At 36.7% G+C, this 144,179-nt stretch overlaps 1 long non-coding RNA gene across 1 annotated transcript; it reads right to left on the bottom strand.

The window, feature by feature from the left end:
* Nucleotides 1–74,743: 74,743 nt before the first annotated feature.
* Nucleotides 74,744–137,386, bottom strand: LOC139077016 (uncharacterized). Its single transcript, XR_011529142.1, has 4 exons — nt 137,257–137,386; nt 102,530–102,657; nt 96,367–96,546; nt 74,744–75,055 (listed from the first exon to the last, which is right to left on the bottom strand). It is a non-coding gene; the product is annotated as an uncharacterized lncRNA (long non-coding RNA).
* Between the last annotated feature and the right edge of the window lie 6,793 nt (nt 137,387–144,179).

The raw sequence follows: 144,179 nt of genomic DNA, 5'->3' as shown, positions 1-144,179 counted from the left end.
CCTCTGTTTCTGCTAAGGAAGGTTTGGTGCTTATAAAGAGTTTATGAGTCTTTTGTCTGTCTGCTATTATATATTTAGAAGAGTCTGGCATGGTCTAAACAAAAGTGTTATGAAAAAATTCCTTATTTGTTAATGGGAGCTGATTCTGTAGGTATTTTTTTCTAGTTTAATGGTAAAAAGTTTTCTTCTCCCAGAGATCATTTCCTTCCCAACTCAATGGAGACTATGGAATCACATCTTTAATTCTCTTATCTCTTTAATGGCTTTATTTGAGATTCAGTTGTTTTTATCTTATAAGAAAATCATTTAAAAGAATCAAGAAAGTTTCAAAATAAATATCAGCAATGTAATAATAAAAGTATTATCATTATCATATCAATAACAACTCATTATTAGAGATTATAAAGCTCTCGTTGATCTGCCCTCTGCCTGACTTCCTATTCTTGTCTTCTCTACCATAGTTAATTTCTCTGGAAATCAGATGCTTAGATAAAATTAGGAGTATAAAATTTGGTTGGGAAGTAACACGTGTGGAAGCAAAAGGGAAGAAGTAGAACTGAGAGCAGTGCAGACCTGACGAAGTCTCTCCAGCCCAATGAGGGGAGGGCTGTATTTGGCAGAAATGACTAGCTCTTTATCCAACTGCTTCGATCATTCATTGGCCAGGGGTCATCTTCCAAAGAGCATGAATTCCACTCAAAAACTGAGGTGTATCCTGAGAGAACAAACGGCTGGTAGCTGTAAACTAACCAGACTCCTCGCATCTCAAAGGAGATCTGAGTGGCACATCCCCATGTCTGTTGCATGCTCTCACTCACTTTAACACTCTCCTCTCCCAAACACGGGCACACACACAGTCACCTCACTGACTATTTACATGTTTTCCTGCTTGAAAAGTCCTCTCTCCCATGTTCTTACATCATAGGTGAGTGATTCACCAGACTACCTGGGTTCAAGTCTCAGCAACTTCTTGGCTCTTTGAGTTTAGGCTGTCGGTGTCGCAATCCAATGTACACATCGGGATAGATGTGGAGAGGGCTGATGGCCACTCTGAGTTTATTATAACCAGCGTTTCAATATATACATAGCTTACATCTGTTAAACATACACAGGTGTTCTGGATGAAATAATTAGCAAATGCCAAGAATTCTTAGTGATTTCTCGAGGAGCCCCCCCTTGGCCTCTGTTGTGATATTATCATGTTATTGCTGTGCTCGTATATTTTTATATCGGAGCAGGCAAGGTTTCTTAGGCAACGGTCCCTCCTGCTCCCGATGTTGATATCGTTTCTCCATCTGAGCCCCCGGGCAGCCGCCCCCTGGCTTAGGTTGCCTCCCACCCCCGCCCCCCCGCCCGGAGGTCTTACCCATCATTGGCTAACCGGCCTTCTCACCTCCCGGTCACAGTTTGTTGGCAAGCCTTTTCCAGTGATTATTAACCCTTCCTGTGTCAGGGGCGGCTACATAGGCAAATTACTAAAACTCTGTATATTCACAGACAATTGGTTAAATTTTCCCAACTACAAAATGGGAAAAACAATAGGATCTAACTCAGGGAGCTGTTGTGTGGAAGGTTAAATTGTTAATACATTAAAAATGTTTTAAAAAGTGCATGCATATAATAGGCACTCAAAAATGTTATTAAATCTTATCACTTATTTAATGAAGTCTATAACTAGACTCCCTCTGCCTCAAGCTTCCCTTTACATATTCGGCAAATCAGTATTATAATCCTTAAAAGACTGTATTCTGATAATTGATTGTCATGCTAACGTTCCACAATGTGCTATAAACTGCTTAAGGGAATAAACTTTGTTCATATTTTTCATATCTTTAGTTCCTCCAACAATGCCTGAAACATAGGAAGAACAGGAAGAAAAGAGAGAGGAAGGAAAAAAGAGATGAAGAATGAAGGAATAAATAGAAAGAGGAAGGAAAGAAGGAAAGGTGGAAGGGAGGAAGAGATGAAGGATTAATTAGTTACTTATGGGTGTTGTATCAGTTAGCTATTGCTGCATAACAACACCACCCAAGGACTGAAGTGCTTAAAACAACAATGGCCACTCATTTTGCTGAAAAATCTGCAATTTGGGAAGATATCTTGGGGATATCTTGTCTCTGCTTTATGTGCCATCAACTGGGTTGGCTACTTTCAAAAAGGCTGACTCATATTTCTGGAAACTTGGTATTGACAGTCAGCTTGGAGCACATCCAAGATTGGGCTGGGAGCTTGGTTAAATTGCATGTAGATCTTTCTGTGGGCTGATTGGACTTTCTTGTGCATGAAGTCCAAAGAGAACCAGGCAGAAGCTGTACTGCCTCTATGACCTAGCCGTGGGAGTCATGTACTATTACTTCTGCTGTAGTTATAGACCAGTCCTACATCTCAAAGAAAGGAACTTCAAAGCATAGTGTAAGAAGACAGAGTTTGGAGATATCATTAAAGCCATTATTGGAAAATGCAATCTACCGTGGGTGTGGTGATGATGTTGGTAGTTTCTTGAACTTTATAAAATAATAGCAACAATAACAACAATAATGCAAGACAGTTGAGTACCATTGCAAGGAAGTAAATAACTGAGGAAATAATAATTAAAAGGAACAAAGTTCAATATAGGAAGAGACCTGAAATAAAATGCCTGGGGATGATGATGAGCTAGGAATAATCTCTTCTTCCTCTCCTTTGACCACATGAATTCTACCCATAGTTGTGAATAGTGTTCATACCAGGGGGCTAGAGTGAATTTTGTTGTATGACAGCAAATAAAAAGAAAATCAAATGATCATGATGATACTGATAATATCCACATTACTTTACAGATTGTTACGTCCATTCTGATACATTTATCTTACCTAAATCTCACCTGAAATAATGACCCAAGGAAACCAACCAAAAAAAGTAAATAAATGTGGGAGAAAGATTTTCACATATCCGTGTAAGTGATAAGGTAACTGAAAATCAGATTGCTAGTTGGTGAAAGAACTAGTTTTAGAAAAATATCTTTGATTTCCAATCTGTGCCCTCTCCATCTCACCATTCAAATGTTATGAACTTCTGTTTATGATTTTAAGCCCCCAAATCCTAGACTTTTAATTTAATAAGTATCTGAGATAAATCAAATGCCTCTGAACCTGTTGGTAATTGTTTCTAACACTGACCTCCCTCCCACATCACAAAATATTTCTCTTATGGCATTCTTTTCATCTGACTCCTGTTACCATGGTTATACACACCTGTTTCTTGTGCTTGACTGTACATTCTTTGGCACAGGGATGGTTCCTTATCCAACACTGGTGAGATTCTCACAGTGCTAAACACAGTGATTGGCACATACGTTTATTAAAGTGACTTGCTAGGAGCTCAAGTTAAAGAAACATTAACAATTAATTTAGTTCAGAAGCTTCAGAAGTATAATTCATTTTCTAAAACTTAAGTATCCATGATATTTATTTCCTTTATAGTATAGTGGTTAAGAGCACAGGCATAGGACCAAAATGCCTGGGTTTGTATCTAGCCTCCTCTGCTTACCGGCTGTGAGACCCTTGAACAAGGACTGCATTTTTTTACTTCAGTTTTATCGTTTGTAAGAGGGGGTGGTAATAATGGCATCTCATCATATGTCATGAGGAGTAAGTAACTTAACATTTGTAAAGCTATTAGAATATCATGTGGCACTTGGTTAAGCACTATGTATTGCCATTATAATTGTTGATTTCCCTTGGCATCTTTAGAGAAGTCTCAATGCTTCCTTTGCAGATTTTACTGATATTTTTTTCCAGGTGAGAAGGCTGGTTCTGTACCCGTAGTTAACTTTTTAAAATAAGCTAACTCCTGGGCCTCCTTTTTCTTGATAATTATCTACACTGTTGCTTGTTGCTTCATATTCTGAGGCCGGCAGATGCAAGCATATCTCAACAAAACGCTGTTAACTGTTGGGGAAGTATTTGCACTGACATGTTGGTTCTAAACTTAGAGGACATGCTGTTCTCTCCACAGTGGAGAATAGTAAGCTACACGGGACAAATAATTACCTACATTTTCCACCTTTTGCTGTTTTTGATTGCTTTCCCTTTTGCTTTTTTTGTAGGTAAAGTTTGCAAACTACTCTGGCAACGGTAAGGCTGTCTTTCCTTTGTTTAATGGAGTGTTAAACACACTTAGAGTTGGAGGCTTGGAAAAAGATAAATTCTCCATTTGAAATAAAAAATGGGAGGCTGGCTCACTTTTTGATGAGGGAAATGATTAATTCATTCATCCAGTCAGTCTTTTAACCAGCATGTTTGGAACATCTGCTCGGGACCTCCCTTGGGTCCAGGAGTTGAGGAGATGAATAAGAATTATGAAGGCCTATCTCCTGAAGTGTTTATTTTGGTGAAGGAAATTTTCTTTTTTTTCGCTTATGTATCCTAGCCAGAGGCACACCAATGCTTGACTTCTAGGGTAAGACAAAATGCTGGAGCATTTCAATGTGGTACAAAAACGGAATAGGAATTGTGATAGGGCAATTATGTGCTCAAGGGTCAATCACCCCGAATTTACATGAGGGTATTCACCTGTGACCAAATAAAAATTTATCAGAGTGTCTCAGGACTGAAAGCAAAGCTAAAGAGACTAATGAGTCCAACCTGAAGCATTTTACTTAAAAAAAAATCAGTCCCCTCTCCTGGGAATGGTAAGACCCTCCCCTTCATCTGACACCTCCCTCCTTATCTGCCCTCTCCCCATCCCTCTCACTCACAGCCACACACCACGGCGCCGGTGTTTGCCTAACACGTGGTGAGCAGGCCTGTCAGATTCTTACTAAGGCCCCAATCTACAAGGAGCTAGACATTAGCAATGAAACTGTAACATCACACAAAAATTTGAATTTACCAGAAAGAGTAATGTTTATAGTCTGAAGGAACACTGAACACTGGAGATAGGAGTGAGGGAGAGGCTCCCAAGAGACAAAGTCCCAAAGCAATAGAGTCCTAAACCACCTTCTAAGGAGGTGAGTCTGGGCAGATGTGAGGATTTTGATTTGTTGTGTGGCATATGGAAACTTGGGGACAGAGCTGGATTGTTCAGGACAACTGAGTAGTGGCTGAAGGCTTCGGTGAGTGTCCCACAGAGAGGGCTTAGCCAGCTTCTGAAAATAAGTGGTAATAGCCATGTAGCACTTACTATGTGACAGGAGCTCTTCGAACTTTTTATAATGCATTAACTTTTAATCCTCACAAAAATATCTATGAGGTAAAGGCTATTATTATAATCCCCATTTTGCAGATGAGGAAACTGAAGCCCGCGAAGTTTAAGTAACTTGTCTAAAGTTACACAGCTAATAAGAGCAGTCAGAATTTGAACCTGGGAAATCTAAGCCCAGCGTCTGGGCTCTCAACCACTTAGCAATTTGACTGCAAATATTGTCAAGTATTTAAAGAATATTAGCTTGAAGTGGCACACAACTTATTAGCCTTTTCTGAAGCCCATCTTGTATTTATGCTTCAAGTATGAACTGGTCTCCCCTTCTTCAAGAGTCCTTGGACCATTTCAGGCTATGTTGGGTGTCCTGCTTTCGTCCTGGACATGGATTCTGTGAAGTCAGAACTGAGACTTGCTTTTTGAATTTCAAGTGCTTGACGTAGCATTGGGAGCTAAAGAGAAGCTTGTAAAATGGCGTGTTGCAGTAGGCAGGATATTTAAATTTAAGGGATAAATTAGAGATCCAAAGAAAATTGAGTACAACCTTAGTAATTTACACTTTATGATCATTCAGAAAAGGGGTTTGGGCATGTACTAAACTTACATTTAACTTTATGATAATTTTAACTTATGATCATCTTCAAAGTCTTCTTTGGAATTTATAAATCAGACAAACAATAACTGCTACTTAATATTAATGCTGTTAACATTTCAGTATTAGATACTAAAATCACAAAAATATTGTCCCCGGAATAATAGAATCTGCCTTATTAGTTACATAAAACAAAACTTCTGCTTTCTTTTTGCAGAAAAGGAAATCTGTCTATGTAGCTATCTATTATTTGGCTCTTCTCTGTATCTAGTGATATAAATCTAAACGTTTCCTTTCTTCTCATCAAAATTAATCCTGAGTCCTCTTGTCTCACAGCTAGCTGTCACCTTCAGAAGAAATATGATAAACAATAAAATGGTGATCATTAATAATGTCTCAATGTGTTTCAATCCTGGGATCTCATGATCTTATGCATTTGAAAAGGGGATTTTTTTAAAACCTTCAGAATTATATCCAAGGTTATTAATCTTTAAAGCTCTAATCACCATTTAACATGGCAGTTTTGAGTACGTAGGCCCTGCCTGTGTCTTTCAGAGCACATAATGTGAAATAACTATGTATTCAATATTCTTCTATCGCAGTCAGGCCAAAGTGCAGGTTAAATGCCCACTTCCCACAGGAAGCTTTTCTAGATCCTCTTTAAATTCTTATAAAACTTTTTTTAAAAGAGTATAAATTATCACCCATTTTGCATTATAGCTAATCGTGAACGTAACTGTCTGCCTTTAATGGATAGGAAGAGTATTGAGAACCAGTTGAATTAAATTGGATTGAATTGGCTTCATGCCTACCTATGTGTACAACCAGCAAACGCCCACAAAGTACTTCCCAGTTTCTCTTTGCTTCACCTTTTTTCTATTATGATTCTTCAGCTCACACGGAATTGTGGGGGTGATGGTGATGTTACTTATTCTTATTTTCCATTGTTAGGGCTTTACTCAAGGGAGAGATTTACCTATTGAGTTGACCTATTCTCTTAAGTACTTCATTCCATGATGCTGACACTCCTTCTCCCTCTCTCTCATACATCCAAACACACATACACACACAAACACACACACATACACACATCTCAGTCTGTTTAACATAATGATCCTGGATTCATTTACTTTACTAGATAAATAGTCATTGTGAGAAGACCTATGTGAGAAGCACTACATTGGGCTCTAGAAATGGAAAACTGAGTAAAACAAGGTTACTTATCCTGTAGCTGAGAGCAGGAAATAGAATTAAAAGTTTTAAAGAAGATCAGCCTTGAATTTTAGAAAGACAACTCTCCTGGAGGTGTGCAGAAAGGGTTGGACCACATATGAAGAACGAGGGGCAGGACAGAGGGCAGTGACGTGATGTAGAAGATTACAGTAATAGACCAGGAGAGAAAACAGTGTGGCCCTGAGCTAAATGGCTTAGAAAATAAGAAGAGGGGTGACTGAAAGCTATTTCAGAGATGGATTTATATTCTTCATACTTTTCAAAATCTTTGTGTCTTTATATATACATTATGTTTCTTGTAAGTGTTACAGAATTACCTATTTTTAATATAAATTTAATGAAAGTACTGATATATTTGGACTTGAAGCTATTATCTTACTATTTGTTTTCTCTTTGTCCCACTGTTCTTCATTTTTTTCTCCTTCCTTTCCTTATTTTTGCTAACTCATTGTTGTTTGCCTTTTATCTCCATCACCAATAAGTGACTAGCACAAAGTAGCACTCAGATAGATATTTTAAAATATTTAAGCAAACTTTTCATTGAAACATAACGTATATACAGAAACATGAACAAGTGATAAAGGTACTACTTGAATTATCAGTGGTTTAACCCTCTCATTGTCTTCACTTTTTCTCTTCTTAGTTACAAACACTGTACTGAATCATGCTGATTTTCTCAAAATGTAAATCTATCACGCTTCTCCCTTTTTTTCTAACTCATTGTCTTTTCTTTTTTTTTTTTACGGCTTTATTGAGATATCATTGACATATAAAAATTGTATATATTTAGGATGTACAACTTGATTTTTTTTAACTTTATTTTTTAGAGTAGTTTTAGGTTCACAGCAAAATTGAGGGGAAGGGACAGAGATTTCCTGTATAACCCCTTCCCCCACACATGAGAAGCCTCCTCCATTATCAACATCTCCCACCAGAGTGGTAAATTTATTACAATTGATAAACCTACATTCACACATCATAATCACCCAAAGTCTATAGTTTACATTATGGTTCACTCTTGGTGTTGTACATTCTCTGGGTTTGGACAAATGGATAATGGCACATATCATCATTACGACATCATATAGAGGATTTTCACTGCCCTAAAAGCCCTCCATGCTCTGTCTATTCATCTCTTCCTCTCCCAACCCCATAGCAACCACTGATGTTTTTACTGTGTCCATAGATTTGCCTTTTCCAGAATGTCATATAGTTGGAATCATACAGTATGTAGCCTTCTCAGATTGGCTTCTTTCACTTATTGGCCCTGAATAACATTTCATCGTCTGGATGTACTACAGTTTATTTATCCATTCATCTGCTGAAGAACTTCTTGGTTGCTCCCAAATTTTGGCACTTATGAATAAAGCTTCTGTAAGCATCTGTGTGCAGGTTTTTGTGTGGACATAAGCTTCAACTCCTTTGAGTAAATACCAAGGAGTGTGATTGCTGGATCTCACGGTAGCGTGTGCTTAGTTTTGTAAGAAACTGTCTTTCAAAGTGGCTGTATAATTTTGCATTCCAACAGCAACGAATGACAGTTCCTGTTGCTCTGTGCTCTCAACAGCATTTAGTGTTGTCAGTGGTCCAGATTTTGGCCGTTCTAATAGGTATGTAGTATTATCTCGTTTCTTTCATTTGCACTTCCCTGATGACGTCTGCTGTGGAGCATCTTTTCATATGCTTGTTTTCCATCCGTATGTCTTCTTTGGTGAGGTGTCTATTAAAGTCTTCAGCCCATTAAAGTCAGGGACCTCACTGACTTTTGATCATTTCTGAGACAAAGTCAAATTTTTGTAATTTTTCTTTCAGGGCAATTCGAGATCTGCTGTGCCTCTGCAGTCTCAATTTTATCCACATTTTTCTGTTTTATACATATAATGAGATTTAAAAACATTTCTTCAGTCAACATTCTCCCAAATATGAATCCTGGTACCCACTGTTCTCTCATTGTGGACTGATCTATCTTTCACAATCCCCTCCGACAGATTTCAATCGGCTGACTCCTACTCAGATATCACAATAACTGCCACTTACTCGGAGAGGCTATTCTTAACCTCTCAGCTAAATTTGCTTCCTGCTGTAAAAGAGTTTTGTTCTATCCCTTTTGTAATACTCATTACGCATTATCAAAATTACTCATTTAGTTGACTTTCTGTCCTGTCAGACTAATCTACTTAAGGGCAGGAACCGCATCCATCTTGTTCATCATCACTCTGTCCTCAAATGCTAGCATAGCTCCTGGCACAGAGAAAGGGTGCAAAAAATATCTGTTCATAAAAGAATGAATGATTGTTGGAAGAATAAAAGCTTCCAGAGGTGGTATTTTCCAAAGTTAGGTAAACTCAAATATATCATTAGATGTTCAGTCTTTTTTTTTTTTTTAATAGTTTCAGGAAATTATTTTAATTACAATCTCTACTGTAGATTGAGAATAGAGAACTTTCATAGGAAAATAGGCCAAAATTACATCTTATAAAGTTAATGGCTCTACAAGGAGACTTAAAACTGTTAATTAGCAGTTGTTGATGACTGCATGGATTCGACTAGATAAAGTTGTCAGAATAAAGCATGCTATATTAGGAGCCAGCCCAGTGGTGCAGTGGTTGAGTTTGCATGTTCCACTTCGTTGGCCTGGGGTTTGCTGGTTAGGATCCTGGGTGCAGACCTATGTACCACTCGTCAAGCCATGCTGTGGCAGGCATTCCACATATAAAAAAGTAGAGGAAGATGGGCATGGATGTTAGCTCAGGGCCTGTCTTCCTCAAAAAAAAAGGAAAAAAGAAGCATGCTATGCTATATGTACCTTGAATGATTTGAATCCGGAGGGAATTGAAAGTCTGTGATTGTGAATGGACCTTCTCCTAAACTGAGTCATTTACAGTCCATTTAAATACGCGTTTAGATTCCTTTTATCTCTCTATATTAAGTTTTCATCCATAAAATTGCTTCTGGGTATTCAGAAGGTAATAAGCCAATTTTGTAAAATCTATTTAAAAGACTCTTTGACGTTTTCCAAATTTCAAATAGGATAAAACTGTTAAATTGGCATAAATTATCTTAAAACATATAGGAATTTTAGATACGAAAATGTTTTGTTTTCAATTAAAAAGTTGGATTCCCTTGAACTATATCAGTTCAAAGCCACTATTTTTTTTCTACTCCAAAAGCCATGTCACTATTTTCATAATCTTCCTATTTAATATTAATGACATATTTGGATAAATTTCAAAATATCTTACAAATCAATTTACTGCCTTTCTTTTCTTGTTAGCATTATTTTAGTATAAATACAATTTTAATTTAATATATTTTGAATGCCAGTTATGCTTATACTCCAAATCCGAAGCACAAAGATCAATAAGACATGATACCTGCCATCAAGAAAATCATAATCAAGTTTAAGAAAATGTAAACATTAAATAAAGGAGACAAAGTGACTGTGGATGAGAACAACCGGAGTGGCACTGATAGTGTCCTACTTCAAACTTCTGAAAATAACGATTAGGTCATGCACCTATACCAAACATTCATTTGTATTAGCAAGAGCATGAGAAAGAAGGTAATAGCACATTCAAAGAGTTAAACTGAAAAGAGTCTAATAAAGGGCACATTTATATTACAGAGGTGTGTGCCTGGATAAAGGAACCAATGAGGAATGGCAAAGTACTCAGATACCAGCAACAGCAGGAATATGTGAAGATCTCTTGGCCTGAAGGGGAAAAGGGAGGAAATGTTGCTGCCAGAGTCTGGAAAGATAGCAGTGGAAAAGAAACTCTGTGACAGGGGCTGGTAGAGAACTCTGACACTGCTAAACCATCACCTGGGGTGCAGAAGATGTGGAAAACACACAAAACTCTATATCCTCCTGCACTCTGCTCTCTTGTGAGTACTTCCCATTGGCGCAATTTAACCAGAAAACAGAGAGCAAGGGAGCCCAGGAGATACCGTCATAGATGTCAGCTTTCTAGGGTATATGGCAGGATAAGGAAGAATAGAGAACGGATATGGAAGAACACATCCTCTTAAGAAAATGAAATATATGGATATTACATTTTGCATAATAACATAGGCATAGGCCATTCCAGTTATGTAATCCTGAAAGCTTTCCCAGCCCTCCCCAGGTGCAACTCACTGTGGTCTCCTCGTGAAATTTGAATATGTCAAGGGTGGACCCAACTATTGGAACTTATGTGAGGACTTACTCAGTCAACGGAGGCTCCATGTCACTGCAGTCCTGTCCACTTATACTCCTTGCTTTCAAAAATTAAGCTATGAAAAACTCATTCAAATTTAAAAAATCATAGGAAATAGCAAAATCAAAGAGACAAAGATATCCATGATAAAAAAATATATAGTCATTTCTATTTTTAAGATTTCTCTTTAGTAAGTTGGGTATTCCTAGTTACTCTCCCATCAGAGATAGTGAGTGCAGATGGTGTTAGAGTAGAGATCTGAGACTAAAGCTTAGGCATCGTGCAAAAGACCCCACAGAGGGCGTCAGTTTTGAACTGAGGGCTGAAGGAAGTGTGGGACCTAGCCAAGCAAGGATTAAATTGGAATACTAAGCAGGAAACATTAATGAGTAATGGCAGAGAGATAGTATGAATTATGGTACAATGGGGAGCAATTATAGTATCCAGAACATAGGATTTGAGTTGGTAGAATTTTCATATGCCTTTTAGAATACCCTGACCACTACTGTAGTTTCTGGCATAACTGATTTTATTAGGCTGAGCCATTTACAATTGCTTCAGTTTGGCCATTGTGATCTACAACTACAGCAATTTCATATGGTTTAACTTAATAGATAAAGAGCATTCCATTACATCTGGGATGAGCCATTCAGACACAAAGCTTGAGCGGTGAAGTTCCACAAAACCCATTACTTATGTATTTCTCTTTTATTTGTCTCTCTCTGGAGAGTACTTTTTTAGATCTTTAAAATATTACTTTGTAAAGAGTCTACAGACAGTGTCATCTCATGTCAAGAATCCATAGGAAAAGAAGGTCATTGATGACATCTTTGAGAGCAAATGATTTTAAATTGGTGGAAAATGTTGCATGTGCAGGCTTATTTTTGCCATCTCTTTTGTTAAAACTGCTAAGTTTGTTATGTGAGCTGTTATGGTAATGGACATGAATGAACTGAATTGATCTTCAGTGTGAAAGAATATTTATTAATACTAACTTCATCAACGTGAACTTAATTAAAAAATAAAAGTTAACACTATAACTGAAAACATATTTTAATATATTGATTGGTAAAATTTTTAAAGTTTGACAGTATTCATTGATGAATTTGTTCTGGCCCCGCAATTCCACTTTCAGGAATTTATCACATAAATACACCTACAGACAGAGATATATGTATAGAAGTATTCATTGTAGCAATATTGTATTAGAAACAAACCTGGACACAACACAAATGTCTTTAGCAGAAAATTGATTAATTGAATTATGGCATTGACGATCCATCCATGCAATGTAATATGCAGCCTTAAACAAAGAGATCAATTTATATATGCTGACATGGAAAAACGTACAATACATATTTTAAATGAATAAAACAAGTTTTAAAATTGCATATTTTGATCCTCTTTTGTTTTTAGTTATATATTTTTCACAGGTATGAATAGACAGTTAAATAGAAACGGGGCAGGAGAGAACATCTCAGATAGAATGGTGACCCTGCAGAAGAGGGATAAGAGATCCAACTGGCCGTACTTTTACTTTTCACTTTATCACTTTATAAACTGTTGAAAAATGTACACTAAGTACATCTCTCTTAAAATTAGAATTAAATTGTCAAATTCCTGCTTCGATCTGTATACTGTATTATTAATTTCCTTCTTCTGTACGTTAACCTCAGCGCCAGGAAAAGGCAAGCTATTCAAATTGTTGAGCAGAAGTCCCGGTACTAATACTCTAGCAGCTGCAGCAGCAACCCCTGAAGACAAGGGTGGTTTAGGGCTAACTGCCTGGCCATTGGGATGTCTAGCCCTCTGAGTTACTTTTCTTAGTAGTATCTGATTTTAACTCTGCAATTATTCATGATACTTTACAGTTGTGCCAAAGATTAGCTTTTTTTTTTTTGGCATAGCTTCCTAATCTTCCATGCTTTAGAAAACTAGAGCAACCCTTTCCATATGTCACTAAGTCTCACCCCAATGTGAGGATATCGTTTTGGCAGATAACCTGATATGAACTTGCCTTATAAACTCATAAAAAATGCTGTAACCGTGACCGCCACAGTAAATGCTCAAAAAATATCATTATCGTACTTATTATCATTAGTATTATTATTATACAGATGGGAAAATTGAGCTTCTGAGAGTGAAAATCTCACTGTGAGTTAGTAACAGAGACAGTAAAATCACCATAGTAATTCTGAGTCCCTGTTTCCAGGATTTCAAGGTACGTACAGATTTGAAGGAGTCCCTGGAAAGTTGTGTCAATCAGTCATTAAGCATCTATTCTGTGTCACATGCTTTGGGCCTTAGGATATAGTAGCAAAGATGATTGCTATTTTTGGACAAAAATTCTAGATCCTAGTGATCACTTCTTAAATGGAATCACCTCAAGATGGAATGACTCAATGGGGCAATGTCTTCACATGTTTTGAGATCAGAGGAGATGTTCGTTAGTGAGTAAAGGTAACAAAATGGGATATAGAGATTCTGGGGAGGCAACATTGTGGTGTAAGACATAGTCAAGCAAAAGCTGCAAAATAGTGTTAACTGCTATTATAAAATGGCATTTGGCAATGATTCCAAACTTTTCCAGCAAGAGGCACCTTTTTAACTTCAGATATTTTTCAAATCCTCAAAGAAGCTATATTTTTAGGATCTATTATTTTGAAAAATATACAGTTAAACACTGATATGTACTCAGCTATGCTTTAAACAATTTGTATTTTATTAATTATAGTAGAATCCAAATACATTCGAAAAGTAAATGCACAAAAGCATGCAATGTATTGATATATATTTTTTGTTCACAGAAAATTCTTCCAAGCACTTTGAACTATTTGCACTGCTCAGTTTGAATCATTGGTACAGTAAAAACAATTCAGAAAAAAAAAAGCCTGAAAAAAACAAAAAAGAATTCAGGACTTGGAGTCAGAAAATTTGTGTGTATATCGGATCAACCAGTAAGTGCATTCCCTTAGTTGTGTGCTTGGGAAGTTGACTTGGTGTCAGAATTTTGCTTGATTACAAAGTGAGCACAGAGAACATGATATTAAAGAAGACTGTCAATAACACTGATACCTAATGGGGAAAGATTCGTCATGATTCTATTTCCTATGATTCTGATCCATTCTTGTTCTTTTTTTTTCTTTTTGAGGAAGATTAGCCCTGAGCTAACATCCACTGCCAATCCTCTTCTTTTTGCTGAGGATGATTGGCTCTGAGCTAACGTCCGTGCCCATCTTCCTCTACTTTATATGTGGGATGCCTGCCACAGCATGCCTTGATAAGTAGTGCATAGGTCCATACCCGGAATCTGAACCAGCGAACCCTGGGCTGCAGAAGCAGAGCATGCAAACTTAACTGCTATGCCACGGGGCCAGCCCCTCGTTCTTATTCTTGGCCTCCCTTTTTTCTAATTATTATGAAACAGAGACTTCTGCTATGATGGATGCCCCTTCCCATCAAGAATTTCAAGATAAGAAAAATCAAGTAGTTCTCTAGCTTAAACTATTTATTGGATGAGGGCAGAATGTCTCCTTGGCTTAATCAATATCATCAAAAACTCCAAATAATACACTAACTTAAGACCCAGGGGTAACACAACTAAGTAGTATTTAGAAAAACAAATTTTATGAGGCTGTGACAGCACCATCAAGCAAGAAAGAGAAAGAGCAAGAGGGCAAAAAGAGATTTAATCAAGTCTGGCCTGGTGTGTGTGTGAGTGTGTGAATGTGTGTGTGTCTGTGTGTGCTCATGCACACATCCACTGAGAAGAGGTGTAGAGTTTGGGCCCAGGTATTCATCCTTCTTTCTACAGAGAAAGCAGATTCCCTGAATATGTTAAAATTAATTCCGCATGATCTGTAAAGTAGTCTTGAGTCCAAATAGAAGCTAGCTACTTAAAGTGCTTTACCAGAAGCTATATAATTTAAATTATCCTATTGGGCAACCTTGTGAATTTACTTAATAAGAGTTTGTCACTGAGTTTGGTGATCTATTAACTATAAAGTCCAAAGTAATGAATAACGCATTTATCAGTCATCTCAGAGGATACTTTTCTTAAATATGTGGACTCAAATTCTTGGCCAATGTTTTGACTCTTTCAGCTTTCAAAAGACAAACTCTACGAGCAATATATTTTTTCAAAATTCAAAAATAGACATTACATAATTTTTCAGTGAGTTTGAAGACAATGTTTAAAATATTGTGTAGAATTTATGATTGTACAAATAAATGTGGGCTTAAAATCTCCCTGGATTCAGTTGTGGGGAGAAAGGACCAAATAATGTGATAAATCTTCACCATTTTTAATTTTAATTAATCTAGCATGTTTCTTTTTTTCCTTTAACAGGTGCTTTTTCTCCCCCTCTAGTACATGCCCATGGAAATTTATATAAAAAAGAATCATATTATAACTGAGAACAATTCTCAACTGCCCTAACTTTCTACTAAAGAGAAAAAAAAAATTGCTACTTTTGTTTTACAAAATAAGTTTATTCTGCAGACCTCTCTAAGTAGACTGAGTTCTCATTTAGTGGTTCTGACATAAATTTACTTTAATCAGACTGGAAATTTTCTGTATTTCTCTGTATAATATCTTTAGGTACTGATTACAACACACATTTGTATGGAAAATAAAATTGGACGGATTTCAGCCAAACCACTTACTTTGTAACACAGATACAAAGTTCTTTTGGTACTGGATGAAGTGTACTAAATGGGAAACATTACAGTGATTGCTAATCTATTTAATAGAGAAGTGAAGTTTCAGGCTCTTGAGAAAAAGACACCCCACATTTTTAAATGATAGGAACTAATGCTAGAAAGGCACTTAGCTCCAGTCTTTCTTTTTTTCTTTTTTTTTTAAGAAGATTAGCCCTGAGCTAACATTCACCACCAATCCTCTTTTTTTGAGGAAGATTGGCCCTGAGCTATCATCTGTGCCCATCTTCCTCTACTTTATATGTGGGACGCCTGCCACAGCGTGGCTTGACAGATGGCATGTAGGTCCATGCCCGGGATCCAAACCAGCAAACCCAGGGCCACCAATGCGGAGCACACAAACTTAACCACTGCTCCACTGGGCCAGCCCTGCTCCAGTCTTTCTTTTTGCCAAATAGAAGACTCCACTTTCCAGAAAGGCAATTGGAAGTTTAATATATCTAGATGTATTGTGGATAATAATCAAATATGATGCTCTAGACTACAAATCAGCAAGTGCATAGAGGATGGATACTGTGCTATTAAGTAGTCTGGAAACGCTGTCGTGTGAGAGATGAAAAAAGTGAGGAGGCCTCAAAGTAATTCTTGACGCTTGTCCTCTTTGTTTGACTCATTCTTAATATTTTAATTTAGACCTACCCCATATCTTATCTGACTTTTATAATATCCTAATTTGTCTTCCTATCTCCAATTTCAACATATCTCCAATCTATCAGCACTTTGCCATCAGCATCATCTTTCCAAATTAGAGATCTGTTAAAATTACTTCCCATGCTGTAAACCTGGAGTGGCAATCTATCGACTTGATGATACTTCCATCTTCTTTGCATGATCACACAAGACCTGTCAGAATTTGCTCCCTAACTATATTAATAGTATATTCTTTCTTCTTTACCCTATCCTACAATAATATTTAGTTACATGTCCTTTATCGAATGTTCTCAGCAAATGCATGTCTGTGGTGCATCTGTGAAAAAATTTAATTATATAAAGAAAAACCCCATTCTTCTTCCAGTTTCAATGCTATAGATTATATTTTATTCTTTCTTTCTTTTTTTCTTTCTTTCTCTCTCTCCTTCTTTCTCTCTTTTTATTTTTTGTTTACCTTTCACTTAAACACATGCACATTATTTTTTATATTAAAATCTAGAGTATCTATTTGCTCATTAAGAAAATATCAGTATCCTTAGAACTCTTTGTCTCTTTTTAAAAAATTATTTTCTATAGTTTTATTTATACACTTTAAATATAAAGTTATAGGTAATCTTATTATTCTTTAATCAAAGTTTTATTAATTTTAACCAACATGCACTATGATTATGATTATTTTGGTTCATTGTTGTTTTGTGGATTTTAAAACATCTTTCTCGGTTTGCTATTCTTTTTGCTGGAATACGTCTTTCAGCAATGACCTGGTAATGGTAATCACTCTTATTTTTTTGTATATGTAAAGATATCTATTTTGGGGCCTAATTATTGGCTAATTGTTTACCAGGGAAAAAAATTAAAGATTTGCAATAGTTTCCCCACAAGAAGTAAAAAAATCTTACCTCAATTGTTTTATGACATGAATAAATTATAAAGGCATATAATTCTAGATTTGCAATGATTTCCTTCAATGACATTGAGGCAAAATTTCTGGGATTAATCAAACTTTGCCATGATTTATTATCTCTTTTTTTTCATGCATTGCTGTATTCCGTTTTCCAAAATCATGGTTAGTAAGTTTACATGTACATTCATGAGCAGCAACAGGCTGTAATCACCCTTTGCTATAATCTTAGTCTGTTTGATCTGCTGTAACAAAACACCAGACTGGCTCATTGCAGTCTCATAAACAGCAGAGACTTATTTCTCTCAGTTCAGGAAAGTCCAAGAACAAGCTGTTGACAGTTTCCTTGTCTAGTGAGAGCCCACTTTCTTTCTTGTTTTGTTTAATTCTTTTGAGGAAGATTAGACCTGAGCTAACATCCGTGCCCATCTTCCTCTGTTTTATATGCAGGACTCCTGCCACAGCATGGCTTGATGAGGGGAGTGTAGGTCCACACCGAGAATCTGATACAGCGAACCCCGGGCCCCTGAAGTGGAGCACAGGAACTTAACCACTGTGCCACCTGGTTGGCCCCAAGAAAGCCCACTTTCTGGTTCATAGATGGTTGTTGTCTTGTTGTGTCCTCACATGGTGGAAGGATTGAGGGGGCTCTCTGGGGTCTTTTATAAGGACCCTAATCCCAGTCATGAGGGCTCTACGCCCATAACTTAATCACCACTCAAAGGCTCTATCTCCAAATATTATCACCTTGAGGATTAGGTTTCAACATATGAATTTTGAGGGGACACAAACGTTCAGTCTATAGCAACTGTATTGTCACTCGGGTTTTGTTCTCAAGTTTACAATGGTTATAAAGATTACGATACCTTTATGAAATAATTTAGGAGTTATTCTTTCTTTTCCAATGATCTATAAAAATTTGTGTAAATCACAGTTATCTATTTCTTAAGTGTTTGGCAGAACTTGCTTATAAAGCAAGTTGTCACTTATCGTTGTTGCCCTTTTTATTTATTTCCAATTTAATTGTATCGTGGTCACAGAATGTGGTCTGCATGATGTAGAACATCGACATTTGTGGAGACTAGTTATATGGCTTGAAACACGGCGTATTTTTGGAAGTGTTTCTTGTGTGCTTTAATAGATTCACGTTTTCTAATTATAAGATTTGGGATTCTAAATGCATTCATTAAAAGAAGTTTGTTAATTATGTTGTGCAAATTTTAAATATCCTTATTTATATTTTTCAGTTTGTTTCATGTAACCACTATTGAAGAATTGTGTTAAAATCTCTTACTAAAGTACTAAAAGCTATTACTAAATCTCGTACTGAAGGAAATGGTGTTATCTATCTCCCTTTGTTGATCTGTCAATTTTTCTTTTGTGTAATTTGAGACTTTGTTATTATGTGCATACAAGTTTAGAATTACTATGTCATTCTGCTCAGTTGAATCATTTATCTTTATCTCTAGTAATGCTTTTTACTCGAATGTGTATTTTGTCTGATTTTAGTATACTTATTGTGGTTCTGTTTTAAATTTTTGCTTAAAAATTTTTCTTTGTCTTGTTTTTTAGGTGTATTCCTTGTATATATCATGTAGCTAGATTTTATTCATTTTTGAGCTAGTCTGAAATGGTTTGTCTTTTTTCTTTTTTGTTGAGGAAAATGAGCCCTGAGCTAACATCTGCTGCCAATCCTCTTTTTGCTGAGGAAAATTGGCCCTGAGCTCACATCTGTGCCCATCTTCCTCTATTTTATGTGGGACGCCTGCCACAGCATGGTTTGATAATCAGTGCGTACGTCTGTGCCTGGGATTCAAACTGGTGAACCCCAGGCTGACGAAGTGGAACGAGTGAACTTAACTGCTGCACCACCAGGCTAGCCCCATGAAATGCTTTGTCTTTTGACTCAAAAATTTATCAGTTTATACTGGTCAATTTACATTAATTTTAGTGAATTTATGTTCTATTATTGTTCTGTGCTGTATTTCTGGCGTCTCTCTCCTCTTTACATATCATTATGGTTCTCGGTAGCCAATATTATGAGAATTCACCCACATCCACTCTGTTTCAGCTTACATCCCATATATTTCACCTTGCATCCAAAAATTTTGCTTCTACAAAAAAGTTACAGGAATAATATAATGACCTCTCATGGTCTCTTCAGTTCAATTACTATTAATGTCTTGTCACTTTTCTTTTTGGTGAGGAAGATCAGCCCTGAGCTTACATCTGTTGCCAATCTTCCTCTATTTTGTATGTGGGATGCCTCCACAGCATGGCTTGATGAGTGATGCATAGGTTTGCACCTGGGATCTGAACTGACGAACCCCACGCTGCCAAAGTGGAACGTGCAAACTTAATCACTACACCACCAGTCCAGCCCCTCTTGTCACATTTTCTTTCTCTCCATATACATATATTTTCTCCTCCTCCTCCTCCATATTATCACTGAAACATTTGAGAATAAGTTATAGATCTCGTCACCCTTTGTACCTAAATAATTCAGTGTGTATCATCACAGAAAAGGATATTTAATTTACATTACTAGAGTACAATTTCCAAAGTAAGAAAATTCACGATTCATACAATATTATTTACTATACAGTCTGTACTTAAATTTTGCCAATTTTTTTATGGCAATGTTTTTCTGATCCAGGATTCAATCCACAATTTCACATTGCATTTAGTGGCTATGTTTCTTTAGTCCTCTTTAATATGGAACATTTCTTTAGCTTATCCATTGTCATGTAACACATTACTTCCAAACTTAGTGGTTCAAAACAACATTACTTCACAGTTTCTGTGGGTCAGGAATCTAGACAAGACTTAGCTGGGTCCTCTGCTTCAGGGTCCCGCCTAATCAAGGTGTCAGCTGGGGCTTCACTCATCTCCAGGGTAATTTGGGAAGGAGCCACATCTCAAGTTCCCCCATGTGTTTGTTGGCAGGATTTATGGACCGTTAGGCTGACCTCTTGTTAAAGGAAGAATGGCAAAATACGAGCCTTCTTGTGGCTCAGACCCTCCTGCATTCTATCATGCCACCCATAGATTCATTCAGAGATGACAGTAACAGGTTTCAGAGTTTTACAGTTGATCCTGGCTGCTATAAATAAACTTTGTCCTCTTGGGGAGAATTTATTGTGAGAAACTCCCATGGGAAGTCATAGATAAGGCATTTCCAGTCTTTGAGCTCTTACTGCCTTGGATCTGGGTACAGTGTCGATGAAGGTGACTCGCTGGAGAATGAGAAACTTAGATACCAAAAAGTTTAGATACGCTCTTGTGGGCAGATCCCCCGCCCTGAAAAATCCTCTAGGCCGTATGTTTGAAACAGATGAAGAATTAAAAGCTGCAATCTAACAATGGGTCAGGAAATGCCTTATATTAACTTGGACTCTTTTTTGAAAAGCTGCCATCCTGTGATACAAGTCCAAGTAAAGGCAAAGGGCACAAATCCTATAGCCTCAGATGGAAGTATTATAGCTGTGACTGTTGAACAAAGAGGTCCCACAAAGCTGAAATAGATGGTATCAGTAATGATGACCTTGCCACTCAGTATATATAGGGTTTGGGGTGGACAAAAACATTGGAAATTCATTTGATCGGGTTGCAAGCAGTCCCCCACGTGGCACAAAATGAAAAGTGAACACACTTGCTTCCTGGCACATAGTAGCTCTCTCCTTACCCACCCCTTTCTCATGATTTCAGCCACTTTAAAAAAGAATGACATTTAGTGGTAGGAGCAAGTTCTCCCTCGCCCCAAAGTGGACTAAAGGTCGAATGCACAAATTTGAATATGCTGGGGAACATCAGGAAAAGGAGAAACTCAAAATGTTGTGGCTCTATTTAATATAGATACCACAAAGGAGCATCTTATCCAGTCCCATAGAGGAAGGCAGTGCCTAGATTCACCTCACAGGAGTTTGGGCAGGGTTAACAATGTGGAAGGGAAGCTAAAGTGACCTGTGGGTGCGTCTCTTTGGACCAACTCAGTGAATTTTTGTTTCTTTCACATCTGAATATATAACACGAATTGATGTTTGTATGCTCTTATTTCCCAATCCCATAACTACCAGAGTGGATTCTTTCCATTGGGAAGAGTCATATGTAAAGAAGTGCTGGTATCTTTGAGGACCACAACCCTAATAACTGCTTAGAGTTACAAGTCTCTGTGACTTACGCTTTTGCCAATTGGAGACTCTGGTAAATGAAGCAGCCTCCACTTGGAGCTAACAGAGAACCAAAATTGGATGTGGCTACTCCCCTTTGTGGGCAGAATTCAAGTCCAATCTCATAGTTCTGGCCATACCCCGCTGAAGGAACCTTGGTATATTTGGTTCTGTGGCCAATAGTTGGTTTGGTCTTCCACATGGACAACTACAGATTAAGAGATTTGAGATAGTCTTCTTTGGGGGCATGAACTGTGGAAACAAATTGCAGCTGCTGATTGAACTGTGTCACTCATATAGATGCTCATGGTGAGGGCCCACTTTTTAAGGGTGAGTGGATGGATCTGCAGAATGAGCTATCCTTGCCCAGACTGCTGCCTGGATCCATCATTATATTGAACTTGACAACACATTCACCATCATAAACTGAGCACGTGTTATAGGATTCAATATTTCTAATGTAGAGGTTATCGTTGCATGTCAGATACGTTAGTTCTGCTAAAAGTTGACCTGTTTGATCTGTGGAAAGAGACGCTACATTGCATGGGGAGGGGCCCATACCTACTACTGGAAGTTGGACTAGATAGTACTGTTGATACTCTCTCAGGGTATGGGTAGTGCCTCACTGCTGTTGACACATTTTCTGACTAGAGGGTTGCTGTTTTAGTTTGATCAGCTGATTCTAGCCATAACACTATGGCCCTTGAAACTTATCGTCACATTTTCAGATTTCTGGTCCTTTGGGAAGTCTGACCATGTGTGCCTTCTATTGCAAAAGCCACTCACAAATGGGCCTCTACTCAAGGGAACTGATGTATCTTCCATGCTCCCTGCCATCCATTCATAGGCACCTGGTATTGGAACAACTTCCTCAAACATGGACTTAACATTTCTGACCCTCTCTTCCTCAACTCCTCATGATCTGCACACTTAAATAAGGCAGTTTGGTCACTAAAAATGGCTGTTTCTCAGAAAGGGTTCATGTCTTGGTCACTTCCTATTTTGAAAATTCTGGATTGCACTCCCTCTTTTCTTGGGCATCATGCTCCTTTCTTTCCCCTAACACCAACCCAGGCTGGATTGATTCACCCTTCAAGTGGCCACTAGCCAAAAGGGGGCCTAAGGGATTCAAATTTAATCGTGTTTCAACCACCTGCATCCTTCTGTTGGTTTGACATGGGATTAAATCATAAGGATAATTACCACTTGGTTTCATATACTACTCACTGAATACCCCTAAGTATCATACAAAGGCCAAAGTGGGTGACATAATGCATCTCTGTAAGTTTTATGAAAATGCCTTTGTCCCTATTGCACTTGGCTTTTCTAGATAACAGATCTGGATGTGAGTAGGCAATTGCTAAAAATGTTATAGATACATCAATAGGATATACCAATTTTGTAGCAATGGAGGTAAAATAATAACCCAGGCACCTACCGAAGGAACAATGTAAACTCCCAGAGGTACAGCAGAAAGAGGTGTATTAGTGACCCTTTTTCTTTATGATCCACCACTGGAGTCTTCCTTATAAAGGAAAATGCCCTGATTTGGCTCATTCAAACTATTGCAAGAACCTTAAATTCAACTGGAAATGGTGGTAAGAAATTTGTCCTTGACTTTAGCTGAAATGATTGATGATACCTTTGGAGGTCCATTATTCTGCCTATCATAGTGAGTGAAGAAACAGACACAATACAGGACACACTGTATGATTTCATTTATATGAAGTTCAAGGACAAGTAAAACTAATCTATAATGCTAGAAGCCAGAATAATAGTTAGCCCAGAGATAGGGGCTACATTGACTAGGAAGGGGCATAAGGTTATTTTCTGGGGCAGTGGAAATGTTCTGTGTCCTCATCTCTGTTGTGGTTAAATGCAAAATTCAAATAGCTATATACTTTAGATTTGTGAACTTTAATATACGCAAGTATATTAAAATTATAATACTATTATAATAAATAGTAAGTTAAAAATATATAAAAAAAGATTTCTAGGAGATCACTTTTTTTCCTCCCCTTCTACCTAGTGCCAGAGGTAAGAAAGTCAGATTCTTATTCTTGTCTGTCATGTGTTTGTTTTTGATTCACCCTTACTCTCTGTAGAGCCTTTTGGGGTCGCATTTTTATCTGAGGGGTGTCAACTTGGGAGTTGCCCAAACTTCGTCTTCTGCCCGCATATCTGCCCTTCTCGTCCTCGAAGTGCTTTCTCCAAGGTTTCGCAGAAACCCTCCAAGTAAAGGCTGGCTGTGAAACCAACATTTCCCAGGGTTTCTGTTTTATTGTTTGTTTATTCTCATCATATCACTATTTTCATGTCACTTTAAAGTGAGTTTCAAAATACGTGTGTGCATGTGCATGTGTATAAGTGCCTGTACATTTCAGGCGTCTTTTATCCAGCATTATTACGGTTTTAGTCAAAAGCGTCACTCCGGCTGTCTCTCCACTCTACTGTAGGAAAGGAGGCACTCTCTCAGTTTTAATTTTCTTTCTGTGCTTTCAACCTTCTGTTTGCAGGCTCATTCTGAGTGGGAGGTTTTAGTTCGTGGCATGTTATTCTTCTCTTGATTTCTGTACTCGCTGGAGCCAGTGGAGCTATTTTCCAGATGCACTCCTGTATCCTCATCCCCTAGTCGAGAACCAGATCTAATATTTATGACTGGGTGCTACTCTCCTGTGACAAAACTATGGAAAGACTTACTCACTCACTGAAACCCTGGTGGCTGAGCCTAGGTCCTGTGTGTAAGGCTTTGTATTCTTTCTCTATCTCAGATATACAATTCTACTTAAAAAGTAACCACAACAAGGAATTGCAGCTTTCTAGATGTCTCTTGCAGTTTGAAGCAGCCCAACCCGGCTTCTGATTTAGTTTCATAAACATGGCTTGTATCACCTGACATACCCTGTAGTAGATGAAACTGATTGCCTCTATCTGTTGCTGGTACCAGCGTCTAGAAGACACTGGCTGAAGCCCGCAGTGGCCCCTGCAAAATTTTTGTTCTGGTCAAACACAAACATGTTCTGTCTTAAATTCTACTTTTAAAAGTATATTTTATCTGTCATTGCAATGTTTAGAGAGAAGGGAGAAACAAAAAGCATTATCTGACAGGCTGCCATCTGAATTACAATATCTGTTTCTGGATTTGTGAAACTATTGATCCCTTTGTAAGAAAGGCACTGTAAACCATCATTTAGTCTTCACCTCTCAGACTAATTGAAATCTGTTTTGTGAAGACTTTCTCCTCTCATTTTTCTATGAAGATTGAATAGATCTTTCCCTTGAGTCCTCATTGTGTTTGAAACCCGTCTCTTTCATAGCTTGCATCATACCGTGGCGCATTGTATTTATGCGTCTTTTGCCTATGAAATTCTGAGCTCTGTGAGACCAAGTATCACATCTTGTTCAAATGTGAATCATCAGTGCACAGCAACGTGCCTGCTAAATTCAGTGTTCAGTGAATTAGAGTTAATTAATTAAGCACCTCAATTTAATTTCCAAGACTTTATAATCTGACTCCACACAAGTTCCGCTGCTCTTTTTTCCTACTATTTTTTTTTTTTTTTTTTGAGGAAGATTAGCCCTGAGCTAACTGCTGCCAGTCCTCCTCTTTTTTGCTGAGGAAGGCTGCCCCTGAGCTAACATTGTGCCCGTCTTCCTCTACTTTATATGTGGGACACCTACCACAGCATGGCGTGCCAAGCAGTGCCATGTCCACACCTGGGATTCGAACCAGAGAACCCCCCGGGCCGCCGAGAAGCGGAATGTGCGAACTTAACCGCTGCGCTACATGGCCGGCTCCATTTTCCTACTATTTTTTAATAACCATCCACGGCACCAGCTAAGCTTACTGCCTCATGGGTCCCAATCTTGCTGTGACATCCTCATTCTCATCTCTGGGCTTTTCTCTTACTTTAGAATGTTGTCTCCCTGCTTTGAAAATTGGTGGCGTCTGTGTGGTATGTTTAGCAACTCCCTATTGACAGTATTTTTAAATCATGAAATGCAATGACCAATGTATATATTTTTAAAAGCCGTACAAATGAAAAGCCTCAGAGAAATTGCAGGAGAATCTAAGGGAAATGATTCAAACCTAGGTGACATTAAACACAAGTTCGAGTTTCATTCTGATTGCGTTGGTCTGCATTTCCCTGAGCTGTCTATCCACGCCAGCGTTTTACTGGGCAACAGAGAAATAGAATGTCTGATGTGCCTCGTGCTGTAGTTTGCTTTCCAGAGGTTAGAGGGCTAAGGAGCTGATTGGGCCTCGCTGTTGCAAAACCACACAAATATTATGCTGACGTTAGAGTCTACAATTTGACTAAAATGTGTATTTAAAAAACCATGTATATATTCCATCCAAACATGATATTAGAGCGAGTAGCAGCAGAGCAGCTTTTCATGTGCTTAAAGAGGAAACCATTGTAGTGTTTGGATTCATCTCACACAGTTTGCAATTCCCATTTTAAGGGATACAACCCAAAATGGAATTTTGAATGCTGAATTGCTTTTTGGCATGTATTTTTCTGAGTGACAGGCTTCAGATAAAGGACAAATGTTCTCCTTTTCCTTTAAATAGATCACATAAGAAATTTAAGGTGATCGGTCAAATTTATTTCCCTTATTAGTTTTAGCAGCCAAACGTAGGAAAACCACACAAGAAATGAAATAATTTCTTTTAATCTTGGTTAGTTAGACATGTCTAAAAATACGAGAAAATATATAAATTAGATGTTTGTTTAAATGCCCGTTAATTATAGATGCTTAAAATATACTTAATCATTGACTATTAACTAATCTGACCAAAAAAGTTTCTGTGGATGAGTATAGCATAGTAGTTTAAGCCAACAGATTTTGGAGTTTGCCTGCCTGGACTTAAAACCCAGCTTCAACACTTTGGGCCAAGTTACTCAAGTACCTTCTGCCTCCGATCCTTCTCGTGTAAAATCGATCTCTATCTCATAGTGTTTTTAAGTAAATATAGTATATAACATATAAACTAATTGTATTGTCATATACATATTCTCTAACAGTACTGTACATAAAAATACATATATGTATATATAGTGTCATTAGAAAATGAAATTAATTTATATAAATATATGCATATGAGTTTATATACATTTACACATACAAACATATACCTATGTATGTACGAGTTCATATATATACACATGTATATGTGTCTCTGTACGTGTATGTGTGAAGCGCTTTGGACAGTAAGTGCCTGACTCATGGTAAATAATATATCTGTTACCATTTATCATTATTAATTTTGCTGTTAGAAATGACTGTCTATGCTCTTAGCTAAGGTCACCATCTCCATTTGTACTTTAATTCACATCCACAGTAGTCTACCATGTTCATTTTGTCTTCTCTTTCCACATCATTATTTTCCCCCCTCTACTGGATTTTCCTGTCAATGTTCAAACTTTCTGAGATTTCTCCCATTGTAAGAAATTATTTCTTTACTCAAAGTGCCACAGCAATGGGGAAAAGGGTGTTTTGTTTTGTTTCTTTTCCCAATAAATGATGCTGAGCCAGTTGGATATCTATATAGAAGTAATTTTGACCTGTTCTTCATACTATAAACTTACCAATTCCAAATGGATTGTAGAAATAAATGTGAAAGATAAAACAATACATATTATAGAGGAAAACAGGAGAATATCTTCATTACTCTGGGATACATAAAGTTTTTTAAAATATAACACATTAAGACACTAACCATAAAAGGAAATGTTTGAAAAATTGGTCTTCATTAAAGTTTAGGACTTCTGTTCATGAAAAGACACTAATAGAAAAGGAAAGCCACACAGTTAGATAAGATATTTGTGACTCATTTAACAAACAAAGTTTATATTCAGAATATATGATGAACTACAATTCAGCAAGAAAAAGACAAGAGAACTCAATAAAAATACTGGGCAAGCACTTTTGAGAAGGATATCCAAACAGTCAATAAAGTACTCAACTTAAATAGTAATCAGATAAATGGAAATTAAAATCAAAACAAAATACTACCCCACAATGACCAAAATGGCTAAAAATAAAAAGATAGACAATGCCAACTATTGGCAAGGATGTGGAGCAACTGGAATTCTCATACACTACTAATGGGAGTAACTCTTTGGTAGTTACTGACTAAAGCTGGGCTTACACATGCCCTATGTCCAGGGATTCTAACATACTATCTGATTTACATATTTACCTTGTTAATGTCTGTTTCCTCCAACAGAAATGTGAAGACGGGCTTTTATCTAACATGTTTGCTGCTGAAAGCTCCGTGCCTAGAACATAGCCTGGACCATCATAAATGCTTAATAAATGATTTTTAATGCCATTAGTAACATTGTGTGGAGGTTTCTGAGTGGGAAGATTTTTATTTGGTACACATTGCCTTTCACTTTTATGATTTTTCTTTTGTGATTTATCAGGACAAAGAGGTTAGTCCTATCTAAACATATGATAAAATTATAGCAATATAAAATGAATTACTATAACAATCTACTATAATTCTGACTTAACATCAGTCTTTCAAAATAAAAATAATAAAACGTAGCATTTTTAATCTTTTAAGTATTTATAGTTAACTCTGGGTCATAATTTTATTTTTATGGCATCTCAGTGATGTGGACAGTGAAATTTATTTATTATCATTCAATCCACCAGTGACGTAGGTAACTCATTCTGGAGAAATTTAAAACTGAGTAGGTTAAACTTATTAATGGGATGTATTGGGTAGATTGAATGACTTAATTTTGTAGCCTCAGAGAGAAGATGCTAAAACCGTAGAAAGAGAGATTTATATCAGAAATTATAATGCTCTAGAGCAATTAGCCCTAAGATAGACTTTTATAATGGGTACGAAAAGCTTCCTAAGAGTTTTTAAGAAAACATGAGACAACAAATATTCGTAGAACAGCTGCAATCCAGATGGCCTAAAATTTAAGCTCCCCTCCCCCATTTGGGGTTAGAAAATATGAGTTTTGGAGTTTCTTTGGTGTAGAATTGCATAATTTTACATCTGGCAGAGCACACAGTCCTTTATACAGGTCGAATGATATATTTATCTAAACAATTTTCATGAATTAACACAAATAATAAATCCTTTTTCAGTTTTTGGAATTATCCAAATGCAAGTGTTCAGTATTAATTGTGAATTTAATTTTGACATATAATTGCATATATTTTAAGATGTAATACATTCAATAATTTGCTAGTCCTAATTTTAGTTAAATGTTTGCCAGCCTTGTGAAGTAGATGATAATTGGTAGACAAATATACTTCTTATTGAGATACATTATGAGGTTATTTATATCTCTCTCAGCCTGAACTTCCTGATCTAGATAATGTAGAAAATGGCAATAACTATATTATATGGTAGTTTGATGATTAAATAAGATCATATTTCTATAGCACTTGGTGCTAGGCCTGGTACATGGCAGCACACAGTAAATGTTAGTTATTATTATTGTTGCAAATATTCATAGTTGATATTTTAAATACTTCTCAGTGCCAGGGCAACACCTTACTGTGTATATAACTGGCCCTATTTTGCAAAGAACAATTCATAAAATCTGAAAAAAAAGAAATTAAAATGTCATAGTTCAATAGATTTTTACTGATTACCCTAAGCACACTGAGAATATAAGTAAAACAAAAAAAGTTTCCCCTCCCCCAGGGACCATTTTTGGTTCCGATATATAGAGATTTTAAGACATTTGCCTAAAAATTGTTGACAAGTTAACAGACTGACGTAACTAGAAATTGAATTGAAGCTACACAATAGAAAAATATTCATTTTCTAGGAGAATGGATAATATGATGTATTTTTAAGGTCAAATTTTGAAAGCAATAAAAATCTCAAGAACGCTATGGATATAAGCATAAACTTTAAAACTAGTTTTATACCTAACAAAGGTACCTATTTCTCTGGCAAAAATTGACCACATAAAATTTAATGAACAAAACAACCTAAGCATTACTGTATTATTTGTTTAATTTGCTCAGGCACTGCTTTTACATTTGCTACTGAATATTTAACTAGTTGACGTTAAGAACAAACAAGGATAATAGAGGCAAGTGAAAATTGCATTTGATTCTCTTGATTTAAAAGCAGAGTTCCCTTCACTCCTATTTTCATTAATTTGCATTACTTTAACTTGGAAAGAAGCTAGTCACAATGACTGAGTATCATCTGATCTGTAGCAGGCCCTCCATTTCCTGGGGGGAATAAGATATGGGCCTATCATAAATAAAACTGATGGACATAGTTGCAGTTTCTTAGCAATTAGTGGGGATGGGCACAGAGAGGGGAATTATTTGCGCAGAAATCAAATTTAGTTTTCAAACCTGTATTTATGATTTTGAGAAGAGCCAAGAACAGGAAAAAAATTTAAATAGTTATTAGGGGTTTTATGGAAACTGAATAAATGAATGGTTTCAATGGGAAGTCAAATATAAGTACAAAAAAAGATAACTTAGCACTGGCAGGAAACCTTCAGATCCTGAAATAATATATTTCAGAATGAAGACACTCATTCTTGAAAAACAATGACAAAGCCAATCAACAATGATTTTCCAAGAGACCGCTACAGAGTCTTAGGGCATTGCTTCTCTACTGGTTTTTTCTTTGTCTTTAGTTTGACTTTCAACTTTGTAAGAGGTATAGAAGAAATGCTGTTACTTTGTATAGACCTTTCCATGTTCTACATTTATTATTGAAATATGCTTTAAAAGCTCAAATATCCATGTAGTGCCTTCTCTGTAAATTATGTCCTAATAGTATAGAAAATTTTATTTTGATTTAAATAACAAATTATTTATTCAGTGTCTATGTAATAGTCACTATGTTAGGTGCTTTGAAAAAATAGAATAATTAGATACAGTCACTGCCCTGACAGAAACTTACAACCAAGGGGGAAGAAATAAATATAAAGATATATTACATATATGCGTATATATATCTGAATATATACACACATAAATACATGAATATATGCATGCTTAAGATAGAGAAGAAAGAAAAAAAAGAAAATAGTGAAATTGAAAAGAAAGTTATTAAGGAATAGAACTTTCAGCAGTATCTTCTAAAACATAGACAGAAACTGAAGGAAATAGAATTCTGGGGGATTTGGCCAACTCTGGGGATAAGAGATCTTATTACTAAGTTGGGGCAGTGAAAATTACGAGAGTGAGAAGAAGCTCAGTATTGGTGCAAAACTATTTGAAGAAAGCATGCGATTCATTAGGGAATGACAGAGGAAAAGAAACTTCTGGTAAACAGAGTAGCATGAGAAAAACATGATTTCCTTTAGGAAAATGAAGGCATATAAAAAACCTAGTACTTTACAATTTTTTGCATTTTAAAATCTTTAAAAAAGGTGAACAAACACTATTAGAAGAGTGAGGATTGAAGCTTTTAAAAAGTTGAATGTTTCAATAAATTCCTTTGATTTTTCTCAAAGTGATTCCTATTGACTGGAAGGAGGCTTTCCCCAGCATTTGCAGAGCCTGGGGCAAAGCACAAATGGAGGTCTACATACCCTATAGGGAAATGTCCTCCTACATTGACCTCGAAGGCCTGGTAGAAGCCTAGAATGATCTGACTGGAAAGGCGACAATGTATGAAGAGCTGACCCTGGCCCCTGAAAAGCAGACCACTCCCTTCTATCTTCACTCCTAATTCCGTTGGCCTGTACTGTGAGGGGCTGTGCACAAATGAGGATACCCTAGCCCATATATCCAAGCTCATTTTTTATATCTACAAAAAAGGCACACAGTGATGTGGGTGATCTTTGGGGGAAAGGACTTGGAGAGGAGGCCCAAGTGAGCTCAGGCAGTTTGGGCAAAGAATTCCAAGATCTTGAGTGCCCCCATCATGGTCGAGAAGTTGGGATGTGATTCTGGTTAGGCATGTCTCCCATGTCCCTCAGATTCCTGAGCCTGTGGGAGGGGCATGGCTGGAGGAGAGCTAGAGTGAAGACCTCTAGAGCAGTCGTACTCCACTGACACCATGAACTACTTGTTACTGGTCCATAACGAGATAAGGAGCTTCACCAGAATGTAAATAAACTATATCACTAAGCACACTACTTATTTTAGCTGACATTTTTCTTTTTTCCATAGGATGACTTACTGAAGAACCCATATTAGTGTACATTCTGATACAAACTCTTCATCTTGTCACAGATCTGCTCATGAAGTGGTACTGCTCTAAAGTATGAGGGTAAAACTTGGGCCAATCTTGACCAAGTCTGGAAGTTAGGGTTGCAAGAGACCAATAAGTTCATTTCTTGATACACAACATATTCCCAATAGATATTTCTAATATAGGGTTAAATATCTCCACTGTTCAAGACAGTCCTGTCAGAGGCAACGTCACTAGTGAGGTCATATTATATACTTACTAGTATCAGAATTAGTCCAATTGGATTTAAAGTATAAAACACAGATACTTTGGACACTATATAATTTTTTTTATTCTGTAAAGAAAGGTATGCTCTTCAACTGAGTCCTAACTTTGTATTCTGTTTTCTTCTAAGATTAGTGCTACTAGTCATAATTAAATACAATGACTATATGAAAAGGATTTTGATAATCTAATGTAAAACCATAGATATAAAAAAATTAATGAAAGTTTTCAACTCAGTCTAATTAACTTATAGCCAAATGACTAAAGTGAAGAATTATAAGAATACTATGGGGCTGGCACAGTGGTTAAGTGTGCACATTCTGCTTTGGTGGCCTGGGGTTTGCCGACCTGGATCCCCAGTGTGGATATGGCACCACTTGGCAAGCCATGCTGTGGTAGGCGTCCCACATATACAGTAGAGGAAGACGGGCATGGATGTTAGCTCAGGGCCAGTCTCCCTCAGCAAAAAGAGGAGGATTGGCAGCAGATGTTAGCTCAGGGCTAATCTTCCTCAAAAAAAAAAAAAAAAGAATACCATAGATACTACCTAAACTCTGTAAGTTTTTGTTTTAGTACCATAGAAAAGATCAGGTTGGAGTTATAGTAGATGGTCCAAGTTCTTCTACTTTAAAAAGATCAGAAATATTAACATTCAGGTTTATAGAGCTGATTGATTAGGAGTTATCTCCCAATAAATAAGGAATTTTTTCCTTAGGAATCACTCTAAGGGAAGACATTTAATATATTTGCCTCTTTGTTTCAACAAATATATCTACTGCACAGAAAGGCTGACTATCAAAGAAACTTTAACCTCAAAAATATTTCCTTCCCACAATTAATCAGCAATAAAAATTATTTAATCTTGGAAATTGCAAGGTAGTTCCTTTAGAAAATAGATTTAATGTATGCACATTTATTTTGCATGTTTTTTAGAACTCAGTGTTTTACAATAATAGAATACTGTTGAATTGTTAGATTTTATTGATTATTGTTTTAAAACAGAATTCTGTCAGCAGGATGACTGTAAGGAGACCATATCAGAAGAAGTAAATTGAGCTCAACAGCTGTAGGGTACAATTTCATTCTTATGTGGGCTCAAGTGTACAGATCCAGGAGAGAGCAATTGGAACCTCTTTAAATTCAATTTCTAGTTCCTGGCTCTAAAGCCCATTTGACTCCGGGGATGATCCAGATGTTCAGGTTCATTTTAGGTCAAGACTGAATGAAATCTAAGAACAGAGTTCAAGAATGCCCTAACTACAAGGGGTCATGAAGCCTGGCTTGTTGATCTTTTTTTTTTTAATAGATATGGAAACTGAGTTCTGGGGGGGATAGGTGAACTTTTCAAGACTCATAGAAAAATGAAATCATTATTTTCTTTCCTAAATCATCATGTATTCCCTATTACTACTGCCTCTAGAACTAATTTTTAAATTACCTTCCTTTAGCCACCCAAGCTTACTAAGAATAACTTGTGATTGAACAAGAAGTTCATTCTGTCTGGGATGGACCATCTAATCTTTGACACACAGCCACATCATTTCTTCATTCATTCAGCTGAACATATGCTGAGTAACTTCTATGTGTAAAGCATAGCCAGGCATGATGAATCAGAGAGAGATGATTAAAACATGTTCAGTACCCTTATTGTCATTGAAACTCACCTCTAGTAGGGGTGGTAAGAAATAGATACAAATATCCGATGTGATATGTATTCTAATACAAAAAACGATACACTCTTTGAACGATCAGTTTATAGGTAATTAGAGGAAATAAAGAGCTTTCCCCATGGGGTGGAGTGAAGATCAAAGCTTCAAAGACAAAATTGTGACTGGGGTTCAAAGGGTTTCCCTAGGAAGGAGTGGAAATGGCAATTTGCCAAAGAAAGCTGGCAGCTGAAGGATGGAGCAGAACTGAGTGTAGGATGCAGATACCAGAGTCCAGCTGAGAAGGAAAGTTGATGAAGAACCTAAAGAAGAGAAGGAAAAGGAAAGAAATCAGCTCACCACGTCTACAGCCCAGGAGTGTCAGAGCTGAAATAGTGCCCGAGTGAAAGAACTTCTTGGTCCAAACCATCTTTATTTGGGAATGACTGGCAGGCCCTATGCTCTATTCTGGGCACATATATTTGGAGTGGGGAGGCAGCATTCAGTGATTGTCATAAAGGTCTATACTTCTATTTTCCATTCTGACAAAGGTCACGCTGTACCATGTCTGTCAAATCCAACTAAAAATGTATATAGACAGGTCCCACTTGGGTCCTATTTTATTGAAGTTTTTCTTTAAACAAGATTCTCAAAGAATTTCATTGTGACATGATCTTGAAGAATGAACTCTAAGGACAGCAGTAATCTATTGTATGATTTTATATTTTCATCTTAATCATAGCGAATTTTTGAAAATATATAGAAAAGGATAAAAGTAGTAATCACCTATAATTCACCAACAGGACCCAAAGTAACTATTGCCAAAATTTGGGTTTTATTTGTGAACATGTATATATAAAGATATATATATGTAGTATAAATAAATATAGAAGGTGATTAATTGCTCCCTTTTAGAAAATATTTTATTGTTCCTCTTGGAAACTCAAGAAAATAAGCTTCATTAATAATCAAAGAAATACATTTAAAAAGAATAAGAAACTATTTTTCATTTTACAAATTAGAAGTAACTAATAATTAATGACAATATCCAGTGCTGGCAAAGGTTTAAGGATATGGGCAAACACTGGTAGAAGTGTAATTATTTTAACGTTTTATAGAGCCATCTGGCTATATATGTCAAAAGTTTTTGAGATAGTCTTTACTGTGACCTAGGAATGAATAGAAAGGAAGTAACATAAATATACACAAAATTTTATGAATAATCATGTTCACTAAAGTAGTATTTCAAATATTAAATTATTGTAAACAACATAATTTTCAATGCTAATTAAATAAATGATGTTATGGCTACAAGATGTAATAAGATATAGCTATGAAAGAGTATGATATAATTATGTGGTAAATGTTCATGAAACGTGTTGAATTTTAAAAGTTTTGAAAGTATGTTACATCAAATCTTTTAGGATATATGTATTATTTGGCTGTAAAACAATTTTGTTATAAAGATAGGAATTAAAGTTTTTTTGTTTGAAAATGTTTCACACTTTTTAAAGATGCTCCTAGGTCATAATATACTCTTACGTGCATGGTAAAGGTTCAAATAAACTCTTTTAATTAAATAAAATGAAAAACACTGATAGAGATCAAATTTCTAATCAAAAGGCCTTTAATACGGGTATCTCTTGGCTTTTTGTGGCAAATTGGTGACTAAATATCAGTGCTTTTATTTCTCTGAAATTAATATTTCTCAACTTTGATGACCTGATCTCTTATTGTAAGGTTGCCAGAATGCATACAATCCAAGAATTGTCACTACAGTGAATAATAAACAATATGATGGCATGTGTATATTCCACGGTTATAAATGTACCTAGATCCTATTGAAATTAATAAAGCACAAATTCATTTAAAAGAGTAATTGAATTCACAGTGGTAGTTTGTCATTGTACATTCTTTCCTCAGAGAGATAAAGTACAACTTTTAGTAATGTGGGTAAACTACAACTTGATGGGAAACTACTCCTTATGGATAAGAAAAGAGAACTGATGTATGCAACACTCTAGTCCTGCATCTCTGTCTACTATTTTGTTCTGTGTGGTGTGTGTGTATATTTATGTTAGTTCCTATATAGGTGGTTGAGTTTTTAAAAGATCCTTTTATTTTGGTGGCAGAATCAAAACTGAAATCAGCTCTCCTTTAGCCAACTACAACGTAAACAGCTGACAAAAAGATTTGCTCTATGGGGTTTCCGTCTCTGTTCAGATAAACTGCACCTTCCATTAAAAGGTAAATCCTATTTCTCCGGTCTTTGAATCTGGGTTCAATTTGCCACTTGTATTGACCAATAGAATATAATGGAATTGACCCTTTGGGACTTCTGAGCTCAGGCTTTAAGTTGGATCTTCTGCTTTTGCTCAGGGGGACACAGACACATCTTCTTTTGTATCCAGGTTACACATGTGACTTTAGAGAGAGGCCTCACGGAGAAGAACTGAGACCTCAGACATATATGGGAGCCCAGGTGACACCACAAGACGGGAGAGGCCCAGTTATCCCAGTCATTCATGTCATCCCAGCTGAGGAGTCAGCCACGTGAGGTGAGGCAATCTTGAACATTCTACCTGAGCTGAGGTCTGAGCTGATGCAACCAGAGAAGGAAGAGATACACTGTCTTCAGTGAGGATGCTCAAATTTCTGATCCACAAAGAAACAAATGGTTGTTACTTTAGGCCACTAAGCTTTGAGTTAAATGTGCAGCATAGTTAACTGAAACAGGAGTAGTTAGTATGCAGTAAGAAACATAAGTAGTACCTAGTAAACAGTTTTAAACTAGGTAACTAGCATTCAGAACATAATTCAGTACCTAGAAATCAGTCATCTAAGCACTCTTTCAAGGCAGATTCTTTCTTTTTTTTGATGAAGAAGATTGGTCCTGAGCTAACTTGTGTTGCCAATCTTCTTCCTTTTGCTTGAGGAATATTGTCACTGAGCTAACATCTGTGCGAATCTTCCTCTGCTTTGTATGTGGGGCACTGCCACAGCACAGCTTGATGAGTGGTATGTGGGTCCATGCTGGGATCTGAACCCTCGAACCCCAGGCTGCTGAAGCAGAGTGCATGAACTTAATTACTATTCCTCTGGGCCAGCCCCCAGATTCTCTTGACCTGGAAATGAATTGTCATTTTCTGTATGTGTTGTTTCTAAATATGCTATTTCTTATAATAGAATTTTGCCTATAAATTGTATTACATGTTATTTTTCATAATATTTTTCTTATATGGTATTGTCATCTTTATTAATAACAACATAACAAAAATATGTTTTATAGTTTTTTATGTTCTATTCTCTGCACTGGACAAAAGGTAAGCCAACTAACAAACGAAGGCAGCATGCAATTTATGACAGGCTGGACATGGGTTCATGAGAAAGAAGTTTGGATAGGAGGAAAAGATCTGGGTTTTCCCAATGATTTGAGGTTGTAGACAAGTGCTCATGCAAGCCACTTACTCGTCTGATTCTCTCATTCTTGATCTCTAAACAGACAGGGAGAGATCTGTTGATATCTGAGTTCCCATCTAATCAAACATTCTGAATCCGGACTTAGTTAAAGTACCAAGGCACACATTTTAGACTGAACATTTATTGTACTTGTGATTTATCTCTTAAACGTGTTCCATCACACAATGAAGGATTCTAATATAGTTTTTAGATTTCTAAAAGCTAATTTGTGTGATTACATTTGATAGCAACTGGAGAGAAGACTGAGGTTAGGTGATTAATATTAATTCTTTTAACTTAGAAATTAGTTTTAAAACCTAGAAATGAGCCAGAGTCACAAGAGTGAACCCACTTTATAGAACAGCCAGATTCTGCTTTATTTTATGAGTGTATGAATGCAGCCTAGACAAAATGTTTTTAAAAATTTTGGCAAGTACTTTGAAAACATCGAAATTAAGCTAAGCACATCAAGGAAAGAATGATCCGGATGATGAAGTACTTGAAACCATGATGTCAGGTGAAAGAAATGGAATATTTAGTCTGGAAAAGAGATTGGAAAGAGATTGTAACAAAGAGGATAGATTATTCTTTGTGGCTCTTAGGGAAAGAAGAAGAATGGATAGCTGGAATTAAAGAAAGGCAAATTTGGCTCTATTATCTAGAAGAACTTCTTAAGGATTTCCTCTTAGAGGAGTCAATCAAGCAGAGATTATATAACCACTTGAGAGGTATTCTTCCAAGCAAATTCAAGAACTAGTTTCATTTTCTGGTTATTTTATGACTGGGTGACCAGTTTATATGCATGAAGATACTTGTGATTTTAAAAATAAGTTTGAGTACAGATTGTTCCTCCTGGGCCTGGGGCAGTGGGAAGAGCAAAGGCTCAAGGCTCCACTTTGGGTATGGTTGATACTGCAAATCTCTTCAGGAACAGTAGAACCAACTCCCAGGCAAATAGTCCCATTACAGGTCTGAAGCGTTCCCAAGGTTAGTCAACCTACAAAGACAAACACACATTTCTCTAACTGCTCCTGCACCAAAATTACATCAATGTGTTCTTTAATTCTTGTATTTTAAAACCCATGATTTTCTTGTGGTGAGTGCCTCAGAGCCTTTGGAGACCTCGAGGATGAGGATTTGCCAAAAGCCAATTGTGGCCCAGGCACATGTGCCAGCTGGATGGTCATGCTTAGCTCTGGGTTTTTTATTTTCCTTCTTCTTGCAGCTTTGAGTAAAGGACCCTTTCTTGGCTTTCTTGGGTCACAGATACTGGACTCTGAACTGAAGTCATCTTTAGAACTAGGTTGTCATAGGGTACCCCTGAGGGAGAGTAAAATTTGTTTTCCTTTCTAAGGGATTTGACCAAAACCATTTTCCACCTTAGAGCCTCTGTTAAGGAATTCAGAACACCCTTTCTGACCCTGCAGAGTTTTGGAAAGGAATAAAAGCTTATCTTTGCATACTTCATAGCTTGAATGTATGTCCTTACTAATGCTATGGGCTCCTGCCATGTCATGTGCTTTCAGATTCCTGGATACACCGCTGAGGCACTAAAACACAAGCTACGGTTACAGATAAGAAATGACAAGTATCAGAGTTTTATTAACATTCTGGCCTTTCAGACTGGAATTTAGTCCTATTCAGTTTCCTATATTTTCTGTCAAACAATGGTGGAGACAAGCGTTGAAGGATTTAGCTCTGTAGAATTCTCCCCACTTAACCTAGAATCATACAGTCCAACACAGGAAGGACAAACCTTCGAAGTCATATAGTACAGATCCCCTAATTTATAATCAGGGAGATAGTTGCCCTAGAGTGTTGAATGACTGAGCATAGAGGGCAAGTATCCTTCTTTATTCCTTACCTACAGTTCAGCTCTTCCAACCACACCCTACTTATTTGTAAGACATGTTCTCAGCCTCCAGAGAGCTCTTGAGGCTGTGATTAAGTGTCTAGATACTATTGTAAGGAAGTTTCTTATAGCAGAAAGAGCCCAGAAATCAGTTATTTGGTTGAACTAGATGCCAAATATAGTATTACATATAAAATATTCAAATATAAACTTCTTTCTCCTAGAATCCCAAATGGGAAAAATATCAAGGAAATAAAATTGTGGTGTATCCAAAGTGAGTAAGACAGGAAGACTATTGTTTATAGCACCTTTCAATAAAAGAAAAACATCTTGTTTTATACACACACACACACACACACACACATATATATATATGTATGTATGTATGTATCTCATGAGTAAGGCTAGCATGATAACTATAAATATAAGACATGACATTCATCTTTATATGTGGATTTTAGAAATCAGTTTTGCATGCAAACATATTAACCATGATTATCAGTTTCTTTTGTTTTTTGTTTTCCGGATATTCTATATAGTATAAATTGCTTTCTAACATCCAAGTGTTTATTTAATAATGTTTGTGTTAGTTTTCTTTCAACTGATGGCGAGATAGATCATTGTTTTGATCCACTTTCATGGCAAAAGTTGAAGGGTTGATGGGGATTTTCAGCTGTTTACCTTAGGACACCCATATGTGAATGTAAGGAAATTTGTATTTCTTATCTTTGGAGGATCAATTCAATTCAACACATATTTGTCAAGTGCCACTTTACAATGTGCTGTCTATGTCTAGGAGTTATTTAAGTTTCTGAAGAAGAAAAATAATCTAGTTAGGTATATGCAGAACAACGTGATCATATGCACATAGACTGAAAAATGCAGGAGGAGATCAGAGCTTTGTGAGTAGTATCCTGTGCCTGAAATCTATAGAGTGATGATGAGAGGAAATATGATAAAGATAAATCTGGAAAAGTGGGTGAAGGGCTTGGATTTTATTGTACCATATGAATCCTACTGCCCCTCTTCCGTCATTGTTTTTGAGATGACAAGTAATATTAATGCATTAAAGGAGTGTTAGGAAAGATAAGTCCTGGAGGTAGATAGCCTGGGGTCAAACAATGGCTCTTCTACTTCATATGTAACTTTAAACAAATCCTATATCTTTCCATCCTTCAGGTTGGATATTTGTGAAATGGTGATAATAATATTATATTCAGCTGTTACAGGGAATAAATGAATTAATGAGCATCAAGTATTCATATTGAGTAACTGCTCAATACATCCTGCCTATTATTATTAATATTACATCTATTAGTATTTGGCATTTTAAAAGCCCATAATTCATATTTTATTTCAGTGAATCTTTATTTCTGAAAATGCATTCCTTAACGTGCAATATTTGTTTGATTTCAATACTACCTCTTTTGAGGCTTAGTATTATTTTACATGAATTTGGAGTTGTAGATATTCTGAAAAAGAGGATAGGAACCAATTCACTTAGGTCAGAATCTTGGCTCTACAAAATACTAGGCATTTTACAATGAGAAAAAAATGTAAATTCTCAGAGAATCATTTCCTCAGCTGTAAAATGGGAATAATAATTCTTGTCCTGCCTCACTGTTATAGTTTCATAGAAGTCACTGTCATGGAATGAGACTGGAAAGGTAAGTAGGAAGCAGACCAGGCAAGCTTTTGCTGATGGTGTTAAGGATTTTTGTATTTGTCCTACAGACAATGGAAAGCTATATGAAGATTTTTCGGAGGAGAGAGAAATGATCAAATCTTAGTTTTTAAAAGATCATGCTTACAGCAATGTGGAGAATGTACTAGAGGAAAGTAAGAGGAGATAAAGGAAGGTATATAAGAGTCCATCACAAATAAAAATGAACAGTGGCCTTGTTTAAGGTGTAGACACTGGAAATTGAGAGATGAGTGTGGATTGAGATCTATCTTGGAGATAACATTAACTGATGAAGCTAGTTTGGGAGAAAAGGAAATGGGGGGAGTCAAAGATGACAAGCAGGTTTTGCCTTGAACAGCCAGGGAGAAGTTGGTGTCATTCATTGACCAGGCAGCACTGAGAAACACTGAAAGAGAGCAAATACCTACTAGAGCAGGAGGAAGATAATGAGTTAGTCTTGAGTATCTATTGTTCAAGGTGCTTGTGGAACATCTAAATATAGATGTGAAATAGACAATTGAATAATGGCCTGGATCTTAAAAGAGAGGTGGGGGTTAGTCATAAAGATCTGGTATCCATTAGAATCTATGTGGTCATTGAAGTCAAAGGAGTGGAACAGATTACATAGTCCCAGATGGAATGTGTAGAGTAGAGGACAGCAAGGCCTAGGACAGACCCCTGAGGAAATTCTTATAGTTCAATAAAGGAAGATGAGCCTTCAAGTAAGACTCAGATAAACAGCCAGAAAAAAGAAAATTAGAAGTTTGTAAGGTTTAGAAGTTTGTAAGGTTTAGAAGTTAAAGGAACAGAATGTTTTAAAGAAGAGAAAGTGATAGAACGTTTTGGAGATGACTGAGTGATCTAATAAGCTAAAGAATGAAAAATTCCTCTTGGATTTGGTGAAATAGAAGACCTTCATAATAAGGGTGAAAGCAGTGTTGGTGGAATGTAAGGGGAAAGTCATATTGCAGAGGGTAGAGTAATTTTCTTGAAGTGTTAAGATTAATGATTGTGCATTTATAAGGAAATCAATCAGTCTGACTGAATTTTGTTCCATTAGTGCTTAGTACCTTGGGTACAGGCACAGAAAACTCAAAAGTCACATTAATTCAGGGAATATGGTTTCTTGAAAGGTGAAATGAAAGGAGAAAGGGGACAGAGAATTTAGGGAAGAGAGTGGTTGCAATAATGATCATGGACTCTAACCTGGACAGGAGGAGAGTAAAGATGAGGGAAAGCAGAGGATTTAATGAATCAATGATTCCATCAAGGTTGAAGTTCAGCTGTACTGAGGGCAAATTATCCAATAAGCTGGAATTTACAGGAGACTGTGGTCAGAACCCGAGATCTCTTTATTGTTACTCCAAGAGTAGAATAGCTTAAGTGCTGACAAGAGAAGGTTTTCACTTTGGGAACTAACTGTTCATTTTCCTTGTTATCAACAGAGTGTCTGAGGCCTCTGTACTCATTTATGCTTTTAAAGGTAGGGTAGTTTTGTGATTGGTTGAGAGCTAACGTCCCAAAGGAGACTCTGTAACTGGAGAGCAGTGAGGTCCTAAACAACACATGGAAAGTTTGGATAAATGTGTATGAAGCTTAAAAGAGAAGTCTGAGTAAGCAGTACAGATTTGAGCTTCATCAGAATACAGGTGGTCAAAAGATCAAAAGAAATCAATGCAAGGAATCAAAACCTAATTTTCAGATTTTGGTATATTTTCCATTTTAGGACGTAGAATGTAGTATTTTTTTTCTACTACAAACAGAATACATATTCACTATGTTAGAAATCACTGATAAGCCAAAAGAAGAAAATGAAAATAACATATAATCCCACTATAGAAATAAATACTGTTATTATTTGATATATATCTCTTAGGTCTTTCTCCTACAGGTATATGCATAGCTATTTAATTTTTATAGAAAGAGGCTTGTATTGCACACATTGTTTTATAGTATTTTTTCATTAAGTATCATTAATATATTTTATGTTACTAAAATATATCTATCTACAACATAATTTTTAACTTTCCGCAAAGCAATATGTATCTGCCCAGCCCCAGATACAATAAAGCATTCAAGGGACATATTCTAGTCTATAATTCCAAGTCGAAGAAGAGAAGCTTTCAAAGCACTAAGAGGATGTGTGATTTGGGATATGTGTCTTCTCTTTAAGCCATAGTGTTGAAAGGATTGGATTAGTGGATCTGCAAAATCTCTTATAGCTCTATAATTTCTGTTCTCTTCTATTTTATTCTCTTCTATTTTAAAACACTAACTGGTAACATCCTAGTAAATTCAGAGTGTGGTATATGTATTCATCTGATTATACTTAGAAGAAAACTGGGACAGAACATTAAGTGGCTAACACTGATTTCGTGGGAAAGTGAGAGCCAGGGCTGGAAACAGAACCCCAAATGCCTCACTCCAGTATGTTGAGTTCTCCACTACTCAGCAGAACCATGCTGGTCACCCCACCCTGCCACTCTGAAATACTGACTTACCCAATTTGAACCTCTCAGGTTTTTGAGGTTTCAACATCACTAACCTTTATGGGCAAAAGCCTGCTTTCCAATCCCAGTGTGGTTTCCTTCTGGACATCCCCACTTTCCAGGCCAGGATTCCAGCTCAGCATTTGCAACAAAACTTCGCACTCTAGATCCAGGAGTCACATCTTGCTTTGTTGTCAGATCCCGTTTTAATCTTTAGTGACTATTCTGTTGGATCACTCCACCGAAGCTGATTCCAATATTATAGTCCTTTTGACTTTTGCCGGCAGTTTTTGTCACAGTGTAATTTGTTTGGGGGCAGATTGGAGTCAGTGATTATAGACTACCCTTACATTAGTCAGTGCAAACCTTGGCACTTGCAATTGTTTCTCTTTTGTGGTACATTTTTAAAGTTAAGTTTTATTAAATTTTCATGAATATACAATACTCATGTATGGTCAACAGTAAAGAAAAGGAAAATGCTATATGGAATTCATAGCAAAATACAAACTCAAATTAGGAAATCTAATGTTGATTTTCCTGATTAGCAATTTATACCAATATTAAGAATGAAAGGATATCAGGAGTCTACAATGAATGAATGTCATGGGGAAGCACTTTTTACACACAGGCTCCATTTGATGCTACACAGTCCTTATTCCATGAGGTACGTCAAGGCAGCTATTTCATAATCTCCCTAGGTTACGGAGAAAATATAAATACGTTTGAAAAAGTAGCATATCTTTAAGACATGTTCTCTTATTTGTATAAAGGTAATATATGCTCATAAATAAGCTGTTTTGTACAGAGTTTTGCACAGAGTTGTCAACAAATTTTTAGTCTTGCTTAAAAGCTGGGTGATCAAACATGCTCTCAATAAGCAATTTCCCTTATAACATTTGATGACAGATTGTGAAGAAACATATTCCTTTTAGAAATAGGAAACATCGTCCTTTTACAAAATATGAAGACAGAAATGTAATAAAGTGATATTTATTTTTCTGGGGAAATTTTTTATTGGAAATTTTCCTTAAATAATAAAAAAATTCTTTAAATGTTAACCTCTAAGCTGACCCCCTAAGCTGATGTTTAAACCTAAGCTTTCTGGGCATCTTTATTTGGAGTCCTCTAGTCAATTCACACTATGTGTATCTGAACCAAAATTTGATTTTCTCCCCTCAAAAATCTGTTCCTTCTCAGTTTCCAATCATGGTCAATGACATCTCCCTTAGTTTATATAAGTGTAAAATTTCATACTACTTTGACTTCTTTTTTCTAACAATCACATCCAAGAAAAATCTGGAGATGCCCTTGCCCACCCCACCCCACAGTTTTGCGTAGGTCAATAATACACACTTAAGACTCTTAAGCTATCTGACATACCGTAACTTTAAATGAGTTATAGAGTCACACAAATTTCTTCTTAGAGAGGGAGACACACACACACAGAAACAGAGAATGAGGTGGTTTCCTCAAATTTTATACCATATACTTAAAAATGGGATATTCCTAGGCCAGCATCTGGCAATTTTCAAATATTGGTGCTTTTTATAACATAATGAGGTGTTTTGCTCATTATTCATCTTTTCAGGATTTTTGGCTTAGTTATTACATTGAAAGATTCATGTCATACTTTTTTTGCACTATAAAAGCCCTTTTGTAAAACTCTTTTAAAGCTAATACTCTATTAAAAAGGATTTGAGAAGTTTAACCTAGTTAATTACAGCCAAATAATTTTTAAAAGAAAGAATATTATGCTCAACTATAAAGTGAACTTTTCATATAGTGTGTATGTGTGTTTGTGTTTTAATATACAGTACAAGGAACGTGCAAAATACTCAGAAATAGTACTTCAATAGAAGCCAACCAGGACTGATTAAACAGATAGATATTATTTTGAGAAGAGTTAAAAATGATGCTATAGATGGATATTTAAGGACGTGGAAAAATGTTCATGATATAAAATTTAATATGTACAAAACAAACCTGTTTTAATTAAAATAAAATAAATATGTATGTGCCTCTAGATCTGAGAGATGTATGTCAAACAGCTTTACTAGCAAGGAAGCTAAAATTTTGATCTCTATCAGTTTGTGTCTATGCTCTTATGTAATGTCAATTTCAAGTAAAGTTCTTGACTGATTTTGGTACCAGAGTGATGCTGGCTTATAAAAAGAGATGGGGAATGCACTCTATTTCTGTATTTTCTAAAAGAGTTCATATATTCTTAGAATTTTTTTTCAATTATTTTATTGAGGTCATAATGGTTTATAACATTGTGTAATTTCAGATGTACAATATTACTTATCAGTTTCTGTGTAGACTGCATCTTGCTTAACACCAATAGTCTAATTTTTATCCATCACCATATATATGCCCCTTTACCCCTTTCTACCTCCCACCCACCCCCTTCCCCTCTGATAACCACTAATCTGTTCTTTTTATGCATGTGTTTGTTTATCTTCCGCATACGAGTGAAATCATACAGTATTTGTTTCTCTGTCTGGCTTATTTGGCTTACCATGATACTCAAGATTCATCCAGGTTGTTGCAAATGGGACAATTTCGTATTTTTTTATGGCTTAGTAGTATTCCATCGTATATGTAAACCACATCTTCTTTAGCCATTTGTCAGTTTGGGCATTTGGGTTGCTTCCATGTCTTGGCTGTTGTTAATAATGCTGCAACGAATGTAGGGGTGCATAAATCTCTTTGTAGTGTTGATTTCAAGTTCTTTGGATAAACACCCAGTAGTGAGATAGCTGGATCATATGGTATTTCTATTTTTAATTTTTTTTTTTAAAGATTGGCATGTGAGCTAGCAACTGTTGCCAATCTTTTTTTTCTCTTCTCCCCAGAGTCCCCCAGTACATAGTTGTATATTCTAGTTGCGAGTGCCTCTGGTTATGCTATGTGGGACGCCCCTCAGCATGGCCCAACGAGCGGTGCCACGTCTGCGCCCAGGATCGGAACTGGCGAAACCCCAGGCCCACGAAGCAGAGCACAGGAATGTAACCACTTGGTCATGGGGCCAGCCCCTATGTTTAATTTTTTGAGAAATCTTAATACTGTTTTCCATAGTGGCTGCAGCAGTTTGCATTCCCACCAGCATTGTATGAGGGTTCCCTTTTCTCTACACCCTCTCGAACATTTGTTATTTTTTGTCTCATTAATTATAGCCTTTCTGTCCAGCATGAAGTGATATCTCATTGTAGTTTTGATTTGCACTTTCCTAATAATTAGTGATGTTGAACATATTTTCATGTGCCTGTTGGCCAGCCGTATATCTTCTTCAGAAAAATGTCTGTTCAGATCCTCTGCCCATTTTTTGATCAGGTTGTTTATTTTTTGTTGTTGAGTTGTATGAGGTCTTTATGTATTTTGGAAATTAACTCCTTGTTGGATATATGATTTGCAAATACTTTCTCCCAATTGGTGGATTGTCTTTTAGTTTTGTTCATGGTTTCCTTTGCCTTGCAGAAGGAAATTTCTTTCTTTTCTTTTTTTTTTTTTTTTTGTTTCCCTTGCCTAAGTAGAATGGTGTTCAAAACGATGCTGCTAAGACTGATGTCAAAGAGAGTACTGCCTATAATTTCTTCTAGGATTTTTATGGTCAGGTCTTACCATCCAAGTCTTTAATCCATTTTGAGTTAATTTTTGTGTATGGTATAAGATAATGGTTTGCTTTCATTTTTTTGCATGTGGCTGTCCTGTTTTCCCAACACCATTTATTGAAGAGACATTCCTTTCTCCATTGTGTGTTCTTGGCTCCATTATCAAAGATTAGCTGTCCATAGATATGTGGTTTTATTTCTGGGCTTTCAATTCTGTTCCATTGATCTGTGTCTTTTTTTGTGCCAGTACCATCTGTTTTGACTACTGTAGCTTTGTAGTGTATTTTGAAGTCAGGGATTGTGATGCCTCCAGCTTTGTTCTTTTTTCTCAAAATTGCTTGAGCTACTTGGGGTCTTTTGTTGTTCCATATAAATTTTAGGATTCTTTGTTCTATTTCCATGAAGAATGTCATTGGGATTCTGATTGAGATTGCATTGAATCTTTAGATTGCTTTGTGTAGTATGGACATTTTAACTATGTTTCATCTTCCAAACCATGAGCATGGTATATCTGTCCATTTCTTTATGTCTTCTTCTATTTCTTTCAATAAAGTCTTATAGTTTTCACTGTATAGTTCTCTCACCTCCTTGGTTAAATTTATCCCTAGATATTTTATTCTTTTTGTTGTGATTGTTTATGGGATTGTATTCTTGAGTTATCTTTCTGCTAGTTTGTTATTAGTGTATAGAAATACAACTGATTTTTGGTTATTCACTTTGTACCCTGTCAGTTTGCTGTAGTTGTTGATTATTTCTAATAGTTTTCTGGTGGATTCTTTAAGGTTTTCTATATATAGGATCATGTCTTCCTCAAACAGCAAGAGTTTCCCTTCTTCCTTTCCAATTTGGATACCTTTTATTTCTTTTTTTTTTGCCTAATTGCTCTGGACAAAACCTCCAGTCCTATGTTGAATAGGAGTGGCGAGAGGGGGCACACTTGTCTTGTTCCTTTTCTTAAAGGGATGGCTTTCAGTTTTCCACCATTATGTATGATGCTGGCTGTTTGTTTGTCATATATGGCCTTTTTCATGTTGAGGTACTTTCCTTCTATACCCATTTTATTGAGAGTTTTTATCATAAATAGATGTTGGATTTTCTCAAATGCTTTCTCTACATCTATTGAGATGATCATTTGATTTTTATTCCTCATTTTGTTAATGTGGATTGATTTGCAAATGTTGAACCATCCCTGCATTCCTGTTATAAATCCCATTTGACATGGTGTATGATCCTTTTAATGTACTGCTGTATTTGGTTTGCCAATATTTTGTTGAGGATTTTTGCATCTATGTTCATCAGGAATATTGGCCTGTAATTTTCCTTCTTTGTGTTGTCCTCGTCTGGCTTTGGGATCAGGGAGATGTTGGCCTCATAGAATGAGTTAGGAAGCATTCCGTCTTCTTCAATTTTTTGGAATAGTTTGAGAAGGATAGGTATTAAATCTTGTTTGAATGTTTGGTAGAATTCCCCAGAGAAGTCATTTTGTCCTGGACTTGTCTTCTTTTGGGGGGAAGTTTTTCATTACTATTTCAATCTCTTTATTTGCGACTGGGCTATTTAGATTCTCTATTTTTTTCTTAATTCAGTTTTGGGAGGTTGAATGAGTCTAAGAATTTATTCTTTTCTTCTAGATTGTCCAATTTGTTGGCATGTAGTTTTTCTTAGTATTTCTCATACTCCTTTGTATTCCTGTGGTATGCATTTTAATTTCTCCTCTTTCATTTCTAATTTTATTTGAGCCTTCTCTCTTTTTTCTTAATGAGTCTGGCTAAGGGTTTGTCAATTTTGTTGATCTTCTCAAAGTACCAACTTATAGTTTCATTGATCCTTTCTACTCTTTTTTTGGTGTCTATTTCATTTATTTCTGCTCTAATTTTTATTATTTTCCCTCTGCTGACTTTGGGCTTGGTTTGTTCTTCTTTTTCAGTTCTGTTAGGTGTAATTTAAGATTACTTATCTGAGAATAATCCTTGTAGCCTCCTCCAGCATCAAAGTTCCTAGCACAGCAATCAGAATTCTCATTTGAATAAAAGTTTGGTAATTTTGTGTTTATCAAGAGGAATGAAATCTAAAGCGACTATGAAAGTATAGTTTGCATGTTCTAATTCAACAAACATTTAGTGATCACCAATATACGTGAATTATCAAATCAGTGGGGGTGGGTGGGTAATAGGTTAGACAATTTTTATGCCCAATTTTATAAATTCTCACCACCTTTGGGCTCTGGCTATCACTGTGACAACCAGCTGTATGCAGATATAGCTCAACAGTTGCTCATTTCAGCAGTACCATAGTCTCTTGCTATTTGCTCTAGAGCTTCTCTTATGTCTCAATACAGGATGCTGTGTGAGATGACACAGCCTTTCAGGATTAACTAGAAAGATAACATCCTGCTTGACTTTGGGGGACAGGAGTCAGGGGATAAAAAAATCCCTCTCTTAGGCTGACAGTTCTGAGACATAGTTCTCATGTTCTTCAGAAACTTTGCAGGGGAATTTAGTTCTAGTTGTCCACAGCAGAACCAACTCATTATGCACCTTTGAATTAGTCTTCCTTTCTTTCCTATTTCACTCTTGCAACTCTACTACTGCTGTTCCCTGAGTACATGTAAGACTTTGTCTCAAGCTCTGCTTGTTGGGAGAACCAAAGCTAAACATTATTCCAGGATGTGTAAAGTACCCTTCCTAACACGGGGAACTCATGTGCTACATATATTTCTAGTTTAGCACAGGACAAGAAATATTGTTAGAATTATATCATGCAAAATGATTTTTTGCAAAATAATCACTGGTTGTGTCACAAAACTTGTGCTCAAAGCAAGTAAGTGGCAGAGTTGGAATTCTAAGTCAGATTTGTTTACTTCATTTATTTCTCAATAAGACTAAGAGGGTATGCTCAAATAAAGCTATCAAGGGGGTTTAATAAGTGAGATGTTTACCAAGGTGCAGGAAGGGTTAAGTAAATCCAAAGAGGAACAGTAAACTTACCCTGGGCTAGGAACAGCAGAGAGCCACTGTCACTCTTGAACTGAAGGGTTGAGGGGAGGGAGAAATCAACAGAATCCGGGGGTTGTAGCTGTATGGAGAGGACTACATTTCAAGATCTATGGCTTTGAGGACAAGAAAACAGCCAAACCACTGCAATCTAGTAAGGAGGGATCTAAAGGAGTAAGTACCATACCGCCCACCCCACAATGAAGGGAGAAGTCCACTGGGCGAGTAAGTAAAAGTCTGTCCTGTCCATAATTCAGAGCTCCGCTAGGATAGGAGATTGTGGTCAAAATAGACTGGTTAGTGGGGAACAAATTCTGACAATGCTTGAATCACTGATCTGTGGTAGGGATGGGCTAGAAAGGACAGGGAAGCATTATGGAGGTCAGCAGCAGCTGGACAAAGTCAAAGAGGACTTTGCTTCCTTATCCTGGGTGACACTGATTAAACGGAAAAGAAAGTGGGACTAACAGACAAAGGAATAATTTAACAGAGATTAGAGTCTGGGGCCCCAAAGAACAGTGGACAAAACAGTTCCCCCAAGAGGTGAATCAAAGCCTAATTGATTCTAAGAACGCAAAGTTCTCCCTCCTCCAAGGTGGGGGTAGGAGGATACTGTTTATGTTAAGACTGTGCAGGAGGATTTCTGAATTAATATAGAATAAGGATTGTTGTGTGCCTCATAGTCTTCCCCTTTCTGAATGAGAGCTGGTGCAGTGGTTATTCTGTCCTTGCTATAACACTGTGCAATGTGTATGGAGGGGAAAAGATAACTAGTTTTATTACTTAGTAGGTTGCTGGAACAGGAGCCCTGTTTGGATCTGAAAAAGAGTACAGCAAATCACTTGAAGATCTTGGATTTGGGGCAGTATACAGTGACAGGATACATCCTTGGGATGTTTCTCATGGGGATGTCAGCATGGTGAGAAAGAGAAAATGGATACTTGGTGACTAAGTATAGACTCTGGTATGACTGACCCAATGCTAACAAATATCCCTGTCCTTTTTTTGCTTAGTCTGCAGCTAGACATTTCCCAACCCTACTGCAGAGAGTTGTAGCCAAACAATAGGTCTCATCAGTGAATGTGAATGGATGTGATGATTGTCATCCCTGGAGAGTTAAAAGAGTTTTTCCCAGCATGGTCTGCTTTCTTTTGCCTAAAGCTAGAAACAAAGATCCTGTGGAAGACTCTACTCTACCTTCTATTTAATCACAGGAATTTGAGTCTGAAAGTCAGTTTGTAGAATGTAAGTTAATTGGCTATAAAATGAGGAAGAAGTATGCTCTATTTTCTGAATTTACCGATCGAGATTTTTTGTTGCTGTTGGCATTGTGGCAGTCAGCCATATATGATTAATTTAAAGAGAAAAGTATGCAATTTAATGTTACATAAAATAATAAAACACACAAGTTAGAGGAAAATAATAAAATAGAAAACAAACAACTTACAGAAATTGGAAGATGCTTCTTTGAAATAAAAAAAGTAAAATGAGAAGTTATGACAAGATGAAAAATTCACTAAAAATAATAGCAGAAATGAAAGGAATATAGCTCCAGATTAAACAGAGGTTAAATATTAAGAGAATTGGATGAACAACTGTATGGCCTATTTTGAAATTTTAAACAAAATGAACAATTTCCTAGAGAAATATAACTTATAGAAACTGAGTCAAAAAGAAAAAAATTGGACATATTAACAATTGAATAAACACACATGCACATAAGCACATACTCTCTCTCACACAGTCCAGCTATTTTGAGGGTTGAAATATGCCAAAGACTCAAGGAACAGAATTACAAACTTTTCAGAGAATGAAATATGAGAGAGAGTTCCACATCTTCATGTGACTAATATAACTTTAACATCCAAACAAGATTGGATAGAATGAGAAAGGAAAAATAAGGTAATCTCATTTATAAACATATTTTTTAAAAAAGAGCAAAATATATAGAACAATATGTTTAAAAATACATTATGGAAAATTTGTGTTTATCTAGTAATGTACAATGGATTCAATTTGGAAAAAAATTCATTATAAAAAATATTAAAGGAGAAAAACCATGTAATCATCTCAGTATATTTACAAAGTTTTGTTAAAACCTAATATACATTATGGATGCAAACTCATGGTATATTAGGAACAACCTTAGCCTGAAAACAAGAAACTACAAAATACTTTCTGTAAATGTCTAAGACATAGTCTCCTCAAAATTAGGAGTAAGACAAGGATGCATGCTATAACACTTCTATTCAATATCGTAGTGGAGCAGCAAAGACAAGAAGAAAGGAATAAAGATAAATACAGATTACACAATATTTTTTACATGGAAATCCCATGAAAAAACTGCATGTAAATTGTCCAAATAATTAATAGAGTGCAGCAAGGCAGTTGGATATACAATAAAAATTCTGCTCCTGGAAATGTTCCCCAAAGAAATTCTCTGAAGAATACAAGGGTATAATATTAGGGAGTTATGAAGCAGTAATTGTGTTGGGTGATAGGGTACTGGAAACAACATGAGTTATTCATCCTTGAGAGTGGATAGATAATAATGTAATGGAAGAACACGTGGAGTACTAAGAAGCAATTGAAAGCAATGCACATATATAATACAGCAAAATTTGTGGACTGCAACTAATGCTGTGCTTAAAGAGAAATATATAATCTTTAAACACTTATATTAACAATGAATAAAAATTAAAATCAACGCTGTAAGCTTTTATCTGTAGAAGCTAGAAATCCAAATATAAGTAAGAGAAAGAAAATAATAAAGAGTGGAAATCGGTGAAACACAAAATATACTAACAAAAAAGAAAATTAACAAAATCACATTAATTACTTGAAAAGATCAACAATTTGGACGAAACTGTACCTATATAGATTAAAACAAAAGAGAAAAACACACAGACTACCAATATTAGAAATGAAGGAGGGAATATCACTACTTATCCTACAAACAATAAAATATAATAAGGCAATATTATAGGATAACTCTATACCAACAAATTTGACAATTTAGATGTCTTTCAAATTTCTTGAAAGATACAAACTGTCAAAACAGACTCATAGAGAAATAGAAAATCTTGGCAATCATACATCTATTAAGCAATGTGAATTCATTACTACAAACCTATCCACCATCAAATCTCTAGGTGCAGATAGCTTCACTGACAAATTCTATTGAATACTTAGGAAAGAGCTAATACCACTATTTTACAAACGTTTTCAGAAAGATAAGGGAAATATTTTTCAACTTATTTTTGAAGCCAGAATAACCCTGAAACTGAAACAAGCACATTAAAAGAGAGGCTAATTGTAGACTTATATCATTCATAAGCATAGACCCAAATTCCTTAAAAAATGGTAGTAGATAGAAACAGCAAGGTATCAAAAGATCATTAATAATGATAGATTGAGGTACATCCCAAGAATGCTGGTTGGTTTAACATGTGAAAATCCATTGATATACTTTTACTCATTAACAGAATAAAGGCTAAAAAATCATATGATTGTTTAAATAAATGAAGAGACATCAAAATTTGATACCAATTCAAGATAACTCAACAAACAACAAATAGAAGGGAACTTTTTCAACCCAATAAAAGACATCTATGAAAAATATACAACTAAGTTCTTAATTAATGGTGAAAGAGCATTTTCCTCAAAGATTGGGAACAATGTAATGCTTGCTCTTTCCACTTCTATTCAACATTTTAATGGAAGTTTTCATCAAAGCAATAGTAAAAGTCAAAGATTGAAACGAAATTCATAGACAGGATGATTGTTTCTGTAGAATATCCTAATAAATCTATAAAGAACTAGTAGAAAATGTGTTGATTGAAATCAGCAATATTGCTTTTCAGAATGCTTCTATGGGTTCGTTGTTAGAAAGCCACAGAAGTTAGAGGGATGGAAGTGTTCTATATCTTGGCAGGTGTGTGAGTTACTTAGGTGTATGCATTTTTCAGAACGCATTGAACTCTATACTTAAATCAATATATTTATTATAGACAAAAAAAAATAGTAATTTTACAATGGAGAAACCTGGCAGACACTACCTGAGCCAAGTGATCAAAGTTAACATCACCAGTAATAAGATATGTTGACATGATGCACTGACAATGACATAACATTTCTTGTGTGTATAATTTTTAAAAATGCATAACCTCAATCTAGTAAAGAGAAAACGTCAGATAAACCTAAATTGAGAACCATTCTGCAAAATAACTGAGTAGCATTCATCAAAAATGCCAGTGTTGTAAAAGGCAAGGAAAAAGAGAGGAAGCAAGGAATCGCTACAGATTGGAGAATAAGGAGATGCAATAACGAAGTGAAATAAGAGATTCTAAATTGGATCCTAGAAAAGAAAAAGGACATTAGGGCAGGAACTTGGTTAAACTTGAAAAAGATCTGTAGTTTAGTTAATAGCATCATAACAATGTTAATTTTCTGGTTTTGATCATTGTGCTATGCTTATTGAAGATGTTATGATAGGAGGTTGATTGAAACATATTCATGAACTCTATACTATTATTGCAACTCTTCTGCAAGTCTAAAATTATTTCAAAACAAAAAATTTTTAAAAATCAGTATATATTAAAAAACTATTACAATTCAGGTTGTGTGGAAAGAATATAAGTACACCTGTGGGAAAGAATGTAAACCATAGCCAAGAATGATGCAGAAATTGATATACAAAAACAGTATTTTTTAAGATCAGTAGGGAAAGGATGGACAACTCAATAAATCATTCTTGGTGCATTAATTGTTAGTGCAAGAAAAATAATTTGATTTCTATTTCCTCAAGAACAAAATTCAATTCCAATTGGATTAAAAACCTAATGTGACAAGGAAAATTACACAATTATTAAAAAATATATATAATTCCTTTAAGATATAAAGACCCCCAAAATATAGGGAAAATAATTGATATATTAGAATATATGATAATTAATGTCTCCTGTATGAGAATATAACTCAATAAAAATAAAAGAAATGAAGCAGTGTAAGATAGTTGTAGCTCATTTAATTTACAAAGGATTAGAGCCCAGAATATGTCATTTTTTTTACAGATCAATAAGAAAAAGACAAACACCTTGATAGAAAAAATAAAGCAAATGGTAATTACAAACACTTCACGGAAAAAGGACTGGAATGGTCAACATATGTGATAAAAAAAGGCTCAACCTGACCAGGAATTAGATGCATTTTCACCCATAAGACTTGTAAAAAGTGACAATCTGGCAAGACCAAGTGTTGTTGAGGAAGTAGAATGGGGAAGACTCACATGGCATTTAGGTGTAACTTGATAAGGTCGTGTTAGAAAGAATTTAATAATGTGCATCAAATTGAATATGTTTATACTCTGTGATTTAGTGAATGCTCTCTAAAGAGAAACTGAAATATGTAATACAAGAACATGTATAAGAGTCCTAAAGAATTGAATATAATAGCCAAATTTTAGAATAAAAGCAAATGTATATCAAGAAGAGAAAGGATCAGTAAATTGAGGTATAGACATGTGAGATAACATACAGTCTGGGAAATAATGGATAAAACACCACATATCAAGGAGGGTGAATCTGAAAAACATAACACTGAGCAAAAAAAGCAAGGTAAGGAATAACACATGCAGTAAGATGCCATTTACATTTATTGTTAAGAATGTGCAAAATGTATTTAGTTTAAGGAAATTAAATAATCAAAAGGACATAAATTATAAACACCAATTCAGGTAGAAGTTTTCTCTGGAAGAAGGGAAAAAGGCAATTGGAATGAGGAGGGATACAGAGTAACGCTTTTTTCTCTAATTGGATGTTAAATATAATATGGATTATCTTCTTCTTTGTCCTTTTTTGAATGTTTGAATTATTTCAAATAAAATATTTTAACACTTTACAGTTAGCTTATCATGTGCCTGTGTATTAACCATGTCTTTTGTTTTCTGTGCTCTGATGCTTTGACACTGAGGGCCTTGCTGGCCCTGGAGGACTGGTCCTCCCAGGGTTAGGCAACTTCTAGAGACAGTAAACAATGCACCCATGTGCCTTTCAAATGCAAACCGATCAATCCAGAGCCCACCACCTCCCCCCAACTTCATTATGGAGTCTCACACTCCTGCCACTATTCACCTACCCTCACCATTCCAGGCTCAGGTACCAGACAACTAGGGACAGCCCTATACCCCACAGCCCAATGAAATTATTCAAATGAGTCAATCCTAAACATGTTTAACCTGTCTCTTCTGATCCTTCCCATGGAAACCACAATAAAGGCTCTTGTCCACAATTTCTTCTTCTCTCTCAGCCTGACCCTGGCGCTTCCTCCTGTGGCTCCTGTGGTATGTTACGCCCCTTCTCTTGGCATCTGTAGGTGTAACAAACTACCTTTTCAAAGGCAGTTGTCTCTGTTAGCCTTATCATATCCAAATAATAATAAAACCTATTAAAACAACATGATACTGCTATGAATACATGCATTCTCTAGCTTAATTCTCTCACGTCAATACTCTGAGGAAAGTAATGAAATCTTTTCCATATTTCATAGATCAAGAAATAGGAGCTCATGGAGATGAAGTAAATTTCCCAGAATCACCGAGCAGATAAGCAGCAGGAATCTAAGAACTAAACTCAGGACTATATAAAATTAAATTTCAGGGGTCCAGACTGGTAGCCTAGTGGTTAAGTTTGCTTGCTCTGCCTTGGTAGTCAGGGGTTCGCCAGTTCAGATCCTGGGCATCGACCTACACACAGCTCCTCAAGACATGGTGTGGTGGCATCCCACATACAAAACAGAGGAAGATTGGCACAGATGTCAGCTCAGGGCCAATCTTCCTCACAAAAAAAACTAATTAGTTAAATTTCATATTCATTATTTAGGAAATATGATTAGGACTTTTTCAATTAATATATCAATTGTATCAATGCTTTTTGGTTTGGGAGTTAAAGGACACAAAGCTCTCAGTGACACTTATGTAATGTCACCATAGTTTAAAAATATTCCTCCAGAATTTTGCCATTTCCACTGTTTTTATGCTTAGCTCCTGGAATCACTTGCTTCTCCTTCTCATCTGTATCCTGTGAAGAGTGTTTTCATGTAAAGTTGGGACAGGAAGCAGGGAGGGTCTCAGTTTCTGTTACTCTTCATAATCCCTGTGAGTCAGTTCTTTATTTTTAAAATTTGGTTAGTATGCATGTCTTAGAATGCACATGCACATTTAAATTAATTTCCCAGATCTGTAGTCTCCTAGCTGAGAACCCAAGAAAGGGATTATGTGCAGTCATTTAATCCATATCTTGATGTCACTAGTTGGAACGATTTAGAGTATTTGTGGCCAAAAATCAGAGGGCTGTGTGAGTAAAAATTCTGTTGTGTAGGCTATTCTGACTGAAGTCACTGCGCAATCAATCATAGCATCACAGAGGGACAACCAGGCATTATATATCTCCAAATATGATGCAACATAAAATAAATGGCACCTATTAGGAAATATTCTCTCAAAACAAACATACAGAACACTTAACCCCAAATTTTACCAGATCTTTAGGGCCAATTATTAGCATATTAAAAATACCAGGGATAGGGAAACAAATTAACCACCATAACAAAAGAAACAGCAAATTTAGAATGTAGGAAATATTAAAGGACAACTGATCTGGTGTCTTTAACAGATCAGCAAAATGGAACAAATAAGTAACAGGGAAGGACAATAGTTTTAGATGCAACATCTAAACATCTAAACAACATAACCAACTGGAAAGTGTGGACCTTACTTGGATCCCACTTAAAAAACCCATTGTAAAAATATATATTTTGGGCTGGCCTGGTGGCTCAGTGGTTAAGTGGGCACGTTCCACTTCTCTGCAGCCCAGGATTTGCTGGTTTGGATCCCAGGTGCAGACGTGGCACCGCTTGGCAAAAGCCATGCTGTGGTAGGCGTCCCACATATAAAGTAGAGGAAGATGGGCATGGATGTTAGCTCAGGGCCAATCTCCCTCAGCAAAAAGAGGAGGATTGGCAGTAGTTAGTTCAGGGCTAAGCTTCCTCAAAAAAAAAAAAAACCCCAAAATATATATATTTTGAGACAATTGGGGAAATTTAAATATAAACTGATTATTTAGGAAAATATACAGCTTACTTTTTAGAGAGATATATATATACTGATGCATACAGAGATGAAATAAGATAAAGTCTGGATTTTGCTTTAAAATAACTAAGACGAAAAAGAAAAAGATAGTATAGATGAAGCAAACGTGGTAAAGACTTAAAGAATTACAACATGTAATAGCATAAAGTCCCAAATAGGCTTTTAAGGTTTCCTTTACAAAGATTAGGATGGAGGGAGATTTTATCCAGGATTCAGCTGATCAATTAGATCCACTTGCTTTGCCCCAATGTGAAGGGAGAGTATAGTTTTAAAATTCTGTCCATTTTAAAGTTTTGTTAGCTTTAGAAAATCTGTTGTATAATTCCTGAGGTTAGATTTTCTATCCTAGTTGAAAAAATGTGAACTTTGGAGAGAGAAATAATAATCTGATCGATTCCATACATTTTTGTTTTTATAAACACTGTTTAGCTTTGACAGGTCCTGGGAGCATGTAACAGATAGTGTCCCTATAGCATAATAGTATAATTTTATAATGTATGCCAATAAAATGGCATTCAAATATTAGTGGAATTAATAATTGGTGTGAAAGATTGAACAAAAATGAAGTAGTGCTTGCTACCTTAAACGATTTCCTTTTTCAGAGCATATCTCCAACTTTAGGAAATATTAAATCTCTAAATTCTTTCCTATGTTTTATATTCTAGGATTCTTTAATTCCTAAGAGTATTTAAGAATCCTAAGAGGATTTCTGAAGGTTTTCACAAACCAATGGATAATACTTTTTGGAGAATGTGGTGGGCAATTGTACCAGGAGACGCACAGAAAATAATCCTCAGATCTGGCCCTTCGGCATTTGTATCTAAGAACATTAAAAACCTATTGTCCTAACCCCATTTTGGAGATCAAGCAATGAGTTTAAGGAATAAGCCTCAGGCCACATGAACAGTTAATTGGTGGAATTTAAGTGTTCTGTTTAGCACAGTTCTCTTGAAAGTAAGAGCTACATGAGATGTGGACATATGTAACTGGCAAAGCAATGAAATGTAATAGAAAAAGTCCTTCTAGGAAGAAAGAGTATCTTGAAAAAAAAAAGATGGGTAGATTATTTACATGTTCTTGGAAGAATAATTCTACTTACCTACCAGGTTCATACAGGGAAGCAAGAAACAATAATTTAGAAAAATATGGCATAGCCATATAGGGCAGATCTTAAATTTCTTCTTAACAAACATGTGTAATCCCCAATATAGAAATATATTGAACTCCCTGGAAAGGAAATGGAGGTGGTGCTTGTAGGAATATGCAATCAAAATTGGACTTGATAACTTCATGCAACAAAGAAGGAGAAGTTGAAATGACTCTAAGATTTTGAGGCAATGACAACAGCAACAAAAATCACAGTTGTTCCTACATTTAAGAAAGAATAGCTTTCCTCTATTTACTAGTATTATTGTGCTAAATCACCTCTCCCTTTAACATGTAAATATTGATGACATTTTTTACTTTTCTTGGCACTAAATTGTGAAGTTCTGAAAAGAAGTTTATTTCTTCAAAGGGCTTCAAAAATTGATTTTCACCACCATGGAAGTTTAGCTTGCAGTCTGCAACTATCCAGGACACTCAAAATTCTCTCTGCTGTGGTAGGTTGCACCTGATTACTCTAGAAAATTCATTAGTTCATTTGTTCATTCACGCATGCATTCATTCATTCAATCGAATACAGACATAGTTAGTTGTTAGATATATGGAAGTTACACAAATTTCAGTGTACTGGTATAACCTCTCCTGAGTTATGTAAGCTTCAGGTAATAAGGGTGCTCATGATCTGTCCCCGTTTCAGTCCTCCTGGGAAATAAAGCATGAGCTATAAGCATAATAGGACTTGTTTGTTTTGTTTTTTTGCTGTCTGGCGTCCCTCTTCTTTTCTGAGAACAGCAGTCTGGTTTTGCCTTGGTGAAAGAACTATTTCTTCATGGAGTGGAATCTGGGGAGAAAATCAGTCAAAGAGCCCCATTACAACCCAGTCGGGATGTAAGCATACGACCTAGGTGAGGCTCAACACTTTCTCTGGAATTTGGCTCTTGAGCAGAGAGCTCAAGAGTCTGACACGTTTGGGATTGAATTATTGGGCTGCGTTCTCTACAAAAATTGTCCATCAGTTTCTACTACCTAGACCACTGGAACTTCCCCGGTTTTGTGCTTTTGAGGCTAACTCTTGTTTCCCTCTAGTTCCTCTGTATATAAATTCCCCTTCTGCTTCAGATGACCAGGGTCAGTTTCTACATTACAATAAAAAAAAGTTTAATAAATACAATGTGAGGGTTACTTTTCCACCAAATTACATTAATAGCAATTTAATTTATATTGAGAAATGTAATTTAATAAATGTCATGCTTTTAAAATTGCCCATTCCATCAACAAGTAATTTCTTTGGTTGTCTTTCTCTTCTTCAACCACAGAACTTAAATTTCAAAATATTTTCCTCTTTCCAAGAGTCTCATTTGTGCGTATTTCCTCCAGTCTTTCATCAACCCATCCAAACTGCTATTTTATATTGGAGGTGCTCAGTTTTATGCTCGATTCCCAGGATTGCTCTGAAATCTACCAGATGAGAGTCATCTAGGGAAAAGGTAAGAGAAAAAAATGCAGTTCATGTTTTCTTGCTGCCTTATTTCTGGGGTTTTTTTGGTCAGAATTTTTCCAAATAATTTTTGAAAGAATATGTGAAAATCCTAGAATATCATCTATCTTGATCTGGGTGCAGATATCAGAGAGGGTAATTTCATTTCTTCCAATATGACAAAAACAACACTAAAAGTGACGTCTATTTCTATCTTTCATCCAGTACACGTCCTTAATGAAACTATTTAAAATCTGTGAGGTTCATTTTCTTCATCTATTAACTGGGCTAATAATGGCTTAATTCCATTTAAGGAATAAATGACACTTTATGTATGTATATGGGCACCAGTCTAAACAGATTAGAGTCCAAACCACAGTAGGCACAGTCTTCCAATGCACAGTACATAGTCTGCTAATGGTAGAAGTGATGACGTTGTCAGTGTGACAAAAGGTAATGAAGTCAAGGATAGGCAAGCAGACTTTTCCTTTGAGAATCAAGCATAAGAGTAGGATGGTTTTGGTACTAAAAATCAGAGAGCTTTGCTGGACACTCTCTTCCTCCAAGAATGGAAACAAAAGAATTTTTAGGAGTTTGAGTGACAGAAATGCAATTTGTTAAATGAAGGTAGCATCAATATAATGAACTGGAAAAGAGAAAAAAAGTGGAAAGGAGAGAGACAATGGCGCCCGGCAAGGAAACTAGGATGATGAATTTATTTTACAAAATTCTCTAGGTGGGCCAGGAATTCCACATTCAATACATCTCTAAACTTTATTCTCTCTCCCTACACGAGCAAACTTGGACAAGGAATGAAAAGAAGAAAACTAAAATAACTCAGAAATCTGGGAAACTCTTAATATGAGTTTTCCATTACAGATTTCCTGAAATTTCACCTGCTTGTCAACATGGACTTTAATGCCTTTTTACAAAAGGAAAGACCAGAGACTAAGCTCATTTACAATGTATTCTGGCTTTTCCATTGACTATTGAGAACTATCACTAAAGAAAACAAACTTGACATTCAATGAAGGCCATGATTGTTCTTCAGTATGGGCTTCATGAGACATGATCTCAGCTAACGTAACCTCTTCCTTCCGAACCTTCTTTCCAATGGAAAAGGCAGTTAGCTTACACTGCAAACCTGAGTAATTTATTTGTTTAAAGACACCTGGAGCCTCAAGCATCATCCCTAAAGCTAAAGCGACTTGAAATGCCAAGCCAGAAGTTCTTTCCAATGAAAATATCATGAGAGTACAACACATTTGGGCTTAATAATTTGGAGAATTTTTGGCATGCATTTATATGAGTATTTGAATATTATTTGCTTAATCATCAAAATCTTTGTCAATGTCTGAGAAGTAACTGTAGGAGAGTACACACGAACAGCACTCATACATTTAGTAGCTGTATCATGTTAGGCAAGTGGTATAACCTCTAAAGTTAAATGACTCAGATTAATTCAACCACTCAGGTTGAATTATCTTTAAAATAAAGACAAATAATAATTTACATGGTTGAAATTTTAATGTAAGAGTACCAAACTAAATTCCTTCCATATCTATATGTTATATTAGATTTAGATACCACTATTCACTTAATTCAAAAGAGGAAACTAGAGAAGAGAAATACAAAAGTAAGTTGCCTGCATTAATAATATTATGGTATATAAATTGTTTGGGATAGGATCCGAATGTTATAATGTCAAAAAGCTAAAGATGTTGATTAGAAATTATTTTTCTCATTTTCTTTGTCTTTCTGAAAGGATTAATGAAAAGATGTTGATTAGAAATTATTTTGCCCACTCTCTTTGTCTTTTTGAGAGGATTAATGAAAAGATGTTGATTAGAAATTATTTTGCCCACTCTCTCTCTGTCTTTTTGAGAGGATTAATGAGAGTTGCTAACTTGCTCCAGGTCACATAGCTGATATCAGAGATTAGGGATTCAAACCTAGAACTCCCACTTCTGAATTAAGCTTTAAAATTTAAAATTGGTCTTTAATTCAATCAGTTAAGATGGGGTCTTCGATCTGTAGCATCTCGGCAGGTGTTTGTCCTCAGTTATTGACAGCACTGGGCCCGCTGCTTAAATATCACCCTTGGCTTCTCCTTGAAAATAATACTGCCTAAAGTTCATTTAGAAAGAGTTTTAAGTTCATAAATCACTTTTATCCTTCTTATATCAAATGCCCCTCACCATTGCACTGTGGGGAAGGAAAGGAAGATGTTATCACTCCAGTTTCACTAAGGTTAAATGATTTTCCCCATGTTGCAGAGAAACTAAGTTTCCTGCCTCTAATTCTACAGTTTTCCAACACCCCAGCCTGCCGCAGGGACGCCAAGATGGATGACCTGCTACCACCGACCTGATGCAGAGCCTATCTACCCCCACAAACTGGCAGGGATTACAGAAAAGTTGGCAGCCTGAAATATACAGTCCCTTCTCTAGAGAATAGAAACATAATTAGATAATAAATTACACACTCATTCAAAATCTCATTAAGGTGTTTTGAAATAATTTTATTATTTCCAAATAACGTCAGTTGCAGGGGCGGGGGAAGGAGAGAGATGATAAGAATAACAGAGTCTGGCTCTCGGGTTCTGAGTCAGGCAAATTCATCATGGAAGAATCAAATACATTACTTCTCCTTTGTGGGGCTCCTTATCCATCAAATGAAGCTAATCAAACTTGACTAATAACTTCATTTGCAAAGTGCATTGGTGAAGAATGGCAGACCTCAAAAAATAGAGAGAGGACAAAGGCATGCTCTTTATACCCGTTAAATAGGCTGCTTGACCATGTAAAGGTCATTCAAGTTAACTGTATGTCAGAACAACTCTAATTTTATTTTCCAGATGCGTTAAGATTCATGATAGGTTTTACTTTAGTTTTTAAAATACTAAAAGTATATTCCTAATAAATCAGCTAAAACTTAAAAATACATGTTGTCTTATAAAATGAATTTCATTTTTCTATTGATTTCTATTATTATTCCAGAAAGGCTGTGTCTGCATTTATTGTGGAACTAAAATTGTCAGGGGCTTCTCTCTCATGCATTTTAATCTTCTCAGCTCATTCCCTTATGAGTTATAGTTATCTCTATGCAAATATTAAAATATAGTGAAAAGATAATTTAGGTAAAGAAAAAGAATATAACTTTGCACATGATCTACCAGATCTCCCTGATTTTTAATGTGAGAGTTATTATGGATCACATTTTTCTAAAGCAGTGCCCTCCTAAATAATCTTTTGACGCTAGCTACAAGAAACACAACAAAGTAAATAGATTTCTTCAAAGATACCGTTTATTATGGATGTAAGAGATCTTGAGGTTAGGTTATTCTGCTTTTATGTCAATGTACTTTTGATTTTTATTCTATTAATTTGGAAATATCATGACATTAGAGTGGTTCAATAGATTCCTGACACTTCTTGGTGAGCATTTGACAAATTCTCATGAGATGGATAAATGAATAAATAAGTTAATGGATGAATAAAAGCCTCTCATTTTTTTTTTTTTTGTTAAAGAAAGAAGTAACTTCATACTCTGAGGAAAAAATTCGTACAATATTGTTTTGTGCGTTTCTTACTATTTTTGCTTTCCAAATAAGCAATACAAGTTACTTCATAGGTCCGGATGTCTAGATTTATTTCAGGGAATGGACTCTAAAAACACGTAAGTTTTTTTGTTTTCTCTCTCTCAAATTAATAAAACTTAAAATATACTCTTTAAAGTCAGAGACACTTTAGAAGTGTCAAAGAACATACAGAACAAAGGTCCAAAAGGCTGTAGAATTACATAGTTCATCTCTAGGATCCATGGCAACAGGGAAAAACATTGTTGAAAACAGTGCCACATTTAACAATCTGCTCAGATATGAATCAACCTGAGTTTTAAGATATGACCTTTTTAGAGAAGAACATAGTTTATTTCAACTTTCCCTTCATGCAGAGGCAGATCTCTGAAAGCAGGTGTTGCCCCTCAGCATTGTGTAATCCTTGAACTCCTTTCGACCCAGTGCAGGGGATACATTACACCACCAGTAAGTTCCAGTAACCTCACAGATCACATACTGAGGCCAGAGACTAAAACGAATTGCAGAACTGGGAGCAATGCAGCATCCTATGTTTGCTTCTAATGCTGAGAAAGTATGCACTTGTCAACAAATACTCTAAACACTTTGGCCTTTCTTGCGTCTGTGTAACGAGGCAACCATCCATTCTCTCAAGTCTTTGTGTTCTCTTTGCTAGAAGAAATTTTCCTGGCCAACCAAAGACCTAGGTTCAGGTCAAAGCCATGACTAAGTTGTGGGATCCTGGAAAAATTCTTTTTCAGTGTAGAGATAAACAGTCCTAAATTGTAAAACGTCAGGATCGGATTAGATCTTTCTTAGGTCTTAGATTCTGAGAGTTGAGGATTTATAAATTAAATATTTTGAAAATCTACTGAAAAGCACATGTAGAAGAACTATAGTTTAAAACAAAAAAAAATTTTTTCTGGGATCTCAAAGATCTTGGCCAATCTTAAAACTACTATAGAATCTATGTAATAAGATTTGACATTTGTCTTCCATGATTATTTCATGTGTATCCTCTTTCCCATTGGGGAGGTATTTTTACAAGGAGAGGTAGAATCTCATATTTTCAACAACTTTTCCAACAAAACTGAGTTTATGTACTCTTAGTCAGTCACAGTAGTTGGTAAACATTCCATTTTAAAGATCTTTTTATGTGGCAGGATTTTCTCAGAGTTCTCTAAAGGGCAGGATGACTTCTCCAGGCTAGAGATTTATTGAAGTACCCAAGGTCACCCATAGTTTGGGAACTGGAAGTTCTACACTAATATTCTCATATCTATGGCCAGACCTAAGCAGTTGGTAACAATACGTTGGGGTTCTGATCTTTCTTAGATAAAACTTGATAAAAAGCTTCTATCAGCTATTGTCCTTTTATTATATTATTTACTAGTAGTTAAATTTGCTTGCTAGCATTTTCAGAAACGGTTGTGCTACACTGTACAAATCCTTATCTTTAGAAAGGACATTTGTAGTGTGCCTAAAGCAGTACGTGTTTCTTCCTATTCCTCTTCTGAAAGTCATTATGTTGTTTGTGGGAGTTTTAGAAGTGATCATGTACTACATTTATTCAAGTAAGTATCCTTGGATATGTTGTTGTACTTTAGAAGAACTGAATTAAGGTCTACCAGCTATCCTCTGTAGCACATATTTAATTTTATTTATTGACATTAAAAAATAACTATAAACCACTCATTTTTTCAGTACAATGAATATTCCATGGCGTTTGCCCTTCAGAGGATCCCATAGTATATGGGAAATGAAGAAAAATTTTACAAGAGTTGAATAAACAGGATGTCGTGAAAATCCAAGGGAGAGATGGACATATTCCTTCTACCATTTATAAATCACTATAGTGTGCAATATTGTACAGGAAGAGGTCTTCTATATTATTTGTCGCATTTCATGTCTATAATAGTTTTAAAATTAGATGGTCCAAATCCGAATAGAGGGTTTATCATTTGAATGGCAAGGTCATATTTTGACCATTAACTTTTGTGACAGTCAGTAGTGTAAGAAAAGATAGAAATCATAGTTTAAACTTGGCCATACTAGCAAAGGGAAATGCCCAGTGCAGAGACAAGAGTCAACTAAGTGTCAGCAACCTTGGATTCTGCTCCACATCTGGCAATAAGTAAATCTTGGGCAAGTCATTCCTCAACTCCAGGAGGTCAGCAGCAGTTTATAATCTACAAATGAAGTCCTACTAAGATTACTTTAAGGATTATTAAGCTCTACATCTATGAAATATCTTATGTCATTATATTGATGTAAATATGCCCATGACCTAAATATAATTAATAATATATAAATGTAAACATTTATACTTATACACAATTAATAATGTTAATTAACATAATTAATATAATGTTTATTGCATATCAAGCAAATGCAACTCAACGTGCTTAGTATCATGAGTTTTAGACGGAGACAATATCTTTTACAATAACTTTTACAGCAGGTAAGAGAACTTCCTAAAAAGTTAAGCCATGCTAAGTATCATTATCCAATGTGAACTGGGGGTCATATGTTTCTGGCAAGACAAATTAGAAAGAACTTTGCCCTACACAAACCCATTTGCATCACCATCTGTTTGGAAGGAAATTATCCCCTGAGAAGAATAGGAGACTGAAATCTGACAGTCTGAACGCTCAGACTAAACCCACAGGCTGAACCCTCTCTGTGTTCCACCTACCACCATTGAGTTGCAAGGATATTCAAACGCGACTGATGTGCTAGTGCAGCCCTGAAGAAGTATAAATGCAAGGTGAAACAACAGAACAGGGAATTCTCCAAAGGACTAAGGGCATGGCTAGCCAGCACTAGGCAGAAAGATCAAGGAGTGTTGGTTTTGAGTTCAGGGAAGTGCTGATAGAGAAACAATTTCTATCCCAGACACACTTGTAGCATGTGCCTTTCCTGAGGAATAACAGCTGTGTGTGTAATTTGAAAGGCCTACGCCACTGAGAGTTGTAGCACATTAGTGCCCAAGCACTTGCCCGAGCTTTGGTGGAAGACATTCAGGCAGACAAAGTGGTAAACTGTTCTCCTCTTGTCACAAGAGTAACATTGGCTTCAGCAAACTGGTAAGTATTTGCGCCAAGAAAGCAAGTAGCAAAAGTCAGCATGAGGGGCACTGCATAACCAGAATTGCTGGAATCGTGTGTGGGTAATCCATCTGTGCTTGAGGCTTAGCTACTGAACTCATAGTCATTAGAGAGGGTGAGTTCCTAATTCACTGGCAGGTAGCACTAGCAGTGAGAGATGACCAAGACTGACATAAGCACCCTTGAGTTTCATGGAACATCTACCAAGGAGAGATCTCTGGAATACTGGATTTCCTGTAAGTCCGGCTTATGGAAGCTCAGAGTCATAGTAAAGTGGACATTAATATAAATGGGGCTGCATTAGTACTGGTAAAGCATGATTCATCCAGATTACATAGAGATCTTAAGAGTAAATGGGAAATGGCAAAGAAGTATTATTATATCTTGGACATCTAAAAAGACATTAGATGGAGTTGGCATTGGACGGAGGACCCAAAGGAAAGGTAGGAAATTGACAGTCAGAAATGAAGGAGACATATTTAGGTTGAAGGCTTAAATAAGCAAAGGCATGCAAGCAAAAAGCGGAAAGGACATTTCGCAATGTCTGGAAACGTTTTTGATTATCACAAATTGTGGGGTGGGGTAGGAGAGTGTGAGACTGGTATCTACTGAATAGAGGCCAGGCATGCTGCTAAACATCCTGCAATGCATAAGACAGCCCCCTACAACAAATAATTACCTGGCCCCAAATATCAGTAATGTTGAAGTTGGGAAATCTTGCTCTAATGCATTCCCTGCCATAGGTATAATGTAATATGCCAGTTCACCAGTGGGGGGCAGTTTTAACAATTGCACTGCTACTGTGTGCCAGGGCTCTCTGTGTACTACCTACTTCTAGTGATGGGGTCATCATTGCTAGCTGAAAGTGAGTTCTTGTCATCCCATACCATGTCTACTTTCTGTGATCATTTCTAATACCAACTGTTGTAGCTTGGGTTCCCTGGGAAGCAGACACTGATACAAATAAGTGTGTGGGAAGTTTATTAGGGAGAGTTCTTGGTATTAACTCCTGTTGAAGGGAAGGAAAGGAAGTAGGATTGGGCAGAGAGAGAAGCTGAACTTTGATAGTCTCAGAGGCTTTGGCCAAAATGTAGGAAGTCCTGAAACTGGGATGAAGGTTCAGAGTTGTGCTGAGATGGGGTGAGAGGAGTAGACCTTTATACTCCACGTCAACTAGTTCTTGAAAACACACTGCATGAGGAAGGGCTCATGATGTTGGGTGAGGTGACCCTCTTCAGCCTAGGCAACGTCTTTCAGGGGTTAACAGCGAAAGATTTTCTTTGGGCAGTATTTCCGGAAGTTGGAGGAGTAAGTTCAATTTTCTTGAAGGGAGATTTGGGCTGTGAATAACTGCATCTGCCACAGCCGTTGTCTTAGGTACGTCAGTAAATAGTGATATTATTTTCCCGTAAGCTTATTTGAAGACAATTTAAATGTATTAAAATTGCAACTCCTGGATGCTCTGACAACACACCATTGTCTGCTTTCCTCAGTCTTCTTTTTCCTTTCTTAAATGCAAATGTCATTCAATAGTTCCTGCATTCTATTTACTCTTCTCTCCCTTTCTCAGAGGAGAGAGAGACTTATCTGAAAATTCCAGCCATGTGCTGATCAATCTCAAATTTATATTCCCATCTTTAAATCCTCTCCTATATCTCCAACTGCGTTGAATATTTTGTACTGTGAGAGAAAGAAAAGAAAAAGCAGCCTCTGACATTCAGAAGCTGGCCTGGCACTCACAAGTAGCCATTATTTTCCTATTAAATGTAAACAATTTTGCAGAATACCAGACTCAGAGGAGGTTACACTGAGACCACGATAAAATGAGAAAAAGCCCGGTTTCTTCATAATTATGTGTAAGCACAAATGAAAATAAGGTCACTGTGCCCCCCCAAAAATGCCAGACTCCCTCTTTCTTGGCTTAAATGATTGACTGCTGCTTCTTTAGCAATTACACTTTTATCAACATTCTATAGTGATGATTTATTAAGATATACAATCATAGAATTGCCCTGCTTTCTAAAACCTCTACTTCTTCCAACCATCCTCCAAATTATCCTCCAAACCAAAGCCTAAATCCTATAATCTAAGATTCTTTCTCCATCCTCTTGAGACATGCCATGACTCCCCATGGTGTGTATTTGCCTTCATTACAGTAAGTAATAAAACCAACATGTTCAATACAAATATTTTCCTGGTGGTTTTGCTGAAGAGCATTGACAATGGATAGTTTGCTTGTACCCACTGATGCCAAAACCTAAACTAATGATATGAGCCCTTAAGAAGAGGGACTTTGGTATGACAGAAAGACCACTGAAATTAGATTCAGAAAATTTGGATTTACATCATTTGCCCAGTGTTTATTAAGTCAGATAATTTTGGCAAGTTATTAATTTTCTCTAATCATTAGTTTCTTAATCTGTTCAAAGGTGAGCTATTATATGGTGAATTAATAATGTGGCTAACCCATCATTTAACAAATATTTACTGAGTGTCTATTATATGCCAGATTTCGTGCTAAACTCTTGAGATAAAATGGAGGGAAAAACAGATATGCATCTGTCCTCACAAAGATTAAGATCTAATGAAGAAGACAGACATTTCTGAAACAATCACCAAAAATACATGCAAAATTGCAATATGGTAGGTGAAGGCAACACTAAAGAGGGATAAAGCATCTAAACTCAACCTGGTTGTAGAAGGTTTCCCTGAAAAACAATCTGAGCTGATATCCTATGGATAATTAGGAATTAACTGGTGAAATGAGGTAGTTGAGAAGACCACATTGCACAGAGGGAATAATATGTGCAAAGATGCTATGGTGAGAGGAATTTGAGAAAGAAAAAAATGCTCTTGTTACCAAAGTTGAGAGCAAGGCAGTGGGATCCAAGAGGATGTTTAAAGAGTAGGCAGGCAGAGGCTACGTAGACCATGTTAAAACTTTTGGTCTGTACCCTAGTAGCAAATTTCTAGAAATTTCTAGATATTTTGGGTACATAATAGGTATTCAATAAATAGTTATGCTATTCTTTCTTATGCCATCTATGTTTTCCAGTCCAATTTAATTAGTGATAGAACTCATTCTTCTGAACTTCTGGAATATATGCAGTAGAGTTGATAACTGAACAGTGAAGTCAATCTCTGAGAACACTACAAGACAATGTTTTCCATAAGTCTTTAGGAAAACCTCTGTCTTATAAGGGCGTCTTAGTGAAGCTCAGCCAGAAGACTCAGTAGCTGTTATATGCATATGTTCAAAAGGAACCATTTTCCTATCCATTCATGTTCATAAATTTAGAATAGTAAAATGGAATGTAACAAGTTTAGAGAATCTTTGGGTGATTTTCTCTCTGACCACCTTACTCTGAATTTGATAGTTGGTAAATTCAGCCTGAATACTCTCTGAACATGTTGAAAAAATTGAGCTTAGCATTCTACCACTGATTCTCTTTTGGAAAGAAACGCCTTGAAGTTAATGTGTAGTTCAGATGCTTCTCTATTCTAATAACTGAACAGGTATCTAACATGAAGTCTTGGAAATGTGTGCCACATAAAATGGCTGAAAAAATTTAACAATGGAAATAATAGCTAGAGAACTCTCCATACAGAGAAAAAAGGTGAGGCAGGAATTTCACTATATTCTTTTCCTACCATCTTGACTACTTTTCATCAGTTCACCTTTGACGTTTTCTGAGGGAATCATGTAATTCACATTGAACCTGCTGTTCCCTCCCATGCCTAATTCTGTCTGATACTGCAATGCGACATTTTTTTTCCAGAGCAGTGAAAATTAGTTAGATATTTCTCTCTTAACTTTCACAGCTTGTTTTCTCAGGATCCTAAATGTACTTTTCATGCAAGAGGAATTAAACTGTGTTAGAGTTGGCTGTTCTTACTATTTTGTTAAAAACAAAAGAACACTTGAACGTTCCGTGTCCTTCCAACTTTCCAGATGTTTGTCTACTGTTTTCCTGTCTCTCTTCTTTTAGGTTACTTCTTATGAACTCATCAAAATAGTAAACAGGAACTTACCAAAAATTATCTTCCTTATATACTTTAAGATGATCAACTAATATTTTTTGTTATTGTTTTTAACTTATTATGTGTCTTATTATGTGGTGAAGCTGGAACAATTTAGGTGGGTTAGTGATTCCTAAATCTTGCTGTATTAATCTCCAAAGTGACTTTTGGTCTGGAATGTTTTAAGCTCCCAAAGTGATTTTGATGCACAGAAAGTCATGGGAACCAACAGCCCAGAAGAGTTTTAGGCTCCTTTCCACTCTGAGATTTGATGATCCTAAACTCAGCCTATGGCAGGGTTCATTTTAAGAAGTAAAATTATTTTTCACTGTGATACACCAGTTTATGAGTTACCTTTCAATGAGGGCCTGCATAGTTTCCTGGGCATCACAATGTTTTGAAAAAATTACCGCAAAGTACTTAAGGTGTATAACTTTTAAAATACTACCTGGAAAACTGTTCTGAGTTTAATAGTCACTGTATCTTGTTAATGATAGGATGGCTCATTTTAGTGAATACTTTCAAGGTTCAAGTTCGTTGTATTCAAGGAGTTATAAGTTAGCGATGGAAATGGGAATAACCTAAAAGAAGCAAAAGTCAAAGTAATTTTCCCAATTTTGGGTAATTATTTTGTTTTTAAGAACACTCAGATATTCTAATCCAGCCACTGCAAATTAGCTTTGTCTGAATTTAATTTGTCTCCTTATAATGGTTATCTTATCTCTACTAAAACCCATGCAATTAGACATTCATAAAGGTTTTCACAGTGAAATTCCAGTTCTGTCTGGAAACCACACCTAATCTCCTCAGGGATGTGATTTCTCACTCAAAACATTGGCATGCCATAGTTCATGCTCTCTTTTGATACGCTTACCACACTACCTTGCTTTACTGGTGCTGGTGTGCATGTGCATGACTTGCCTTCCTTCTACAGTATCAGTTCTTTAAATGCTGAGATTATCCTTTTTTTTTTTTTTTTTTTGATCTCTGGGTTCAATTAAATTAAAGCAGGAGCCAGATTCTCATCCAAATATCTGAGTCTGTGAATAATTTCCTGTGAGGCTCTCAGAAATTCACTTAATACATCAGTCAAGGCTCATTTTTACAAGCAACAGAAATTAAATATGACTAATTTATGCTGAAAAAGGAAATGACTAAACGATATTTTATAGCTCCAGGAAGACTGGAGATCTAATGTGAGAGACTAAGAAGCCAAAACAAGCCTGAAATCTCGTCACAGAATGGTTCTTATGAATGTATGTGAGAGACCACCGATTTTAACATTAACACCATCAATACTGGACGCTGCATTTGCTGCCACCAGAACGCCTCCATTGCAAGAATGGAGTCCTTATCTTTTTTGTAGAATTGATTTCTGAGTCTAGGATTGGATCAATACACAAAGTCTTGTGCCCATACTTTAATCTCTTTAATAAGGGAGTGCAAGGAAATCAGTATATGAGGGTTTTTTTCTGGCTTCCACAGCAGGAGACGTTCTCTGCATTACAAGAGGGAAGATTCCCCAGACATAGGAAAGGAAATATGATTCTATGTAGCAAAAAATAATAATGAATGTCTACCTTAGACATTCTCTTTAATTGTCCAAATTCTACACACATCCTTTTTCTGAAACAATAAAAATACCCCATTCATCATAACGAATCTATGCCTTATGCAACAAACAATATACTTCTGCTCTATCATCTGAGTTCCGTTTTCAACTAGAATGCTTTTGGTTGCAAGTGACAAAGAACTCAACTCAATTGGTGCAAACCACAGGAATTCATAAACTTGTAGAACAATATCTGGAGAAAGAGCTGTTTTGTTCATTCAGTAACACAATGATGCCAGGTGGGGGTGGGGAAGAGGAAAGGGGAGGGAGAACAGGTTCATCTCCTTTATCTCATCATATCTTATTCTTGGGAGAAAATTAGTTTTCAGAACATTCCAACAGACTTTCTTGTACAAGTCATTGACCAGAATTATGTTTTCTGCATATGTCTAAATTAATCACTGGCAAAGGAAATGAGATTACAGCGATTGGTGTGGACCTACAGTCACCCCTTGAGGCAGCAGAAGGCTCATCTTTCCTGAGCATATTGCTATGTGATAAATGGAAAGTAATCAGAGTTCTAAAAAGTAGAATTGCTTCTTTATAGGCAGTTCTGCCACATTTGACATTTCATTTTTTAAAGTTTCTTAATTTATAAAAGAAAGAGAACTGGTTTAAATTATCTCTAAGTTTTCTTAAATGCTAATTTAAATAGGCTGATTTAAGAAAAATTCATGAATACTCTCTTTAAAGTTCATTAAAATCTCATGAGGGAGATAGATATATAATTCCATTTCAAGGCAGAATGAATTACATATTTTATAGAGACATAAGCTGTAATGGGATCATACCAAAGAGATATATCAATTGCTTATATGTGGTAATTACTCAATAAATACAGACCAAAAGTGAAAATTTATAGACAGAATCTATTTCAATGAAGAATATAGTATGAAAATCTAATAAGACACTAAAATTTACTGACTTGACTGGGATTAAATGGATATTTTTGTGCCTCCCATATTTTGAATTTATAGAATAACAGATGAGAAAAAGGATTTATTTATTTTGGCCACAATTATTTTCCTTAAAGTTTACATTCAGACACTCAAGAAAATCTAACCCATGTTGCAGTCTGTTTACCATAAATTTACTTTATGGGGGTATATCATATTTTGGACTTGAGTATCAAATGCTTCTGAGAGTTTGCTTTAATTTCTAAATGATAACTCCATTCCTAGGAAATTTGCAAAAGGCTTCAGAGTTTACAAACTGCTTTGCCATTCATTATCTCATCTACTCTTAAAAAACACATTGTAAGGTTGATAAGCTAACCTTCTTTTTCTTTTTAGTGAGGTCAAAAATAAAGCCTAAAGTCAAGTAACTGGAACTCAGAGAGTTCTGTGATTAGAAGTCGTACCCGGTGACTTCAAGTGCAGTGCACTTTGTGCCCCCTAAGTTGTATTTTTCCAAAAGAAAACTATATTCGATTCCAAAGGCTTTGATTTGATTATAAATTCAGAAACAGCTGCAGTTGGATGGGACTTTGTCTTTCCTAATACAGTGTCCAAAATATCAACTATCTATGTTTCACTTTAAAAATAAGGTAACCTAGTAGAATACTTTTCCTTAAAGGGAATGTTAAATCAGTTACAATCATGTCTAATAAAATAACCCCTGAAACTCACCAAGGCGATTGCTGAGTTGTTGCTGTAGGTATGAGGGAAGATATCTTGGACTGCTAGGTGAAAGAATGGGGTTTATGCCAGAGTCCTTCCACTGACCATGTGACCCTGAGGGAAGTCATTTTCTCTCCTAGTGTTAGACGAGGATGGTTGTAGTGTTAGACAAGGATTATTGCAGTGTTAGACAAGATTACCTTTAAGGTCCCTTCTAGCTCTCATAGCTATTTCCTTAGGTATAAATGGAATAAAAGGGATCAAAATTCATTGAATATTAAAACTAAAAGAGACCTTCAAGATAGTTTATTTCAATCATCTCTTTTACAGATAAAGACATCTTTTCCTGGTGAGGGGAAGTGACTGACCCGTGGTCACATATAAAATTAGCATGACATTCATCTCTTTCTAGTAGGTGCTGCCGGTTCTTCTCTCTAGACTAGGCACCAAAGACAGAAAACTTATCTAGGATAAGCAAAAGTTATTAGCCTAGTAGTAAGTGTTCATTACTAGGAATAGGGCCATGGGTTTGACTTCAAAGCAACTAACCAACTGTTTAGCCTTGACCACATCACTTGTTTGTCTTGATTTCAACTTCCTCATCTGTAAGAGAAGAGATTGGAATAGATGAGGTACACATATGGAAAGAATTTTTACGAGAAGTGCATTTATTTATTTATTTATTTATTTATTTATTAGAAGTATTTATTGAGTGCCCGATGTATGCCTGGATTATTCTTGGCTCTGGTCTAGGTACTGGGTTTCAGAAGCAAACAAAACATGCAAGTTCCCTGTCCTCAAGGAAGGTATAGTCTCCCCTGAAAGGAGGAGAATTCTTTTTTTAAAGGTAAATAAACAAATAGATAAATTCAGAGCTCTATGCTAGATATTATAAGGGACATCAAAATGCATAGGTCAAAGATCTGTGACCTCATAAATATTTAAAATGTACTGGAGAAGAGAAGCTCAAGCAGGTTCTGCATGGCTTTTGTAGAATACTGTATTGCAGGCACCTAGCATATGCCTGTAAATAGTAAGCACCAAATAAAAGATTAATAAAGGAATAAATGAGAGAGGTAAAAATATTTAAAATGCTTATGATCACAGTTGCTCTTTCTATTACTTCTGATTCCTTTTATAAAGAAGTAAGTTGTTGAATTTATGGTTTGAAAGCATTATTAAAACTTTAAAAAGGGTAGCTTAGTGCTTGGGAAGTCAAACTGGAGAAGTAGAAATAAAGGATAGTTTTTCATGTTCTTATTTTAGATCCATATCTATCTCTACATTTTATTCATCTCTTTCATCAGAAATATTGATGTTTTAGGAAAGGTTATTTGCTTTGAATTTGTTCCATGCCATTCTGTTTTGTCTTGGCAGAGAGGTGAGTGCTTTCTGATGATTAAAAATATTAACCCAAAGCAAGAATGAATCTTTCACTCACAGACCATGATACTAACACTTTAGAACATTTGTCATGCACATTTGCAAGGTAAAACATATTTTGTTTCCTTTGTGACAACTGCGACTGCTATAAATAGAAGAAACATCCTTCACTATGGGATTATAAATTTTTGTATAGTTGAAAACTTTAAAGTAGAGGAATTCAGAATATTAAAATGAAAAAAATGAGCACATAGCCATAATCATTCTTGTGCAAATTACAAATCACAAAAGCAAACATCAAATAGCTCATAAATAGGGGAAATCTCGAGATTTGCCATTGATATTTACTACTTAATTAACACTCTGAAGCATGTAAACTAAGTTATTGATGTGTGTGTGTTTATATATATATGTGTGTGTGTGTATTATATATATATTCCTAAAGTGCTACAGCTCTTGCATTTTTGTTAAGATGCAAATTTCCTTAAGCCATAAGTTTAAAGAAATCTAAGTTTTTTGTGATTAGAATTTCTCAAAACATACACTGTTGGCTCAAAATTTTAGGAGCTTCCCTGGGTGACATCTTAAACTGGACCCCCATACACAGAGGGCAAAGAGAGATGAAGAAAAAGGCAGACCACACCACATTGGTAGGTGGCAGGTCTAGTAAGCAAAGAAACTTACATATGAGGCTTGTCTTGGGTAGCTGCAAGATGAGGAGATCTCCCCACTCATCAGCTAGACTCTTAAAAGTTAATATGGAGGCCTTAACTGGGTTCAGCAATGTACACTGTCAGATTGTCTCAGCAGTACATTGCTCTCTCAAATCTGCATCCTTGAAAATGGCTCCCACTGTGGGAACAATGGGCAGAACATACATTCCAAGGACAGGGGTAGGGGTGAGGAGCCTTCCGTGGCCCAGGTCCAGCTCTTGGGTCAATCAGCAGTCATGTTCTCTAGATGACCTCCTCCAACACACACTTCAGGTCAAATGCAAGTAAAGCATTTCAAAGCATGTTATAACTGTGATTAAGTCTGTTTCCTTTCTAATAAGATATTATCATCCCCATTTTAAAGCATTTATTAAAATTAAGGGTACATAGAACTCTTGCCCCAAATCTCACAAGGTCATAACTAAATTACTTTTTTCATATTTTCAATTCAATTTAACTGTTACCCACAAGGCATTGTGGTATGCAATGTGGATGATACAGAAGTAATTTTCTGCCTTTCATGAGCTCACAGTATATAAGCTTTTGCCTACATCTTCGTTTCCTAAAGTTTGTCTCTTCTTTTTTCCTTTCACTAGTTAAATTCATTGAATATCTCCACCCTTCAACTGGCCAGAATAAGATCGTGCGTTACTCAGACCCAGGTTACCTAGAGCACAAAGGTCTCCAATCTTGGATTTTTTGTCCTACGTTGTGTTGTTCCATATTTATAGCAAAAAGACTCCCACAAAATAAAACAAAAAAGCCCTAAGATTTAATACAGAGAATGATAGCACACCCTTATAGAATTAAGAAAAAATTACACAGAATGTGAAGCAAGCTATGTGAATTAACACACTATATGGAAAAAAATCCATAAATAAAATAATATTAAAACTGCTTAGTATTTTTTAAAAGCTCATAAAGTAAACTTCCACTTGAGCTAAGAGGAAGTAACAGAGAGCAGATTTATCTTTATACTTAAACAACTTAACAGTTATACAAAATATATGAAGCAGTGCAGGATTGTGATTCCTGAGAAAAGGAAAACAAGATAAACCATACAATTTCACCAGCTTAACGTCTAGAGTACATGTCTCGGCTACACGTAGGAAAAAGAAACCAAATAGAACCTGAAGTTCCTGCTGAATTAAGGGCAGAATTTAGTCATCTGAATAGAGGTCAAAGTTCAGAAAAGCCAAAGTGGTTAGAGTTTGGGGACAGAGTACCAGAGAAGAGGGAACTACACAGATGGAAGGATCAGGAGATCTTCAGAGAGGTCCTCTTATGTCTTCAGCTGAGTATCATCTGTACGTGTGTAAGAGGACACAACCAGAGGCTAGGATAAAACCAACAGAAAGGGAAAGGCAGAACAATAACAAGATCCCATATGGGCTGGGAATATTTCATGCTCCCGTTAGCCCGACTGGAAAGATCTTACACAAGGAAATGAATAGCATCCTCAGAAGGTGTCACTTCAGTAATATGGCTAAATTACTATTAGATTAAAATCTTCTCTGGATCTTCCCTAAGAAAACTTAAAAGTAAGCATCAAAAGTTCCAATTTATTTCTAGTAACTTAGCTAAGCATCTGAAAAGTCCAACAGTATTTAAAGGAATACAGAAAATATCAAAAAACAACAATGTAAAATATACAATGTGAAACATTTAGTTGAAACTTATCTACCATGCAAAAAATAAGAAAATATTACAAAAAACATGATAAAACTGTCAATAAAAACAAATCCAGAAACAATAGGTTTAATGAAACTAACAAACAAGGATGTTAAGATAACTATTAGGAATATGCTCCAAATATTTAAGCAGGTAGAGGAACATAACCATAATTAGAAGAAAAAGGAAAGATAGGTTTAAAACACAAAAGTAAACTTCTAGAGAAGAAAAACTCTATCTGAAGTGAAAACTACATTAGATGGAATTAATACATTTATACTTATTAATTGCTGTTTCAGTATTTATTAAGTTTATACTTAATTACTATACTTTATGGAATAATATCACATGTTCTAATATGGCTAGTTGGAGACCCAGAAGGAAAAGAGTGGGAGGGAAAGAAAAAGTATTTGAGGAAATATTGACCAAAAATTTCTCAACTTTTATGAAAACTATAAACTCAGAGATCAAGATGCTCAATGAATCCCAATAGAATAAACACAAACTCATCCCAAGGCACATAATGATTTGGTGAAAACCAGTGATGCAAAGAAAATCTTAACTGCAGCCAGAGAAAAAAGGTGCATTACACACAAAGGAATAAAGATAAGAATGAAGACTTTCATAAGGACAGTGGAAGCTAGAAGATAATGTAGAGATTTCTTTAGAGCACTAAAAGAAAAACAAAAGAGCAAAATATTTTTCAAAACTGGCAGTGAAATAACTTTTTCAGACATATAAAAATGAGATAATTCATTGCCGTTATATCTGAAAAACAAAAAATGTTCAAAGAGGTCTTTTAGGTAGAAGTAAAATTACATCAGTTAGAAATTTAGATCTGAGCATGTACATGCACATGCGCATGCACACACACATACACACACACTGAAAGGCACCAGAAATGATAAATATGTAAGTAAATATAAAAGATATTTTATCCTCATTTATAATTTCTTCAAAACATAACCAATAAAAATAGTAACAAGCAATTGTGGAGATGATAACATGTATGGAAGTAAAATGTATAATAAGAGCATAAAGAATGAGGGGGAAATGGAGCATACTGATATAAAATGTTTATGTTATACAAGAAGGAGTAAAATATTATTGAATATAGACCATGATAAGATATAGATGCATATTTTAATTTATAGAGGAATTACTTAAAAATAAAATAAAGAGATATAGCTAATTCGCCTATTATGCGGATAAAGAGGAATCATAAAAAATACTCAATCCAAAAAAAAGGCAAGAGAAGAGGATAAAAATAAACAACAAAAGGGAAAAAAAGAAAACAAATGCAAAATTGTTGAGAAATAAATCAAAATCATAGTTGAAGTTTTCAAACTTTCTGTCACTAATTAACAGAACAAGAAAGCAGAAATCAGTAACGTTGTGGAAGTCTTAAACAACTTTACCAACTTGACCTAAATGCCCTTTGTAGATCACTCTATCCAAAATTAACAGAATATCAGAATTTTCATGTGCACATGGAATATTCACTAAATTAGACCTATTTGGGGCTATAAAATGTCTCAGTAAATTTAAAAGGGTTTAGGTTATACGAAATATGTTCTTTAACCCCAATGAAACTAAAGTAGAAATATATATCAGAAAGATATCTGGAATACCCCCAAATATTTGGAGATCAAACAATGCCTTTCTATATAATCCACAAAGAAAGATTTTAAGGAAGATAACAAGGCGTTAACAGAAAATATGCTACATTAAGTGAAAATGAAAACACAGCATATAACAATTTGTAGCATGAAAATAAAGCAGTAGGTAGAGGGAAATTTATAGCATTAAAATACTTATACCAGTAATTTTTAAAAGGTCAAAAATCAATGGCACAAGCTTCTAGATGCTTATCATAGGGTAATGGAAATGCATGTTTACACAAAGATTGCACTCAAATTCACATTGCAGCTTTATTATTCATAATAGTTCCAAACTGGAAACAATCCGTTTGTCTTATCAACTCACAAATGAATCAACGATTTACAACTAATGGAACACTACTCAGCAATAAATATAAATGGACTACTATACACGCAAAAAAGTGAATTTTAAAAGCATCGTGGTAAGTGAAAGAAGCCAAACACAAAATATTATGTACCATATGATTCTTCTTATATGAAATTCCAGAACACTCAAAACTATAGTGACCAAAAACAGGTCAGTGGTCGCCATAAACCAGATATGAGGGAAGGGTATTGGCTGAAAAAAGACTGCAAGGAACTTTTGGGGTGATAGAGTCTATGTGATGATTTTGGTGTTAGTTACATGACTATGAAAATTTATCAAAACTCATTGAATTGTACACTTAAAATTGGTGAACTTTATTTTAAGTAAATTATAACCCAATAAAGTTAATTGAAAATTATAAAAATCAACCCCAGAAAAAGAAGAAATCTTTGAATGTGTTTTAGATTCCTTCTAGGAGGCAAAAACAATTTAAATAAATATGCAAGAGAACCTCTTTAATAAAAGTCTTCTATAATTCTAAGTAGTGGAAAATATATTCATAGTGTTTATGTTTCAATATGAGTTCCCATTGGTGGCACTTCCGCTTCTAGAACAAAAGGAAAGTGTGTGACTTACTTTGCTCTAGGAGTTATGGCTGGAAAATCTGTATCATAGAGAGTATAGGTGGGGATGTCTTCTGCTGATATGTTTTATTTACTTTCATTATCTAAATATGCTACCCAATTTTATTAGCTTAATTGCTTTTCCTTAGAAGCATGTGTAATTTTCCTTTATGCATAATATACTGCACTATATATTGTACCCAAAGGATTTATTTAGTCTAAATTAAAATTGAAAATAAAGATGCACTTAAGGTACGAATCAGCGTTACTTATTAATACTTAGCTTCATTTAAATATCGTAAGAGTATTACGTAGATCTTAAATATAAAGGAGGAACATAAGGGGGAGTTACACAAGTTGGAAAAATCCTCCTGGAAGAGATGTCTGTGTTTCATTGTGGAAAGAGCATAGTCTTTGCAATTGGAATTTATAGTTTCCAGAGACCTGATGTCAAATTTTAGCTTCACTCCTTACTGTCAGAATGATCTTGAACAAATCAGTGAACATTGCCGAGCCTCAGTACCACCCATTTCACAGGTTATCGTGAAGATCAAATGAAATAATGTTTATGAATATACTTTGTATACTACAAGTTAATATACTGAACCTTAATAAATTGCCAATTTTTGAATTTTTATTTCTAATATAGTAATTTTACACAGTTCAACTCAATACTAGAATACTATTCTTTTTTATTATTAAAGCTGCTCCACCCAGCATAGGAAAAGGTAGAAAACAGATAGCAACAAACATTTTAGATCAAGGAAGTGGCATGGTTGAAGGCCCAAGAATGGGGGAGAGAAAATGTGGAGGTGTGATAAGGGAAAGTGAAATAAAAGGAGGCTGGAATGTACAGGACTCAGAGAGAAGGTTGGGGAGATGCAACTGGGAAAGACAGACACAGCGGTCTTGTTGAGAAAACCCTTAAACACCAGGCTGAATGGTTTTAGCCTAATTCAAAGGCAAAGGAATTTTTGAGGAGAGGTGTAACACGATGGAGGTTTGCATGAGAACATTCGCTCTGGCATTGCAGGAAGGAAAACAGAGAGAAGGGAGGATGGAAAACCACTTAGAAGGATGCGCTTTCGTCCAGCACAACATATGGGGGATTATCCCCAGATGTTTCACTAGACACCTGTAGATGTGCACAGAAGTCAGGGAACCCAAACACTTTAAAAAATCGGGAGAAAAGAAAAACCACACAATGAAACCCTGTCTTTATTTCTTTGTAGAAAGACCTGACCTCCATAGTTGAGAAGATTTGCACCCCACACCCTTCTGTCCCAGCTGCCCCGCCATATTGCAGCCCTATTTTGTCCTAAATAACAAAAGATATTTCACAGTACACTGCTTTCATGGGCAGTTTTGAAACCATTTGTCAACCAACTCCAGTTCTTTTGGTTGTCTCTTCTTAATGAGATTGTGAAGGACTTTATAACCTTTGAACATCAATTTATGGTCTTGTCATGAAACTGTGCCTTTGGGAAAAAAAGGATGCAGTTGTCCAATTGGACACACCACAAGAAGGGCAGAAAATTATCTAAAGAAATCACAAATTTAGAGCAATCAACTCAGCTTCACTGCCAAAATCTGAATACACCTGAATTTAGAATCTTTCCTTTTGAAGGCAGAATTTTTTTCTCAGCTATATCCATGTTCCTGCCCAGGAAACATGCACAAATCCCTCCATTAATATTTAATGTGAGCCCATCATGATCTGCCAAATATTTAGATGACATTGTCAAAAAGTATCTCTCTTGTATAGGCAATACATTTGAGATTACATTGTGGGACACATAGCGAAGAAAATAAAAATTCAATATTTTGCTTGAAATTGAAATTTTGTTTACAAAGAAACAGTTTGAGAGAGGGTTGAAAAGCAACTACATGCCCCAAGTCACATAATAAGTAAATTATAGAGCCAGAATTGGAAACCAAGTAGTCTTATTCCAGAGCCCACATGCTCAACAGCCATGGTGTTCTGTCCTACGCTGAGCACAGCTCTAACTTCTATCATAAGTTTTACCTCTCTGTGCATTGAATTATAGTTAACATGTCTCTAGGTTTCTCTTTCTAACATGTTGACAGATCATGTCTTGTAAATAGCTTCCTTAGAAAAGCACCTGACACTTAATGTGAGTTTAATAAATGATAGCTCACTTTAATATAATTACTAAACTAGAGAAGGAAAGACAAATTTCTGTCTGATATTATCTAGAAGAGCCTGAATAAAGACTTAAAATGTGAGAAGGATTTTGATAGGTAAGTTTAGGAGGAACAGAATAGAAGGGCGGAGGTTGGCCTTGCGAGAACTGTAGCTAAACTGAAGATGAGTGTTGGGAGGATGAACAGGGAGAAACAGTTTGAAATATATTGAAAGTCTGAATTAAACAGAACTTATGTGTTCTGTTTGCAATGGGAAATCAATTAATAGGCTTCTCAGGAAGGAAAAGAACAAAATACTTGCACTTTACAAAAATAGTTTTGGAAGCAGAGTGAAAGGCAAGTTGAAGAGAGGAAATGGTAGGAAAACCAGCAAAGAAATACAGCTAGTTAGTTATCCATGATAACTGATCAAGGACTAAGATTTATAGGGTGTTTACTGTGTGCCAATCACTATTCTGAGTTCATTTAATGCAACTACTAATTTAATTTTGCGATAAACTTATGAGGTGAGGTTTCCCCCTTCAGTCTCAAAAGTGTCCTGGTTTGGACAATACATTATGCTGTCACCTCACTCACGCAGCGCGTTGTCCTTGAGGGCAGGAGGCTGCAATAAGGTGGAACAGTGCTATAATGCAGCAAGTATAGAAGTTCAGTGGATGTCCTGGGAAGGCTTGGAAGACAGGAGCCTCGCACATAAATTCTAGCTCTACCCAAGGATTGGTTCTTTTATCAAGTATTCCTCATCATGAGAACCAAATATTGTTATAGCTAGAAGAAACACTAGACATCATCTAATCCAGTAGATCTTTACCTCATGTGTAGGTGGACCCGTAGAGACCACAGATAGGGTCCAGGGAGGCTATAAATGCCCCAGCCTTGTAGGCAAACTTTGGAATGTGTTAGTATAAACTCTTTTTTTTCCCCTGAGAAAAACATCCTTATCGTTTTATCGTATTATCAGACTTAGTAGCCTTATATTCGGGACAACCTAAAAAAACTGAGTCCCACAGAGAAAAAGTGAGCATTTTTACACAGCTAGTCATCTATGACAAAGCGAGAACTAAAATCTGTTTTGGATTCTTTTTCTTATACCAATAAAAACAATTGAAAAGATGTGCTTTCGTATTTATTTTAACGTTTGATACAGTTTGCTTAACCAAAGAAAAGGTGAACGGTGGATGTGAGATTTAAGGAGTCAGACGTTGTATTTGTTTTATTTACAGCGCCCCCAGTGCAAAGAACATAGCCACACACATAGTAGGCTCCCAGTAAATTTGTTGAGTTAATTAATGAATGACTGACTTTGATCTGATCCACGGTATTGTTGTAGTGTTGGATTTCTGCGAACAAAATGCGTATTTCAACCACATGGTGGAGCCATTTTACAGTTTATTTGAAAATGGACCTAAGGAGAAAACCAAATAACTCAACATATTATCTTTCCTTTAATAAAGCAATTTAAATCCAGAGTATAAAATAAGTTCTTTAGATAAGTTATCTGGCAAATCTACTTACTGTTACCATAAAAGGTAAAACGGCCATAGGACTTGAATTACTGATAGAGGATGGAAATATTGCAATGAACAGATTTTGCTTATACTGGTTTAGTGTCGATAATGTCTTAGTCCAAGTGACATTTACTTGGTAGCTAGTAGGCCCACATCACAGCGCTCTTTTGGTCACTAAACACCCTTGGGACTGACAAACGCATCCACAAAACAGCTAAGTCAAGACAGAGATCCCACCTGATGTCTAAAGATGATGATGTACGGACCACAAAGTTCTCAGAATGAGAAAGAGTATAAGAACTGGAACTTCTCCAAATTTCTACATTTTATCTCAGGTTAAGGTAAATCAAGGAACTGGGGATTAAGAAAGGAATAAAATAAAGTTTGCAAGTGAGATTGGGTGGTAGAGCTATAGAGAAGGACAGTTATGAAGTCTACTTGCACCAGATCTAAGGAGCAGGTGATCCTCATTTAGTTTAGTTTTCACATTTAATAATGAAGGGAGGGAATAGATGAGGGTTCCAGCATCCCTACTCAAGAGTTGACTTTCTGGTTTTCTTTCTAATGCTTCAAGTTCTCTATGTATGTTCACCCTACTTCCAATACACACATACCTTCTTTCCGACACACACACACACCACATGTTGCCTTCTCCAACTGTGGTCGCCAGCCTCATCCTCTGCATAGTGCCCCAGGTTTTGTTAACAAACCAAAGTGGGTTTACCTCCTGGCAAGTTAAAATCAGACTTTCTAGCAGAAGCGGTTGTCACACAAAGTAAAGTATATTTGCAGTAAATGGGAGACCACGTGGAATAATTTCCAAAGTCATGGGTCTCTTTATGAGTACGGAACAGCAGGGGCCTTTTATTTCAAATGGGGAATGAATATTCAAAAGTGACAAGGTGGGCATTTGCTTGCACAGGCTCAGTTGGAAAATGTGCTTTCACATACACTGCAGGTTATGGTAATAAGGCCTAAACTCCTCCCAAAAAGGGGATCTTAGCATTAAAAATGAGGCAAAGGTCATAGGCAGTGCTCTTGTGGTGAGGCTTGGTCTCTTCAGAGTGGTTGGTGATTGCATCTATTAACATAATAAAGGGAAAAAACAATTTGGAGAAACAGTTAAATGCTTCTGAAATCTCCCTTGAGTTCCTCAGGGCAATTAGTCCCTGACAGTTTCAGGTTGAAATGTGACCAACTATTAAAACACCACTTCTCACATACATCTCTATGTAAGTGACATTTATTCCCTTTTTTCTTCTCATTTAAGTGACCTGACAGAGAACCCATCATTCTGAATCTTCCCAAGACTAACACACCTTGAATTTCAAGCTACCTGGGATAGATATTGGGACTACTACATTCCTCCTATAAACTATCTGTGACAGGCTAGTGAAAAGAAACAGTCCTAGGACAGGGAGTAGAGTAAGGCTGGCATGGACTCCGTTTTGGAGATTTTCCTTAACTCCCTTCAACAGTCTATTCTAAGCCATCATACTTCCTTACCTTGTCTGTTTATTTTTAATTTCCCAAACTCTCAAGGTCTTAATGTCCCTCCTTATTATTCAAAGCTCTAAGATACACATGCCAAAATCTTGCTGCATCAATCTAGCAAATGAGACTTCAAACTTTAAAATCTTTCCTTTACCTAACCGTATAAAAATGACATTTTCCCAATGACTCAGAGTATTATGTTAGAACACCTATCCAATCTCTCTCTCAAAGTTTTCAGGAGTTTTCTAACTCAACACATTCCATTTAGAGGAGAATTGGAGAGTGATGAGAAAGTTGTGTGCGTGTGTTTGTGCAAGTTGACATTATTAAAATAAATTCACTTTCTTCTTTAAAAGTTTTACAAAAGGATAGGAGAAGGTCATCTGTAGCTGAGGCGTCACTTTTTCTTTTAATGGACAGCAGATGGGACCATACAGACAGAAGCAGTAGTTGAGAAACCTCCTGCCAAGAATGCTCACATTAAGAATTAACAGTGAAAGCAGGATCTGACATTCCCTGCAAAACTCCCAGGAAGTTCCAGGCTTAAAGTTAGAGGTATGGCTGGCAAAGGGAAAGGGAGAAGGGGGAAAAGAAAGAAGGAGAGAAATGGAGTTTTTGTTTGTTTCTTGCAGGAGAAGATTCTCTTTAAGCTCACATCTGTTTTCCATCTTCCTCTTTTTTTTTCCTTCCCCCCAAAGCCCCAGTACATAGTTGCACACAGTTGGAAGTTCTTTTGGTTCTTCTATGTGGGCCACCACCACAGCGTGGCTACTGTGGTATGGTTCCAAGCCCAGGAAATGACCCTGGGCTGCTGAAGTGGAGTGCACTGAACTTTAACCACTAGGCCATCAGGGCTGGCTCGGAACAGAGCTTTTGGTGCTAAGCAATTACGAGGAGGCTGGTAGCTTTCTGACAGATAAAAGGCTAAACTGTAGGGCAACTAGTTTACCAGAGAGAACCATGGAAAGAGACAGCTAAGAAAAGCCCTCCTGGGGTCAGAACAAACCTCAAAGACCAGACTCAAAAACTACCTCTGCTTGGATTTGTTTATATCAGACTGTAATCCCATTTATACCCCAGGGCATTATTGAAAACAATTGAGCAATCTGCCAGCAATTAGAGGAGCCTAAAAGCTGAGTGGGATATAAAAGTAATCAGACAATTTAACAGAGAGATCAGAGAAAGAGACAGCCAAAGAGAACCCTGCTAAAATCACTGTCCTGCCAAGGTGACCATGTGCATGCCCAGATGCACCCTTTTAGGAGCAACATCAGAGGGTTCATACTGATAGGGAAATAGACTTCATTAAAATCATCTAACCAATTCACCAAACAAATTAACAAGCAGACAACAACAAAACAAGCCTCAGAAAAGGGTAAGGAGAATCAGCATCTAGAATTGCTACATTACCTAAAATCTCAAACTTTCAGAAGAAAATTATGTCATGCAATAAAACAGGAAAGTGTGACCCATACGGACACAAAAAAAGTAGGCAACAGAAATTGCCTGTGAAAGAAACCAGATGTAGGATTTAATGGATAAACACTTCAGAGCAGGCATCGTAACTGGTTCCAGGTGCTTTTTCCACAAGCACATTTGCCATAGACGATTTTCCCACAGCAATTTGGCTGCAAAACTGATTGGCCACAAGCCAATCTTGTGTAAAAGATAAAATCAGGAAAAATAAAAGAGGACATTAATTCAAAAGAGGACATAATAAAACATGAAATAATGAACAATAAAATTAGAAAGACTTTATAGCAAGATACAAAATATTTGAATACATTTAAAATGTGTGTATGTACATTCATGGCCATACTGCACAAAGAACTGATTTTGTTTGATTTTTTGTGCATTGTACTTAACTAATTACTTGTCTTTGTGCAGGAAGTCTGTCAATGGAGAAAAGAAACAAAACTGACCAAAAAAAAGCCCAAACTGTCAACCAGTTATTTTCTTTTTTTTTTTTTAAAGATTTTATTTTTTCCTTTTTCTCCCCAAAGCCCCCCGGTACATAGTTGTGTATTCTTCGTTGTGGGTTCTTCCAGTTGTGGCATGTGGGATGCTGCCCCAGCGTGGTCCGATGAGCAGTGCCATGTCCGCGCCCAGGACTCGAACCAACGAAACACTGGGCCGCCTGCAGTGGAGCGCGCGAACCCAACCACTCGGCCACGGGGCCAGCCCCTCAACCAGTTATTTTTTATCGTTTATGGTGGTTGACTCATCAATGGAGAAATGAACCCCTCCCAAAAAATTAAATCATTAACTAGTTATTTTATTATTTTTCAAGGCAAAATTGCCTTACAGCCAATTACTTATGCGGTGAAAATGCTTGCAGCAAGCATATTTATGGTGAAAACGCCAGACATAGTCATAACTATATTCAAATAGAAGGAAGCCATGCTTAAAGAAGTAAAGAAATCTAAGATGATAATATCTCGTCAAATAGTGAATACCAAGAAAGAGATAGAAATTATAAAAAGAATCAAATGGAAATTACTGAAATTACCAATTTCATATATAGTTCAATATATTTCAATAACCAAAATGAAATATCCACCAAAGTAGTTTCGAGAAAAGTAGATTGGAACTAGGAGAAAAAAGAATCAATGTACTTAACAGTAGAACAAGAGAGATTATGTAATCTGAAAAATAGAAAGATTAAAGAATGAAGAAAAATGAATAGAGCTAAAAAATACTACAAGAAATATTGGCTAAAAATTCCCAAATTTGATGAAAAACATTAATCTATACATTCAAGGAGATCCATGAACTCAAAGTAGGATACATACAAAGAGATCCACATACAGACATAGCATAGTAAAAAATTGCTAAGAAAATTTTGAAAACAGCAGGAGAAATATGCCTCATCAAGTACAAGGAACCCCAATAAAAGAATTAGCTGACTTCTCACTAGAAACATTGGAGACCAGAAAGCAACAGGGTAACACAAAGTTAACACAAAGGTAACACAAAGTACTGAAAGAAAAAGACTGTCAACCAAGAATGTTATATCTAAGAAAACTCTGTGTCAAAAATAAAGATGAAAGAAAGAGATTCTCAGATAATTGAACACGGAGAGAATCCTGTTCTAAAGAGTCACCTAATGTTAATTCAAATCTACATGAAAAAACAAAAAGCAGTGTTAAATGTTATCATATATTTGGAAAAGACAGTATAAATGCATGTTTCTTCTCCTTTCTTAACTGATTTTAAAAGTATAAAATAATGTGTTTATAACACAATGTTGAGCCTATAACATACAATAACATCACAAAGGAGGTAGGTATTTGGGAGAAAAAGCAGTATGGGAGAAAAAGCAGTATTGGTATTGAAATAAGAATAGACATATAGTTCAATGGAATAGAATTGAGAATCCAGAAACAAACCCTCACATTTATGGTCAACTGACTTTTGACAAGGGTGTTAATACAATAGGGAAAGAATAGTCTGTTTAACAAATGGCGCTGGGATAACCGGATAGCCACATTCAAAAGAATTAATTTAGATTCCTGCCTCATACCATATTAAAAATAATTAACTCAAAATGGACCAAAGACCTAAATATAAGTACTAACACTATAAAATCCTTAGAAGAAAACATAGGCATGTTTTAAGAAGAAATTGTCTTCAAAGGAAACCATCAAGAAAGTGAAAAGACAACACAACAAATGGGAGAAAACATTTTCAGATCACATATTTACAAAGGACTTTGATCTAGAATATGTAAAAGAAAACTTTTACAATTCACTAATAAAAAGACAACCCAATTAAAATCGGGCAAAGGATTTGAACAGACATTTCTCCACAGGGCATATATAAGAAGTTAATAAGCAAATTAAAAGATGTTCAACATTATTAGCTATCAGGAAAATGCAAATTAAAAACACAATGAGAAACCACTCTCTAACAAGTAAGATGACTATTATCAGTAAGACAGATAAGAATTAGTGTTGGTGAGGATGTGGAGAAGTCAGAACCATCATGTACTGCTGGTGGAAATGAAAAATGGTACAACGATTTTAGAAAGCAGTCTTTCAGTTCCTCAAAAGATTAAACATAGATTTACCGTATGCCCCAGTAATTTCACCCCTACCTACGTAACTAAGGCAATTGAAAATATATGTCCACACAAAAACTTGTACACAAATGTTCATAGCTGCATTATTCGTAACAGCCAAAATGGAGAAACAACTCAAATGTCCAACAACTGATGAATGGATAAATAAGATGTGATATATCCATACAATAGAATATTATTTAGCAGTAAAAATAAATGAAGTACATATACATGGTGCAACATGGATGAACCTTAAAAATACGATGCAAAGTGAATCCAGTCATGGAAGACCACATAGTGTATGATCCCATTTACATGAAGTGTCCAGAATAGGCAAATCTATAAGACATGGAGTAAAATAGTGGTTGACTAGAGCTGGAGGGATTGCGGGAACATAGGGAGGACTGCTAGCGGGATGGGGTTCTTTTTGAGGTGATGAAATGTTCTAAAATGTACCGAGGTTATGGTTGCAAAATTCTGTGAATACACTAAAAACCATTACATTGTACACTTTAAATCTGAATTGTATGGTATGTGATTAATATCTCAATAAAGCTATTATTTTTTAAAAATGACATTTTCATGAAATTTCAGAAAAACAATAAAAAATTCTACAAACTTTCAGAGAGGCAAAAGAGGTTACCTATAAAGACTAAGAATCAGCATGGTATTTAAAAAACTCAGTCACACAGGAAGGGGCCAAGATTTCAAAATCCTGGAGAAATATTTAATTTTCAAATTGATTTCCATACCTAGAATGTTCTCATTCAAGTGTAAGCAGTGTATTGTGTTTTAGTGCTGCATAATAAATTAGTGTAAATTTAGCAGCTTAAAACAATCTGCATTGATCATTTTCCATGTGTCAGGAGCCCAGGCATGGCTTACCTGGGTTGTCTACTCAGGGTCTCATATAGCTGCAATCCAGGTGTCAGCTGGGTTATATTCCTTTCTGAAGCTTCAGGTCCTCTCCAAACTGACATGTTGTTGGAAATATTCAGTTCCTCATGGTTATGGAACTGATGTGCCCTCTTTCTTTCTGTTGTCAGCTAGGAAGCTAATTTCAGCTCTTACAGGCCCCTCATTCCTTGCTTCACAACATGGCAGCTTAATTCTTCAAAGTCAGCAAGATAATCTCTCTTTGCAGTCTTCTAAGCATCTTTTAGTCATGGGAGTGACTATTCCATCATCTTTGGTAGCAGAAAGTCACAGTTTCCCATCCACACAAAAGGGAGGGGACTATATAAGAATTTGACTCATTTGAGGGTCATCATAGAATTTTCTCTACCATATAGGGCATAAGTCTCAGAAAGTTAATTCCTCTTATGCCTTTTCAGAGCAAGTTACCTCAGATACGTTCTTACAAAACTTGGCAAAAAGCAGGGAAAGAGGGAGTCACTATATAAAAGAGAAGGCATATACCATGAGGGCCATTTTGATAGGGTTGCAGTCAGTGATCTCTGGTGTCAGCTTATATAAGCTCACGAGACCTGATTGTTAACTTAAGAATTTTGCAAATTTATGTAAATTTACAATTAAATAAATGACTAAAAAAAGAGATAATGCTCAAAATTTATCACTTCCTAATTATTTTACTACATTTTATTACTATCTATGCTCTCCAGATTATTTATATATATTGTTTCTTTATGGTAGAAATACCAGATAACAGTGAACTATTGCACATCCCTTTCCAACTCTGCATTCAGTGACTTCATGTCGGCACTTTGAAATGAGCCACATAGGGAGTATTTACACTATGGAAATTGGCAAGTATTACAAATAGGAGCACAATCCATTATCACAGAGCTAGTTATTAAATCTTTAGCACATCACTAGTTGCAGGAAGAAATTTTAGATTTCAAGACACTATGTCCTACAGCAAAGGAGAAAGAATTGGCTCTGTATCCTATGAACTTTGAATGATAACATGAAAGGAAAAGGCCTTGAGAATTTATGAATGGGGAAAAAATATTCAGTGGGTAGGACAAAAAATTCAGACATGGGTATGGTGTAGGACTCCAACTCTTTCCGCTAACACAGACCTTGCATTCCAACTTCTTTTGGAATGAGAACTTCTCATTACCTTTGGTAAACACTACCCTTCACTACAATTCCCAGCTCTGAAGGATATTAGTCCCTAGATGGGTCATACAGTACAGTCTTTACTCTTGCTGACCCTGTGGAGTAACACAGAGAGTAAAGACAGCTGGCCCAGATGGAAAGCAATTTTATGAGATCATTAGTCCAGAGAATATCATAGTCCTTTAAGCTTCACCTTTACTGAAGTGTAAGATTATTATGGGCAGAGGATGAACCCTGCCTGAAAATTTCTTTAGGTTAACCACACGTCTTGCACAGAGTAGATGCTCCCTAAATATTGTATGTAGGTATCATATTAAATTGAATTGAGCTGAGCTACCCGACATAGAATTAAAGCCTATGTCCAGTACTTTACACTAAAAATGATTTAAGGACCATAGAGATAATGTACTTTGAATAAATGCTTATGAAAAAATGTAATTTGATGGTCTCTAATGTATTTATGAGCATATTATCTAGAAATTTTATGTATGAAGTGAGTCCCAGAGGCATATATCTATCTATACCTAAAATATGATTTTATTAATTAATTTTCTGGAAAACAATTAAATGAGAAAGTTCCAACTAAAAATTAAGAACACAGATCTTCCCAAATGTGAAGAATACAATTCTTCCCAAATCCTTTCTCTTCTTATGTGCATTTTGAGTATTTTTATCTTTTTTTTTTTTTAAAGATTTTATTTTTTCCTTTTTCTCCCCAAAGCCCCCCGTACATAGTTGTGTATTCTTCGTTGTGGGTTCTTCTAGTTGTGGCATGTGGGACGCTGCCTCAGCGTGGTCTGATGAGCAGTGCCATGTCCGCGCCCAGGATTCGAACCAACGAAACACTGGGCCGCCTGCAGCGGAGCGCGCGAACTTAACCACTCGGCCACGGGGCCAGCCCCGAGTATTTTTATCTTTTGACCCCAAATGCTAGGGAAGTGCCCAGTTAACGCTGTTTGACTTCTGCTTTTGAGGACACCTTTTATTGTTTTTTTGACTCAAGGGAATATTAAAATTTGAAGTGCTTTCCTCATTCAGAGGGAGTATGGAGGGAACCAAAATATTTGTTGAAGTGTTTCACTTTTTCTGCTAATTTCTCAATGAGTACTTGAATCCAGTATCTTGTAAGTATATATGCTTATAATTCTAATATTTCAATTTTCTTTGTACAGGGTGAAGTTTCTGATATAGTCCTGGGAAATGGCTTCCATGGTCAAGACTCCAATATGCAATTCCGTCAATTTTGCAATCTCTACTGATTATAATTCAGTGCTAAGTTTTGAGCTTGGCAATTCACAAGAACCCTGAACTTGGCATTTGATTTAATTTAATTCAACATTTAATGATTGTTAAACGCGTCCTGCACACTTACAATGGTTCTTTAACCAAGTCATGACCTCTAATCTTTCATGTCTTCATATTTTCATTATCTATCATTCCCATTTTATCTTCATTTTCCCTCATGACCAGCTTAGAATCCATGTTGCAATCTATTGTACTATTACAATCATTACAATTAACTATTACAATCATTACTTTGAAAACATCCAGGATTCTGTTCCCCTTTCTGCTTCCATCATCCTTGCAAAAACAACTCGACCATCCACCATTTCTATGATTACATCAGAGCAGCTGGAGAGAGTCATGCAACTGGGTAGAAAAGCATATTAGTTTTCTAAGACTACTGTAACAAATCACCACAAATTTGTTGGCTTAAAACAACAGAAAATTATTCCCTCCCAGTTTCAGAGGCCAGAAGTCTGAATCATTTTCACTGGACTGAAATTAAGGTAGTGTTAGGGCCATTCTTCCAGAGGCTGTTGTGGATATAGTGTGACTCTTCCAGCTTCTGGTGACTACTGGCATTACTTAATGTGCATCCACATCACTTCAATTTCTGCCTCCGTGGTCACATCATTTCCTCCTCTTCTGTGTGTATAATATTCCTCTGCTTCACTCTTATGCCATCATAAAGACACGTGGGATGGCATTTAGAGTCTACCTGAATGGCCTAGGATTATTTCCTCATATCAAGATCCTTAATTTAATCACATTCTGTAAAAACTTTACCATGTAAATTAACATTCACAGGTCAGAATTTAGGATCTGATAACTTTTGGCGACCATTTACCAACCTACCACAAATAGTTTCATTTTAAATTCATGATCTCAAAATTCAGTTAGGTTCTCAACACTGCCTAGCAATTTTACTGTATCTACTGACTCTCTAAGATGACTGTATATCTGTTCTCTCTCAAATCTTTCATATTATCCCTTCCAAACTTCTCTGTCAGCTAAAGACTATGAGCCCACAGATGTTTTCATTTCCTATCTCTTCAACCTCATTCCATGCCAATTGTTCCATTGTTCATTATGCCCCATTATGCCCCACTATGCCCCAGCCACACTTCTTTCAACACGTATAGCTCTTTCTTAATTCAGACCATTTTATACATACCATTTCCTCTCTCATATGCTGCCTTCTACTGCTATTCCTCCTTCACACCAAAACCAAGACTCTCCTTGCTTAACCGTCTGGTACAACAAAATATCACGTTACATTGTTCTTTCCAGAAACACTATCTTGTTTCCTGTTTCTCTATCTATCTTCACACTTCTCCCACTATCTACACACTTTGTCTATCTAATGTAACTGAAGATCGTGATTTTTTATTCACTATTATACATCTAGTATTTAGTCCAATATCTGGAACTTAAAAGGCATTCAGTTATTTCCTAAATGAACTAATTGCTGCAACACAGATGATAAAACTTCACAATTTTATGTTAGAATAGCTTCATAGCTGGGAGTGTGAACTTGGGTGTCAGAGATTCTTGTATTTGAATCCTAGCTTCCTCATGCTTTAACTGGAAAACTTGGGCAAATTAAATAATATCCTGACATTCTGCCTATCATTAATTAAAACACTGAGAGTGTTGGGCCTGGCCCAGTGGCATGGTGGTCAAGTTCACGTGCTCTGCTTTGGCGGCCTGGAGTTTGCCAGTTCAGATCCCAGATGCAGACCTACATAGTGCTCATCAAGCCTTGCTGTCGCGGCATCCCACATACAAAAAATAGAGGAGGATTGGCACAGACGTTAGCTCAGCGACAATCTTCCTCAGGCAAAAAGAGGAGGATTGTCAATAGATGTTAGCTCAGAGCCAATCTTCCTCATCAAAAACAAAAAAGAAAAACAAAACAACCTGAGAGTGTCATGTCATGACCATCTCTCTCCAACTCTGTGCCTATAGACCATATTAGACTTCAGTTTCTTCAATTTTAAAATGGTCGGTTTGGATTCAGTGATCTCTAACACTCAAATCATATCTAACATTCTACAATTCTCTTTTTGTGTGAGATTCTAAATGGGAAAAATCAATAGGACAGACAGAAGAAAATTTCTTAAAATTTCTGAGAAAATAACATAACTATGCTGAATATTTATGACTTTAAACTTTTCAATATTTGTTTATAAGTGAAATACAGTACATGAAAATGTTGGTCATCACAACATCTATCTTTCCAGATTTTACTCTGCTTGATTGAGGAGTTGACAAGCCGCATTATTTGCCAATCATTTTTCATCCTCAATATGTGACAGATTTGAAAGCTCTGACAAAGAACTAATTTCAGTTCAGCTTGGGTTATTCTTTGCAACTTTCATAGAACTAGATGGATGTGCCCTATGTGAAACAGATGATGGTTTTGGACAACCCATCTGTGAGATGGATAGCTAAGAAACAGTACGAGTTCACTCAGGGAATTTTTATTTTATATAATGTTGGGATACGGAGAAAAAGAATTAACCTCTTTGGTACAATAAGACAACATCATTTCTAGAAGCCACTAGTTACTAGTCAGGAAAATATTTAAAAAAATAATTTCAAGTCATCTTTTAGGTAAGAATTGAAGGCAAGCACATATGGATAATAGACCTTGATATCAGAACAATAAGGGATATTTTGGATATTCATGCATTGAGTAATGCCGAGGAAAGAATGAACTTGGAATCAGGATTATCTGGATTCTAGTTCTGGCACTGCCACAAGCTTGCTTCATAACAATATATCATACGAAAGTATATGATGCCAGAGGATTTTCTCATGCACTAAGACGTATTGACTCAAACATTTCCTGTCAAATCCTGACAATATTTGTATCAGTTAAAATAGTCTAATACAAGTAACAGAAGTCTCAAATCAAACTCGCTTAAACAGTAAGAATACTTGTAATTTTATACAATACCAAGTGTAGGGATTGGGCATTTGATGGGTGGTTGATTCAATGAATCAACTGTGTCATCAAGGATCCAGGTTCTTTCCACCCGTGAAGTCTCACTCCCTCTTAGTTACGTGATGGCTGCAGCAGTTTCAAAAATAACGTCTTCACACAATGCTCAAGGACCAAAAGAGACTTTGTTATGTCCTTAAAAAATAAAAGAATTGAAAACATTTCTTTTTATTGAAGTTTCATAGGTATATATAACAGAAAGAGAGGGGAGGTGTGTATGTGTGTACACAGAAATGTTGGAATATGGTGTATTTGATGCCTTAGAACAGTTTTTTGGTCAGACTAATGAGTATAATGAGATTGGTTGGTTACTCCTGATTGTGCTGGACAAAGTAGGGAAAGCAAAGAAAAAGCTTGGGATTCAAATACTCAGCTCAAGCACCTCTTAAATGACCTGAAAGTTTTTATGGCTGCCCTGAAAGATACCCTTATCTCCTATAGCTGCAGAGCTGAGATTATTGAAAATCAAACCCAGAGCTTCATCCTAAGAGTGGTTAAAGTATAATTCAAATTGTATTCCCAAACTTACAGAATTCTGCTGCTAAATTAAGGGCATTGATTGAGATAGAAGGGAATTCTCAAAATGGGAATGGGGACATATGGTAAGTTTCTGATGAAATCAGAAACATTAAACCCCTAAATTCTGATGAGTCATCTTTTCCAGTAGAAGCTGTCATTGCATCCCTGTCTAAGAAGATTAACTCTGCTTTACCTGAGAAAACTATAATGGCCTCCCCTGAAATAATTGCCTTGCAAGACACTGCTGATTCTCTTCAAGATCCCACCCCCTGACTACCATCCCTCTTTGCTTTTAGAACTGTAACTAGACTCAAGTCCCAGCAGGCCCTGAATGATGAGGTGCATCGTGTAACCCATGAAGTGTGATACACTCCAGAAGAACTACATGCTTTTTCCAATTTATACAGACAAAAATCCAGGGAATATGTGTGGAAATGGATGATAAGGATGTGGGATAATGGTAGAAGGAATATAAAGTTGGATCAGGCTGAATTTATTGATATGGGCTTACTAAGCAGAGATTACGAATTTAACGTAGCAGCCTAAAAGGTTAGAAAGGGCTCTAACAGTTTGGTTTCTTAAAACACGGACCAAAAGGTGGCCTATGATAAATTAAGTTGAAATGCCAGAACTGCCTTGGTATATGGTAAAAGGATCCAAAGGCTTAGGGAAATTGAAATGTTAGAGTGTATTTGTCATGTAGGACCTGCTCACTTACCCCTGGAAGATCCAGTGTTTACACCTTACAACATGACGATGAGAAATAAATTTGTGAGGGGATCCCCAGCATCCTTGAAGAGCTTTGTGATCAATGTTTTGTACAGGTCAGAAATTATAGTGGGAACTGCTGCCACTGAATTGGGATACCTAAATGCAATGGGGATAATTGACTCTCAGGGTGGCAGGGGCCAAGTGTGGGCACTTAATCACCAAAGGCAAGGTGGTTTTGGTTATCATAAGGACAGCAGAGCCAAAGCAGCAATTGGGACAGTCTTATAGGCAGAGACCTATAGTACTGGCTGGCTGATCATAGTGTTCCTAGAAGTGAAAGAGATGGACAGTCTACTGAATTTTCACTTGGTCTATATAAGTGGAAGACTTCTAGGTCAAGTGAACTAAAGTCTAACTTGAATCACAAAAACAGAGTCACGGTCAATCAATCAATTTCCATACTTGAGCCAGGATACAGACCCAGATCCTCCTGAATGAAGGGGAGGCTGTGTCCTCTTGAGGAAGGACCTTGCTATGCTGCCAAAAATTTGTACCATTAATCTTTCTCCCAATCCTCTCCAAAGGGATCTACAGCCTTTTACCAAGGTGACTTTACACTGGGGAAAGGAAATAATCAGCCTTTCTGGGATTACTGGACACTGGCTCTGAACTGACACTAATTCAAGGAAACTCCAAATGTCACTGTGGTCCACCAGTTAGAGTAGGGGTTTAGGGAGGTCAGGTGATCAATGGAGGTTTAGCTCAGGTTTGTCATATAGTGGGTCCCCAAACTAATTCTGTGGTTATTTTCCCAGTACTGGAATTCATAAGTGGAACAGACATACTCAGCAGTTGGCAGAACCCGTACACTGGTTCTTTGACCCATGGTATGAGGGCTATTATGGTGAGAAAGACCAACTGGAAGCCACACTAGAACTGCCTCTACCTAGAAAAATAGTAAACCAAAAGCAATACTGCATTCCCAGAGGGATTATAAAGATTAGCACCATCACCAAGGACTTGAAGGTGATTCCTGCCACATCTCCATTCAACTCACTTGTTTGGCTCATGCAGAAAACAGACCTTGGAGAATGACAATAGATTACTATATGCTTAATCAGGTGGTGACTCCAATTGCATTTGCTATGCCAGAGGCAGTTTCATTACTTGATTGATTCAACACATCCTCTGGTATCTGGGATGCAGCTACAGTCATGCACTGCATAGTGATGTTTCGGTCAACAATGGAACACATATACAACAGTGGTCCCATAAGATTAGTATCATATACCCTAGGTGTGTAGTAGGCTATACCATCCAGGTTTGTGTAAGTACACACTATGATGTTTGTACAATGGCAAAATGGCCTAATAATGCATTTTTTAGACCCTATCCCCCTCATTAAGTAACACATGACTGTGTTAATATGGGAAATGCTTTTTCTCTCCATACCTGTTAGTAAATACCATCAGGAGCAGTTAGATTCCAGCAGACAAGGCCAGCAATACACCTTCACTGTCTTACATCAGGGGTATAACAACTCTCCAGCCCAATGTCATAATTTAGTTCGTGAGGACCTGTGGCACATCACACTGGTGATATTATGCTGCTTGGACCTGGTGAGCAAGTAACAGCAACCAGTCCAGGCTTATTGGTAAGGCACTTACGTGACAAACAGTAAGAAATAAATATGACAACAATTCAGGGGCTTCTACCTCAGCTAAATTTCTGGGGTCCAGTTGTGTGGGGCATGTCGTGATATATCTTCTAACGCAAAGCCTAAGTTGTTGCATGTGGCCCCTCCTACACCAAAATAGAAGCACAATGCCTAGTGGACCTTTTTGGTTTTTGGAGGCAACGTATTCTTCATTTGGGTACGCTACCGCAACTCATTTACTGGGTGACCCCAGACGCTGCTTGTTTTGAATGGGGCCTCGAACAAGAGAAGGCTCTGCAACAGGTCTAGACTGCTGTGCAAGCTGCTCTGCCCCTTGTGTCATATGATCCAGCAGATCTAACGGTGCTTGAAGTGGCATTGGCAGGTCAATCACCGTGTAGACCCTAAAGGATTGTGGAGCAAAGCCCTGCCATGCTGTGGATAACTACTCTCCTTTTGAGAAACAGCTTTTGGCCTGCTACTGGGTCCTACTAGAGACTGGAGGCTTACTGCACGCCGCAGAGTTGCCATGAGACCTGAGCTGTCCCTTTGAACTGGATGTTGTTTGACCCATCAAGCAATAAAGTTGGACATGCATAGCAGCACCCCGTCATCAAATGCAAGTGGTATATATGAGATTGGACTAAGCAGGCCTTGTAGGCACAAGTAAGTTACATGAAGAAGTGACTCAAGTGTCCATCACCCCTACTTCTTTATCCCCCTCTCTCCCAGCCTGGACCTATGGCCTCATGGGGAGTTTCCCTATGACGAGTTCAGGAATGAAGGTTTGAGTCACCTCGCCAGGTAAAGAATCATGACCAGCTGAGGTGCTTGCTGAGGGAAAACATAATATGGAGTGGGTAGTAGGAGAAGGCATTATAAATGACCTATGACCAGTTACAGAAACAAGAACTGTCACCGTTATGAGTACTTGCTTCTTACTCTGTTATGAATATGATTGTGTGTGTGTGTGTATGACAAATATCTTTGTTTTCTTCTCTTTTATTCCCTCATATAACATAAGATGCATTGATTTTACATCACGGTATTTAAGTTACTGGATATTAAGAAGAGTGAACATCTCTCAGGGACTTTCCATCATCTTCTGGGGAAAGAGTCTGTGTTTTCAGTTGTATGTAGGATGGTTGTATCATGTTAGGTGGAATTATGACTTTATTATTGTATTTATTTAGACATTAAGTATGATTGAAGGAGAGGTGCATGGTTCCAAGTTGATGAGGGGTGGCCTGTTGTGGTTAATTTTATTTGTCAAATCGGCTAGGCTACAGGACCCAATTGTTTGGTCACGTCAGTCTAGATGTTGCTGCAAAGGTATTTGCTATATGTAGTTAACATTTAAATTGGTAGGTTCTGAGTAAAGCAGATTATGCTTATTAATGTGGGTGGGCCTTATCCAATCAGTTGAAGGCCTTAAAAGAAAAGACTGAGATCTCCCAAGGAAGAAGGAATACTGCCTTTGGAATCAAGACTGTAACATCAACTCTTCCCTGGGTCTCTGGCCTGCCAGCCTGTCTGCAGATTTCAGACTTGCCAGCCTCCACAACTGTGTGAGTCAGTTTCTTAAAATAAATCCCTCCATATGTACATCCTATTAGTTCCATTTTCTAAAGAACCTAATACATATGGTATATAGTTTGATAAATTCCTGCAAACAACATTTCTGTGAAATCAGCTTCTAGCAAGCCAGAAGTCCACCCTTCCCATATCCAATTCTAGTCATCCTCACAACCCTGCCTGACTGACCACGACCCTAACTTCTGAGAGTGAATACCAATTTGCTAGTTTTTATACATTATACTATATAAATGTGGGGCTATCTTGTATCTGGCATCTTTTGTTCCTTACTATATTTAGTGAGATTCATCAGTACTGCATGTAGTTATAGCTCTTTCTCATTTAGTATAATATTTCATTGTCTGAATATATCCATTTTTTAAATTCATCCTACTGTTAATGGATATTTAGGTAGTTTTAATATTTTGGTTAATACTAATTGTGTTGCCATGAAAATTCAGAATATGCCTTTTGCCAGGAAAAATGACTGCATTTCTTTGGTGAACAAATAAATATATACTTAGCAGTAAATTGCTAGATAAGATATATGTGTGTTCATCCGTACTAACTACAGCAAAAGAAAGAGAAAAAAGATTTTGCTAATTTATATTCCCATCAACTTGCATAAGAATTCTACTCGGATAGAAGAGACCTCAGCGTGATGGTGGAGTGAGTTGTTCCCTTTGTCTCTCCCAAGTTACAACTACTAGGACATCCATTACCAAGAAAGGACAGCCCGCACAGCTCACCAGAACACTGGAGACATCCATACATCTCTATATCTGAAGGTGGGTGAGTTGTGATGCGGATGAAGGCTGCCCCAGGGAGAGAAGCCCAAGACGTCCTGCCCTACGTACCCCGATCTATATCATCCTCTGGGAAGTATAGGACGTCCTGACATGATTCAACCTGATTTGTATCTAAAGTTAGATGACCACCCGATAACCAGACCCCACCTGCACTGATACCATTTTAACAACTTTCTTGTACATGATCTTTCCTTTGTCTGGTAAAAGAAATGACTAACATACCTATGCCTTATACCCTCAAACCATTGCAGCTCTTCACTCCCCATGGGTCCTGTCCCCATGCTATTCTCTGAATAAAAGAGCACTACTATCAGACCTTGAGAGTTGAAGAAATCTTCCTTTCAACTCCTCTGCTAGCTGAGCCTGCATCAATTTGGACCTCCCGGAGGCAGTGGAACTACAGGGCACCGTCAACCCCCTCCCCTGGTGGAACAGTGACTCCAGCACTGGTCCTTTTAGCAGGGGGTGCTGCATCCAAAACAAACACCCCTGGCAGTGGCAGCGGTGCCTTGATTTGAGGTTTCAAAAAGCATACAGACAGGGAGACCAGAGGCTACAGGGGCAGCAATGGCATTCGGGGCTCAGCCCCTACCCCACCCCCAGCAGCGGTGGGGAGGGAGGGAGGAAAGGAAGGAAGGAGATTAAATCAGCAGCATCGTTTGAAATAAAGGATAGAAGTGAGCGAGTGTAGTTTCCTGACGCCCCTCTCATTCCTTGCTGGGGAACACCCAAAGTTAAAGTACTGATACAGTCTGCTAAGAGTGAGGTGTCAGCTAGATGAGAGCCAGCTCTTTGTTTTAAAAAGAATAATAAGACGGAAGTAAGGCAATCTATTTTGAGTACTTACTCAATAAGTTGTGATCAGATTATAGGACCTAGAGAAATATACAATGTTCTATCCATCAGTGTTCTCATCAACAATTATTACATGTGTTCTTCCTATTCCAGAAAGTGTGGCGAGAATCAATGAAGACGCTGCATGTGAAAGCACAGCATAAATTGTATTATTTTTCCAGGTAAATTTATGTGGCTGATAATACTTCAGATTTCACAACTGGAATATTAATGAAAATATTACACAAGAAAATAAAGAATAGATTGTTCTTCCCATGTGTTCATCATATGAAATATGCCTGAAATAATCCATGTAGTATGATACGATTTACCCCCATACAATCCTAATTTGAAGTAGAAGTAATACGTATATATTTAAATTTAAGAAAAGTAACTATAAAAACACTCGTAACACAAAAGTTTTTATGTGGCCGTACTTCCCGGGTTCAGGGAGCTTGTCTCAAACATAGTGATTTCCCAAGAATAGGAGTCCAGTGAATGTTTGTTAAAATAGTAAAGATTTTTTTTTGTATATATTCACCTTAAAATATATATAATAAAGTGAAAACCAAATTAGGTGTTAGGGTGTTTTTTTTTTCTTTCTGAAGTTTCTCAGGAAACCATGAGGGTATTTGGAAAAGCTCCACTGCTTTGGGAAGTCTGACATTGCGTAACTGTGGTTTACATGCCTTTCTGAACACAATTCACTTTGGGGGGGGGGGTACATTTAGAAGCACCTCTTCTTAAAGGCCACTGGAGTTGGTTGCACCTTCATCTACTGGTTCTAGACGACACCATTTAATACTTCTACTGGTCTCACCCTTCATGTGGCTTCAGCCTTTCAGTTGTGTCTTTGGAGCTCTTTCTGTTTCTTTCTTTCTTTGCCTTTTTTTAAACTCTTTTCCATTTTGTTTTAACATGGAATTCTTTGGCATCACAAATGTCAAGAATGAAAACCATGGATTTACCCTTGAGGCTAAACTTTCCCCTGAACCTCTCCCACTTTTTTCATTTTTTTTTTAAACATCACCAGTTGCATTCACCCTTATTTGAATAGAAATTTCTTACCCCCTGCACAGCCACTGGCAATGACTGCCTCTGTCTACCTCATTTTGAGACTCAAATTCATTTCAAATTAGTTCCTTGAAAAAAAATATAGCATTCTCATGCTGGGAAAGCTGATGGGATTCAAGATACTGATTTAAATATTGCCTATCAGATTGTATTTCTCGGCTTCTATTCTAGAGAAATTTATGTGCACTGGGTGAGTGAGCAAAGGCTGCAATAAGAAAAGTCAGAAGGATGCTATACTCTCCCAGAGATGGAGTGATGATTCTGGGTTTCCTCCTCTCTCAGAACTGGAGCTGCAGGCAGAGGCATCAACATGCTGCAGGCAAAACACTCTGAAATTGCCTTACTTCTGCCCAGTCTTTCTAATTCTACTTTCTTAAGTATTAATTAGCAAATGAACCAATCCAAAACCACTTAAATGTTGGCTATTTACACACTCATTCCCATTTTTTGAAGAAAAGGGTTAGGGTAAATTACTTAAAAAAAAAGTGCAGTGGTGCCAATGTACTTGGTAATTTAATTTATATTTAATAAGAAAAAGAAAAGAAAAACTAATTGTCTTTATATTCCCCCTCCCTACACGCACTCCATGCTTCCTGCTTTCTCCTGACTTTGTATGGGGTTATTAAAAGGGAAAGAATTTTCATGGAAAAGCTATTGCTATAATGTGCTGATTGTTACATTAATTCCCCCCACCTACCCCCCCACCCCAAGCTCTATTGCTTGGCAGGAATTTTGGACTTTACTCAGGAACTGCTTAGTGAGCTTGTCGGTGGATAGGATTAGTTTAATCTCCTCTCACAAACCTCTAAGCACTGGGAAGGATGGGGTGGAGGAGGAGCAGTGGTGAAACAGGGAGGGCAGGGAAAGAAAGGTTGCTGGTGCCCAATGCCAAGGTTATTTCGTCTTAGAACTAAATCTGAATAGTGAGGAGAAGGGAGGAGAGGGGAGAAGATGGCAGTGATGGTGAATAAGAATGTTAGACGGGGGTAGTGGTGGTGATCTCTTCGTGATTTCATTGTGCTTGGAGTGCTTCCAAGCCCCAGGGGCAGCTCACAGATCAGAGGGAAAGAGAGCAGGGGAAGAGTAGAATGATGATTAGAGTTCACAAATTTTAAAGAATACTGAGAGAGGGAAAAACAGAAAAAGGGGGGAGACTTGAGATTTAATTCACTTATTTTGGTGGACCATATCCATTATGAGGATGGCCTTGGCGGGGAGTAAGATTTTAACAGAGTTTCTAACTTCTTCTTCCCCCTTGATCAAGATTAAATAAATCAGACTAGATGAGTTTTATTACACAAAGTCTGTATAATGTTTTATGAACTCTACTGTATGACAAATAAAAATGGCAAGCAATAGGATATATTGGAGAATATGAGGAAGCCATTTGGTATAAACCTAATTCTGCCTGACCTTGTCTTTCCAAAAGGGCCTTACCTTGGCTGTTGAGCATGCATTGTGTATCTGCTTTAGATAGTCCCTATGGCAAGAACAAAGGCCCTTGAGATAAAGGTGCAACTTCCCTCCCCCTCCCAATTTTGGTGTCTCCTTAAGGATTAAGCATCTTTCCTTAGGCTAGAAACTGATTGCTGCGCTCACCTGTGACCACCCAGCTCGAGACAATAGACTTGCCTCCTGCTATGCCCACCAAGATAGCAGACCCACTACCTGCTGTGTCCATCAAGTGCTGTGCTGACAGGGCAATCTTGTGACTATTGTGGGAGGGACATTTCAATCATATTTACCTGTTTGGGGGTGTATAACCACTCTGTGCACCCCACTTCTTCGGTGCCCTTTCTTCCTTCGGGAAGAAAGGCCCCGGGCCATGGTCCTCAGATTTCAGCTCAGAATAAACTCACCCAAATTTTCATTTATAGATTGGTTATGGATTATTTTCATCAACAATGGTATAGCCTGCGACACACCTAGGCTCCATGGTACTAATCTTAAGGGACCATTATCCATTGTTGACAGAAATAATGTTATGTGGTATGTGACTGTACATTTACACTTTGCTTATGTGTTAAATTTGTAAAGATTTAGATCTAAATTTGTAAACTGAGATGTATTTTGCAGACTTTTCTTGCATATTTCTGGTTTCTTCATTAATAATAAATCAGCCTATTAGAAAATTTTAATTCCTGTGTTTGAGACCCAGTTAATGTCCATAAAAGGGACGAACAATTAGAATACTAAGAATGCTTTTGTGTACACTGTTCTTAAAGCTAGATGTTTTTGCTTTTTGAGGATTTTCTCCTTGATCACAGACAATTCAATGAACTAGTTGCCAAACTGATTGGTTTTTTTTGAGGAAGATTAGCCCTGAGCTAACTACTGCCAATCCTCCTCTTTTTGCTGAGGAAGACTGGCCCTGAGCTAATATCCATAACCATCTTCCTCTACTTTATACGTGGGACGCCTACTACAGCATGGCTTTTGCCCAGTGGTGCCATGTCCACACCTGGGATCCGGACTGTCAAACCCTGGGCTGCTGAGAAGTGGAACATGCAGACTTAACCACTGCACCACAGGGCCACCCCAACCAAATCTGACTTTTTTCTTCACATGTATTTTAAGAGATTTGTCAATTATACTAGCTTTTCCTAAGAAATCACTCTTGACTTGTTCACCTTTCTAATTGTAGATTAGTTCTCTAATTCATTACTTTCTCTTCTTGCCTTCATTATTTTGGGGTTTATTCTATTATTCTTTTTTCAGTCTACTTATCTTGAATGCATAGCTCATTAATATTTAGCCTTTCTTTTTTCCCAATCTAATTATTTAAGACTTTACATTTCTCCTTCAGATGACTTTAATTGTTTCACAAGGTTTATTACAGTCTTTTAATTATCATTCAGTTCTAAGCAGTCTTTAATCTTAATGATGTATTAATTGATCCATTAGTTACTTAAAACATTTTTTTTAAAGTTCCAAATGCAATTTTTTTGGTTGATGAATTTGTCTTCAATGTTTTATATTTCTAATTTAATTTCGAAGAATGTAATCTCTGTGATATTTTTACAACAAAGCAAGAATGAAACTTGCTTTATGGTCTAACAGGTCATCCATTTTTATGACTGTTCTATGTTTGTTTTAAATTAATGTTCATTCAGCAATTGTTCAGTAAAAGAGAATATATATGAATAATAGATCATCTATTAATTGCTCTTCTAATCTTTAATATTCTTAATGCTTTCTTTAATCTGCATAACCTGTCAATTTCTGTGAGATGTGTGTTAAAATCTGCATTATCTCCCCTTGCTCATTCAACCAAACTGGCTCCTTTGCATTTCTTAAACACTCCAAACATGTTCAAAAGTCAGGGTCTTTGTTTCTAAAGTACCTTGGAGTACTTTTATCTTTATACTTTATATAGCTTGGTCCCTCACTTCCTCAGTTTCCTTAACCTGTTTTGTAAGAACCATTGTGGTACAAGGAGTCAAGTGCAGGTCTCTGAAACTGGCTCCCCTAACCCTTTGTCTCTAGCCAAGATAGTGAAACAGAGGCAATCTATCCTCAAAATAATTGAAGAGATTAGTTCCACAAACAAAGACTTAAGGACGCAGGTGTAGTATTCATTATTTCCTATCCAATTTACCTGTTTGGCTCCTATAGAAACAAGATAGATTGTGGAAGATTATGGTGGACTACCATAAATTTAAACAGCTGACAGTCTCAAATGCAGCTGCTCGAGTAGAGGTGGTGTCTTCACTGAAACAGATCTACAAAATATCTGGCATTTTGTATATGACTGTTGGTCTGCGGAATGCATTATTCTCAATCCCCATCTGTAAAGAAGCTCAAATACAGTTCATGTTTACGTGGGAGTAAAGGCATATACATTCACCATCTTGCCTAATGGTTATGTTAATTCCTGTTCTTTGTCACACCATAGTCTGCAGAGATTTAGGTCATTTTGGCTTTCTACAGAATATCATGCTGTACAGCTACATTAATGATGTTTTAATCAGACTTTGCAAGGGGTCGGCCTGGTGGCACAGCGGTTAAGTTTGCGCGTTCTGCTTCTCAGTGGCCCAGGGTTCACCGGTTCGGATCCCGGGTGTGGACATGGCACTGCTTGGCAAGCCATGCTGTGGTAGGCATCCCACATATAAATTAGAGGAAGATGGGCACGGATGTTAGCTCAGGGCCAGGCTTCCTCGGCAAAAAGAGGAGGACTGGCAGTAGTTAGCTCAGGGCTAGTCTTCCTCAAAAAAAAAAAAAAGACTTTGCGTGAAATACTCTGCAAGCATTAGTAGGACACATATGGGTAGGAGATAATCTCCATAAAGATTCAAAGGTCTGCCATATAAGGAAGTATTTAGGGGTTCAATGGCCTGGGGTCAGATGGCACATCTCCATTGGGACAGATTCATTTGGATTCTGGAGGAAGCATATTTTACATTTGGAAATATTGTTGTAACCAATTATTGAATGACTTGGAAGGCTTACTATTTTGAGTAGGGTGAAAAGCAATGTTCACCAGGTTGTAGTGAAAGCTGCCCTTTCTCTTGGGCCGTATGACTCAGCACATTCCATCACGCTAAAGAAGGATGATGTGTGGAGGCTCCAGAAAGCCGCAATAGGAGATTATGGTGCAGACCCTGGGTTTCCAGAGCAAGGCATGCCTTCTACAGCAGAGGACTATTTGTTATTGAAAGACCAGCTCTAGTCATGTTTAGGCTAGGCCCTATAGAAACTGAACAACTGACTCTAGAAGAAGAGTTGCTCATCATGAGCACTCTGCTATCAGATCCATCACGTCCCAAGATCAGGTGAATGTGACAATCTTGCACTGTTGAACGGAAATAGTACATTTGAAATTAGGCCTGAGAATGTTCAGAGGGCCCAGACTCCCATGTTATTTACCTCTGTTGCCTAATGCTACTCCCTCAACTTACCCCTATGGCTTCATCGGAGATTCCCTATATCTGACTAACAGAAAGAAAATATTTATTCCTGGTTCACAGATTGATTGCCTTTATAATGTTGGCTCTGAAGGAAAATCTTCTCAGTACATAAAGCTATGAGTTATACACTTAATTATTCACCTTTATGAGGGAGAAGTGGCCTGAGGTGTGAATATGCAATTACATTTGGGCAGTGGCTTAGGTGGATGGTCTGGAAAGAAGTTTGGAAGATTGGCACTATGGAAATTTGGCAAAGAGGCACATGGATGAACTTATAGGAATGGGCACAAAGTATATGGATTTTGTGTCTCTATTAATGCTCAACAAAGAGCACTGATCATAGAGAAGACACATAAAATTAAGATAAGATGCTTCATCCTATGAATGACAACCAGTCTCTGTTCTCAGGCACCCCTCACTGATTAGACCATGGTTTCATGAAATATGTGGCCATGTGGCAGGGATGAAGGCTAAGCATTGGTACAATAATATGTGTTCCCTCTCAATAAGCCTGATCTAGCTCCTGGCAATGCAAAACCTGCTAGCTATAGAGACTGCCACTGAGCTCATGATGAAGCACAACCCCCTTGCTGAGACCAACCAGCATTGAGTAGTAAGTTAATTATGTCCAACTCCTTATAGCCTGCAATGGGAACAAATTCTTTCTTATCAGAATTGACAACTGTTCTCAATGAGTTTGCCTTCTCTGCCCTCTGTGCTTCTGCTATCACCACTACCTTTCAGGCCTAGAGAATATCTTGATTTAATAATACTGAATTATGGACTATATAGTCCAAGACAAGACAATCCATTAAGCAAAGGAGGTGACACAATGGGTACACGACTACAGAATCCATTGGTTCCTCCATATACTACATCACCTGGAAGCAGCCAGCTTAATTGAATAATGAGGTGGCCTATTAAAGACTCAGCAAAGACACCAACTTTAGCACGCACGCTGTAGGATTGAGGGTCTGTCCTCTAGGATGTGATATATGCATTAAAGCAAAAGCTAATAGATGGGGCTGTTTCTCAATAACTGCTATACATAAGTTGGGAAAACTAGGTATGAAAGTAGAATTTTCCCGTCTCTTTATCATATTGATTGCAGAATTTGTGTCTCTTCCCCATAGTCTTAGACTCAGCTGATTTGGAAGTCCTCTTTCCTAGGAAAGGGAATGGAGGCAGTGCTTCTACTAGAAGATATGGCAAGGTTCCACTGATCTTAAAAACATGCCTATTATTTGCTGGACATTTGGAGTTTCTTATGCCTGTAGAACAACAGGGAAAAAGGAGTTACGTCACTGTCATGGATGGTTGACCTAGACTACACAAAGGAGCTGAGGTTGTTGCTGCACAAGGAGGAAAGAAAGGAGTGGCTGAAATCCTAGAAGATTCATTGTGGGCATTTCTTGGTGCCTCCTTGGCAATTATAACCACATGGTCCAACAAAGGTAAAGCCTCTAATCTCTTGAGGATGAAGGTCTCCCCATTACATATGCAACCTATATCCAGTGAGGTACTCATTGAGCATGAGAGAAATCTAGAATAAGTGAAAGGAGAAAATGATAAATATGAATTATAGTCACAGGAACAATTGCAGCAGTGGGGATTGTAACATTTCTATTAATCTTGTTTAATCATCTGTTAAGGATTATTGACCATCACGTTGAAGACTGACAGATCACACTGTAGGAATGAGCAACCCTGAATGGCGTGGGGATGGGAGATATGCTGGACATCTTTTACACTCTATTCCCTTTATCTTGGTTCACCTTTTGGCTCTAGCCATTTCTGTGGCAATCAGCTGAACACAGTTATAAACTGATAACACCTCAACTAAACTGCGCCTTATGATTTTTTGTTTCTGCCCCAAGGATTTTTGGCTGTCAATTGATAAAAAGATTTTACAAAACTGTTTTGCAGTATTTATATTCTTTGGATTGAATTTCCCCTTGCTCAAGAAGGGGCTCAGCTTTACTTTCTCTTAATCCAGGCTTGCATACATGCAGCAGCACAGCCGAGGGGCTCCTACCCTTGACACATCAGTGTCATCTAGACCAGCAGTGTCCGGAAATTACCGTTTCTATACGTCTCTGCTAGAACTTAGTATCATCTGCCTTTTTGATTTTAACTTATTTGGTATGTGTGTATGTATGTAATTTTGTTTTAATTTACATTTACCTGATAAATTGTAATGTTGAAAGTCTTTTCTCAGGTTTATCACCCAAAAACGTTTGATATTTGTGTATTTTGTGAGGTGCCTGTTAATGTCTTTCATTCATTTTTGTGTTGAGTTGTCTACTTTTTTATTTTTATTTGTTGAAGAGCTTTATATATATTCTCTATAGGAGATTTTGGTTTTTCTTTGTATTAAAGTCTATTCTTTTCTCCTAATGTTGTCTTTAGACAAATTAGGTGCCTTGATTTTAACGTGTCTGATTTATCAAACTTTTCCATTATGGTTAGTATTTACGTGTCCCAAGGGTATAAATTTATTTCCCTAGTTACTTTTAGAAGCTTTATTATTTTGCTTTTCATATTTAGATCTAAAATCCAGAGGGAGTTGATTTCAGGGTCAGATGTCGTTTTTTAAGATTATAAATCAAGTATTCATATACGGGTGAGTCTATTTTTGGACTCCCTCTTGTTCCATGGTATTTTGGTCTATTCTTACATAAATACCACATAGTCTAAATTATTGTTAGTTTCATAATAAGACTTGATATGTGGAAATGTAAATCTTTCACCTTTGTTCTTCATTGAGATCATCTTGAACACACTTGCCCCTTTAGATTTTCATATAAATTTTGACTAAATTTTGCCAACTTCAAATAAACATCTGCTGGAATCCAGAGTTAGTAATAGATGTATAAAACATTTTGGGAGAAGTGATATCTTTACAATACTGAGCATGAACTATCCTTCTGTTAAATTTCTAAAAACTTCTTGAAATATTTTTTGTAGTTTTCTGTAGGGAGAATTTTCACATCTCTTTAAAAAGGGTATATTCATAGGTATGTGACATTTTCTAATGATACTTCTAAATGGTAGCTTATGAATTATATTTTCTGGTTGCTGCCATAGGAAGATATCATTGATTTTATACATCAATTTCTATCTATTAGTATTTAGAAATTAATTTATCAATTCTTTTTCCTGTGGACGCTTTTGAGTTTTTCTATGTATACAATATGGTATCTAAGAATATTCTGTTTTATTTTTTTACCTTCTGAAGCCTGGTCCCTCAGGGTTACTGTAAATATTCAATAAGAACATAATTACCCTTTGACCTCGTTCCCAACACAGACGCAGATGAAAAGAAGTCAATTTTTTAATTTGCTGTTTTTCTTTTTAACCTGAGGGGTGACTCAAGGGTCACAAGGATTTATGAGCTTGTTTCACAGAAGAAAAAGAATGCCTTTAAGGAAGTTACAACCAGCAGATAACCAGCCCCAGGCTGCTGCTGACCCAAGAAGTCTGGTTGCCCAAGAGCTTATCTGGAGTGAAAGAAACACAGACTTCCCCTTTGTTTCTACAAAACTCCTCCTCCCAAGCCCCTTAGCTCTATAAAACCCCCTGCTTTGTTCTTTTGTTAAGGCAGATTTGAGAGAACCTATCCTCCTGCCTTCTCATTTTGGCCAATTTGAATAAACTTTTCTCTACTTCCAAGCACTGATGTCTCAGTGATTGGCTTATTGCGCATTGGCACACGAGCTTGAGTTTAAGAGGTTCAGTATCACTTCCAATCATTATAGGCATATTATGTGTGTGTGTGTGTTTTTTTCAACTGGCCAGAACTTACTATATATTGTTAAATAGAAGTGCTGATAACAAATGTCTTTGTTTTGTCTCCAATTTCAGGGGAAATACTATCAATATTTCATGATTATGTATGATGTTTGTTGCAGTTTTTTTTTAATGAATACTTTTTATAAATTAAGCAGTTAAGGAAGTGCTATCCATTCCTAGCTTCATATGGCTGTCTTCTTTTTTAATCACAGATAGGTTTGAATTATATCAAATCATTTTTCCACATATACTGAGATGATTTTTTTCTCGTTTTTATCTGTTTATGTGGTGAATAACATTGATTTTCAAAAATTAAGCCAATATTGTATTGAAACATAAAAGCCTCTTGGTTAAGCTCTTGTCTTTCTATATATACATGGATTCAATTTTTAATGCTTTTTAAAGATTTTTATTAGTTTTCTTATATAGAAGTATAACATACAAATAATAAAATATGCAAATCTTAAATGTTACAACTGGATAAATTTTTAGAATTGTATACTCCCATGTAACTACTATTTAATCAGATATTTATAACATTACCTACACCTAGAGGCCTCCCTTATGCCCCCTCCCGGTTAATACCAGTCCCAAACATAAGCACTATTCTGACTTCTACCGTGATAGATTAGATTTGCCACTGCTTGAACTCTATATACATAGAATCATACAATATGTACTTTCTGTGTCTAGTTTCATTTTCTCAATATTATGTATGTTTGCCTTTGTGTGGCAACAATTCTCTGTTTTACTCTATGTATAATATACCATTGTATGAATATACCACTATTTTGTCTCCAAGTTTGGGTATCATGAATGAAGCTTTCATCCACACTCTCATACATAACTTTTGTTGCATTTATACATTCATTTCTGTTTTGTTTATACATAGGAGTAGAATGACTAATAACTTAGGGCATTATATATTCAGATTAGTAAACACTGCTAAAAGATTTTCAAGGTGGATGTATCCATTAAAGTTCACAGAGATGTATGAGAGTTCTATTTGCTTTTCATCCTCATTAATACTTGGTGTCTTTTTTTTAATCTTAGCCATTCTAGTGGAGTAGTGATAGCTTTTGTGGCTTAATTTGCATTTTTCTGATAACTAAAGATTTGAAGACACTTTTATATACTTATTGGGCATTTGTATATCCTGTTTTCTAAAGTGGCTATTTAGTATTTTGCCCATTTCTTAAATAGGTTTTATATCCTTTTGTTATTTGTAGGAATTTTCTATATGTTTCAGTACAAGTAGGACATGTGTATTATAAATATTTTACCAGTCTTTCAGTTGATATTTCTCACCCTTAATATCTTTTGGTGAACTACAACTTAATTATAACAAAGTCTAATTTATTAATATTTTATGGTTAATGTTTAAGAAATCTGCTTAAGGAAACTGACTTCCAAGGACATGAGCTTTTCTTGTATCTTATCTTTTAGAAGCTTTTACTTATTGTTGTTTCACTGTTTACTTCCTTAGCTATGATTCTTCTGGAATTAAATTTTGGACTTGGTGTGAGGCGGAGGTCAATATTCATATATTTTAAAAATATAGATATCAAGTGAACCAGTACCTTACACCGAAAGAACTGTATCGCTTCCCGTTTTGCAGTGTCATTTTCATCATTGACCAAATATTTGTATGTTACATATGTGTTGTCTTCTTTTTAGTACAATAAAGCATTTTTTTAATCAAGCTTAGTTTAAGTTTTATTTTGTAACAAGATTTCTTTGTTATTTTGATACTTTGCATTTCTGTACATATTTTGGAATCACTTTTCAATTTCTAGAAGAAACATCAGAAGGAAAGAAATTTTTCTGGCATTTTGATTGGAATTATATTTTCTATAGATGAACTTGCATAGATATGATATCTTTGTGATGTTAAGTCTTTCAATCTATAGACATAGTATAACTCTCTTGTCATTTAGTTCTCCCTCATTTCTGTCAAAAATAAATCCAGTACAGAACCTTAAATGTTTTATTTTTATCTTAAACACTACACTTTATTTTGCCTATCATTGCAGCCCCATTTTGTATTTTAGTCCGCCTTTCAAATAGTTCCATTCAAGTTACTACTAAAATGTTGAACAGGGCAGAAGCAAGCATAATTCACTAGGTATACTACTAGGAAAGCTTCCTCCAAGTTTATGTGAAGATTCAATAGCCACGTCCTGGATATGCTCACTCAGTTAATTATGAATTTATCGATGTGAATTTTCATGCAGCTCTTATTTCTCCAGCTTTTCTCAAGTACAGCAGGAAATATTTATTAAGTTTTAGATAGATTATGACTATATCATTTTATTACAGAAGCTGTGGTCAGAGCTTTTTAAATTATTTGCCACATTGAACATCCAAGGATAAGCAGAAGCAACACCAGGCTTTCTGGAAGAATTCCCTCAGCAGCTTGTGCATGACCGACCTCGTTCCCTTATCTCCACTCTGCCCCATTAGCTCTAAATCCTACTCTTGCATGTGTCTCTGGGAATACATTTATTCGTTTCAACTTGATATATTTTTACTGCCTACCTAGAATAACTTTGTTCATTTGATATTGTTTGTGCCTAAAGTTTGGCCTGAGTTTTTGCTTCTGGACGTAACACTTGCTTGGTCAACAGTCCAAATGATGGTCCATCTGGATTTCTAATTAGGCCTAATATTCTTTCTGTTCTTCCATTCTGTCTCTGGTAATTGTTTGTGAAATCTCGTATCAACAGAGTTAATAATTCTATGAAAAAGAATGAAATTTGCCTGATACAGTGAATTCATTATCACCATTTCCTACTTCTGAGAAACCTCACACTATCGTGTTCCTAATTTCCTCTCTGTAATCTTGCCAAAGATCAATTTCAAGTTCAGATTGGTAGTTTGTGGGATAGAAATTGTATCTATGCACAATCATAAAGTGCTCTGTCTTATGTAACCTGCTCTTTTTCATTTAAAAATATATCATGAAAATCATTCTTATGTTATGCATCTGATGACCACCTATCTATTTTTGCTAATTATTTCTTCTCAGATAAATCTTCTAAAGGTTCTCAACTGAGATGATTTGATGAATCATGGAGCAAAAAGAGTAACTATTTACTATAGAGATTCAATCAATTTTGAGACATCCAGTAGAGTTAAAGACCACTTTAAAAATAGAAAGAATGATGGTTACCAGTGCCTGGGGGATTGGGGAAATGGGGAGATGCTGGTCAAAGGGTGCAAACTTCCAGCGATAAGACAAATAAGTTCTGGGATCTAATCTTTAGCATGGGAATTGTAGCTAATAACACTGTATTATAAACTTGAAATTTACTAAAAGAGTAAACCTTAAATGTTCTCATAAAAAAAGAAATGGTAAATTACGTCACATGATGGGATATTAGCCAATTCTGTAGTGGTAATCATTTTGCAATATATAAGTATATCAAATCAATATGCTGTACACCTTAAACTTACACAAAGTTATATGTCAATTACATGTCAATAAAGCAGTGGGGGGGCGGGGACGAAAGGAGTTGTTCAGGTGATCCCTGAGGTTTATAAAGTAATTCTTGGACATGAAGTCTGGTGAACTCTTACCAGTCCTGATTGCCTGGCCCAGAGCCATATCATCAGCTGAAAAATAATTCTAGCTTTCCATGTCTCTCTACCAGGTACACAACTTTGTGATTGTAACCTATTCCTCGGGGCAATTTAGGATTTAGGACCAGTTCTCAAGGAAATCCTGAAACTGCTCTAGTTTCCATGACAAAGTGCAGAGAACAGGTCCCCTCCTTCACCAGGGCAATCATTTGCTCCCACAACTCCATTAACCAGTGAAAATTTTAAATTATTTATTTGTCGCTATTGGATAGATATAACTTTTTAAATTTAATCTCACAAAAGTCTACCTCTACCTCTATTGTTTCTAGCACATTCTGTTTACCCTTCAATGTACTACCTGAGTTCTTCCTCCATAAAGATTTTTGTAACCATGCCATCCCATATTAGCTTCTTTCTTGGAATATCTGTGGAACTTAAAATCTTTAAAGCTTACAGATTCATTAGAGTTAAAGTTAGAAAGGAACATTGGAGACCTTTAGCTTGCCCATCCTATTTTACAGAAAGGAGTCTGAGACACAGAGAAGTGAGATAAATGGGAATGATGTGTAATTTCACATTACGTATGTTGTTTAAGTATGTATATTTATCACACATATATGTTTGTGCTACATATAGACACATATGCACATTTATATAAACGTGTGTATGTAATGCATTCTCTTAGTTGGTCACCTTCTTGAGTGTTTTTTTCATTATCTCTATTGGTTCTAAAAATGCAATGTTATTTATTTACCAAACACATTAAATTAATTGGGAGAAGAGCTTTGCAAAATAATTCTATAAAGATCTCAAAACTATAAATAGTTTCTGCCAATAATTCTCAGATAATGGAACACTATTTAATTTAAATGTACTCCTTCAATCTCTTTTAGTTCTTTCTCTCTCTCTCTCCTTAATCAGGCGAGAAAATAAGAAATGCCAATAGAACAAGCCAAGGTTTAACAGGATTGATCCTGTTGAGAGTTGTGCAGAATAGTGTAAAGATCCAAGAAAAGACACATTCTAGCTCCAAGCACAACGAAATGTCTAGGTGGTTTGTCAATGTGCCGTTAAATCCCCCTCTGAAGGGAAACATTAAAAATTCTTCCCACTGTGCCTTTAAAAAGCCTCTAGTGTGTTAGCTGGGATTCTGCTGCCAGACTAGCTGGGACATTCCTCATCTTTCACCACTGAGATTCTCTAAATGTCTGTCTCCAGTTGCAGGGCTTGCTGAATAGGTCGGCATTACGTCATGCTCTCAGAAAAGGTGGCAAAACAAGCTGATTGTCTATTCCCTCTGTTTATTATTTATTTTAGGCAAATGTGAACCCTTAGATTTGAGACACAGCACTCTTGGTAACTAAAGCACAGAACAATAGCCTAAAGGAGGTGAAGGGTAGGGGTTGGCAGCCAGTTCTCACTTGGGAAAGCTTGAGGAGGTGGGGTGTGGGGGTGACCGGGGGGCAAAACGTGAGTCAAAAGAGAAGTCCAAGTGTGTGTCTGGGATCCTTTAACGGAGGCAGAATACTGACTAGTTGAGCAAATTAAGTCCTTTCAGGGGCGTCCAGATAAACGATTGGTTTGCATTCAAGCAGAAAATACCATTATTTCTGGTTTCGTGTAGTGTACATTAGAGAAAAGAGATGACAATTCCTCCTCTGTAACCTGAGTATATGAAAGAGATAAGCATGCAAGAAAGTGAGGGAGAAAGTATTGCTGACTTCTTCTTTTCCCCAAAAGAAAGTAAATTTGTTGAGGATGACTTTTTAAAAATACCAAATTAATGAAAAGTGGAAAGAAATATATAATCACTCATTCTGTGAAACGTCTGTCCTAAATTGTGTGGCAGGTGTGGCGAAGAGCGATGAGATCTTCGATGGATCCACTCTTTCAGGTGCTCCGTTGCAATTCCACCTGCACAGGAGCAGCTGGTGGAAGCTGCTGGTATGTAGGGTCAGTTGGTGTCAGGTTTTGATATTTTATTTGAACTAGAACCTCCTTCAATAATCTGAATCAGAACAATCTAAAAATCCCTCAATAATCTGAATTTTCAAAGTAAGAGCAAAATGTTGAAAGGGGACATTTGTGTGTTTGTGAAGAAACTCATTTCTCATTAAACTGCAATGTGGTGATGACAAGTGCTAACAGATTTATTTTGATTCCTGAGGGAGAAATCACAGAAAAATGCAATTTTATGCATTAATATATATAAACTTAATATGCTAAAATTTCAGTGCTCGTTTTAAGACACAATGCCTATGTGTGTTATGGATATTAGATTCTAAATTGAAAGGAAAAATGAGTCTCTTTAATTTTGGGTAGACTTTGCTTTATGTTAGTAAAAGTTTGTAAGAGCAATTTTTTTCTTTATATTCTTATAGTCTATGAGATAAAATATTCTATGAAATTTAGAGAGTGACTTAACCACAGAAGTACATGTTAAAGTTGAAGGTTCATTTGTATGAATACAAAAAAGTTAAAAAAGATGTAATGTACAGTAGAGTTGATGCGGGATCGGTGAGCCGAGGAGTCGAAAGAATGATTTCTTAGACTCTCAAGATCTGGCAGTAGTGCTCTTTTATTTAGAGAATAGTGTGGAATAGCATGGGGACAGGACCCATGGGCAGGCAGAGCTGGTGCGTGGGGACAGGACCCACGGGCGGTCAGAGCTCCTGCTGCTGCCCCAAGTTGAGGGTTAGGGCTAATTTTATAAGGCATGGGTACATGACTTATTTTTACTGGAAAAAAAGAAAAGATGATGTAAAAAGTCATTAAATGATTTCAGTGCAGATGGGGTCTGGTTATTGTGCGGTCATATAACTTTAGATACAAATCTGGCCATATAGATCGGCATGTAGGTGAGGATGTCCTGGGCTTCGCTCCCTGGGGCGGTCCTAATTCATACCATAAAAAAAGTCCACTGGGTCGTATAGTTTGGCATGTAGGCCAGGTCACCTTGGGCTTCTCTAGCTGGGGCAGCCTTAATCCACATCAGAGTGACTAGTTAATAACACTGTTGTGTATTTGAAAGTTGCTAAGAGTAAATATTAAAAGTCCTCATCATAAGAAAAAAATTTTTTTGTAACTTTTCGGTGATGGATATTAACTAGACATTGTGATGATCATTTCACAGTGTACACGAATATTTAATCATATTGTACAACTGAAACTAATATATTGTTATATGTCAATTATGATACAATAAAAGGTTTTGATATGAAAGATGAGTTGAAAATAGAGGAGAGAGAAATATACATACAAATACAATACATACATTTAATAGATGTAAGGTGTAGAATGCACGCACACATATAACATATTTAAATCTAGAAACATATCAGTATGCTGTGGGTCTGGATTTGAATCTTGGTTTTCTTGTATATAGTTGTGTGAGCTTGGACTATCTAATTAGTGTCTCTAAGGTACGATCATCTTCTATGTACAATGAGTATGATGATTCCTATCTCATAGAGTTGTTTCAATGATTAACATAAGTGATATCACATACATAAAGGGTTTAGCATTGCATCCTGTGCTTGGTAAATGTTCAACTGGTTTTCGATATGTTGTATTCTCTTATCGTCCCATGTAGCTTGGTTCACTGTCTTTTTGGTTAACTCTTTTAATTCAGAACCCTTATATTAAGAATAAAAGACATTAATGAAAGAGATAAAAGGTCTTCACCAGTACACACACTCGGGGGAAAAAGACTAAAGAGATTGTTTAAATGCGTTCTGAATGTTTTATCAATATTAGTGCATAGGATCAAATATGTGAACATAGGGGTGGGAATGTCTATATAAGAAGTCTGTTTAAATGGCTACAAGGAGACTGAACTGGTTAAATGTTCACAAGTACACATGCCTTTTCACTTTTCCCCCATTTATGTATTTGAGCACCATTTTGGACCAGGCTAATGTTTTTAGCTGTCAGAGCATGCTCTACTCATCATATACACACGAAGACCTAGGTATTGCCATGGCAATGGGAAAGGCTGGTCTGGATTCCTTACAGCTTGAATGCTTCAAAACAAACAAACTTGCACCATGGGCTCACACAAAATGCCTATTTTAATCAGCATTAATGGCTCTGACAGCCAGAGGCTCCTTTATCTGCTCTGTTTGCGACAATTTGCTAATGATAATTGAAAATGCCTGGTGTTTGCCAACAATTCCAGAGCTGCCTTCTTCAACTTAAAAAGATAAGAGTAGTAGAGAAGTTTAAGAACAATATTCACATAGGGAAGTTTTGACTAGGGAATTCAAAGAAGTTTAAAAGAAAACCAGTGCACTGGGATAAAATGGATTTGATTCTGAGGAGGAAGGTTGCTGTGTTACATTAACTTCAAAGCCCAACCTACTGCTAGGATAGAAAAGATATTTATAAATAAAATGTTGGCATGAAATTTTCTTATAAATCAGCATATACAACCGTTAGGTGAAATACCTGATGCGGATATAATTTATGTTATTTCCAGCTCTGTATCAGGGATTCCTAAGTTATAATTCACAGACAATGAACCAGCTCCCGGAGGCCTATGTGTCCTTAAAATTTTAGGCAATAATGTGAGTTCAGGCCCATCTGTGATATTTTTCTGGATAGAAGATCAACAGCTCAACAGTTTTTAACATGGTTTGTTACCCATAAAAATTGTTATCATGGTCATTACTTTTCATAGTCGTTGCATTTTCCTAGGTAGTTGAATTTTAAAGTTATTATATTGGAAAGTAATTTTAAAATATATTTCAAGAGCTACCAAGAGTGATAACTCTACTTTTAGGAATTTATCCTAAGCAAACAATCCAATAGAAAAATAAGTCAACAAACAAGTATGTATCAATTAGAAAGTCTTTAGCCGTTTCAATTAAAAAGTACCTTTAAAAATAAGAATATTTGTCATCTCACATTACAAGAAGTATAAAGACATGAGTTACATGTTTAGTCAATTCAGTGATTAACTAACTTACCCCTTTTCCCATCTTTCTCCTCTGCTTTCTTTGTATATTCACTTACCACTCAAGGCTGGTATCTTAGGTATCATTAAGACTGCAGCAGTTCCAAGATTCACATGTAGCTAACAATGCTCAGAAGTAGGAAAGGAGATCATTCCCTTCAGGTGTCTATAATTAAAATCAGAAAACTTTCCCAGAATCTCCTCAGATGCCGCTTCCCTCTCATTGGCCAAATTTGCATTACATTACTTTGCCTAAAACAATCATTGGCAAAGAGATGATCACGTTCATTCCCTACAAAGGGAGAGAGGGCCAGCCTACCTGAAGGATAAGGTTGCTCAGAGGAAGGTGAAAAAAATTAGAGAACTGTTAGGTAGAAGGAAGATGAGGCAATGACCATTGCATAGACCAGTGTTGGTACTGACCACACTGCACTGCCTAGGGAATTTCCTTTATTGAAAACCGTATTTTTATGGTTAAATATTTCCTAGGTATGAACAAGAATTGATAGTAATATAGCCAACATCTGTGCCTCAATCACTCAGTTTTATTAAGTACTAACATTTGTTTAGATCTTCATTAGAGGATGAAGTTACAAATATATTTGTGATCACCTCGGAACTCAGCATTGATTATATTTCCTTTTCTTCTTCCCCAGCTGTGACTATTAACTTGAATTCCTTATTTCCTTTCCCGTGCTTGATTTTATATTTGTGTTACATAGAGTAAGAAAGCTCTAAAACTACATTTGTGATGTTCATTCTTGAGTAAAGAAAATAGAACAAATATCAAGTTTGTGCAGGAAAAAAACCCCCAAAATAATATTCCTAAGAATTGCAAGAAGGTTTTAGTTCCCTGTGGTCCTAAATTTTGCTTCACCAAGCTCAGTTAGGCAAATGAGTCAATAAAAATTAGAACTGCATTTCACAAGAAATGATCTTTCAAGCAAACAGCCAGTGATAAATTATCTCCCATTTGTGATCTAAAACATTTGAAGAAATACCTCAATGAATGTCATGTCCTTGCAGCATACAAGAGTAGCAGGAACAAAAAAGGAACGAACTCTAATTTCATGATATAGGACACTGCCATAAGGATGATGCTTTGAAATCCACCTGAATTCCTAAGCTCTCCATTTCAAATATGCAACCAAAAATGGGGATCCAGTAGCACAGAGTCCAGGAGAAAGTCCTGATATTGCATCTATCGCCAGCTATATTCATCCTACAGGGGAATTCTCCGATTTCCCTGTAAGTGTCCTGCCTGAGGAGGCAGGGAATTGGCTATTGGCTATCTGCACCATCCAAAAAAATATAGGCCACTTTTCCTTCTTTAAGACTTGAAGTTAACAGTTCTCAACTCAACAGACTAATATGGATGGGTTAGAGAGTTTTGGACTAAGCATAATTCCGCCTGCCCATAATTTATTTAATTTGCTCAAGTGCCCAGTGGAGCATGTCTTATTCATCTATTATGTTCAAGGGTGTAGTAGTCAACAAACAGTCCAAGACGAATAAACACCAGTTCATGTATTAAGGAGGTTACTCTCTTTGGGCACAAACATGTATGGTAATGAGATGTGATAAATGCTCTTTTAAGTAAATATTACAGGGTGATCATATATTAGTCAGAAATTAGGGTCTACTGTGAAGATGTGGGAATGTTTCATGGAGGAACATATAAGATGGTTCTTGAAGAATAAGTAAGAGTTCACCAGGTAAAGAAGAGAGGAAGACAATGTCAGACAAATCAAATACATTGTCTTTCAAATAGCAACTCCAATTGGTTCCTGGCCTCTTGAATGTCGTCCCTTACGGTGCACTTTTATTAGACCCACTTATTTGGCTCTTAATGGACTGCAAATCTCTTCCCGTTTTGAGTAAATTTTCTGAGATTCCCTTTTAGTGATGCTTTTCATTTATTTCTTCATTCCATTTCTGACCTCCTTTTGCCTTCTTGCTTCACTCAGAGGTAATTCTCTTCTCAAACCCAATATTCTTGCTATTCTTTCACAATAGACCTTGGGAGTAGAATAGACCTTGGGAGTCCACTGGGCCCGGAGCAAGAATCTATAGCTACCAGAGGTTCATTTCCCTATCTTCAAGCACAAGGTGAGTTTAATTCTTATCCTTTCATCAAGGCTGAGGGAAAATTCTTGTATCCCAAAGCCTGGAAGAGTAATAGAATAATTAAACATCCATAGTAAACCATCTGCATGTGCAGGCCACATCCTGCCCCAATCTCTCTCTCTTGCTCGCTCTCTCAGGGTTTTACAAACTTTTAAAAAATTATTTCCTCTCTAAAGAGCCTTTTAAAATATTTTTTCCTAATTACCCTTTCATGAAATTTTAATACTATAAATACACTGTACATCTCTTCATGTGCTGTATGCATATCTGAGTTTATGCATTAAATGTAAGGATTTTTTTTATTCCCTCAAGAGTCAATTTTCACCCCCTAGGGTCAACGTTGCCCTGTTGAGAATGCAAAACTGATCTATTTATCTATCCATCCATTTATACATCTTGCATTTTTTTCCCAAAAGAAAAACATATCACAAAACTTCTGTGAACTTTAGTCATCAAGTTTATGAAAAATGAAACTTACTCTGACTAATTAATTCACAGGGATATTTTGAGATATTACTAATTATACAAGTATTCTAATGACTACGTTATTATACAGATTGAATTTTGAGGAAAACTTTAGGCAGAATGCACAGTTTTGGCTACCATCTTGGCTGTTTTATATCTTTAATATTTTCTCTATGACTTCCTTTGAATAATCTTTTTGATTTCCCTACCAGTCTTTTATGGAGAGACTGTATATGTATGTATAAGTAAGTGCATTTTGCTCATATTTTATTTATTTATTTATGTATTTATTGAGGAAGATTAGCCCTGAGCTAATTACTGCTAATCCTCCTCTTTTTGTTAAGGAAAACTGGTCCTGAGCTAACATCCATGCCCATCTTCCTCTACTTTATATGTGGGACACCAACCACACCATGGTGTGCCAAGCAGTACCATGTCCACCCCAAGATCCGAACCAGCGAACCCGGGCCGCCGAACCAGGACGTATGCACTTAACCGCTGTGCCACAGGGTTAAGACCCCCTTTTTGCTCATATTTTATACAAAGAGTTCAACTGTGGACTAATTTATAGTCTCCTAAATGAATTATATTAGAATTAGTTAATGGTTTGTACAATCCTAACTCAAGCACTGAGAAGCAGGATCCCCTTGGGTAGAAGCTTCAGAATTGGTGAGAGAAAGAGTTCTCCTCGATCCGGTATAAGCAAGGGCATTTCTGAGGAGCGCCCTTACACTACATGGTCTTTTAGGAACCTCTGATTTGATTATTTCTGGAATGTCAAAAAAAAAAACTATCTCTTTTACCGAACACATGCTAAGTAACCAGGTGCCCCCAGACGATGTTTTTTTGTTGAATAGATGTTAAAAAGAATTGCTTCGTAAAAACATAAGGGCGATTTTATTCACTTAAATAAACTCAAAGCAATTAAATATGTAAAATGTGACTCCCAATCGAACGCAATTTCTGCATTCAAATAAAAAAAATGGCTACTGATATGAACAGAATTCAGGGAAGAGTCTTATTCAGCAAAATTCATTCGTATATATTTTTCTCTTAGAATGGACTGATTTCGAGGCTTCTGTTTATCTGTCAATGACCATACACCTTTTTTCACCTCTACCTTATGTTTACTAGATAAATTGCATGCTGTGGACTCAGGTACCTGGGCTTGAATCTCATATCTAGCATAAAATCCTTGCATGTTTGGGGCCAGTAATTTTATCGCTTCGATCTTTACTTCCCTTATTTAAGAAAATGGAGGTAATAAAATACATACACAAGATTTGGGGGAATATTAAATAAGATAACGAGCCTGGCATAAAGGAGACACTCAAAAACGTGAATCTGTTTACCTTTCCCCCAACCACATTTCACTCCAAGTGCAGAGGTTGTATTGGCTTATAGATTTGTGAATGGACCTTACCTGTGAACCACCTTCTCCATTCTAAACACAAAATCCTTGAGGGTTATAGGTGATTGATAAACAGGAGGAGGAGGAGAACAGTCATTTTCATTTATTATCAAATATTTCCAGAACATAAAGTATAGGGCAAGCCCCATCTTAGGCTCTGTGAGGGTTTTATGGAGTTCACTAAAAAGTGGAAGAGACCGACATAAAAAGCAATCAATCTTACAAGGCAGGGCTTGATAATCAGTTACAAGTGTTCAAGAAAAATCCTGTAAGAGCACAGAGGAGGGTGTGTATAATTCTGTCTGCAGGAAACTGACCATATCAACAAGAAAAGAGCAAAGAATCCAAAAGCAGCGTTCTATCTAGGGGTAGCCTACGTCAAAGACCACCTTTGCCTGAGTCCTCACCCACAGATAGTTTGCATTTGAAAATATTGCCATTGTACATTTCACATATTGGTGCTTCCTTTCCCTTTCATCCTCCACTATCTGGGCATTCAGGAACTGTAAAATAGTTTTGCTAAATGTCCAGTGGGGCAGATTATCTATGGCTGTTAACAAGGGGCAACGGACAGAAGCATTCCTCAAAAATGGCTTGCACTTGGGTTTGGGGAATGCGATTTGCCAAAAGGGAAATCTGTGGGTGCTAAATTTAGATGTGAATAGAAAACTTGTGGGTTCCAAATCCCATTTGGCTCCTAAGCCAGACACAACTTCAGGGCTGTGTGGAGCTTTTTTTCTCCTTTTTTTTTTTTTTTTTCCTTTTTCTATTTTATTCCCATGGCAGTCTTAGAAGAAGGAGCAAGAATTCCTTTCAAGCAAGAATGTTTATTGCCTGCATGATGCAGGCTTCCATTTAGTTAGGAAAACATGTTTTTCAATTAACTTTCCCTTGATAAACAATGATTTAATTTAAAGGGATGACTGTTTTGCAAATTGCGATAAAACACATTTTATGTAGGAGGAAACCTTACTATTTTAAAGAAGGGATGATTAGTCGCCAAAGTTTCTAGAAGCAGAGTCTAATTTTTGGGCTCTTGCTTCTCATGCCACAATATTTTCAGTAGTGTACCTGAAACCCAAAAGCCAGAATAATTTCATTTGAAGTGTCCAAATGAAGATGGCATTTATCCCATCTAATCCATTTGATTTTCATTGGTTTGCCTTTTGGTGAACAAATTCTCTTTGATGATAGCAATTCGCTTTAAAACTGACACCAGGTCTTAGCTTTATTAAGAATGAATGCCTCATTGTTTCCCATCAAATCTTCACACTTCATTCATTCTCGCGTGCTCTCGCTTATTCTCTTCCTCTCCCTCTTTACCATATTTCATGTCTAGTTGCATGAGGATTATTAGAATATTTTTTCCCTTCTTTGACTTACCAAGCCAAGTAATTTAGGATGTAAATCTCTTGAATCCCGCTCAGTTACCACTACATACAGATTTCTAGGCATATTCATATATATGAAATATATAAAAAGGAAAAGAAACACAAGGCTAAAGTTAACCTGAATATAAATCATTGCATATAAATTTATAGTAAATCTGTCCATAATTATAATGAATGACAACTATGATGACAACAACAATAACTATAATACCAATTAACTAAAGAACGTGCCTTTCCCTCCCCACACATTCCTCTCTCCCCTGCCACCAGCAGAAGCTATAAGAATAAGTCTTATTTAACAACTTAAGCTCTTATAAGTAGCATTTAAAAATCTTTAGCATGGTGTTTTCACAGCCAAAGTAGAAATCACCAGGTAGCATTTCACCAAAGAAAAGGCTTATTTTCTAATTCTGGCATGAATGTGCAATTTGAGAATGTGGGTAGGGGTGACAGAAATGGACAATGCCAATAATTTAAATGATTATACGAACTACCAACTTTATTGTGACGCAGATGGTCACATGTATTTGGGAAGCTGTTAGGAAAATGTTTTCCACAAAACATATTTAGATGCTCTTCTTACATATGTCTTTGAGAGGTGATGTGCACATGCATAAGTGTGTATTTATTTGTAAGAGGTCAAATAGGTTACCTGCTGGGCATGAAGAAAACCAAAATTGTGTGCCGTTCATACTTCCCCAAAGAGCAGAATTGGCATGTTCTTGCCTGCTGTGGAATGTTCTCCAAGTCTTGAGGTATCTAAGCAACCTCACAACCATGGACTATCCTGTGGTTCTAGGAGAGCCGAGGGCCACCCTAGACTGTCTTGGTGACACCCATGGAGTGTGTTCTTTAATGAATAACTAAGACTTTCAAGAAAGGAGAATAGGTCCTAGAGGGGGACCGATTCTAATGGGTGCATAGAGGGTTTCCTTCGAAAGGTCAGGGGGATTCATTGAGTGACACTTAGAAGAAGTTGTGTGTGGGAGTTCTTTCCAAATGAAAAGTGTCTGAAGGTAGAAGATCAATAGGAACAGGAGACATCTGTGAGATTCCCCCAGTGAAAGGTACAACTCTCGATACTTTTTGTTCTGGTTATGGGAAAGTTAAATATAGTACAGTTATAATTGTTAACTTTTAAGTTATTTAGCTATCCCAACCATTCAGTAAATTCTGATATACCTGTACAGCCCCATGTGATGTTTTAGTGCAGAAAAGATGCCTATGAAGAGGGAGAAGCAGTCGATGGTGATGATTATAATCATGATTTCAGATAGTTAATTGAAGTGAAGTGATTGGTAGAACCCACAATGCTGAGAAGCAATTGCCAACTACAGGAGTCCCCACCTTATCTGTGGTTTCGCTTTCTGAGGTTTCAGTTACGCAAAGTAAACAGCGATCTCGAGGCAGATGATCCTACTTCTGACATATTGTCAGAAAGTCAATAGTAGCTGTCAGAAGGTCGAGAGTAGCCCAAAGCTAGGTCACAGTGCCTACATCATCACCTCTCTTCATCTTATCACATAGGCATTGTAACATCTCACATCATCACAAGAAGGGTGAGTACAGTACAATAAGATATTTTGAGAGAGAGAGAAACATTCACATAACTTTTATTACAATATATTGTTATAATTGTTCTATTTTACTATTAGTTATTATTATTAATCTCTTACTGTGCCTAATTTATAAATTAAACTTTACCATAGGTATGTATGCATAGGAAAAAACATAGTATGTAAAGGGTTCGGTACTATCTGTGGTTTGAGGCATCCACCGGCGGGGTCTTAACATCTCCCCTGCAAAATAAGGGGGACTACTGTAGGTGCCTCAGGAAGGATGTAAAAACCACCAAATTCCAACAGTATATTTACCAATATATAACAGAAGAGTGTGACCTTTAAAGGAGAAAGAAAACTGACATGGGTTAAATTAATAGTTGTAAACATTTATTTAGTATTCAGCATGTGTTGGGTACTCTGCAAATATTATGTTATTTCATAATCACAAAAAAATTGTATATTAATAATCAATGAGCCTACAACTGAAAGAGATGAAATAAGGTTGCCTAGTTTACACAACTTAATGACAGATCCAGGACTCTAATCTTGTCTTTCTTGAACCTATAATATGACTGGCAAGATATTCTGGCTTTCCTTTTCATTTTATTTTTAAAAATATTTGCATTATTAATATTAAAAAACATAGAGAGCCTGAATAAACTGATTGGATTGCACCAATTTTAACATTTATTATATTTAGTGAATTTATTTATTTATTTTTTGCTGAGGAAGATTTGCCCTGAGTTAACATCTATTTCCAATATTCCCTTTTTTTGCTTGAGGAAGATTTGCCCTGAGCTAACATCTGTGCGAATCTGTACTCTATTTGTATGTGTGTCACTGCCACAGCATCGCCACTGACAAGTGTTGTAAGTCTGCACCAGGGAACCAAACCTGGGCTGCCAAAGTGGAGCATGCTGAACTTAACCACTAAGCCATGGGGCTTGCCCCTTATTTAGTGATATTTTTTAAATTTTAATTTTTAAAGAAAAAACCACTTCAGATGGTTTTGAGGTCTGTTGGCAAACCTCAATGACTCATTCCATTTTCCTGCCTCTCTTTTCAGAAGGAACCATTGTCCTGAAGTTGGACTCTATCATTCCCATTGATGTTTTAAAATTTTATGTCATATGGATGAGTTAAATTATATATATATGTTTGTGTAAATATATATGTATATACACATTATATATATGTTTAATATACATATATATGTATATATGTGTGTGTATATAGCTTTGACTCTTGTGGCTTTACTACATGGTATTATTGCACATGTAGACTTAGAATAAAAACCTGCACGTCTTACTTTTAAATTTTGTCCATGTTGATAAATGTAGCTCTGATTCATTAATTTTTATAACAGTACAGCAATAATATGTATGGATACATTACTATTTATTTATTCTCCCATTGATGGATATTTATGTTATTTCATTTTTGATATTACAAAGAATGTCATAATAAACATCCTCTACTTATTACTTTTGTGTGCTTGTGCTAGAGGTTTAGGTGTCTATCTAGAAGAGAGATTGTTAGATCATAAGGAATGTGGATTTAAAATTTTAATAAATGTTTAACATTTCTACCCTCCACAGTAGTTAGTAAGAGTCCCTGATGCTCTATATCCTTCTCACAATTTGCTATTTTCAGAGATTTAAACTTCTGTCCAACTGGTGGTATGAAATGGTATTTCCTTGTGTTGTTAATTTCATTCTCCTGGTTATTTTTAAGGTGGCGCATATTTTCTGCAGTCTATTAGGTTTTGAGGCATCCTCATCAGAGGTGGTTTAAAACACATCCACAAGTTTTTTGACGCACCCTTTGAAAGGTGGAGCCTAATTTCCCTCCCCATCAGTGAGGGCTGGATTTTGTGACTCACTTCTAACTAACAGAAAAAAAGAAACCTATGCTACGTCAGTGACTAGGTATAAAAGTCACTGGAGCTTCCTGCTTGCATGCTGTGTTGTACCCCTTCCTGGGGGGCGGGGTGGGAGTGGAGACAGCTGCTATATCCTAAGTCCACTCAAGCAGCCCAGAAGCGGTCTCTGTAGTGAAAAACTGAGGCCTCTTGACAACAGGCAACAAATAACTGATGCCCCCTGCCAACAACTAGCAAGGAACTGAGAACTTCTTCCAAAGGTGAGCTATCTGGGCAGTAGATCTTCCAGATCCAGCCACGCTTCCAATGATGGTAGCCCCGGATGACGTCTGGCCTGAAACCTCATGAGAGACCCTGAGCCATCACCCCCCAGCTGAGTCACTCTCAAATTCCAGACCAAAGGAAAGAGTGAGATAATAAAAGCTTACTGTTTTAAGCAATTAAATTTGGGGGTATTTTGGTATACATCAATACAGTTTTTGAAGCATCCTCCTCAGAGATTTGTTTTCATGCTTTCTCAACTTTATATTACATTGTTTTTCTTTTTCTAATTGATTTTCTGGAGTTTTTTCATCTATTCTAGATATTCATTGCAAATAATTTCTCCCAGTCTGAATTTCCTCCCAAGTTTGCTTATGGAGCGTTTTGTCACATAAAAGTTACTAATTTTAATGCATTCAAATATATTAACAATTTCCTTTATTATCAGTGGCTTTAAGTCAAATACAAGAAAACTTTCTTGGAGCAGTTAGTGCAAAGTATTTTTTCATTTCCTTTTAAATGCTTAAATTTTTGTTTTTAAGATGTAGTTGCTTAGTCCATTTGGAATTGTGAGTGTGTGCATGCACGTGTATGCGTGTGTGTGTGATATGGGGTATAAAACTAATTCTTTTTCATGCAATAACTAATTGTTCCCAAAATATTTTGAACACTTTTTAGTGAGATTTATTCCTAAGAAGTTTATAACTGTATTACTCTTTGAAATCTTTCCTTTCTTTAAATTACATTTTCTAATTGATTATTGATGTGGGAACGTCAATGTCGTTTGGAGCATGCTTGCTATACTCTACTGTTCATCTCCTTCCTCCTCCCCAGTGGGTTCTGTTGACTTCTATCCAGCTGATTATATCCACTTCAAATCAGGTTACTTTTATTTCTATCTATCTAATTATTATGCCTGATTTTTTTATTGAGTTGTCACATCAAATAGTAAAAGTTAAATAAAAGTGAGCGGAGTCACAGTGGGTGACCTTGTCTTTGAAGCAAATGTTTCTAAAGTTCTACAACCACTTGTTTGCTGTGCCTTTTTTTTTTTTTTAACATATTATTCTTTCCTGTTAAAGAAATTCCCTTTATTTTACATTTCCAAAGTGATTTTTCAATTATAAATGAATGCTGAATAGTATTGAATATTATTTCTACATACTTGTTAGAGACTCATAATCTTGCTCTCATGTTTCTTAAAAGCTCTCTTATTTTTTAAAATCCCTATTATCTCTGCTCTGTGAGTGAATTCCTTGGTATTCTCTCTTATTTCTTCATGTCTCTATTCAAGTACTGTACCCATTCGAGAGTTTGTCCTATGAGTTTTAAAATTGAAATAAATATGCTTTTGTATTTTTTCATCTTTCTTTTTTCATATGTGCCTCGTTGTTTCATATCTTGTTCAGTTTTTGATATTATCATTTCATTTATCTGAAGCTCTTAACCATATCATTTTATAGTTGTTTTCATATTGTTCTAGTATTTTCGTATCATTTGGAGTAAATCTATCTCTCACTGATGATTTTTATGACTAACTTTAGTGTTCCAGCTGGATGCTGAAATATTGATTCTCAGGCTCATCTTAAGTGAGAGGTCTTTCACTCTCCCCATCCCAACATTTTGCCTATCAAATAGTTCTGTTATTTCCATGCTACTTCATGTGGCCTCTGATCCAGAACGTCATCTTCCATTTGTGATTCCAGGTCCTCTCCTGATGTGATGTTGACTCTCTCACAGGCTTGGCTCAGGTCCTTGACTTGAGCCTGTGTCTGCTGCCTGTTGCATCCCAGAGCACACATCTCCACGTTAGCCCTAGAGAGGTCCAGGAGCTGTTTTGTTCAGTTTCCTCCATCAATTTGGAGAGTTCTGAAAAACTGCTGGCTTTAAGCTGTGAACCAGGTGTCAATGCGGCCTCTCACATGCAGAACTTTTATTCCTCAAGAGCAGAACTTCTGATTGACTCTCATTTTGGACCTTGAGCCCAGGAAAGCTTCAGCATTATTAATTTGCGTCATAAAATGTATATTATTTTTTAATGGGACCATGTCTTTTTAAAGCTTTATTTTTATACTGTATCTATCCCTGCTATAGATATTAAGTTTGAAGGATGAGGGGATGACTACAAACCAAAAGTTAAAAAAACGTTGACTAGAAGTCTATATGATTCTTAACGGTATAACAATTATAGTAAGACTTGTTGATTCAGAGGAGAAAGAAACTGAAATATCAAATGTACCATATGTTAAATACTAGTTATGTGTCATTTTACATAACTTGAAACAATCCATTGAGGTAAGTCATGTCACATTTTATAAAGGTGAAAAATGAAGTTAAATGACTGAAGAAAAAAAATTTCATATCTGAACTCAGGTTTCTCTGTTTCCAAAACCAAATGTTTCCCTACTACCCCCATGAGACAGAGGATTTTGCTTGTTCATTTGCATGCAGCAATACCTCTATTAATGAGGAAGACCTCGTCCATAGACATATTTCTCTATTAGAGATAGCCATATAAAGAAATAAGAAAAAAGTCACAAAAAAATAAAGAAATAAGAAAAAATGAAAAAAATAACTAACACTTGTACAGCACTTTATAGGTTACAGTGAGCTTTTACATGACTACACCTCCTGGGGATGCTTTGGCCAACCCTGTGTGGATGGTTCTTCATTTCACAAGTGAGGGAACAGAGACTCAGAGCAGTGAAGTAACTTAACCGGATCACGCAAGTGGTAAGTGGAAGTTGCAATGAGGACCTGGATCTCTTAACTCTAGATATTGTCCTCTTTCTGCTATATCACACATTGTGGTTTCCATCTCAGGCGTAACTTGACTGGCTTTCCCTGTCTTCCCTTAAGTTGGGAAATTGCAATAATTTATCAGGATACTCATTACGATTTCAAAGAATATTAAAAAGTTGTCCATCCATTTTTATGCATCTATGATTTAACTACAGTACAAACCAGAAATGTAGTTATAATGTATAATAACTTAGAGTTTAGCTGATGGAAAGCTGTAAATGAGAAGTAGTGGGAAACGACACTCTTTACGAGGCTGCCTTGTGGAGACTATCCTTGATAAAGATGGTTAGGTGACAAAAGTTTTTCTTGTAAATACACAGCCTTCTCTTTTAAATGTTTCTTCCCTTTGAACCTTTTCCTCCTTTCCCTGTGAATCAAATGTCTAGCATCTTGATCCCCATTCTCAGATCTTCTACCACGCCCTTAAGGCTTCCAGTGTTTAGAACACACTTCTATACAGAGATTCTCAGAATAAAGAAGCACCCTCTAAATAATGAAAGGGGTCCTATTTTCGAGTGGCTACCGTAATGAATGGCAGTCTTCTAGTCACTGGAAGTGTTTAAGCAAAGGGGGAAAATAATCACTGTTTCTCCTACCCCTTTAAAAATTTTTGAAAAGAGCAGGCTATAGAAAGTGTCCATGGACAAGCATGTTGCCCCCAGCTGGTGGAGATCTCGGCTAGCTACCGGGCTGACTGTCATGCATGTAACCTTCCTGGACTCCATTTCCTAGGGGTTTGGGAGATCTTATACCCTGAGCTTCTCAGCATGTGCCTGAGTCCTGCCAACTACAGATTGATTTCTCTTCATTCCAACATTCTGAGGTTCTAGACAGGACAGTAAATTATTTTCTGCTCTTGCAAAGGGTCATGATGACCCATATATGAAGTCCTGCATTCCTGGAGGGGGCTCCCTAGATTCGATGTTGCTGGTGTTTTATATCTCTGGATTTATTTTGTCTTCTTAGAATCAAGGCTGTACCAGATGAAGAGGGAGTTGAAGGGGAGCATAACCCTGACTTTGAGTTTATGAAGGTGTCCCTGCCCTGTTTAATTAAAACTGCCTTAAGGCCTTCTAATCCAATTTTTTTTTTGGATTCACAATATATTACTAAAATCTGCTGACTGTTTATATTTCAGTACAGAACTTTTCTTGCCCTAAGGAAATAACTTAAGCACCAAGGCATTTGGACAAGTAGAGGTTTTTCCTCTTATTTGAGTTGAAAACAACTGTTTCATCCAAGATAATTGCCTAATAATATAATGACAACTGAAAATTTACTTCAAGAAAGTTAAATTTATGGTCCTCAAACTCTGTAACAGAGACATTAGTAAGTAAATTACTATTCCATGTTTGGAGATGAAATTAAATTTTATATTTTATACAAATACTATCAGAAGCTTTGATCCTGATGTGAATATGGAAACCAAGGCAAAATTATTTGTCCAGTTTACATGACTTGTAAGTGGGATGGCAATTATTTAAATCCAAGTTTAGTGGTATGAAGATTCAGGCTTTAGTCATTGTGTCGTCCTACCTACCTACTGCGTTACGGTCAAGGACAGTGCCTTTTTTTTTCTCTTAGGCAGCAAACTAACCTCTTTTTCTCAATGTAATATACTAAATTCCTTACAAATGCTCAGGAAACTAGAGGTGCTAGCACAAGAGGAGCAGCGGCGTAGCCGGTGTGGAACAACCTCTCTCCATCCTCAATCCTCAGCTGTGTATTTATTCAATCACGGAGTCCTAGACAGAACCTGACACCAAGTCTTTGATCCAGTGTGATTTGCTTTTCCAACCAACCTTATGTGCAAATTTGGGTACCATTAACATCTGATCTTTTAAAACAAAGGTGTAAAGTGTATGTCTGTAAATAAAATAAACAAAATTCCTGGGGTCAGAAGTTATTTAAAATAGAATACAACTATGGACAAAGGATGATAAAGCTAGATAAAACTAGTTATACAAGCATGAAAATTATAAAATTATATGTGTGTTCTTAAAAAAATGGACTCGAACAGAACATAATCTTTTGGTAACTTATTGGGAATGTTTTCCCAGGCTCATCTGCTTTTTAAATTACGAAGAAAGAACATGAAAGTTTTTATAGTAAAAAGTACAATGCATACTAGAAAAAAGATGCGATATAATGCTGTGGATAAAAGTGTGAGTTGAAGAGGCAGAAAACTAGCTCTGTCACTCACTAGCTGTATGACCGTGGGTAAGTTACTTAACCTCGTGTGCTCCTGTTTCCTCATAGCTAAAATTCGGGTAATAATAATATCTTCTTCATAGGAATGTTGTAGGCATAAAATAAATACATACATATAAAACTGTTGGGGAGCTGGCGCGGTGGCACAGCGGTTAAGTTCGCACGTTCCGCTTTGGCAGCCGGGGTTCACTGGTTCGGATCCCTGGTGTGGACATGGAACCACTTGGCACGCCATGCTGTGGTAGGCGTCCCACATATAAAGTAGAGGAAGATGGGCACCGATGTTAGCTCAGAGCCAGGCTTCCTGATCAAAAAGAGGAGGATTGGCAGCAGTTAGCTCAGCGCTAATCTTCCTCAAATAAATAAATAAATAAATAAAATATTAAGAAAAAAACTGGTAGGACTGTGTCTGGCACATAAAATCATTTAGTAACTGGTAACTCTCGGATACTGTGCCTCTACATGTATGTCTCTATGGATTAGAAGAGGAGCTGAGTGGGAAGAGTCTCATAAACTGTTACTGGAGGACCGACTTCTTGTTCCCCGGGGCTATGAGCCATGGGGGCCAGGGAGGGAGTATGCGCTTTCTGTCCACATCTCCTGATTTGCTAATTAGTTAACCATTCCTCGTAGTTTTCTTTTTCCCAAACCTATACTCTGGATTGAATATCACAAGGGGGAAGTTATACTCTGGGCTTTAGCTTCAAAAGATAGAATAACATGTTAGCTGGATCTGGAAACACAGACTCACACCCATACACATGGGCGCATGTGTGCCTGTGCACCCGCACACACACATACACACACACAGGTCAATATATGTCAATATATGGTTATCTATAATCTCTTTGGTCTAAACTATTTTAAAAGACCACCGTGGCATCACTGAGTAATGAAAACCAAGAGAACGTTTTCCATCTGTGTGAGAATGCAAAGCTGGCTCTTCAAATCAAAGAGAGAATGATAATTTCACTTCCCTCAAACCACAGACTCCAACTCTCACTGAAGCCAATGACATGGGCTATCAGCACAACAATCACGTAATGGATAATTCTGCTGTGAATTGATCGCCAACACGGCACTTGAAAGGTTTGTGTAAGACGTCTGATATTTCAGGCAGATGAACAAATGGCTCGCTAATGTCCCAGTAGACTCTAAGTTCCATTACCATACTGTAAAATGATTAAGAATTGGAATTGAACTGCCTTGACTCCTTGATCTCAATCCCCAGAAAAAGTGCCTCCGCTGATTTATCACTTAGCATTGCTCCTTCAGCATTACAGATGGTCTACATAAGAATTATTCTTTTCATCCAGATGTTGGATAGTACAAAGAAGCCATTATTCTCTCTGTCACATATACAAGAAATGCTTAGATATGTTACTGTTTGTTTTTGGTTCCAGGAAAAGCATATCTCTGAAGATAAATGTCCTACCTTTCCTTTGTTTTCTAACAAGAAGAATAGTTAAATGTCTTCCTTTTTTTTCTTCTGCTCTTAGTAATTAAAGACGGTTCACATAAAGTCCATTTCAGGTGCTTAGTAACTTCATAAAAAAGTTCTTACATTTTTTTCTATATCATCATTCTGTTTCACAATTTATTATCTTATTTTTCACTATTTTTAATTACATAAGTTTTTTGGATGTTGGTGGTACATAAATTCTAAGGAAAGCCAAAGATTTCAACATTTTGCTTTAATTTCTGGCACTTCAAATGAGGCTGGAAAAAGGGAACTCTCTCATTTGAAATGAATAGTAAGATAGTAATTAAAAATTCATAATACACCATTTGATTTAATTGAATGTGTTGAAGATAAATTCTATGCAAAAAAAATTCCCTTTAAAACCTTGAGGCATTTTTATTAATTTGTGAAATGGATATCTGATACCTGATTTTAAACCCTTGCTTTTCTATGCTTGTATTTAATAGGTTCAAACAGTTCTTGGGTGCCTAGTTGGTTATGAATTCAGCAATAAATCTAGTTAGAAAAATATGGCTTCCTGTTAGACACACTTTTAGTGTATTACACATAACAGCTTGACACTGAAAAAATATTCTTACTCTCTTCCCCCTCTTGCTAAACATAAACTCTTCAAACTTTGTGCACTGCTAAACTAAAACATCACTCTTTTAGGTTGTCAAGGATGATGATTTTAGTTATCTACCACTGCATGACAAATTGCCTTCAAACTTAATGGATTAAAAAAACGAATATTTACTATCTCATAGTTTCATCGAGTGAGGAATTTGAGATGCTTTTTGGCTGGAGGTCTCTCATGAGATTGCTAACAGGATGTCTGCCACTGTTGGAATTACCTGAAGGCTTGACCAGGGCTACAGGATCCATTTCCATGCTCGCTTACATGGCTGTGGGCAGCAGGGCTCAGTTCCCTGCTGACTGTTGGTCAGAGGTCTCAGGTCTGCACCCTTTGGGCTCCTCCATAGGGCAGTTTGAATGTTCTCACAATGTAATAGTGACTTCCCCCAGAGTGACTGATCCAAGAAAGAAGCTGACTTCACAATGTCTTTTATGACCTAACTTATACACCAGCACTTCTGCCACATGCTATTAGTAAGAAATGAGTCACTAAATCCAGTTCACATTCAAGGGGAGAGGACTAAACTTTACCCTTTGAGAGGAGCAATATCAAATAATTTGTGGACAAATTTTAATTTAATTTAATTTATTTTTTTATTACTATAACATTGATTTATAACATTATATAAATTTCAGGTGTACATCATTGTATTTTGAATTCTGTGTAGATTTTATCATGTTCACCACTCAAAGACTAATTACAATCCATCACCACACACGTGTGCCTAATCACCCCTTTCTCCCTCCTCCCTCTCACATGAAAAATTTACCTTCTCCTCCTCAAGACCTCCCCAAAACCTTGCCCTTTTACAGCATTAGTTCAAACTCTAAATCATGTCAAGGTGGGGTAGATACTCCTTGGGTGCAGCTCCTGGAGTAGAGTTCGTCTTGAGAAACTTGCATCCTTGCCTCATTTTGCAACAACGAAAGGCCATTCCAGCTCTAGACCTCCCTGAGGGTTGAGCTGGGACCTCTGTCATAAGTCAATCACCGTGCAGCGCAACTTCTTCCTTTCCCTCTCTTCCTTACAGGTATTGTTCCTAAATGCAATCCCCAATAAACCTCTTGCACAGAGATCTTTTTTGTCTGTTTACAGGGAACACTAACTAAAGTCATTTCACTTGCTAAATATGTTATTTGAAGAAAGGATATCATAGAAGGATGAGGGAAAAGCCCAGAATTGGGTACTAAAGATACTCTCCTTGAAAATCTCTCACATAGAATACACTTTCCCTCAGAGTCTGTGTATAAAGGGATACGCTGTGTACATCTGTGGGGGAAAACATATACATATATATATGTATGTATATATACGATATATTTGTATGTACATGGATTAAACATCAAAAAGTTGTTAGTATGGGAATAGCACTTTTTTCCTCTTCCCGTCTTTCTACATCCTAGATAGAAGTGGAACTCTTATCTTTTTCTAAACTCATGAGTTTGCTGACAGTGTGAAGTACAGAGGAGAGATCATTCTGAACTGAGAGGACAGCTGTGCAAACATACGCTTTTTAAAATGTACTTCAGGGATAAATTTTCTGTCTATATTATATTGTACATTGCTCCAGTGGCCAATTTGGGTATTGATGGATCACGTTTGGTCATGTAATCACTAGCTTTGGAACTAGGTGAATCTCACTGGTCACTATCAATCAAATCATCATATGTTCCATTAAACCAATGATCCAACCATTCAAGCTACTGAAATAAATTTGGTTTGATAATTATATAAGACACTTACTAAGTGACCCCAAATTTTAATCCATGGACTTATTTCTACAGGGTAAGTCTTCTTTAGATGGTACTATCTATACTAAGGTATACCTTGTTGGACATTTGATAGATTTTTGGTTGCCATGCAGTGGTTTTCTTTCAATCCATAGCCATTATGTGCAAAAAATATAAAAAGAAAAAGCAAAAGGGAAAACTAAAGACTATGTCACTGAGCTACTACTTTACTCAAGTAGCAGGGCCAACTCTCCCTTAATGGTAACAATGACCAGGTCTTAGCACAACAGAATATGGCAGAGGCTGACCCACGAATGCTTATAGAAGCTGTTCAGATGGAGAACTATGTACTACCAGTGTATGCCATCCTAGGGAAATAGGATAAACTCTCACTACTTTATTTCCATTTATTTTGGTTCAAAAGCATTGATACGAACACATGTAAGGGTTTCCAGGACTTTGATGAAATTTAAGGTAAATATTCTTTGCCTTTTCATTGATGAGGAAATTGAGAACTAAAAAAGTTAAGAAACTTGGCCAAATAAATAGACCCAACTGGTCAATTTTAATAAAGGTAAGTTTTTTACACTTAGACTTACACTTTTTTACACTTAGTCTTTTACACTTTTACACTTAGAAAATCTAGCAATTGAAAGTTGACCAGTTATTCAATAAATCTTGCTTATTGTGAGATCTTCTAAACCATAATCTCTTTCTCTGACTCTTTGTGGATCAATCATTTCTAAATATCATTCAAAGTGAATATTTATGCAAAATATGAAAATATTTCTGCATATGAATATTATACATTATAAAATGACGTTATGCAAGTATGTAGATTACATATGACTATTTTCATAATACTGATTTGTAAATCTCTTTCATTTTTTCTGAGCTCTCCAAAGTAAGACATGAAGCAACTACATTTGTTTTCCAATCTTGCGAAATATTGGTAGTCCTTAGGCTAATAAAAAGCAGAGTTTGACTTGAAATCCAGGTTTGTCTTACCTTACAGCCTTTGTCTTTCTACTACACCAGTTCTAACACAATCCAGATTATTTCCACTTCTTAGTGCAAATATTCTCACTTGAGCACTGATGCTTTACAAAGAAACCGTTCCTTTCCCTGGCCGCTATCCTTTGCAAATTGATTTAAAGAGAGTTGAATAAGAGTGATATTAAGATAGGGCACCAGGTCTCCCTCCAATTTGCAAATTTTTTCCATCTCTTAGGAACCCCATTTGTCCATTAGCTACTCTTTGGCCACACAGTGTTCCAGGCTTCATAAAGTTTGTTAGGTATTGAATGAAATAATTCATTAATCTAGCTACTTTCCCGCCCTACCAGCCTATAAGTCTATCATCATACTGAGAAGGATTAAAAACAAAACAAAACCTCAGAATGAGAAAAAAAAGGCAGACACTACAGGAATGTCTGAACAGTGAAGGGATGGCTCAAAAAATGTTTCCTGTGAATTTACATCTTTAAGAGGATTACCTCTGGAGGGGTATTGGTGTTTTTTTTCCAGAGTAAGCAGTTGTGGGGCAGTGTGGGCTCACCTTTTAGCCTCTGGTTTCATTAAGAGCTCAGCCCCCTGGGAGGAGAACTGGCTGGGCTGGTTGGCACCTGAATGAGACGAGCTTTATTACACTGTGAGGAGACATAACTTTGACCATGCAGCTTTAGACGCTGAGAATCCTCAAAAAGCTTTCTGGTTGTTGTTCTTCTCTAAAATCAACTTTATTAAGATAAAACTTGCATGAAATAAAATAGAACCATTTGAAGGGTATAGTTTGAAGAGTTTTGGCAAATATATGCATCTTTGGTGTAAATGCCATCACAAGCAAGATATGTAATATTTCCAACATCCTAAACAGTTTCTTCATGCTACTTTGCAGTCAATGCACCCCACCTCCAAACCCAAAACAAACACTGATCTGTTTTGATCACAGTAGATTAGTTTTATCTTTTCTAGAATTACATATGAATGAAATCATCCAGTATTTCTTCTTTGTGTCTGGCTGTTTTTCTCAGCATAGTGTTTTGAGATTCATCCATGTGGTTCCATGTATTGGTGGTTCATTTATTTTTACTGCTGAGTACTATTCCCTTATGTATACACTATAATTTATTTAGCTGTTCACTTGGTTTTGCACATTTGGCTGTTTACAGTTTTTGGCAATTATGAATAAAGTTGCTATGCACATTTGTGTAGGTCTTAGAGGGGATACAGTTTTTTCATTTTTCTTGGGTAAAAATCTAGGAATAGAATTACTGAGTCATATGGTATGTGCATTTCCAACTTCATAAGTAATTGTGAACCAGTTTTCCAAAGTGGTTGTGTAATTTTACATTCCCACTAGAAATGTGTGAGAGTTCACTTGTGTACCTTGAGATGATCATATGGTTTTTTCCCTTTGTTCTGTCAATATGGTAAATAACGGATTTATTTTTGAATGTTAAACCAATCTTGCATTTTTGGGTTAAACCACACTTATCCTATTTATTTATTTCAGGATATTAGTTTGTAGTTTTCTAGTAATGTCTTTGTCTTGTTTTGGTGTCATAAGATGCCTTGGGAAGTTTCTAACCCATTTTCTGAAAGTTTTTATGAAAGATTTATATTATTTCTACCTTAAAAGGTAAATAGGATTCACCAATGATGCCAACTGGACCTGAAATAATTTTTATTATTAACCCAATTTCTTGAATTGATATTGGACTATATAGGGTTTCTAACCCTTTTTAAGTTATTTTTGTCTTCAAGAAATTTGTCCATTTCATTTGTTCTCTTAGTTTGGGCTGCTACAGAAAAGGACCCTAGACTGGCTTATAAACAATATAAATTTCTTTCTCACAGTTCTAGAGGCTGGAAGTCTGAGATCAGAGTGCCAGCATGGTTGGCTTCCAGTGCCAACCCACTTCAGGGTTGCAGACTGTGGTCTTATATCCTCACATGAAAAAGATGAGAACTTTCTGTGGTCCCTCTTGTAAGAGCAATAAGCTCATTCATGAGGGCTCCTCCCACATGACCAAATCAGTGGTGAGGATTTTAACATATGAATTTGGTGGGGGCCCAAACATTCAGTCCATTGCAGTTGTCAAAGCTATTGGCATAAAGATGTTCATAATATTCTCTTGCTAGCCTTTTCACGTCTGAGGCTCTGTAGTGATAACCATTTGTCATTCCTAGCATTGGTAATTTAAGCTTCTTTATCTTCCTTATCAATCTCCCTAGAAGTATGTCAACTTTATCTCTCTCTTTTTCTTAAAAAAGCCCCAGCTTTTATTCGATTGATTTTTCTCTATTGTTTTTCCAAATTCTGTTTTAATAAGTTCTGCTCTTATCTTTACTCTTTCTTCCTTCTTTTCTTATACTAACTTTGAGGTTAGTAGCTCTTCATCCAGCTGTTCAAGGCGGAAGCTTAGATCATTGTTTTTCTACCTTTCTTTTTTTTTTTTGCTGGGTTGTTTTCATTTTCATTCTGTCCCAAATATTGTATTTTGTCATTTATAAAGTTTGGGGATTTTTTTCAATTTTTTTTTATTCCAATCGATTAAATTTTGATTAGAATTGTAGACATTTTTCTTGATCCTAAAATCAGTGCTATATTCAGTGATAAGTGGGCATCTTCAGTCCAAACAATGCACTGCCCAATTTCACAGGCTCATCAGTACCCAATAACTCCTGGAGATCAATAGTAAAGGAGCAACACCCAGGCCACCTTTTATTCATTTTGCATAGTCCTTCTTTAGAGAAGAGCCCTGTGAAACCACACTGCTTCATATAAATGACTAGTCATATATCAATTCCCGGGGGATGAGTGCTGTCATCTAGATGGCGACATAGGCTGTTCCTGACTTCAGTCCCTCTCACAAGAAAACCAACTAGCAACTATTGGTAGACAAGACACCACTGTGGAAATCCTGGAACCTGGAGATGAGGCTGAATCACCTCCTCTGAATCACCCACTCTGAACCACATTAGAAGGATAAGAGAGCGGCTATATTCTGACCATATCACCCCTCCCCAGGCTGGCACTGCACTGCACCAAGAAGTTCTCCCTAGGCCTATACTTTCTCCAGTGGCAAAAAGGGAGCCCAATGTGGACATCAAGCTCCCTCAGCATTGTAGGCTGCTTCCCAGGAAGCCTACTTGGGTCTTGTCTCATGAGGATCACTGGGGGAATCTGTGAGGTTTGACCTCTGGGGATCAAATAGAGATGGAGAAGGGGGACAAGCAGAGAGGGATCACATCTTGGCCTGCCACATTCTCGCCTCGAGCAGGCACTCCCAAGCAGAGATCCCAGCCAGTGACTCTGCCCATCTGCAGAGCCAAGCTGGTGGCCCCATCTGCTCAGGAAGCTCCACTGGCAGTTCTGCCTGATTTGGGTCCCCAGCCAACAAGCCCTACCAGTTGTGAAGCCTGTTCTATGGCTCACTTGGGCAGAGAAGGAAATTGGCAGCTCCACCTAGTTGCTGAGGACAGCCTTCAGTCCCAACCGACCAGGAAGCCTGGCCAGAGAACCTGGGCAGTCATGGAGCCCATCCTAAAGCCCCACTTAGGCAAGGAGCCAAGCCATGAGCCCTGCCCAACCTTTAAGTATTGCCTCTCCTGCATAACCAGGCAGCCTAAACAGTGACCCTGGGAAGCCTCAGAGCCAAGCCTACGGTACTACCCTATAGCAGGACCCAGGCTATGACCTTGCTTGATTGCTGACTATAGCCTGTGGCCTCTCCTAGGCAAAGAGCCCAGTCAGTGACCCCACTCAATCAAGAAGCATAATCTGTGGCTCCACCTGGAGAGGGAGCCTGGGTATTGACCCTGCCCAAATGCAGAGCACAGTCTCTAGCCCCACCCAACAGCAGGATATAGCTGGAGGTCCCCTAGATCACAGAACCCAGCATGTAACCTTGCCCAACAGCCGAGCACAGCCAGAGACCTACTTAGTCACAAAGCCCAACCTGAGGCACTGCCTAATTGCAGAGTATAGCCTGAGGCCCCATCCAACCATGGAGCTCCTGCCTGCAGCCCCATCTGAACACAGAGTCCAGCCAGCAGTACTTTCTGGTCATGGAGCACAGCCTGAGACCCCGCCTGACCAGGAGCAATTGTGGATCCCAGCCTGGAACCCTGCCCAATAGTAGAGTCCAACCAGTAGCACCACCCTGCAAGGGAACACAACCTGTGACCTTGACTGACCAGAGGTGATTGCAGAACCACAGAGCACAGCCCGTAGCCTGGTCTGATCAGGAAGCCCACCCAGCAGCACCACCCGAATGTGGAGCCCAGCCAGCAGGACCACCCAACTGCAGAGCCCAGCCAGCCGCGCCCCTCCTCACTTCAGAGCACAGGCAGTGGCTTCCCCGACAGCAAGTCCTGACTGCCCATGGGCACTTCCGTAACCATG

This window comes from Equus przewalskii, chromosome 18, assembly GCF_037783145.1.
Source record: "Equus przewalskii isolate Varuska chromosome 18, EquPr2, whole genome shotgun sequence".
Taxonomy (NCBI): domain Eukaryota; kingdom Metazoa; phylum Chordata; class Mammalia; order Perissodactyla; family Equidae; genus Equus; species Equus przewalskii.
The sequence above is the reverse complement of the archived record's forward strand: the minus strand, read 5'-3'. Positions and strand labels throughout refer to the sequence as shown.